Below are 144,179 nucleotides of genomic sequence, written 5' to 3' on the forward strand. Positions count from 1 at the left end.
AATTCCCTACCAGACATATCATTCACAAATACATTTTTTGTTTTTTCTTTTTGCTATGCATAAACTTTATAGCTTGATGTAGACCCAGCTGCTTATATTCGCCTTGGATGACTGTACTTTTGGCATTAAATCCAAAGATTAGATAGACAGACAGACAGACAGATAGATGGTAGACAGAAAGATAGATGATGGATAGATAGATGATAGAAAGATGATAGATAGATGATAGATGATGGATAGATAGATGATAGATGATGGATAGATGACAGATGATAGATAGATAGATAGATAGATAGATAAATAGATAGATAGATGGATATAGCTGAGACCAATGTCAGGGAGGTTTTCCCATATGTTTTAGTTTTATGGTTTCAGATGTTATGTTTAAGTCCTCGGTCCACTTTGGTTTTGATGACAGCAATATTTTTCACCAACTTAATTATTTCCTTTTATAGTATTGGTATACTACCTGATAATTACAGCAGAGGGGTTCATTTTTTTGTTTGAATGGCCCCAATTATCTTTCCCTCACTGACATCTTTTCCAGTAGTACTATTACAAGATAAACCTATGAAAATGGGAAACTCCACTTTCCATTCCCTTTCAATTTTCAATTTTCCCTTTCAAATGCCCATTCCTTTTTAATCTCCCTGCCCTCCCCAGCCTTCCCCCCACACACGCTTTCTACTTAAGTAGTTTTCTGCAGTGTTAAGGATTGAATGATGCCCTCCCCCTCCAACAAAAAACTATGTTGAAGTCAGAGCCTTCATGACTTCAAAATCTGACCTTGACTGAACATAAGGTCATTACAGATGTAATCGGTTAAGATGAGGTCACACTAGAGAAGGATGACCCTAAACCAGTCTGACTGGTGTCCCTGTAAAAACAGGAAATGTCTCCACACAATGGAATCTTATTTTCTTATTGTGTCAGTGTTGTGGGTGGAACCTAGTGGGAAGTGTTTGGGTCACAAGGACCAGGCCTTCGCAGACAGATTAATGTCTCTCTTGTAGGAGCAGGTTGCTGTCATGGAGGATAGCCCTTGTGTTTTTCTTTCACATATCTTTGCTTGCCCCAGCTTTCTGCCATGAGTTGAAGCAGCAGGAGGCCCGCACCAGAAGCCAGGCCCTGCTTCTAGACTTCTCAGCCAAAAGCATGAGACAAAATAAACCCTCTTTCTTGGTAAGTTGCTCAGTCCTAGTCACAGGTATTCAGCAATAGAAAAAAGACTAACATGATAACTGATCAACTTGAAATACATTTCTGTTGACTGAACCAGAGAATATTTTTGTAATAATGGTTTAGGAAAGGAAAGAACAAAGTTATTACTACTATTGTTCTTCTACTCTCTATTATATTATTGTCATTATTCTTATAATGAGATTTATCTTCTGTTGAGTTTTCCCTTAATTCTTAACCCTTTAATCTATCAGAATTTTTTTTTTGTAGTAGGTAATAAGCAGCTCACAATCACCCCGCATTTTGGTCAATGCATTACCTCTATCTTATCCTTCTTCCAAATGTTATCTGGTCCCTCAGAGAAGCAGGTGTGCACTGAGCATGTATCCAGTCTCCCTCTGCTTCCATACTTGCACCAGCTCTCTGTCCCTCCAGGAAACACCTCTTTCTTTCTCTTTATTATTTTGATGTCACTGTGCTTTGGTTTTTCTCAATTTTATCATCTTTCCTCTATCTATACCAATTTCCATGAATTCATCCATCAATCTCCCCAGCCCCTAACAATACTTTCTAATTTAATTCCCATTGTTTTTATGATTCTGAGACAGCACAATAAATCTCCTGACCTGTGTCCCTGACTTCTCCTCTTCCCCTGATCCTCAGTACAACTCTTTGCTGTAGGGAATATGCAGTTAATATATCTGAATCTGTTTATTCATCTGTAAAAATAAAGGGATTATATTAGACTGTCTTTAAAAATAATTTAAGTTTAACTTGTGACCTAATCTATTCTATGTTTAGCTATCTAGTGTTTTTTTATTCATGAAAAATTTTAATCTTCTTTTAACTTACTTTCAAATCTCTTATTTCATTACTTTTTGTATCATTTTCAAAGTCCTAACCACATTTTTCATCATTATTTCTTAGGCCAAAATAAAGTGGTTTTCACTTACACCATAATGTTGGTCAGAAGAGTGTATTTTTTATTTTTTCTCCAACTTTGACAGACAAAATAAGAGAAAGATAGTGTTTGAAGCCTAAAAGAAATTAGCGATATTTGGACCTTTCTTAAGCATGAATGAGATATTCGTATTGTTTTCTTTCAGAAATCTGTGACTGAAGAGCTTTGCTGAGCTTGGGTGCGGCTGAGTGGTAGAGCATGTGCATAGTATGTGTGAGTCTCTGGGTTTGATCCCCACCACCCTCCCCCGGAAGGTACCGTCAATACCAGTAACAAGCAGCTAATGGCACTAGATCTACCTTGGTCTTCTCAGACACATTCTTGAGGCTTTCATCTCATTTTTCTGTGGTGCCTCACCTTTGACTACCTCTCTTACTCATTCACCAGTTTTGATAGAGTAAGGATGACAAAAAATAACAATTTTGCACAGCTGACTGCCCCCTTTAAACTAAAAAGACACCATTGGTCCTTTGGATTTCAGACAAAGTTGATAACATTAAAATAATTCTAAACACAGAGGTCCTTTTTAATGCTTTTATTTAGCAAAAACTCCTAGTTATTTTGAAACACATTAGACATTCCATTTACAGAGGACACAACAGGTCATTCCAAAACATTCCTTAATAATCCTAAACTGATTTTATTTATCAGAACAAAAAAAGGGAAAAATCTACCCCCAAAGGCCATTCTTGAGTTGAAATTATATATCTGACTTTCTAAGACATTAAGGAAATTCTCTCATACACACTTATGTATATTAATTTAAAATATTACATTTTTCAGATTAACTTTTACACATATGACTGTGAATGGGTTATTGAACAAAACGGTGATTTTTAACTGTTTTTAGCAAGAGAATTGAACTTCTTCACATTATTCAAGGCTGGGTTACAAATTTAACTTTGTAAACTTGTAAGAAAATGATTCCTGTCTAGCCTCCTCTGCCCAAAGCGAATGTCAAATGTCATCTCCTGTGAGTGCCAAGGATGTAAGACACATCTCTTCCTCTTCTTAGTTCTACTTGAACTTACCCTGTCTTTTTTATCCCTCATACCTCCTAAATAAATATTTATGTGGAATAAAGGAGTAAGAGAAAAATAAATAAGCATTGTAGTTTAAGTGTGGGCTCCGAGCCAACCAAACCTATCTGTGTATCTTGTTGCATTTACTTGGCATGTGACAATAAACAGTTGATTTGACCTCTCTGAGCCTTTGCTTCTCATCTGAACAATGGAAAAAATGAAACTTTGCTGGTAGGGTACCTTGAAGGTGGAATTGAACAAGACAGTAAGCACATAGCAGAGAGAGGCATTCGATGGAAAAATAGTTCTCCTTCCTGTATTCTAACATAACAGTCCCATCTCACAATACAGTTAGTTGAACACGGGTCTGTTTCCACTCTATACACTCCTGAAGGCAAAGCCTTGTTCATCTTTCTACTTCCTGTAGAACCTGGTGGAGCAAATCACATATTCTGGCAGGACAGTACCTGTGTGTTGTACTAAACTGAAGGCTGAACCAGGATTAAACTCAAGCTGTGGATCTGAACTTTTCAGGCTCTTTTGGTACTATCTCTTGAGCTACAGCCACACAGGCCTCGGGATAGCCAAGCCATGTTTTAAGTTAGGGTGCACAAAATGGAACCACTTTCCTATATTCCTTGGCAGTTGATGAGAACACTGTTCCATTCCCCCCTGTAGACACTGCTGTAGGAGATCAAGCTTATTCTGAGAGACAGACTGCAGTCACTCTATACTAGAGAAGCAAATTGTGTTGAAAACAGCACTGAGTCAAGAAAACATGAATTGTAAACTCCAGTTCACGTCTCACTAGGCACAGGACCTTGGGCAAGCTCATTAAACCTCAATTAAAACAAATAGAATATGCTACTTCAGCTGTCTTGTGGGGTTGTAGAGTAGATAAAGACATCACACCTAGGAGACCACCAGACCTTGACAACGATGAAACAGGATATAAAATCAAAGTCTAGAAGGCCAGTGCTTTGGCCCATCTTGAGCTCTTCTTTTCTCAGTTTCGGCTTCTACCCTTGTTACTTCTTTGGCAAATGACCTTGCGTGTGTGTGTGTGTGTGTGTGTGTGTGTGTGTGTGTGTGTCTGTGTGTGTGTGCATGTGCGTGCGCACGCGCATTTGCACTAGTGATAAAAACTACTTAATCTGTTCTCTTCTTCAAGCCAAAGAGTTTCAATGCAACCAGAGAGCACTGTCTTGAATCCGATACAACCCACGCGGGTGCCTGTGAAGCAAAGGCCTCTTTTGCCCACAGGCATCTGGAACCCCACGCGCTGTTTTTCTGTCTGATGTTAGAACACTGCACAACCCAACTGCTTTTGCCTTCTTCTCCTGTGCCAATCACAGCTTCCTTTGTACAATATTTCAAAGGTACAGCCCAACCAAACTAAAAGTCACCCCCAGAAGAAAAGGGGTGGCTTACAGGAGGAGCTCACACTCACAAACCTTTCAGTTCAGGTAGGGGCTTGGTTTCTAGGACCAGTGGCAAACATCACCCCAGGCTCCTTAAGAAACTGGGGAAGAGCGGGGAGGAGAAGCAGGGTGGCCGGCTACAGACTGCAGATGGAAGAACGAAGCTTCCCAAATTTCTGGAAAAAGTCTTCTTGGGCTTGCGTCAAGGCGTCTTCATCAATGTACACAGCTGGCCTCTTGGCCATGAGGAAGTACTGCACCTTCCTCAGGCTCCAGCCCAGCACATACCGGAGCCAACCGCAGACGGCCGCGGTGGAGCGGCCCACCCCCGCGTTGCAGTGCACGTAGACTGTGTGCCCATTCTCCAGAAGCGCATGCAGGAGACACACCGCCTGGGGCAGCATCTGCACTCGGCCTGGGACAGAGAAAGCACAGCACACAGGTGAGTAACGTAACCTCCGTGTCACCGCGAATATCGCCTTCCGAGCACCGATGTCAGAGCGCCCTGGAGCATGAGATGGGACTGTGAGCACAGGCTGCATTCCTTTGCTGTAAGGGAAGATCAAGACAAGTTTAAAACCTGATGATTAGAAGTTGGAAAGAGCATTCCAGAGGCAATGAACCTTGTAATCTTCACTGGATAATACAGCTCCTTTGTTAATCTTTTTCTTTTTTTCCAATACTGGGGATGGAACCCAGGGGCATTTACCTCCAGCCCTATTTTTTATTCTTTTTGTTGTTGTTGGTTTTTTTTTTTTTTTTTTTTTTTTTTTGTGTGTGTGTGTGTGTGGTACCAGAGGTGGAACCCAGGGGCTTTCTACCTCTTGGCTATACTCCCAGACCTTTTTTATATTTTATTTGGAAACAGGGTCTCACTAAGTTGCTGAGAGCCTAAGTAGCTGAGGCTGGCTTCAAACCTGTGCAATCCTCCTGTCTCAGCCTCCCAGGCAGGGGATTACAAGCGTGCACCACCACGCCAGACTTATTCTTTTATTTTTAAACAGGGTCTCACTGAATTGCAAAGGGCCTCAGTAAGTAGCTGAGGCTATCCACAAACCACGATCCTCCTGTCTCAGCCTCAGGATGCCGAATGCTGGGATTACAAGTGTGCGCCACCAGGCCTGGCTAATACTGCTCCTTTGAGTGACTTTATCATCAATACAAATTTCACTCCAAATAACAGTTAATTAACCCCTATTGTCAAAAGAATGGATTTTTATATACATCAGAAGGGTTTGCAGAAATAGGGAAGTGGCTCTGAAGGGTTTCAAAGGAAAAATGTTAAATTCTGTTACTGAGACCTCATGCAATATAAAATGCTCTTCCAGATAAAGGTAAAGTAAGAATTAGTCCACATGGGTTAAAGAATCCATCGTGTTCATTAATCGGACAAATTAAATTTGAAGTCCAAGTTTTAATATATTTTATTGGTACATTATGGCCTCACATCGTAATGTAGTTGAGCGTGGTAGGGACAAACGTGCACACAGCACTTGGTGGCTTCCCCAGCTCCGTCCCCACTCCTTCCCCTTCCCATACAAGACACTGAGCTTGGCACTGCTAACTTCACATATGTACATGTGTCAGTGGAAGTGTTTCTTCCTTTAATTCTCTCCCTCCACCCTCGCTTAGACCCCTCCATTGCTCCGCTGGGGACTCTCCTCCTTCGGATCCCAGTTACTCCCTGGTTTCCACATATGAGAGAAAGCATTTGACCTTTCCCTTTCTGTGGCTGGCTAATCTCACTTAACATAATGTTCTCCAGGTTCATCCATTTTCCTGCAAATAACATCATTTTGTTCTCCTTTATTGCTGAGTAGAATTCTATTGTGTGTATATCTCATAATTTTGTAATCCATTTATCTGTTGATAGATACCTAGGTTGGTTCCATAATTTAGACAGAAAATAGAATTTAATATGCTAATTTTCATCTATCTGATGGAATGGCTACCTTAATAGCTGAGACCTGTGGAATAACTGATCATTTATTCCATCATGATACAGTGAATACTGATTTAATTTCTATGATTGGACAATTATGATTATACTTATTACCTTCTTATGACTGCTACTTCAATTATTAGATTATCCGAACAGCTTCTCCCCCTGAGAGAGGCTGTGCTGTGCTGTGCTGGGCACTGATAAGCTGCTCCTTTCTCTCACCCTGCAGGGCAGACACAACCCCCTTTGCACTCTCGGATGCCTGGAGTTTTTTCTGCTCACAAGTTCTTATTACAGAGACATTTAGTCAGTTGAGTTTTATAAGTTACTTGCTTGATTTGGGTGGAGGAGTAGAGAATGATCATTGCAAATTACTTCAAAAGGGAAAAAAAGAGAAACTACACAAAGTCCTGGGTTACAGATAAATACTTGCACCCTGACATTGTCTAGCTCCTCTCTGTCCCGCACAGTGGGACGCAATGGCTAAGAAGGATCCCACCAGGACCACACAGAAGAGACTGGTCACACCATTTTGCATCCCCATTGGCTGACTGAGAGGTGGGAACAGCCCTCCCTCAAGGGCAGATCTACAGTGAGGCCTGGGATGCTCCCAATAAAACCACTCCAGTAAGTTCAGCCCTCCCTCTTCAGTGCCCTCTCTTAAAGTTAAGTGCCCCCAGAGGAGCCAGCCCAACACACTGGATCAGACACCAGCATTCTGGAAGGACAGAGTTTACCAAAGAGCCCATGGTGGCTTGAAGACCCTCTTAGCCCGCTGTCCACCACAGCTTCACGCTTACCACACCAACACAGGAGTGGAGGGGCAGCACAGACACCAGGATGGCATTCTGGTCCTTATTGCTCCCTTGCCAGCCCTCTGATGAAGAGATCTGAAGATAAATGCACAACCTGGCAGTTTAGAAATGTTTTCAAGGGGCTGTGGAAGGTGGGCACCGGGCCACTTGGCATGCCCAAGGTTTCCTCCCTCTCTCCCCTTTTTCATCCTTCCTGGCTGGTCCCTAAGGGCATCCAAATTAGACAAACCAGCTCCCACGTGTATTCTGGTCCTGCAGGTCCAAGCCATGGATCGTAACTCATCTAGACCTGCACACCTTGTTCCAGGTGCTCTGAGGTTGGAGCTGGGTGGGCCTGCCACTCAGCTACTGATGGCACCCTGCTAGAGAGAGCAGATATGCCGGAGATACACTGAGGGGTAGAGAGCACCCACTGTGCCTGTGGGGATCCTCACGGTGGGTTTGAGGACAGCACTGTGTGGTGGACTCCCACTTGAGTTGGGGGATTAGAGAAGTAAAACCTCTAAGGTACATTTGGTTGATCCTACTGAAAAATATACACCCTGCTCAACTGTGGGGCTTCTGTACCCTGAGGGCTGTGAGAGGCTTTCCAGGAATTCCTGGGGGGAAGAGCACCCCACTCACAGTGCTGGGACCCAAGGCTCCTCCCTGCTCCTACCACTACCAGCGTTACTCAAGTTTCCTGCTACTGCTGCCTCTCCAGACACTGTGCAACTTCACAGGAAATAAACAAGAATTTGTTTTAAGGTTGCTGTCAAGTGACCAATATATGAATAGGCCACAGGAGGCACTGGCAGTAGGAGCACACCATCAGTGTGGCCAGCCTGCCAAGCAGGACCCGGTGGAGATCTCTTCCCTAGTACTGCTCTCTGGAGACAGGTTCCCCAGGACAAGTGTGCTCTGAATAACCCAAATGATGTGATACCTTCCCTTTCCTTGTTATCTGTAGAGGTTATTCAAGAGGCAGGTGCAGAGCCTAGACGTTAAACAGGGGCACATGCTACTTTCAGCTCTTTCATGTCAGACTTTCCTTCCAAAGTGTACAGGTCATGCTTCATGCCCGAAGGCCCAGCTCCACATAGGTTTCACCAGACAGGGCCTTCATCCAGAATCACTCAGCCATCCCATTTAACAACCATCAAAAATTCAAGTAACAAAAGAAATGAATAATTGGAAGGAGCACCAGAAAAGTCTCCGGTGCAGGTGCAGGTACAGGGTGTCTACGGATCCCAGCCTGGCCTCAGTGGAGGCCCTGGTTTATTTTGACCTTCAGTGACCACCCCCTGCTTTGACTTATAAAAGATTATATAAACTGAGCCCCTTCTAAGCACTGTGCATGAAATTGCTCATCTGAAGCCACCCCTTAACAGCAGAGGTCTGCATTGTTGTTCTTCTTGATTTTTATATGAAGGGACTGAGGCACAGAGACTTGCCCAGAACGATTCCCTAAGCAGCCACCGGAGCCCAGCCAGGAAGACCCCAAAGTCTCTGATCAAACACTGTACTGTGTTCTTTCCCAACCCATCTGGGTACTGGTTCTTCCACTCCTCAGCTTGTCGGTCTGAATTCTGTCTGTCCCTCTGCATCCTACTTACCTGGCTTTGCTGCTGTTCTTCCTGTGTGAGAGCAGCACCCTCCTTGAGCTGTAGCTCCGCTGTCCCTGCTCTGGAGGAGATCTGTGTACCCAACGTCCCATCTTCCTGCTTGGAAACCTACCCTAGGGAGCCCAGGATAATACATAGCCCACCCATGATCTCTAGGATCAGGGATCGCCATGAAATACCCCACACAATATAGTCAGCATCAACCAGATTGGCTGAGTTAGGCTTTCTACATATAGAATCCACATAGAACTTAATTTGATAAAAAGTTTCCATTCTTCAAAACAGCACCACCTCGGGAAAAGGCAGAAATCCAGATCTTTTTAATTAAAATAGTCCAGATTTTAAATGCTGGCAACTAAGTTGAAAAACTGTAAAGCCTATGTAGGTCAAACAAAAGGCTCCACCATCTGTGTTTCTCATTTTTTTTAATTTAAAACAAGCCTTGGGTCTCAGTTGATGTTCAATAAACATCCTTTAAGTGTATGAATAAAACCAAAACAAATACCACCACCACCACCATGAAAACCGTACTACCTATTTGATATGAGACAGTGTTAGATCCTTGTAACCTTCTTTTGGGTCCACATCTGCTCCAGGCTAATTCAATCTTAAAATGATTAAAAGCATCATGAAAGGATGTGTTGTGAGGCAAGGATGTGAAAAGGGAAAGAGATAGGAAATTTGGCAGGTACAGTAATGTGGAGCAGCCTGGTGCATTAGAGTCCCAGATAAGGAAGGAGATTCAAAGGTCCCTTCATCTAAAGTTGACCGAGAAGAAATCATTCACATCACACCTGTCAGCCTTCCTAGGGCGCGCACATGTGCGCACATACACACACACGCACACCTTTTCTTCATGACTCCAGGACAGATCTATGGCTGAACATATTATTTTATGAACATATTATTTTATTTATTTGAGTATATCTTCTTTTCCATCTTTGGTGGATAATATATAAGGTTTATCTATAACATCTTTGGTAGAAACCTAAAGACTTGATAGTAATAAAATAGTCACAACTTTGTGATTTTGTTAAAGCCCTTTCATACTGTCTTATTCTATTGTTATAATCCAGTAGGATAGGAATGACTACACCCATATTTCCAGTGCAAGGACTGTCCCGCCAATGTCACACAGTAGTGATGAGGCTGGAGCCCAGGCAATTGTGACTTCAAGGTCAGCATCTTTGCACAATGGCAGAGCTGAAATCAGACAGCTAAGTGAGAGAAGAGAACTGAGAGGGTGATAATAGAGGGGTGGCTGAGGACTCCCAGAAGCACATCAACTCATTTGGGAGGCCAAGGAAGACCATTTGTTATCCACAGCACTGCACAAACAGAGGTCAAAACACAGACTGAATCCTTTCTATGTGAAGGACATTTTAATGAGCAGATTTGTTTTGTTTTGTTCAGGTGAATACTGGATTTGGAAGACTCATTTCTCAAGTGAAAGTCACAACCAAAATTTTTTTTTAAAAGACATAGAAATCTCAACCACCCCTCTGCAAACGACAGAGTATACAAGAGTAAGATCGATAGCACAATTGATTGCAACAGGCCTGTGACAACCAGTGGTGACAGTAGAGCCTAACAGACTGTCTCCTTTCTCAGACTTTATCTGACAGCATTATGCTGCAGCTCAAACCCTTTCCAAATAGATTTTTCCTCCAGTTCTAAAAATATTCAGTTGGATTAATCTATCTGTTCGTTGTGCTAATATTGTGAGCCACATAGACTAATCGATTGGTTAAAAAAAATCCCCCTGCCACTCAGGACTACCTGTTAACTCTTTGATTTGTCCTCGGATTTCAGGTGGGGACCTGCTTTTTGCTGCTGCCTGTGCTGTTGTTCTGCTTCGGCAGGCAAGATGCACATAGCTGCACTAACTGTTAGTCTGGGACCTGGTAACCCAGTGACTCCCCTGAAAGGTTTGACGACAACTGCAGTGGGTCCCTGAGGATAGTTTTCCCTCAGGCTTCTGCAGACCCCCAACCCATTAAACAAATTACCTATTATTCAGCTGGGCCTCCAGGTAATCAGTGTGTGGGAGGGAATGGGTGATTGGTGAGGTCAGCTTCTCCAGCAGGCCTCCTGTGTTACCGCAGCATGTAACGACACCATCTTGTCAAAATCAAAGATGCTTAAATCAGAGTGCTCCCCAGGAGCTAGTTATACGCTCCTAACAATTCACTCTGTTTTCAAAACAAAGAAGCAAGCTGGGCAGGGCAAGTATAAGCTACTTTTAGCCATGCTCTTCTGTGCAAGTGAAATTTGTTTTCCCTCCTTGGGAAAGGGCTGAGCTCTAAGCTTCCTTGGTTCAGATACCGGAAGGAATAACCAGACTGTCAATAGCTCTCTCCACCTTCAGCAACAAAAACTTTACCCCACACTCAATGATAGTTTAGTTCAGGTACAGATGCCCGTAGGGGCCCAGCCTGCCCAGGAGAACCAGCTGAAGTCCATAAATGGCCAAGGTGGCCAGTGATGTAGTTCCCTGTGGGCCTCGAGCTCTTTCACCTTGTGGACCAGGGACTCTTAGATACGCTTCCTCCCCTGTAACTCACAGCTCTGACTAGCTCCAGACGATGGTGACCATGAGCAGCTGATCTCAGTATGTGGGAGAACACTGGGAGAAGCTTCGAAGTCCAGTTTCTGGAGCAAGATCCTGAGTCAGGCTGCCGGCCTTGAAGTCCAGGCTGCGCCTGCTTCTAGTTTTGTGGCCTGCACAGGTAACTTAACTTTTTGTACCTCAGTCTCTTCTTCTGGAAAATGGAGATAATGACTATGTGCCCTGAGTCCTTTTATGACAATTACCTGAGTTGACACATGCAAATTACTTGGGAGAGTGATGAATAGCACACATCGTGAGGACTAGGGCTGATGATAGAAACTCTCCTGGTTCCTGGCTTGGCATCTGTCTTCCTTCTTTCCCCAGAATAGCACCTCACCAAATTCCCTCAGCGAGTGCCATTTCTGAAGCTCTCTGCTGCCCCCTGCTGATATATTGTTGATACTGTCAGTGTCAGCTTGTTCTTCAGCTGTGAATAGTTACCTCCAATGCTTTTCAACAAGTAGCCCATGCTATAGCCAGCCCAAAAGATGATTCATTCCTCTGGAATCCCGTGCCTCCGCGCCTTGGTCTCTGCTGAGTCTAGCACTGTCCATGCACATCCTCCCTCCCTCCACACCCGCCGTGCCTTGCACGCGAGCCAGCCCATGTCCTCGGAGGCTTTGACCCCCGCGGAGCATGTTTCTCAGTCCTCACACAGCTGTTACATTCTGGACAACGTTCTGAACTCATCTTCCTGCCCCTTCTCATCAGGCCAAAGCTATGTTTTACTGGTCTCTGGTTCTTGGATAACACCCCTACCATCCCATAATTAGCTTTTCACAAGACCTGTGAAAGTACTCGTGCAATGAATAAAGACTGTAACAGCCTGGCCTGTGCATGCTCGCTCAAGTTTTCTCCCGATCCTGCGCTCACCTCCTCACTCACCTCTCATGGCCTCCAGGCCCACCTCAGGCTACACTCTGCAGTGCCGTCCAACTGCACTTTGGAGAGAGAGCAAAGACTCTGGGCACTGCCCGGCTTCCTGCCACTCACCTGCCTGTCACTGCATGAGGACAGTGTGATGTTCTCCTGTGGCACACACCCGGCAGAGTCTTCCCTGCTCAGCTTTACAGCCTTGTGGGCCTTTCAATTCATTCCAGCCACAGGGATGGCCAGTGCTGCTCCTCCTGCCTGAGACTTCACCCCACTCTTCCCAGACCTCCCTCAGAGCAGAGCTCCAACATCACTTCCCCAGAACACCTTCCTAGACCATACTACTCTCATGGCATTATCTACTTTATCTTTGGGACAAAACAAACATATATTTAAATTCCTGATTTTACTCATTTATGAATGCTTGCCCTTCCTATAGAACTATAAACATCATGAGGACAGGAGTTGTGCCTTTCTTTTCCGCTGTGTCCCAGAGACCAGCATAATGTCACATACACAGCAGATACACAAAAAAATACACATTTAATCCATTAACTAAAGGAGCCATGTTAAACAGAATTAGGCAAAGTGTCAAAAAACATATTAAAGATATTCAATCTAAACTTTAAATTTGTTCTATTCCTGTTATTCACTTTTACGCCGTTCAATTATAGACAGATAGAGTTCTCTGAAATATATTCAACAAGAAGCCAAAGCAAATCTTCTAGTCCTTACCTTCAGTGCTCATGTCTGGTGTTGGCATCCAGATGTAGACCAAGCCCTCTTCCTTATACAGCCTGATCATAGTGTCCGGACTCATGGGTTCTGGGTAGCGGTTGCAGCCTGAGGAGTTCTGGACAATATCACATTCAGTCTGGAAATTCATGACAGCTGTAATCCCCAACTCATGCTTCAATTTAATGGTCACATGTTCCACCTGGCGAGGGCAGCTACCCAGCCAGATATTTGGTAGAATTCTAATGAGAACATATGGAGTAGAGTGTCACTACTGTTGTTCTTATGTGAGGACTAAGCAACTGTATAAAACGTATAGTATTACAGTGAAAGTAACCTTTTAATCTGACACATAAAAAGCTGGATTTTTAAGGATATGAAGACCAACAGTATTATTGGGGAAAAAAGAATACTGGTACTGCTGTTTGGGAAAAACATAAAACTTAATTAACTGGAATGCCAGGGTATGGGCATTAGCAGACCAAATCTAGCAATTTATTAAGTTCATCAAGTTATATTGATTCTATGAATGCATAAAATGCAAAAAAAAAACCCTAGCAATACATTTCAAATACTAGCAAATTAAAGATAAAAACTTCTATAATTATCTCAATAAATTTTGAGAAACATTTGTAAAATTCAGCAGAGAATCCTGTTTAAAGCCCTGTATAAAAGTTTTAAATAAGCTGGGTGTGGTGGTGCACACAAAATCTTGTAATCCCAGTAGTTAGGAGTCTGAGACAGGAGGATTGCAAGTTTGTGGCCAGCTTTGGCTACTTAGTGAGGCCCTCCACAACTTAGTGAGACCCTGTTTCAAAATAAAGAATAAAAAATAGGGCTGGGTGTGTAGCTCCGGGGTAGAATGCCCCTGAGTTCAATTCCTAGTACCACAAAAAATAAAAAGTTGTAAATAGTTTAAGACCTTTCAAATATGCTAAACATCAGTAACCAACAAACTACATATATATAAAATATAATCAAATCAAATTTAATTCCATTAGCACCCAACATTGTTCTGTGTTTCATCTAATGCTACAAAGTAAGAAAGAGAAAAAGCAACATTACTATGAATAAAAAAGAGAAAATATTACCATTATTTTTTCAGGTCTGATTCTATACTTTAAAATACCTAAGACTGAGAGTCACATTTAATAGTTCCTGAATTGGTAGGTCTGAGTTGAGACTTCAAGAATCTGAATATCTACAGAGTTCCCAAATGATACTAACACTGCAAGTTCATGGCTAACTCTAGAACTACTTCCCAAAGAGATTTAACTACAAAATATATGTGAAGTACTTAGATTATTCAGATTGAAGGGAAATATACAAAAACTAAATGGCTTTTCTTTGTTCTAGCAGCAGCCAGGAAGAAGTCAGGGGAGGGGAATCTCATTCAAATATAGTAGCAAACTATAAAACATCTAGAAACACATCTAACCAAAAAGAACAATGAAATTTTACTGAACATTTTTTTAAAAAGAGAGACATACATACTCTTTCATTGAAATACTTAGTATCATAAAAATGTAAAATCACAAAAATGTAAATATTTGACAAGTTAAAATAACTTTAATGCCTATCATTATATTTTATTGCATTTAGTATTATCATCTTGTTCACTAATGATTTCACATATATACATACTCTCCAGAATCAACAGGAAGATATTATATTCCAAATTTTACTTGAATCCTGTTGCCTAGCCCTCAACTCAGGTCACTGTAGGGGAATCATTATTCAGTCACTGTCAGATCACACGTTACTGATGGTCTCTCCGGTATTCTCAGTGATACCTTTCAGACATGGAGAACCAAACTTCCCCTCTGCCTCAAAGATAGACATGGCCACCTGACTAGCTTTTGTCCATAAAATGTGACCTAAAGTGGCCTGGCGCCACTTCCTGGGTAAGCGTGTCTGCGTGATTCTCCGTGCTCTCTCCCTGCCTCTGCAATGAGTGCGAGCACACGTGGGTGTGGAGCTGCTGGAAGACTTGTAATGCCCCCAGCAGAGCTGAGCTTCCTCCTGGAGGTCAGCTGCCCCGGAGCTGACAGCTTCTCCTGTTAAGCCAGTTCTAGTGCTGTTTGTTCTCACAGCACTCTGTCTTGTTCTAATGATTATGATGCCTACATAACTAATTGCCTAAAATTCCTAAAATGCAGAAAAAAATCAACCAGGGATCACATTTTTATTTTTTTTTCCTTAACACTGACTTCAGAGCAGCAGTCCTCAAATGTTATGATTTTGCCGTAGAGCTCTCTTTGGAGATAACTATGGACACACTGGGATTATCATACTGGGTGGCATCACGTATATTGCGCAGAATAAGATCAGCATTGAGCCGGGCATGGTAGTGCACGCTTGTAATCCCAGCATTCGGGAGGCTGAAACTGGAGGATCGTGGTCTGCGAACAGCCTCAGCTACTTAGTGAGGCCCTCCGCAACTTAGTGAGACCCTGTTTCAAAATAAAGAATAAAAAAATAGGGCAGGGGATGTGGCTTGGAGGTCAAATGCCCCTGGGTTCCATCCCCAGACCCGCAAAAAAAAAAAAAAAAAAAAAAAAGAAAAAAAAAAAAAAAAGATCAGCATTGATGCTAAGTATCCTCAAATGCACAGGACCCTGGCTTTGAAACCAAAACGTCAACACCACCATGGTGTGAGAGCTTTGGTTTAAGAGAATAAAATGGTGTCGAACTCCTTAACCATTTTTACAGAGGAAGGGAATGTGAACAGGAGTAGACCAGTATACCTGGCCCAGAGGGTTTGTGGCTCATGAATTATGATATAAAGTCTGACTATGTGATAGTTTTATGTCATGTTTTAAAATATGTGTGTATTTATATATACAAATATATATGCAGGTCTAGAGAATAAAACCAAAGCTTAGTATTAGATAATTGAACAGCATTAGAGCATTTTGATAAACAACCAGCAAAACTAAGTTCAAATGCCAGTTCTAGCATGACATTTTCAATAGCACTTATAAATAACTGTCTGATAGTAGGCCAGGTTATTAATCACCTCTTTGCTTTCAGTGTGCTTATCTTTAAAGTGGGTCTAAAAAGAACTAATTCGAGGTGTTTCATAAAGCATACTTACAATTAAGTAATATACCTGAATAGAACTGGCACCAGGGGGTGCAAAATAAACACGAGGGAAGTTTATATCATTATAATTATTGATTGATTTTGGTAATTTACTATACATTATATCGTACTGAGTATCCAGTAGATTTTTCACTGTTCTCCGCATTCTGTATTTGAAAGCTACAAAGTATAGAACACCTGCCCTATTCTTTAAATGCGAAATCTAACTTGCTTTGTTTTTCACTTTTTCCCCTTTGGCTCTTGTGGTCATTGTTGGCATGAAAAGCCAATTGACTAATCCTTGAATGTGGGAATTTCTCATCCTTAGTGAAAGTATTTCACAAGATCTAGGAGCCTCTTTCGAAAGCTTGAGCCCTACTTCCTCTATAGGAGGGGATAATTTTTATTTTGTTGCTCAGGTACTAACCTAAAGGGTTTTTAGAAATTTTCTTTTGGGAATTTCTTATTAGGGATTATGGAAAAATAAAGGGACAAAAGGAAAAATTAGAAACCCAGGAAATACTTAACAATGTTGGAGAGAAGGGCATGAGATCCAAAGGCCTTTCACCTTACTATGACCCCGAGGAAATCTCAGATACTCCCTTGGACCCAGTGGACTGAAAGACCACGATCAAGGACACTTGCAGAGTACCCCAGAGCTGTGACGGACCAGCACATTGTTAGGTCTAGTAAATAAAAACACAGGAGTGTGAAGTGTGTCTTCACAGGAGTGGACACTTCACCCACACCCAGGGTTCCTGTCCTTCCCTCTGGCTGTGGAGTGTGAGCAGGACTTGCCTCTGCTGGATGCTCCATCCTTCCTCCGGTTAAACTTTAGAGAGTCCTCCTCTGAGAACCTGCAAGATGCCTGTGGGGTGGTGTCGCGTCCCTAGGGCTCTGACCAGCAGAGCCTAGGGAAGAAACACACTAACGCCGACTCTGTTGATGAAGCTCCTTCCTCTTTAATGCTCTCTCAATGTCCTCTCAGGTAAAAACAACATCAATCTTCTCTCCCCTCCTTCATCACTCCTCCAACCCTCCACCCGCCCCGCTAGGGCATGCGCGCTTTTTTAACCTTCTCCTGGGCAGGCCGGTGGTAGCACGAGGCGCTGTGTCACTAATCATCTGTAAGGCGCCTGATAGGGCTCACTGCGCAGACTCAGGGCACCACCAGCCTCGTGAGCCTCGTGACTTGGCTGCAAGCCCAGGCGCCATCTTGAGTCCACACTGGCAACAAGCCTGGGTGCCACCTCGGTCCAGCCGAGTGGGCCCCGACAGGGTGGGTTTGGGGCTCCCTTATGTGTGCTTCGGGGATGAACCAAGTACATCAAAGCACTCTATGCCGGAAGCGGGGGACAGGGCATCTCGGTTACATAGCCAAGCAACATGCCCTCTTGAAGGGTAATAGATATTTTACTAGAAAAACAGTAGAGGGGACTGGTAAAATAAAAATTAAAATGAATATTCATGACATGCAAGCTAAATTTCAAAGTGAGTAAGGAGTTCTTTGAATACTGCACTCTTTGAGTGGGTAGGATGTAATATATAACTAGTCAATAAATGCAAAACCACAGTGGCTAGCTGACTTTTCATATAAGACTTGCACAAATGCTAAAGATGTACAAAGATGTACAAAGGCTAAGTCGGGACATTTGAGTCTGCAAAATAAGAAATCATAATCCCCAGCCAGAATCATGATATAGAAGCACATCTTGTTGCTAAAAGAGGTATTATCTGTCATCTTGTTCAACCCTGGTCTTCAAATGATTTTTTTTTTATGATAGAGAAACTCGGAACAAGTCAAAGTTGACGCCTTAACATATGGACTTCCCACATTATATTTCTGAAGGAACTAAGCCCTGAGAATCCACACCCACATGCCCTTATCACATATCAACTCCAGTTTTTGCATCAGATATTTCTAACTTTTTTTTTTTTTTTTTTTTTTGGTGGTATTGGGAATGGAACCCAGGGGCCTTCTACCTCCAGGCTACACTCTCAGACCTATTTTATATTTCATCTGGAAACAGGGTCTCTTAAGCCAGTTGAGGCTGGCTTCGAACCTGCATGATCCTCCTGTCTCTGCCTCCCAAGCACGGGGATTACAAGTGTGCGCCACCCCAAATGAGGGGATTACAATCATGTGCCACCATGCTCGGCAAAAAAATCACTGGCAAATTTTTTTTTCTTTTTTTTTTTTTTGGTGGTACCAAAAAAGCCTCTGAGTGTGGAACCCAGAGACTTTCTTTCTACCTCCAGGCTATATTCCCAGTCCAATTTTTTTTTTTTTGAAACAGGGTCTACTAAGTTGCTTAGAGCCTCACTAAGTAGCTGAGGCTGGCTTTGAACCTGTGCGATACTCCTCTCTCAGCCTCCCAAGCGCTGTGATTACAAACGTGTGCTACCATGCCCAGCTTCTAACTTTTTCACAACATATTTGACTCTTTCTCCAGATATACTACAAGTCACAGTTAATACTTAAGAAAATATAAGCTGGGTGTGGTAGCACATGCCTGTAATCCCAGTTCTTGGGAGGCTTAGACAGGAGGATCACAGGTTTAAAATCAGCCTCAGCCTCAGCCTCAGGAAATTAGCAAGAGCATCACAATTTAGCAACACCCTATTTCAAAATAAAAATAAAAAGGTCTGGAAGGTGTAGCTCAGAAGTACAATGGCCCTGGGTCCCATCCCCAGGACCAACAAAGAGGATATAAAATGATTCCTGACTTTTCTAAATAAGGTGTTTAGAAAGCCTAGAAGACATAATTTTTAAAAACTCTGAAAAAGCATTGTGTCAAGGATACAAATTTAAGTTAATAGAGTGAATTGCACTGAACCATTATATGGAATATGGAGATAAGGTATAGGTTTGTTGCAAGCACACAAATCAGTGTGTTTGGGTTAATCAGACAGCTAAAGTGCTTTCATATTCATCCTCATTCAATTTGTTCTCTAATAATAGGTGATATATTTTTAGTTACATGATACAATGAAGATGCATGATATACTTTCTAAACAGTAATTAAAATTTTACTTATTCATTCAAAAGGGAGTAATTTAACACCAATAAAAGTCCATTTTTACTCCTCTCCTCCTACCTCTAATCTTTTGGTGTCAGTGGTAGTGTAAACAATTTTTACCATCAAGTTTTTTAATGATTGGTTGAAATATGATATTCCCAGAATAAAAGTCCTATGATGGTAATTTTCATGTATTCCAAGCTCTAATACAGGCATAAAAGATAAAACTCACAATTTTATTGTAAGTTACACTGTAAAACCTCCAGAGAAATATTTTATGAATAATTTGCCATAGATTGTATGTTATATTCGAGATTTCTGGCTGATATAAATTATTCAAAAATGTCAGAGAGAAACCTTTGCCCCGAATGGATATTGACAGTCACCCCAGAGAGAAGTCCCCAAACCTGGCCCCACCTTGTATCACATGCAATACTTGTGTAAAAGCATCTATAAGGCCCACTGAAGAGATATTCTTAAAGGGGCTCTGTGGCTCTGTGATGGTCGTTTTGTTTTTCAGAAATTAACCAGATTTCCTATGGAGACAGATTTCAGACCCACTCACCTGGCAGATCTCAATAAGCACGTAAGATAAAAGTAGTGCACAGCTATTAGGGCTTTTGGGGGTTGCATAGTAGCCATACATCTTGGTGAGGCTCAAAGGTGAGAGTCACACATGCACACAGTACCCACTGAGCCTCCCCAGTTGCACCCCACTTCCTCTCCCTCCCGAGCTCAGCACAGTGGTTAGCTTTGATACGTCTGTGTTTGTACGTACGTCACAAATATTGAAGGGTTCCCCTCTTCAATTTTTCCTCCCCTTTCCCATCTCCCTCAGCTAGGTCCCGTCCTTCGCTCTACGAAGCTTTCTCCTTTTCCTAGAGTCCCTCCTGCGTCCCTGTTTCTCCCTGGCTTCTGCATATGAGGGAGAACATTCGCCTTTTCACTTTTTGTGACCGACTTATCTCACTTAGCATGATATTCACCGGTTCTATCCATTTCCCTGCTATTGATATAATTTTGTTCTTTATGACTGGGTAGGATTCCATTGTGTATATATTCCATAATTTTGTAAGCCATTCACTTGTTGATGGACATCTCGGCTGGTTCCAGAGTTTGGCAATGACGAATTCTGCAGCTATAAACATAGATATGCATGCATTACTATGGTAGTCTGGTTTCAATTCTCTTGGGTAGAAACCCGGAGTGGTACAGCTGTGTCATATGGTACATTCATCTCCATTCTTCTGTGGGATTTTTTTTTTTTTTTTTTTTTTTGGTGGTACTGGGGTTCCTAGAAGCCCTTCTACCTCCGGGATACACTCCTGCGGGATATTTTTAAAGCAATGGAGATTCAGAGATGAGAGGTCATGAACTTGCTCAGCTCTATACATGTACATCTAAAGTTAAATCCATACCTTCTCCGAAAACAATTTCAAGACTACTAATGGTTACAAGGATGGTGACACACACTTATAATCCTAGTACAGGAGGATTGCAGGTTCTCAGCCAGCCTCAACTACTTAGTGAAATCCTCTGCAACTTAGACCCTGTTTCAAAATAAAGAATAAAAGCCGGGCGTGGTGGCCCACACTTGTAATCCCAGCATTTGGGAGACTGAGACAGGAGGATCGCAGTTCGAGAACAGCTACAGCTTCTACTTAGTGAGGCCCTCTTCAACTCAGTGAGACCCTGTTTCAAAATAAAGACTAAAAAATAGGGCTTGGGGTGTATCTCAGAGGTAGAATGCCCCTGGGTTAAATCCCTAGTACTGCAAAAATTAAAATAAAGAATAAAAAATAGGGCTGGGGGTATAGCTTGGAGGTAGAATGCCCCTGGGTTCAATCTCCCTACCATAAAAAAGCTACTTGTAAAGCATGACAAATATTTAATACAGTTTCCTGAATTAAGGGTGAATTTTTATAAAAAATATGTATAAACTTGGATTTTTGCTATTTCTGCTGTGACTCAACCAGCCTGGATTTAAATAAAATCCACTCTAGCAATATTACAATTCAGCTAAAGACTACAAGAAAGAAATGGATGTCTGACATTCCGGAACCTTACTTCCTTGGACTGCAAATCAAAATCAATTTAGTTCATTAGAGTGAATCTTGATTTGTGGTTCCAGGTAGTCACATCACAATAGCAGGCCGTTTGCTGCACCTGTCAGGCCAGGGCCTGTGGAACAAGAGCTACCGAAGCATGTGCATCATGCTGCTTGCTCCACCTGAGCCGTCAGTCACAGGAGGCCTCGCTGGCAATAACAAGGACATCAGGCAGCACGAGCAGCTGAGCACTTTGCAAAAATCACTGCAAGGCACTGAAGGGGGAGGCGATGTGGGGAAGACGAGCAAAGTTGGAGACAAGTCCACTGCACAGACTACACAGCAGAGGGATCACTACTAATGGCCATGAGAAAGGGTGGAATAACCCTCTCCTGATGGTGAAGATTAGCATTCATTTGTGTCCATTGGAGAAAAGAAAATCAGAAAAACCACAGAAACAATTGAACCAGTACATGAACCTAAGTTTCTTTATTACACTGAGAGACCACAGCTACCAACACAGTAGCACTCAAAAAAAAAAAAAATTTTTTTTTTTTGCTAAGTCTCTTTTTTTTCTTTTTTTTTTTTTTGGTGGTACTGGGGTTCCTGGAAGCCCTTCTACCTTAGGGCTACACTCCCAGACCTATTTTATACTTTTATATTTGGAAACAGGGTCTCTTAGGCCAGTGCGGCTGGTTTCGAACCTGCGTGATCCTCCTGTCTCCGCCTCCCAAGCGTAGGGATTACAAGCGTGCGCCACCATGCCCGGCTCTCTTTTTAAAGTACAGGTGGGAGCTGAGCGTGGTGGCACACGCTTGTAATCCCCGCATTCAGAAGGCTGAGTGAGACAGGAGGATCACGGTTTGCCGACAGCCTCAGCTATTTTAGTGAGGTCCTTTGTAACTCAGTGAGACCCTGTTTCAAAATAAAAAAATAGGGCTGGGGTATATCTCAGAGGTAGAATGCCCCTGAAACTTTTTTTTTCCAAAAAAAAAAAAAAAGTACAGGTAAGTATTTAGGAGCAATTAAAAAAAAATAGCACAGTTCCTAATTTGAATAATTATGCTACATTTACCTTATTTAATATTTTATGGGCAATTCAATGTACAATTAAAATGTTACCTGGCTATTAAGTAGTGAGTAAAGAAAAGATGTCTATCAGTCCTATAATTTTGATCCCATTAGTGTGAAAACCAGAGAAACATTTAAAATCAACCTCTATTAAGTTCGGAGATTCATTAACACATATAGTTTTTTCTGCTGAAATTTTGTCCTCTAGCATCAAGCATTAAGTTATTAATTTCAAACTTCTACCCCAAAAGAGTGCTTATAATAGGCTCCAGTTACGGCTGAATAACTACTCAAAGACAAATTCCAATTTGGAGAGTGATGCTAATTTGCCTTTTTATTAAAACATAGTTTTATTATGGTGTACTATGGGTCATAGACTATATATATAAAATGCGCACATTAATTTCTGTAAGTGTAGTTAGTTTCTTATATATTTGGATATGCTATGTAGTTTACAGCCAAATGGAGCAAATAATTTCTGACATAATGCTCTTTTATTTTATGTTACTAAATGTCATGCAATTAAATAATTATGAAGGCCTTTTATGTGTTGAATTATGTCCCCCCAAAACTCATGTGCCGAAAGAAACCCTGACTCTCAGCTCCTCAGAATGGGATCTTAGGGAGACAGGGTCATTACTGAAGTAATCAGTTAAGTTGCGGTCATTCAGAGAAACCCTAGCCATTCCCCAAGTCATTAATACCTCAGGGAGATGGAACAATCCAGGCAGGCAAGAGTAGCCCCGGGTAGAACTGGCAGACATTGAATGAAATAAAGGGACAGAGAAAGTGACCGGGGGTACTGAGTAATTTTTTTCTGAAAAATCGGTAACAAGCTAATAAGTTTGGGTATCTGTACAAGCCATCCTGATATGACCAGTGTCTTTATAAGGAGAATTTTGTATGTCGACACTGAAGAAAGACAGTGCGGAGACAGTGAAGAGACGGCCATCGGCAAGCCAAGGAGAGGGGCCTGGAAGACCCTTCTCTCACAGCCGCAGAAGGAACACACCCCGCAGACACCTTGACTTGCCGCACCCAGAAATGTGAAGCCATACGTTTCTGGTGTGTAGGTCAGCCAGTGTGAGGCACTATGTTACAGCCACTCGTGCAAAGTAATAAAGGTCTAAACATTCAAGCTTAAAATATATCCATTCCATCATCCAGACTCCTCAAACATCAACACACCAGGTGTCCTGAAAGCATTTTTACATTTTTTTTTTTTTTATCATTCATCCTGATGTTGGTAACTGTTCAAAAGCCACTTCCGCTTAATGGTGGTAACCAAGTTGTCACCTAGACCCACTAGTACCCATCCTCCACTCCAGTCCTGCGTCTGTCACCTGAGTGCCTCCTTCGTGCATGGTGAGAGACATCACCACTCCCCCGCCCGAACCATTCCAGCTTCCTTCTGGATCTCTGGACTCAGCTGTGAAATTCCGAGGGGTCTAGTTTGAGTAAATGCAGCTCCCTCGCAGGCCCTTTCCGTGGCTTTCAGGAGAACAGCCCTCCATGGAGAACCATCTGAGATGGTTCGCAGTCTCTCAGACTCATAGCTGAGGGTGAGGCTCACAGCTTTCTTGAATCCAGTAGAGTTTAGCTTTCTTATTTTTTAAAATTTGTTGCCATACTAAGAAATTATACTGGTAAGAAAGCAACGAGCACACTTTCTTAGTCAACCACAGGAAATACAAAGATTGAGGCAAATAAATAGGCTTGCAGCCTCAATTGGTTACCTTGATACAAATTTAAATGAAATAGTCCATCAAAATATACTCTTGGGACTGGGTGTGGTGGCACATCCCTGCAATTCCAGTACTCCAGAGGCTAAGGATAGGAGGATTGCAGATTCAGGGCCAGCCTCAACATCAGAATGAGGTTCTTGGCAACTTAGCAAGACTCTGTTTCAAAATAAGAAATGAAATAGGGGAATAAAAGTAAAATAAAATAGGGGCGGGTGTAGCTCAGAGGTAGAATGCCTCTGGGTTTAATCCCCAGCAACACACACACACACACACACACACACACACACACACACACACACACACCCTAAATCCTCCAGTTCTCTTGGTGTGTTCATTTTGTTTCCAGTAAGCCCTACTTGAAAGAGTAAATGTCATCTTCACAATTTTTATGTAATTAACTTGAATTTGTTTAATCACTTACATAATGAATTAGAAACCACAGAAGGTCAAAAAAGTATTAAAAATTAAGCAATGAAATGTTTGTGTCTGTTTTAAAGTTATTCTGGCTATTCAACAAATATGTAACAATGCCTGCTTTGTTTCCCATGCACTCAGCAATCTGCATTGAGCAGGACGGTCAAAATAAGCCTGCACTCGAGCCTACGTTGTTTGACAGAGACAGCAACATATAAAAAAAGTCCTTAGGGTGAGAGTCAAGGTATACCTTAGGAACTGAAAAATGTAAACATGGCATGAAACACATGAGGAAGAAGGTGGGATCAGACATTGAAAATGCCACACAGTATTTCCCTGATGTGCTAGAGAATTTGTATGCTAATATAAAAGCACAGAAGCACCACTAAAATGTTTTTGTTTTTGTTTTTGCGGGTCTGGGGATGGAACCCAGGGGCATTCGACTTCCGAGCTACAACCCCGGCCCTATTTTTTACTCTTTTATTTTGAAACAGGATCTCACTGAGTTGCAGAGGACCTCACTAAGTAGCTGAGACTGTCAGCGAACCGCGATCCTCCAGACTCAGCCTCCCGAATGCTGGGATTACAAGCCTGTGCCACCACACCCGGCTCACTAAAATGTTTTTAAGTAGACAGTGACATGGACTTTAAAAATCTTGGAGTTTTAAAAGATGACTTGGGCTATTTTTATGGAAAATGGATTGGACAAGAGGTCCCCAAGACACTAGAAGAAGAAAGACCTTTGAATGGAATAGTTTAGAATACATGTAGCAGTGCAGAGAGAAAGGTACATGCGTTTAAGATGTACTTTAGCAATAGAAACAAAAACTGTATGCTATCTGTGTGTAATGTTGAGGGAAAGGGATGATTAGAAAATGACTCCAAGTTTACTAATGTGATATTATAATCTACATTTTCTAGCCAGTTTAACCCTCAGTGAAGCCAATATCTACAAGTCTACTACACACTGTTCTAAAATTCAGACTTATATTTCATTTATTTGGTATCACATTAAATGTCATTTGTATGCTCAAAAGCAAGACAATCAGCCAGGCATTTAATCTTTCTTTCCTTTGCTCTTCAGTCTTTATTTCTATTTTGGAAATATTAAGAGGGCAGGGTTCTATTAATGTAAAAATTCTGCACATAGAACATGTAGCTCATCAATTAAATTTAACCCACATCTTGGAAATATCTACTGTGGACACAGTGGTACAAAATGAAAGACAGTTACTTGCTTTACCAAGTCACTAAAGAGATATTGTTAGAATTTATTTTTTGGACTTGTGGGTCTTTATATAAACTCAAGTACAAAAATGAATTTAAAAAACCAAGACAGTTGAAGGATGAAAAATTATCATGATTTTTCTTTTATAAAAATGTTTATTTTTTATTTTTTATTTTTTTTGTGGTACTGGGGTTCCTGGAAGCCCTTCTACCTCCGGGCTATACTCCCAGACCTATTTTTATATTTTTATTTGGAAACAGGGTCTCTTAAGCCAGCGCACTTGGCTGGCTTTGAACCTGCGCAATCCTCCTGTCTCCACCTCCCAAGCTCGGGGATTACAAGCATGCGCCACCACGCCCAGCTTAATTTTTTAATGTTTAAAATGTCTTCTGTACTGCCAATTGTTTACCTGATTTATTGAAACATAAGTGTCAGGACAAAGTCTATTAAGTATTTTGACCAACAAAGAGCATTTTCATCATACTTTTCTGAAGAGAAAGTATGATTATTATTCACCCAGACGAGTACTTCTCAAATAGTAATATGTAGACAAATCATCTGGAAATCATGTTGACATGCAGATACTGATTCAGCAGATCTAAGCTAGAGCCTAAGACTGCGTATTTCCATAAACTCCCATGTCATAAAAACGCTGCTGGCCCTTGAACCATGCATTGTGTAGCAACAAGTACGCTCATATTTCATCCAGCTACTATTATTATTCCCATGCATCATAATGGTTTAATATCATTTGCAATGCTCAGACACAGTGGGAAATAAGCAAAATAAGACACTGCTGCTTCAGCAAACAAAAAAAAAATCAGGCACTTTATTTGTCGTGTTGATTCCTAATATCCGAGGCCTAATATTATGTATAGGCTCATTGTTTTTTTTAAATTCTACAATTATAATTTTTTTAATTCCTTAGTTCTATATCTTGGTTTTTTAGTGAAGAATCTGCAAAAAACATCAAATAGTTGTGCTTATATAATAAGTTACCTTTTAAAAAAATATTTATCTCCTATTTACAATGTTCACTGGCCTTTAAATAGTACCAAAATTTCTTTCTGTGTTATTTTAAAATGCAGTGTAATATATATATATATATATATATATATACATATATATATATATATAATATATATATATATATAAAACATATATATTATATATGTATAATATATATACATATATAATATATATGTATATTATATATAATAGATTATATATAATATATATTATATATAATATATAATCTAATATATAATATATAATATATAATATATAATATATTGTATATAATATATATTATATATAATATATATATGCTGAAATACACATAAGACTTCAAATTTATGAAGCACCAAGGAATATAATTGGTTGGTAACTCTGAGGCAATTAGCAGTGTTGCAGTCAGGGGTTTCCTAAAACAGGGAAGGGTCCAGAAAGACAAACAATCCACTTCTTCTCACTTGCAAAATGTGAGCAGGTAAGGTGGTAGAAGCAGAGGAGAGATACATAACTAAAATCTGGTAATGTTGGGACTAGCAAAATCCCTGGGAAGTTTTGCTTCTTTCATTCAGGCTGGAGTCAGGCTACATAGACGGAAGTTCATAGCATCCAGCGAGAAGTCATGGTAGTGACTAAACTCTAAGGATATACAAATCAAAAGTTACCCAAGGAACCTTAGGATTAATCAACACGAGAGAAGAGACAAGGTGTCAGTGATACTTGATTTATTTATATTGTCCTAACTAGGAAAGATCTTAAGTAAGCAGTCAAATATGTAATTTAATAAATTTCACAAAGAGAATTAAGCAGCAATCATACCAAACTAAAGCTGCCATATTTGAATTGGTAAACCTTAACCCTATTCTTCAGAAGAGTGCATTCAGTTATACTGTGTTCCTCTGTGAAAAAAAATTCATCCTAGCAAAACTCTGAGAATACAGTTTTATTTAAGACCATCTATTCCACTAAATAATTTAGTTTCTAGTCATTGAAGTGCTGCATTGATAAAATTAGTCCAAAAAAATTGTAAGCTAAAATCACCCCTTCATTGTTCATACACCGAGACAATGTCATCACTATCTTATTTTATGTAAGTGCTTATTTTTAAGATTTTTTGAGAAATTTATTCTTCATTCACAACCGGGTTCAGGTGTACAGAGATCTCATCTTAAGCTACAAAGGTTTGTATCTCAAACTTTGGAAACATATCTGATACCTAAATCTATGCCTCGAACAATGTAAATTATTCATACATTCCTATTAAAAACATTCAGAGTTTGGCAAGGTGTTACATGCCAGTAATTCCAGCTACTCAGGAGGCTGAGACAGGAGGATTGCAAGTTCGAGGCCAGCCTGTAAAATGCAGAAAGACCCTTTCTCAAAATAAAAAATTAAAGAACTGGAATGTATCTCAGTGTTAGACTGTTTTCCCAGCATATATAGGCTCTGGATTCAGCCACCAGCAATGAAAAAAATAATCAGTCCAGCAACCAGAGACCCAACACAACCGAGCCCCTCCTGGCACAAGAGGCATGTTATGCAGTTTCATGGATACTTTCTATCTCTGTTCCAGGTGATGTCATTAGGTGATTACACATACCCTACTTACAATTCCATTACCATAGATACTCCTAGTTTATTTTTATCATGCTTCTGTCTCCTTCATAAAATCTATGTTCTCTACATGCCTTCTAAATGTGTTTCTCAAAGTTCCAAACTCTGGCCCCTCTTCAGTTTATAGATTACTAGTGATCTCACAGGCATACCTGGCTTTAACTGCCACTTAGACTCTGGTTACTCCCAAATCTATTGCCTTCAGCTCAGATTCCCACTCTGGGGATTCCCCTGACTGTCCCTAAGTACCACCTGAACTCATCTGGCCATCTTCTGCTCTTTACTCCCTACCCACGAACTGGATGATGCCCTCTGTTGCTCCCAATCTCCATGAACTGTCACAAGCCACTGTCACCTGAGCGGGGACAGGTTACTTGCTGTTCCTTCTCCGTTCCAAGGTAATAAACACAACCAAACAAGTAAACACAAATAGCTGGGAACTCTGTTCCCTGATGCCAACACCATTAATTTCCTTCAGATGCTCAGTACTTAAGAAGTGAATTACACCCCAGCCTCCTATGTGACACCTCCCCCTGCCCCCGCCTGTCTTCCTTCCAGACTTCACTAGAGGAATCCAAACACAAATCATGAGACACCCCTGTCTAAACTACCGAGGTGGCTGCCCATCTCTTTCAGATTAGGGTCTCAGCTATTCGGCCTAATCCATTGGAACCTCTGAACTCATGTCACCATATGAGCTCCACCATCAATTTAGGAGAGATACTTGGAATTTCCTGGAGTGCCACACTCCTTCCCTTCCCTGCCTCTTCTGTGGTTCCTCTTGGTGTGCATGTCACTGCTCCTGTGTCCAATTCAACTCCATCTCCCTGATGCCCCGTGCACTGTCTGGACCGCCTTCTTGTTGCATCTTGGCATCTCATATGCATCTTTATTAAATCTAATGAATATTAACCTAGCACATACCTTTGTTAAACAATCACACATCTTTAGTTCAGCCTCCTACCTCTCTACTGGCTTCATGGTCTTCCTCAGAATCTCCTCCTGTTATGGTGCACTCCTTGAGAACAAGAGAATCTTACTCATCATCCTATGCCCAGAACTTAACATGATGTATCCAACATACAGTTAAAATCAAGTGAACAATTGAATGAATAAATGAATGATCAATGGTAGAAATGGCTTCAGTAGCTCAAGATATTCTCACTGGTTATTCAACTATCATCTACTGAACAGCATTTCTATGACTCTTGCTGAACTACAGTAGAGACATTTTCAACTGTGTTATCCCAAGGACATATGTGTTAAGTTATTGGTTGAGCTCAAAAATAACAATTTTCCCTGCAGATAAATGTGAAAGCTGGTTTTAGCCAGAATATATAAACTATGTAACTCAACATGTTTCCTTTTTTTTCCTTAACTGCCAGAAATTTTTAATGACAAATTTAATGTTCAATAGTAGTAATTAGACTGTTGCAAGTCCCTGGTAATTTTTATTCTGAGTTCTTATAGGTGGTTTATTGCTATTCTAAATTATTCTACTACATATGATTGCTTTTCTAAAGTCTTCTATTATAATTATGTTTGTAAGTAGGTGTAGAATGGAAGCAAAACCTGATCCTTCCTGTGTCTTCTGCCTTCTGTCATTCCCATTCAGACATCTGCATACAAGGCAGAGAACACCTCTATGTGAGGCCTACAAATCCACAGCAACCTTTCGGGACACTTGAGTCTTGGTTAGTTTGGTTCTCCAGCTATGCCCATCAATCCAGAGCGCCCATCCAGTTAAAACTGATTGGATATTACAGCCACTAGTGCAGTTCGTCTGCAATAATCAAGTTCCGTGGGTGTTTGGAATGTGGTCATATCTTTATTCATTACAACCCATGGACCAAAAGTGTAAGTTTTGTTTCATGACATGTAGTATTTCAAATGTGTGCTGTTGAAGGTGGGCACATTAGCAGGAAAAAACAAATGAGATCCTAGAGCAGTGCTACACAGCCCTCACTACCCACTAGAACATCTTGGATGTTTTCTTTGAAATATTGCTACCAGAGCCTCAATGAAATTAGAATCTTTGAAGTGGTAGGGAGGTACATAGCACCATTTATCCCAAGCACATTGAGGCTGCATACTGAAGCTTAGGAGTCACTGATTGAGAGCCTGGAAATGAGTCAGAGTTGGGGAAAGACTAGCAGCTTAATGGGAGATTGCCCAGCAGAGTAATAAAAATAAAAAGTAATTCTACCTTTTAAAAAGCAAATAATGTACTTATCCCATAAAAATAAAACTAGCTATAAAAACCTGAAATAAAAAGGGATGTTAGAAATAATTACTTACTCTTAAAGGATTATGTTTTATCAAATATGAATAGTCGGGCATGGTGGTGCACACTTGTAATCCCAGTACTTGGGAGACTGAGACAGGAGGATCTCAGGTTCGTGGCCAGCCTCAGCTACTTAGTTAGGCTTCCACAACTTAGTGAGACCCTGTTTCCAAATGAAGAATAAAAAGTAGGGCTGGGCATGTAGCTTGGAGGTAGAACGTCCCTTGGTTCAATCCCTAGTACTGCAAAAAAAAAAAAAAATAAAAGATGAATGTGAGCATTTCTTCAAGCCCTACGTAGTCCCAGGTGGTAATTCAATGGATTCATGAGCTAGTTATCGATGACACTTGTGACCTTTGCAAAGTCACTTGAGTCTCCCTAGGGTTCTTATTTCTAATGTGTTCACAGAAATGCCTGGACTGAATAAGTACCTTCCCGCTATCTCAGTGTGCCGTGAGGTGCCCAGGTGGTACATGGAGTGAGAGTACACACCAGGGCCAGGATGCCTACACGTGGGTCCCAGCTCATCCCATCTATCCCCTGGAGCAGGTTACTTAGCTTTTCCATCCTCAGTTTCACCACCTAGAAAATGGGATTAATAATAATATACACCTCATAGCATTGTGAGAGTAAATGGAACAATAGAAGCAAGAGCATTTCAAATAGTTTGAAGAGCATAGGAACACTATTAAAGCATTAGATGTCAACCTACTATTAATATTATACCTAAAAAAGATTGGTGTCTTTAGGGGGTTAGTAATGAGCCTCCTCATTACTAGTTGTTACTAGCTGTTAGCCTTTGGTTGCAGGGCAATGGCACTTTATGGGACACACTCTGGGGAGAGCTGAACTACAGGACCTCAGTGCTCCTTTAAACGCCAGTAAAATTTAATTCATCCCTGTGTGTCCAAGGTGCTGGGACTCTATGCTCCATAGGCAAAATCCACACCATCATCTCTGTCTTATAAACAGTTTTATTGCAACACAGCTACGCCGTTTTTCTCATATTGTCTATATCTACTTTTCACAACAGCAGCAGATTTGAATAGTGGAAACAAAAAACATTTCACCCAAAAAGCCTAATAAATATATCCTGTCTATCGACTTAAATACAATACATGTATATTGTATTCAGGTTCTACAGCTCTATCCTATAGTGACTTAATCATCATGGTATATTTTATGAATGGGCATGTGTAGTCCATCTACCCAGCTGGCTATAGGGAGAAAGGAAATGATCATTTACTATATGGTGCAAAGAGTGACCAGCTTTGGGGGTGGAAGATGCTTTTTAAAAATTTTATTAATATTTCATTGGTGCATCATAACTGTACCTCATAGATTCATAGTGATCATTCATATATGCACACATGTCACCTGGTCTCTTTCCCACCTGTTTTCCCTGTCCCGCCCCCTATGCCACTCCACTTTCAATACTCTACTGGTCTTTCCTTTCATTTGGGGGAGGGAGTACTGGGGTTAAACCCAAGGGCATCTACCTCTGAGCTACATTTGCAGACCTTTTAATTTTTTATTTTGAAACAGGGTCTCAATAAGTTTCTGAGTCTCTCTTCATTTTAATGAATTTCCTTCTCTTTTCTATTTTTTCTCTAGCTTCCACATATGAGAGAAAACATGTGGCCCTTGGTTTCCTAAGGTGAGAGGTTCTTGATCATGTTAGCCTGGAAAGCATAAACTATGAGGATCACACAAGAAGAGCTACTGATGGAGAGAAACAAACAAGTCAGGGAAACAGGGATGACTGAGAGGTGGTGACCCTAGCTAGTGCTGTCATATCATATCATATGATGGGTACTTTCTCTCAATGCACTCTCTCAGAGACGTTTGCTTCTCTTTGTAAGTAGTAATGTATTAATCAATCACAATCCTTGAAAATGTTTTTGTCATTCATTTGATTCCTGGAAGGTAGTATTACCTTAGTTTCATAGATGAATACACAAAGGTGTACAGAGTTTAAACAAGTTCTCCATATCTAATCTGTGTCTGGACTTATCACCCAGCCTCATTTTATCAGTCTCAGATTTTCCACTGTACTCCAACTCAAATTATTCTTGTCTACAAATTCCTAAATACAGAGAAATGTTAATTAAAAGTTCTGTTGATGCGTATTCTTATGCACTCTTGTAGACAGTAGTTTCTCAGTGGGCAAAACCTTACTAGTAATCTATTGTGGTCTATAAGATTAGCTCTTGGGTGGGGTGAGGGAGAAACAGAGAATGGAGACAAGATGGAGTAGGGAATGTGCCAGCATCCTGCATAGAGAGCAACCCGTTGAAATTTATCTTACCAAGAAAGATAAAGGGGATTCATTTAATATGAATAGAAACACAGAAGCTGTTGAAGAATAGACAAAAATGCACTGTTTGAAAATGGCAGCTGCAAACCTTATCTCTTATATTCCACTGCTCGTCAGCTTTTCTTAGCCAAATGTAAATGAGAAGAAATACAATTTAGTGTTTAGAAAATACGCCTAATTTACCTCCAAAGCTATACAATTTGTCTTAAAGTAAGGAACTCTACATCAGCTCTTTAAAACGATGGTGATTAAGGAGAGTACAATATACTTCCGGTGTTCCTTTCCTTTCATTATTTGTGGCACCCTGATGAAAAGTAATTATGCGTTGGCGAATTTCCCTCTTAGATGTAATTTGGACCACTTATCTGAGATCCTCAGAAGGGAGCTAGCTGACTCGAAGGCTGAAAGAGAACACCTGCTCCCATCCTGTAAAGGATGCCTGTCCTGAGAGCCGTTCCCTCAGTCAGCAGCGTGGAGCATTTCTGCAACCCAAAATACTGAGTGACGGACTGATGAATCACCTTCTCTAGCCAGCACTTTCACTTAAATCAGGAATTAAACAGTATATCTATTTACATTTACAGAGTAAAAAAAAAAAAAAAGAATGGTCGGGAATATGAAATTACCAAAAAAAGAACACTGAGATGTACTAATATCCAGCCAGCCCTTGTGACCCACTCACCATCAATAAAAATGTTCCTAGGCTACTCTGGTGTCTTGAAAAAAAGTCATTAATGTGGGGTTCTCTTATTTTATTAAACAGGTCAAAAAGGATCTGCATAAGCTGTTGTATGTTTGGGTGTTTACAACACGTGTGTGTGTGTGTGTGTGTGTGTGTGTGTGTGTGTGAAAATTCTACCCATCTTCTCAAATAGGTCACTTGCATGATATTTGTGGTTCATAAAAGCAATGGTTCCCTAGGCTTTATTAAAACAATAAGTTATTCCCTTTTTCTGAGTAGGAGACTAGGACCTGTGAAACCTCAAATATACTTTTAAGAGCTGGTTTGTTCCTTTTACGGATCTATAAAAGGCTATACAGCAATTACCTGGCTTTTTCTGTATGTTTTAACAAATATCAAAAAGCACTTTCACAAATACAACCATTGGCCTCACCGCATTCTTGAGTTAGACATAAGCTAGTACAGTACCAAAGATCTAAAGCACAATTTAGGTAGATCTACTGGAAATCAGTTAATGGACCTCAAAGAAACTTGTTTTTCTTGGCCTATACTTTGCCACTTCTTCTTGTTGACTTTAATGGAGATCTAATTTTCCCATGGGAATTGCTGAAGGAAAATATTGCAACAAGTTTTTGTTTTGTTTTTTGTTTTGTTTTGTTCTTTGCAGTATTCGGGATGGAACCCAGGGGCATTTTGCCTTCGAGCCATACCCCCAGCCCTATTTTTTATTCTTTATTTTGAAACAGGGTCTCATTAAGTTGCAGAGGGCCTCACTGAGTAGCTGAGACTGTCCTTGAACCATGATCCTCCTGTCTCCGCCTCCCAAATCCTGGGATTACAAGTGTGCGCCACCACACCCTGCTGCAACAAGTTATTTTGGTTTTTTATATTTAGGACACATTAAGACTTTTACATCCAATCAATTTTTAACAATATTTACAAGACTGAGTATATATGTTCTTAAAAGCTTTTTATTGACATGGGATATAAATTAAATGCAAACCATATGCCATCAGGCCTGGTTGTGAATCCTTGGTACTTGGGAGACTGAGACAAGAGGATCACAGGTTCGTGTGTGGCCAGCCTCTGCTACTTAGTGAGGCACTCCACAACTTAATGAGACACTGTTTTAAAAAAGTACAGAATAAAAAATAGGGCTAGGGGTATAGCTCAGAGGTAGAATAACCCTGGGTTCAATTCCCAGTTCTGCAAAAAATTAAAAATAAAAAGGGACCCATATGAATACTGCTCAATACTTTTTTTTTATTTTTTTAACAATCTGGGTATGTCCATATGGTGGCTCTTGGTACCAGAAACAGAACTTTCACCCAGCCCCCAGGAGACTCCGTTCATAGCCCTTTGAATTTAGCAGTTCCAGAGACAAGCACTATCCTGGAATACTACAGCACAGATTGGGTTTGCCTATTTCCATGGGTAAATGAGCCTCTATTATCTTGCCTGACCTTTACGCAGAAACAGACACAGAGACAAAGGTAACGGTTGTAATGCCACCAGCTCTTGAAGAGCAGAGCCCAGGTTTTCATCTAGTATCCTTGCACAGGACTGCCTGTGGCCTTTAAGAGCCTTCCTCATAACCAGTGGAGATGGAAATCCATATGACAAGCCTATCTCTTTTGCACATTAAAGTAATAATCTGCTTTAAACATAAGGATTAAAGGGTGTTCTCCTTCAAAGTCATTATCAATACCAGACTGTTGGCATTGTTCCCACTGACCTCGAGCAGCTCACCAACTAGGAAAGAAGATTAAGCACAGGAAAAAGAAGTCAGACAAGAGACATTTGATAGCAGCCTTTAGCCAGTTTCCTCTGCTCAGGCCGCAGCACTCAGTGTTAGTCAGTGGTGTTAACTTCCTCCAAAGAGAAGGAATTACTAGGCTGTGTGTGTGTGTGTGTGTGTGTGTGTGTGTGTGTGTGTGTGTGTGTGTTCAATTAGGGGAAAAAAATTTTTTATAAAGAATTGGCTCGCCTGACTATAGGCTGGTATTTTAGTCAGCATTCTCACCGCTGAGATGTAAATACCTGACAAGAACAACTTAGAGGAAGAAAGATTTATTGGAGGCCATGGTTTCAGTCCATGGGGCCAGCCAGCAAGCACAAATGGCAGTTGTGGCAGGGTGCAGGGAAAGACACTGTTCTCACATCATGGAAGCCAGAGACAGAAGGAGAGAGGAGAAGAGGGGGACCGTGGACATATATTATCCCAAGACCACAGCCTCAGTGACTCACCTCCTCCAGCTATGCCCCACCTGCCTATATTTACCATCCAATAAATTCACTCAAATTATTAATCCATTAAAAATCCATCAACCCACTGATAAGATTAGAAACTCAGGATTCAATAATTTTATCTCTGAACATTTTTTGCATTGCCAATATATGAACTTTTCTAGAGGATACTCTATATCCAAACCATAACAGGTGCCAAGTCCATAACATGTGACAAGCCTGCGGGGTAGACCAGCAGGCTGCAGACAGCTGATATGGCAGTTAAGGTCCAAGGGCAGTTGCGCTAAATTTCTGAGAGCCTTGCTGAATTGATGAGGCTGGCTTCAAACCTGCCATCCTCCTGTCTCAGCCTGCCACCTCCGAGGATTGCAGGTGTTCACCACCAAACCCAGACACTCTGCTAGTGTCTCTTAAGAGTGTGATAGCAATGGAGCTGACTGTTAATACAAGTGGCATTTTTTGTAAAAGCTCACTTGATCAGGTAGGGTCTAAGACTATCACAGGAAAGATGTTTTTAGAACTTTAGAAACTGAGTACAGCCTTTTGTTAAGATTTTCAAGTTCATTTTGAGTACCAGTTTCATTCTCTAATCTGGAAGACTGTCATTCTTAAAACAGTAGAAGATTTACAGTCTCTGTCCCCAGCATCAGCTATACTCAGATGAATGGGCACTCGGTGATACATCTCACTGGCCTGCCCTTCAACTCTGTCCTAAAAGATAAGGCTGAATTCCCATCCTCTCTGTATGTACATCTTAATACTACACTCACTTTCTTCAGTGTCTGGAATCAGGCTTCTTTCCTATTTTCTCCCAGCACACGAGGTGCATTTATATGCACTCTATATTTACTGTTTAGATTTCCCCCCAAAAGTTATTTACATTAGCAATAAAGCAGTGTAAGACAAATATCTTTAAATAAGTTGAGGAAATTAGTCAAGTCACTGAGATAAAATACTTTTAGCCAAATCTGGATAGTAAATACTGCCTGCCTGTAGCCTAACATGCAGTCATATTTTGCCCTCTTTTATTTTACATTTTAATTATAAATAAATTCCATTAAATGACTGTCCTATTCTACACTCTATAGCATTTATAAAATGTATGGGCTTCTTATTTTTAAAGATCTGTAGTTTAGATTCACCATTTACAACACAAGAGATGACTTTTGCTCCTAAGTTCTATATTTCTCTTTCATATTACAATTACTATGCTCAGATATTTTCAGTTGAGTTGGTTGTTCTTACTTTTATTTCTGAAAGCCAAAATACCAGTAGGTATATTTCCTATTCTTTTCATCTAAAATATAACCAAAAAGTTTTACTTTACTCCTATGTTTTAATGGGATATTTTACTGAATTCCTGATGGATGTTATGATATTTTCATTAAGATTCAATTCATAATTAAGCAATAAAAAGTCTAGTTTGGTATGATATATGCTTTATTAGGCTATCTCACAAACTTGAGTATGTAGGAAAAGCCATTTTGCCTTTTATAAGTTAAAGTAGTGAAAACCCATAATAGGTTTCTGATGGCAAAATTCAAAAGCAGTTTTGATTTTAACTGAATTAATCCCAACAATGTCACTTTAAATTATTTTAATTTTACTAATTTATAGGGCACATTGTGATTATTCAATGCATATATACAAGCAGTTAACTAGTTAAGGTAGTTAGTATTACTGCCTCTTTATTTTTTATGTTTTGTGTAACATGTAATAATTGTACATATTTTGGGTGGGGTACAAGATGATACCTTAGTGTCTGTATACAATACTGATAAGTGAGTGTAAAATATATACTGATCAAGTGAGTGTAATTAACATGTCCATCTCAACATTGCTTTGTGTTTGAACCCACCAAGCTCTTCTCTTCTAGTTATTCATAAAATATACTAGAGTATTATAAACTATAGCCCTCACAGTTTTGTGGAACATGACAACTTATTACTTCTGTTTGGTACCCATTGTCCAGCCTCCCACTACTCTTCCTCCCTCCACCTTTCCCAGCCTCTACTAATCATTTTTATATATTCTTATCAGCTTTTTAAAAACATCCATATACCAGAGATAACTTTGTCTTTCTGCATCTGACTTATTTCACTTAACATATATCCTCCATTTCCATTCATTTTGCTGCCCATGACAGGACATCCTTCTTTTTATGGCTGAATAATATTCTACTGTGATAAAAACAGGCTCCAGGCGAGGCTCTGAGCAGCCTGGCATCACCTGCACATGCGCTGCTGTGTAAGCACCATATGATGCTGATGGCACCAGGAATACAAATATCACCCGCTCATCTTGCCTTCATATGACTTTAGACATCCTCTTACAGTCTTTAATCTCTGTTTACCTATTGAGTTTAGAAATATTTGTTTCTAGGCTTAAGTACATTTCCCTACATAAATTCCAGAAAGATTTTTCAGATCATAAAGTTTGATACGCTTAAAAATCAAATAATATTAGAGGCCTTATCCAACTCAAACACATCCAATGAAGACATGATCAAATATCAGCCACTTGACTTACAAACTAAAAAAAATTAATATAGATAATTAAAAATTACCTATATTAATCTTTTTAGGAATATTACTATGTCTCGAGCCAAAAAATACTCTGCTATGACATTTCTAAGAATATGTCAATCCAAAGATTGTAATGCCCAGCAATTAGATTTTTGTATGGGATCTAAAATCATTACCTAAATAGCCTTCCCAAGTATAGCAAGGCAGGCTTTGCACTAGAGTGAGGTGCAATGGAGTGGGAAGATTCAGAGATACTACTATATGAATCATAGACTGTTTTGTGCAGGACAAAAGTTGTATACTCAACAACCTATGAAACCTTGTTTTTAATAATAATAAAAATCTAAAACACAATTTTAATACAATCTTATTTTCATCCTAGAAGTCTTTTACTGTGCTTCAGTGGTATAATTATTAAAAGATTTTAATAGGATGAGAAAATAAGAATGTGAGGTAAATAAAACTTTTGTTAACTTTCCTATTTCATAAAATTTTAAGCACTACAGCACTACAATCTTCCTTTAAAATAATTGTTCTTAGTAATTAAATATTAACTCAATTTTTGAAAGCAAAAAATGCGGTGATTTAAACAGGAATTCAAGACCTTGATTCACTCAAGGCCACTTAAAGAGAGTAAGTTTGAAAATCGCAGAGATGTAAAGCGCAACTTAATTGCTCTAAGACCTTCAGAGTAATGCATATTTTATTTGTCTCTATCACAGGACTATTATCTCCTGAAAGAGAGACTAGGTCTTGCTAATTTTGCACTCCTCCTATCTAGCTCCTGTCAGTAAACAGGCAGTAGATGCTAAAAAAAAAAAAAAATTAATGAATAAATGGAATGAAAAAAGCAGGTCGAAGTCACTGACTTACCATATTAGGAACAGAAAATACAGAATGTTTAAAAAATGCATTTAGATATGAACCTCAATCCCACATTGGGTCCAGTTAACACAGGACCAAAAAAACAATGATGCTAAAGAGAGGAGACTACAGAAGAGAAAAAACGTTCAAGCAAAGACAGAGACAGGTAACAGAGGGAGGAAGATGGGACAGCTGCAGAGGACTAGGGAAAGAGGCAGGGCCGAGAGAAGTAGACTGGAAACAGAAAATGGCAGAGAAATAGGAAAGAAAGATTGGCATAAAATATGCACAAAATCTAATAGAAAAGGAACATTGTTATGTGGATTTTCATAAATTCCATCCTACATTCTGCAGGTCACAGATTGTTTAAATTCCTCTTACTGTTGAAATGTGAATTAACTGGTTAATCGCTGTTCATAATTTTGAGGTTCTTTATTAATTTGTTGTTTATTTTTGCTACTTATCTCAACAGCACCATAACATCCCTTGGGTCCATCAAGTCCAGAAAGCCCTACAGCTTTTTCACATGGGCTCAACTCTTGTCAAAGTAAGGGAATCCTTTCACAAATGAAAGAGCGCCTTTGCAATGTAAATAAATACCACAGTACTTCATTATGGTTTAAGTTGAAAAATTCCAACAATAACTAACACAATACTGGGCACATGATATATAATCAGTTATACTTCTAACTTCAGCCTTTTAGTTTACCTTCATTTTTTAAGTAGAGAATAATGTTAAACAATCTTATGAAAGGGCATTTTGAAACTTGGTGTTCTAATGTTCAAATCTATTTCTATAATGAATTAATTACACAAGGTTCAACTTGATAATACTATTTACATCCTCCCTTTCATTCCTCATTGATTTAATTAGCAATATCTGATTTGATTGTCTTCAATTAAAGGAGGCTCTGGAAACCTCATCAACTGGAAACAGCAGTTCTCCTGGCTGAAGCCTGGTGATAGAAGCATGTGATCACTGACCTCTATCAGAATGGTCCTTGCATCGTCACTGCACCTGGGCTTTGTTTACTTTGGAAAGATCTAAAGAAGTAATAGAAATTCATTGCTGTGGCTCTGAACAATGAGACACAAAAGAGGACCTATTGCAAAACTTCTAGTTACAGCAGAAACCACAGCTTATTCAGAGTGAACTTTTGAGAGACAGAACATGCTTCAGAAAAAAAAAAAAGTACGTTCTTAAAAGTAATCCATTTTTAACCAGTATCATTTTGATCACTCATCAAAATAGCTGAATGAAAAGGGCCAAGGTCAGAAAATAAGTTTCTGTTCCCTCTTTCTACATCATGTTCCTGTCTTTTATATTTTAAATACAAAAAAATTAAAATTACTTTTTATTTTCTTTCTAGATTTTCTAATGACTAAGAATCAACTATGAATATACAAGTAGTTTTATAAATATAAGTGTGCTTTGCTTAGTGCAAAAATAGTTTCTGACCTAGTATTTTTGCAACAAGTTGATCATGTTCCCAATCTATCATTATCAAATTCATTTGTATGATCCTTTATTTTCTTTTCTGGTTGATCATTAACTTTAGGTTTCTCTAAAGTCAAAATGAAAAAACAGTCAAATTTTTTAAATAAAAAATCATTTAGTGGCACTTGTTAGAACACAGTAAGGCAGCCTTTATTCAGGAACATTGCAGTAGGCATAGGGACCACAGCAATCAGACTCTGCAGTGGGTAGAAAGGTTAGGTTCAACTCCAATATAGCAAAGCAAGTGGAGGCTTTGAGCCAAGAAATGGAGTCATCAGTGGATAGAAAAATTACTAAAGGGAAGCCTCAGGGGGTAAGAGGGATTCTAGATAAAATGACCTAACAGGATTCTTGCTGACAGCAGGCCAGAGTGATTGGACGGCACTTGGTCGATAGTGACAGGATGAGGAACGTGGTCAGATCTGGGATGGGGGTGTGCAGTTCTTGCTAAATTGACTGAGCAAGGCTCTTTGCTAAAATTGAATTTTATAAGGACATGCACATATAGGCCCAGGAGAAGTTTCAAGATCCTAAGTTTAGCCAAACAAAGAATCTTTGTCAAAGTAAACTCTTAAGTCCTTGGGAGAGTACTATTTATATGAATTCTTTGTTGACTTCCTATTTAATGCAAATATATGTCTGAACTTTGGGATTTCATACATTATGTTTCCATGCCTTTGCATGGAAAGTTATACTTAGTGTAACTAAATTAAAGTAGTAGTGGGAAAAGAGTATGATGTAGCATATACTGAGACCCTCTCATACAATGCCTTCCTCCAACAGCAACATGCCTGATCCTAACAGGGAGGGCAGTAACACATCCAAGTGAGGGCATAGCAATGGAGCAGTAACAACTAAATAAAAAGATTAATAATAACTGTTTCAAGAAAGCAAAACAGGCGAAAGGAATCTTATAGAAGAAAGGGGGATTGGGACAAGACCAGTGATTAATACAATGCCCCAAGATTTTATGATGCAGAAGGGTACCCAGGCAAGTTAAATGACAAGGAACATGACTAAATAAACACTAACTTCAAAAACTGGCCTAAATTTGCTGGGAGAGATCAAAAGTTTCAAGTCCTTTCTTGAAAAACAGTTAATCTAAAAATTTTTGAAGAAAAAAATCATTCAGTGATACTCATTTGAGACTCAGACTATTTAAGCTTTAAAACTTTGGTGAAAGTAAGCTGGATGTTTATGTCAACTATTTGTATACAGGTTTGCATTTTGATCAGAAGTTGATGATGAAATGTTCTAGTACAAGAAAATAGAGGCCAAAAGTTAAGAGACAGGAGGAGAGAGTCGATGGTTTGGGGTCCCGCTGCTTCCCAGCGGTTCTGTCCTCAAAGCAGCTCCTCACACCATTGGTCTCCACTTGACAACCGAGAGGATGCTGTGCTGTGTCCTCTGTCCCTCAAAGACAATGGTTATGAAACATGAGTGTGGTTTTCCTTGCCTAACACTGTCCTTGCACATCTGCCCCTTACTCCCTGCTTTTATTAGCCTGGATCCCAGGGTCGTCCCCAGCACCCTGACACATAAAATTGTGCAACCTAGGGGTAAAAAAGCATTATTTCATGATGTAGTCCAGAGTCTGTGCAAGTTTATGCTCTCAATGTGTGTGTCGTGTGTGAATGTGCATGTGTGTTTCTGTGTTGATATAATTGTTTGATCAGAGTAATATTTATACATGCTAATCAATTAAATGAATATTTTCATCATTATTGATTCATTATCAGGAACAAGAGCTCTGCATGACATTTAAAGAAAAAAATGAAAAAGGCAGGGAAATTATAAAGGGAAACACATTTACAACTTATAAAAACACTAAAATAAGCAGGGCACGGGGACACATACTTGTAATCACAGTACTTGGGAGGCTGAGACAAGGATGGGATCACAGGTTCAAGGACAACTTCAGCAAATAGTGAGACTTTCATCAACCTAGTGAGACTTGCCTCAAAATAAAAATAAAATAGGGCTGGGGAGAGCTGGGCGTGATGGTGCACGCTTGTAATCCCAGCATTTGGGAGGCTGAGACAAGAGGATCGCGGTTTGTGGACAGCCTCAGCTACTTAGTGAGGCCCTCTGCAACTCAGTGAGACCCTGTTTCAAAATAAAAAAATAAAAAAATAAATAGGGCTGGGGATGTAGGTTGGAGGCAGAATGCCCTGGGTTCAATCCTTAGACACACACACACACACACACACACACACACACACACACACAGACACAGACACACACACACACACACACACACACACACACAAGATTTTGCTTTTCTTTTCTCTTTTTGGAAGATTTAAAGAAATTCATTAGAAAGATAGAAATACAGAAAATAGAAATACAGCTCCTTACCAGACTGGCATGGAGGGGTGACTCGAAATGAATACACCCAAAAGATTTTGTTTTTCTAAAGAAAGAAAAGTCTTAGCAGGCCGTGGTGGTGCACACTTGTAATCCCTGCGCTTGAGAGGCAAAGACAGGAGGATCGCGCAGGTTCAAACCCAGCTGTGCTGGCTTAAGAGACCCTGTTTCCAATAAAAATATAAAAATGGGTCTGGCCCAGAAGTAGAAGGGCTTCCAGGAACCCCAGTACCACCAAAAAAATTAAAAATAAAATGAAAGATAGAAAAGTCTAGAATAGAAAATTTATAACAACCAGGTGTGGTGGCACACACCTATAATCCCAGTATCTGGAAGGCTGAGATAGGAATTTCGTGAGATTTACAGCAAAATAGCAAACTGAAAAAAAGAAGTTAAAATATAAATATAAAAGGTCTAGGGGTATAGCTCAGAGGTAGAATGCCCCTGGATTCAATTTCCAGTACTATACACTAAAAAAAGAAAAGTCATAATAAGGCCTTTATGATTCAGAAATAATCAAAAATTGATTCTCACATACAGGAAATAACACATGCATTTTGATGACTTTTTAAAAATTGACTTCTCCTCCTTAAGTTTGATAATCCTTCCATTCTGTTTAATTGAAGAGGAAACTAGAATCTAAGAAATTGGTCATTTTTAGAAACTTGAACAGTTATAATCAATTTTTGGCAAAATAACTTAAATATATATACCAGCCCCCTGAAAACAAGATAGAAAACATTCTCTGATATGTTCACTGACTCTAAAAAAAAGATAATTGTTGTTATAATATATAATTCTAGCTCTGAAAAATAGGATATAAAATACCCAACCATCTATGACCCCATTTTAGCATGTTATTTAGACTTCCCTATGATCTGCCTAAATCACACAGAAAACTCTAGAAAAAGGCTCTCTGAGCTTGTCAAAAATAATCAGTCCATCTTCAGTATTCATCTCATTTGGTTGTCACAGCTACAGATATTGGAATTGGGGAAGTCTGTAAAAATGAAAATTCATGGGTCAGTACATTTGCATTCCATTAGTCACCCCGTCTATACATCTCACGCAAACCTAAAACTCTCCTCTCGCTCTTATCTGAGGCTTGCTTCCTATTCCACACTCTCACTGCCATGGGGGCCTGTTGCGTCCACGCCCAGCCGCCCCACCTCTCTTCATTCCCTTAGATGAGCCATGTGTCCTCCTGGATTTCGTTCACTCTTGCTAAATTTGGCACCTGCAGTTCTTTCTCTTCATCATTATTTTTCTTATTCTATGCAACCATTTTCATTAATACAGAAAGTCTGAAATAGCTATCATTTTATAAATTACTTTTCCTACCCCACATGCCCTCATCTCTCTGCTCTCTTTTGTAGTAAAATTCCATATTTTATAGAAATATTGCCATATTTACCCATATGACTTATGAGTCTGATCTCCTTAATTTATATGATAAAATAGCCCCTCTTTCTTACTGTCATTCCTATGACATAGTCTGAGAGCGGACACAAACTCTATCCAATCTCCCGTTCATTCACCAGTGATCAACACATTTCAATCATGATTTAAATAACAATGCTGTTGAAAATATACAAGGCAGCATAGAATCCAGCTGCTTCCTTTATAACTGTCCTGGTTTCACAAAGCTCTATCAACAAAAACTGATTTCTTCACATACTTTAACAGACATCCTAAGAAACAAGAACTAAGAGGCAATGTTTGCATTAGGCCATATTACCATTAGGATAATATCTATCACTAATATGTTTCCTTTGATATGATGTTGAAAATTAATCATCCTCTCTCTCTCTCTCTCTCTCTCTCTCTCTCTCTCTCTCTCTCTCTCTCTCTCTCTCTCTCTCTGCATTCTCCCTTGAATACATATTGATTGCTTCCCTACCCAAGACATCCCTCTCATGAGATAACTTACATTCTTCCCTGAATGCATATCTGCTTTCCTAAGTGAATCTGTTTGTGTCTCAAAATTAAGAGGGTAAAACTCATCCCAATATAATTATATATATATATCATAAAATTATATTTTGCTTTAAATATTTAAATAGGGTTTGCATATGTTATAGTTTGGATTAAAAATGTCACCCAAAAGCCCACATTTGAAAAGCATAGCCCCAGTGCAGGCAGGTCCAGAGGTAGAGTGTGTCTGGAGGAAGAAGGTCATTGGGGGTGTGGGAACTCTGTATATTCCCAGGCCCCTTTCTTTCTCTCTCTCTCTCTCTCTCTCTCTCTCTCTCTCTCTCTCTCTCTCTCTCTCTCTCTCTCTCCCCCTCCATCCCCCCTTTGCCCCTTCCCACCCTCTCCTTCAACCCCCTTCCTCTCCCTCCTTCCACCCACCACCAGGTGAGAATCACACAGGCCACACACCCTGCTACCACCATGGTTTCTGCCTTGGAGCCCGCCCTACAGACTGAAACCCTGAGTTCCAATAAACCTTTCCTCTTCTGGTGTGTTCTTGTTGAGTGTTTTGGTCACAGCAATGGGAGAGCTGATTAAAACAGTTTAAAACATATCTTTAAATCATAAGAAGGAAAAGGACATCCATCAATTAAGTTGACCATATAAAAATATTAACAGCATTATTAACAGGAAAAAGGAACTCTTACAGGACTCTCACACAACCAGTTCATACTCAACAGAAATCATAGCTTGATCAGAACTCAGCAACAAAGAAGAGTGTAACTGTTTTGCTTTCCTATAAGCATGGATAATTATAATCTTGGTTTTGAAGTTTACAAGAATTTCAAATTCAATTAGATGTAAATGCCAACTGAAAGTGGGTTCTTTTGGCCAATCATGTCTTCATTTTGAACTAGAAAATGAGAACAGTGGAATCAGATCTTGTTACAAGCAGAATTTTTTGACTATTTTCTATGTATTCTGAACGAAGATTCTTGTCAAAATCCAGTTACAAATATGAATAATGTAAGATATAAGAAGTTTATACAAACATAATTAAATATTATTATATACTGGATAGAAAATCTATGTATTTCCAAACATAGATTCCTAGAATTAAACCAAAAGTAAATCCTGGACTACAAAGATGAAGAAACTTGGCACCTAGAGGCAGGCAGCACTAGATACAAGAATTTGGTTCCTGGATCTGAAACCAGAAAGCTGATACAGAACATAGTCATTTTTAGGTCAATGTAACATGCCGGCAAATGTCACAAAAGCCTTAGCTTTTGAAATTAGCATTAACCTTTCTTCATTTCCAGAACTGCCTTTCATCGTCATCTAGCTCAAACAGTTCACTTTGCAAATTAGGAAACTCAAATTTCCAGACCTGTGTATCACAGGATTGTCCCAAGATTACCCGGGAACGAATGACAGATCCGAGCTAGAACCCAAGTTCCTTACTCTCTCCAAAGTAATTAATTTCATTCATTTTGGAAAATACATCAGATAAAACAGTATATTTAAATGTACAAAAGTATTGTTTGATATTTAAAGTAACTTTCAACTTTGAAAATTACTGTATATCTTGTTTTTGTATACCAAAGGGGCTATAACTTATAAGCATACTTTTATATTTTCTAAATTGTAAAATTTTTAAAGAATCTAAAGTGTGATGTTCATTAAGTTTAATTTAGGTCTCTGAAATTGACAATAACCTTTTCATAAAATAGAATTTATAGTCCTTTACCACTAAGTCTCATTAACTTAGTTATCTGTGTCTTTAGTACAAATTCATTCTTGTGAATGTGTATCTTGAATATGAAAGTGTACACTGAATATAAAAATCTCTGAATCTGAATATTAAGAGGTAGCAAAATGTCCTCTAAATGACATGTTTTCTAGACTATCTTAGTTTGCTTGGTACTGTTCAATTCTATACCTATCATCCAAGCTAAGTATTAAAAATACCTCTTTTTACCCTTAAAATATCTGAGTTTGCGAGAATTATTTGATTAATATTGCTTTCTCAAACCTGTGTATATTTGCAGTATTCTCCTAATCTATATATCTCTTTTCTAAATGTTATGCAGGGGAAAAAAATCCCTCAGATTTCTGTTCAAATTCTACATTTTTATCAAGATTTCCTTGAACTTAAGACATCTGTCCCCTTGTTCCCCTGAAGATCACACTTCTTTATGGCAATTCGTTCATTGTGTCGCAGCTGTTTATATGCTTGTCTTCCAAGGGGGCATGATTTCTGGTGAGCAGGAATCACTGCCTCTCAGTCTTTGTCCAGTACTCAACACCGGCTACACAGAGTAATCTACACAATTCTTACGGACTGAATAAATTTACATATGCTCAGTTGTATTTGACATATATAATTTTAAACCATTAGACATTTGTATTCTTGCAAGGCTTACCATTTTGAAGGATACTGACAATTCAATTCCGTATGATTTGTCCTAACCATAAAAGATATAATTACCTTCCTATATTCATACCAATCAGTGATAGTTTGTAATTACAAATATGTAGGTGAATTTTGATATCTCTATTATTACATATATTCAAACATACAACCTATCACATATATACTTCTTTCAGGAGCTATGATAAATTTATACATTATAGACAGGTGAACATGGCAAGCAGAGAGCAATTAAGTATAACGTTCTTTTAAGCTAATAATAAAATATATGAATGTCTTTCTTCTCAACTCTTATCTTTCAAATAGAATGAGTATTTTTGTCCATTTCAAATGAGGGTAAGTGAAATATTTTAGGGAAGTTTGAATAAAATGACAGAAAGTACAAACAAATATTGCTTCTTCATTTTAAACTACTGTCAAAACAGGCATGGTAGCACGCACTTGTAATCCCAGCATTTGGGAGGCTGAGACAGGAGGGTCACAGTTCACTGCCAGTCTAAGCTATTTATTGAGGCCCATTGCTATTCAGTAAGACCTGGTATCAAATAAAAAATATAGCTTGGAAGTATAATGCCCCTGGGTTCAAGCCCCAGTACCCCAAATATATATATATATATATATATATATATATATATATATATATACACACATATATGTATGTACATATATGTATATATAAATAAACTACTATCAATATTGAACTAATTACAGTAGCTCTCAAACATATGCATGTATAAGAATCACATAAATATGTTGAAAAATAAGATTCCTAAGACTTAGAGGACCCCAAAATCTGTAGTTTTAAAAATCATCTCAAATATTCACTAATGATCATTCAGTGCTTTTTTTAAAAAAATTGGTCAGTACTATATCTGTGGTTTGTATGTTTTAATTTTCACTTTAAACTGCACAGAATAAATTAAATAAAAAACCAAAAAAATTTAAAAAATAAAAATAATCTCAAGTCTAGCATAGTAGTATACACCTATAATCCTAGTAGTTGAGGCTGAGACAGAAAGATCACAGGTTCAAGACCAGCTTTAGCAACTTAGTGAGAGTTTCAGCAACCTAGAAATACCCTGTTTCAAACTAAAAACCAAAAAGGTCTTGGGATGTGGCGTGGACGTAGAGTGCCCCTGGGTTTAATTCCCAGTGCCAGAAAAAGAAAAAAAATCTTACACAATTGATTTCTATGTGGGTAGTTGAGAAACAGGAAAAGGTAATAGATAGAACTCTAAAAGTAAAGACACGGCTTCAGTTTCACTGAAAAGAATTGGTATTTATCTAATTCCCAGTATTTCCACTATATAGGAACCAAGAATACTCATGAAGACTAAAATGATTAGTTTGCAATCTTATCTCATTCATATGTGTATATAGGGGTGTGTGTGTGTGTGTGTGTGTGTGTGTGTGTGTGTGTGTTACATCCCAGGTATAAATACATACAGACTCATTCCTTTGTATCTGTGGAGGATTCATTCCAGGATCCACATCAGGTATAAAAATTTGCAGATTATCAAGTCCTTTATGTAGAATTGTGTAGTATTTGCATGTAACCTGTGCATATCTTCTAGTATACTTTACATCATGTCTAGATTACTTATAATACAAAACACAATATAAATGCTGTGAAAAGAGTTGTTATACCATCTTATTTAGGGAATAATAGAATAAAGTCTATGTATGTTCAGTACAGACTAATTTTTTCCAAATATTTTTAATCCACAGTTGTTCTAACCCAAATATTCAAAACCAGCCAGGCAAGGTGGAGCATGCCTGCAATCTCGGTACTTAAAATTCTGAGACAAGAGGATCGCAAGTTGGAGATCAACCTCAGAAACTTAGCAATGCCCTCAGCAACTTAGCAAGACCCTGCTTCCAAAAATAAAAGGACTGGAGGTATGGCTCGGGGTGTAATGTCCCTGGATTCAATCCCCAGCACCCCCATAGACACATAAAACAAATATGCAAAATCCACATATAAAGAGGGATGCCTACATAAGTATTACTTATCATGTATTGGTATATAGATACAATTTTCATGTTATTGCACAAAACAACAGGTCTTAATTATCTGAGAATTCAGTAGAATGAAATTTAAATGTAAAACTAAGGTTTTTTTAAATAGGGAAACACAAGCTTTCTTGCACAGTTGACTACATGAATTATGATTCCTTATCACTTCACCTGAAGCATTTATAACTATATGTGAAACTGACAATAAGTCTCTTTTAAAAATTGAAATATCTAGTTGGAGGAGAAAAGGCCCTCAGGGTAAAAGTGTATCCTCCAACAGGCCCTCCTTCCTTACTTTTTCCTTTAGAGTAAGGAAGGAGTGCCCAGGCATTATCTGCTCCTGGTCAGTGGAGGGAGATGAGACCAGACAATGTTCCCTCAGCTTGCAGCCAACACTCTCAGAGGAATATAGACACCAATAAAGGCAGAGGAAACTCATGCCAGCCACATGTAGTTGTCAATCTAGCTTTTCATATAAAAGATATGAACAGCTAAGAAACCCCAGTTACTTATAAACGAACATCAAAAAAAGAGAGAAAGGTCTAAATATGTAAGAAAACAACTGATTCAGAAAGAAACCAGAGTTCCAATAAGAGAAAAGGCCTTTAAAAGAATTCTCACAAAGATTCTAAGAAATATTTATGAATATACCCATTCATCAACTAGAACAAAGTAACATATCAAAAGGCAATGACAAGAGTCTATGAAAATCAAGAATTTAAACTGCCAATATTTAAAAATACAGTACTTTAGTTGGTAAAAATGAAAACATCTCCCAAAGTGTAAAATAATAATACCAACAGGCAAAAAAATAAGAAAAAGTTAAGAATATTATATAAACCCAACAAGTCCAACATCCAACTAAGAAATATTTTTAATGACAAAGAAAAAAACAACAACAACAAATCATGGTAGATCTTTCTAGAGCCCAAAATATAACTCTTCAGATAAAAGGGTTCAGTAAATGAGATTCAGGACAAATGAAAAATAACTCATAAAAATCTTCATTACAGATCAACAGGTAGCTCCTTCCCACTCTTCTCTCTGCATCTTTGATTGTTACTTGACTTGTAAATCGTGTGGACCCAGCGGCTCAGTATTTTGCTACTTCTCTTTCTCTTCGATATTTCACTCACGTGCTAAATGATCTCATGTAGATTCATCACTTTGAATGTCATCTATCTATTAAAAGCTCCCAGTTTATATCTCCATTTCCAACTTCTCCCCCAAATTCCTGGCATCAAACTGATTTGATTTCTCTCATCTAACAGACATAACAAATATATCAGTAAAATAAAATGCTGTCCCAATCCCCACTTAGCCTGCTCACATGTCAGTAAGCAGCAACACCATTAATTCATTTGCTCAGACCATCAAACCATGAGTCATGTTTAACTCCCATCTTCCTCACATGCCCATGCACTCCATTGGCAAGGCTAACATCAAACGTGAGTTTGTAAGAAAGGTGTGTTGGGGAAGAATATGAACTCCCTAACACTATGATGAAGCTTAATTTTCTCTTTCTTCTCACACTGTTTGTATACCTCCCATTCAAAACAGTGTATTTTTAATGAATATGAGGATGTATCTCCTTGCCTATGGTATAAACATCATGTTCTACAATAAATAATATTTGCATCTTATTTATTTCAGGACTGGTGATGGAACCCAGGAGCATTTTACCTCCAAGCTATACCCCTGCCATTTTTTTTATTCTTTATTTGAAACAGGGTCTCACTGAGTTGCAAACGGCTTCACTAAGTAGTAGCTGAGGCTGGCTATGAACCATGATCCTCCTGTCTCAGCCTCCCAAATCTGGAATTACAAGCGTGCACCACCATGCCTAGCTTATATCATATTTTAAATGTTGGGCATTGGCTTTAAATTTGAAATCTTCGCGCCGGGCGTGGTGGCGCACGCTTGTAATCCCCGCGCTTGGGAGGCGGAGACGGGAGGATCGCAGGAGGATCGCGCAGGTTCGAAGCCAGCCACACTGGCTTAAGAGACCCTGTTTGAAAAAAAAAAAAAATTGGTCTGGGAGTGTAGCCCGGAGGTAGAAGGGCTTCCAGGAACCCCAGTACCACAAAAATAAATAAATAAATAAATAAATAAATAAATAAATAAATAAATAAATAAATAAATTTCAAATCATCATGCATGAGTAACATTTATATTTACTCAATTAAATGTAAACTCTATAAAACTTCAAAATTTAAAAAGGTAAATGTAATGAAAATTAGCAGTAGTTGCAAGTATATAGAGAAGAAAATAGCAAGGTAAAAAAAAAAACCTTCACTCTTAAAAAATAGGAAATCACAAGGCAATGCCAAAATATGATGGGTCACAAAGTTGAAGTTTTACGACAATAATTAACAAAAGACTTTTTAAAGTATGCCTGGTAGAGATTAGAGCAGGGAGAGAGAATATATAAGAGAGGTAAACTTCTCATATGTAATAGAGGGGAGTCAGTAGCTATTTTAAAATTGGTACATTAACAAATAAAGTATATGCATCTTACTTAAGATTCCAGAAAAGTTAGCCATGAAGTGGTTAAGAATAATCACTTCTGATGAGCAGAAATGGAGGAAAGGGTAATGAGCCTTGTTTTCCATTAGAAGCTTCTACCATGCTTGAATTTTTATTATGGCATACATCAGGAAATAATAATAATAATTGAATGAATAAGTATATTAAAATATTAATAAATAATAAAGCAAATAATCACATCCAATCTAGTTTAATGTCTTGGTTTTCATGAATATTTATTGAAATCCACTTTTATAAGAATACACCAATTTTTATTTCACTGTTGCTTAGTAACATAAAAGATACAAATATTGATCTAGGATATTTTAGTGTCTCTTTTTTTTGGCAGTAGGGATTGAACCCAAGAGTATTCTGTCTTCAAGCTACACCCCAGTCCTTTTTATTATATTTATTTGGTTATTTATTTTGTAGTTCTGAGGATTCTACCTCTGAGTTATACCCACAGCCCTGTTTTGTATTTTATTTGAAAACAGGGTCTTGCTAAGTAGCTGAGAATTTCACTAAGTTATTGAGGCTGGCTTAAACTCACAATTTGCTGTCTCTACCTCCCAAGTACTGGGATTATAGACCTACACCACCATGTCCAGATAGGATTTTTTTTATTTTGTTTTAATTTTTTATGTTTCTATTTTTATAGTTTCACATCATAATGTAGTTCATACTGATAGTCTACTCTGTCAAAACAGAAATTGGTTAACCACTATCCTGTCAAAATATGCTAGTATCAGCATATGTATCTAATTAAAAAGTTGTATAAAAATAACCTTTTACAATTTTGAGCCAAAAGCACAGAGTAATTCACTGTAATGTGCCTTTTCCAAGCACTATTGGGCTGTAGACTCCTTCAGAGGGGACACTGCAGCTCTGGGCACAATAAATACTTCCATTGTCCTAATGCTACCTCTTGTCCTACTTTCATGCTTATAAACATGGTGCTATTTTTACCTTGAGTAATGCATGGCTTGGTGGCCCGCAATATTAAAATAGAAGTCTGTGGTGTGTTTCATCTCATTGGTGTGCCCAGAGGCCTCAATCCAGTGTCCTATCGGGAGACAATAAACACCGTCCACCACGTTGCTTTCATCATAAGTACAGCAACGGTCATGATGAGGCCCATTGCCTGGAATGACAAGAAACGACAAACAGAGCAATTAGATCAGCATTTTGCTTGCACAGCCTCCAAGTGGCTGACGGGAAATAATTAGTGAGATGAAAATGAACATAATGTTGCTTAATCTACTAAGAGATGCGAATGAAAGAGCAGCAGGAATCTGCAAGAGTTACTTGTGAAAACCTCAGGGTTCTGTGTTCACTTGAGTACACGAGTTTAAAAAGAGATAAGTATTAACCCCAAGAACTTTGTGGTACATCTCAGTGACCTAATAACCCACTGGGAAGCGTTTTGCTTCTGGATAACCTGCTGAAAAGTGTTTTTAAAGCCAATAAGGCCCCTGTATTACCTCACTGCATCTTTCAGGTATGCAAATGTATGACTACACTAGTCATAAAGTATCTTAATCTTAGTGACAGCTCAAATAATAAATGCATGAGTATAAGTAAATATGCTAATAAACAATTTTAAAATTATCTTCTGATAGAATATGCATGTAAAACATGGGTTATTATTTTTATAGATGAGAAAACTAAGTCTCACAGAAATTAGCTTCCCCAGTGCAGCCCTTGAGTAGCTCCCTGGTGCTACTAGTTCCCTCCCTTTAAAGACCTGATATTTTCATGCTACTCTCTGCCTATATCACCCCCACAAACACGCCATCTTCCTTCTAGGGCAATGGAGCAAAGGAGACACTCGCAGAAGAGCAAGTATGTGAAAACATTACTTGCCTACTCTGTGATTCTGCCTTGTAACAATAATAATTATGACTACATCAGGGACTGTTGTCTGAATGTTTGTGTTCCTCCCAAATCCATCCGCTGACATCAGAATCCCCAAGGTGACAATATTAGGAAGTAGGGCCTTCCAGAGATGATTAGGACATGGGGCAGAGTCCTCAGGAATGGGGTAAGTGTGGCTATAAAAGGCCCAGGAGAGACTCCTCTCTCCCTTCTGCCATGTGAGGACACAACCAGATGCCATCTGTGGGCCACAGTGGGCCCTCATCAGCCACTCAATCTGCTGCGGCCTTGAGCTGGGACTTTCTCACCTCCACAACTATGAGGAATAAACTTATGTTGTTTATAAGCCATTCTATCTATGGTATTTTATTATAGCATTGCAAATAGTATAAGACCCTAGGGACCTATGATTACTATAAACCTATAATTCATATATTAATTTTACTAAAACTTCTTATGTGGCCATCCCATTTTGAACCCTTCCTATATACTAACTTCCTATATACTAACTGTACTATAATTATTACACTGTAATAAAAACATAGAAGCAAAATATAAGTGTGATTTATAGGAATAAGTCACATTTACTATAAATATAAATTTTCAACTCATTTGCTACATGATCTGTCTTGCAAAAATATTTAATCTAAAGTTATATCACATAAAATATAAGGAAAAAACCTTTACATTATAGATTTATTCTCTGAAGTATAACTTCCTTCCATCAGGTATAAGGTGTAGGATGATTTCCTTAATAAATCATTAATGACTTTCCTAGATCAGACTCCTCTTTATTCTCTTGACTTTTTTTTATCTTGATGGCTACAAGATATTACATCACCTCTCCAATACTCTATATTTAATAGAGAGCCAAATTATGTTAGCAACGCCACTTCTACAAGTATATCCAATGGAAATACTAACAATGGTAAAGATATATACAGAAATAAATGTGAATACTGATACTATTTTAATAGCAAATACTGTCAACTATGTAAGTTTATTCATCTCTAAATATTTATTAAAACAGGTACTGTGTTAGGCCACATTAAAACTTAAGCATTACCATAAAGTGATTTTAAAATTATGAAAGATATAAATAGGCAAGTGATATGACCAGACTTCTATTTTGAAAATATATTTATGAACAATTTGGCAGTTGTCAAAAATTAAAGAGAAGGAAAGTGTATATCACTATAAAAGGGCAACACGATATATTCACATGTATACACATAGTCTATGGTAGTCTTCCCATTAATTAACCTCAGTCTTCTTCCCCCTCCACCTTGTATCTCCTCCCTGGCTCCACTGAGATTGCTCCTCTATTATTTAGAGTCTCTACTGTATCCCAATTACTCCCTATCCTGCCATATTGAAGAAAACAAATGACCTTTACGCTTTGTGATTGGCTAATCTCACTTAACATACTGTTCTCCAGGTACTTCCATTTTCTTGCAAATTATATAATTTTATTTTTCTTTTGCTGAGTAGAATTCCATTGTGTATATTACCCATAGTTTTGTAATCCAGTCATCTGTTGATGGAGACCTAGGTTGGTTCCAAATTTCGCTATTGTGAATTGTGCTGCTATGAACATGAGTATGCATATATTACTGAGTTCTTTGATTTCAAGCCCTTTGTAAAGATACCCAGTAGTGGTGTGGCCAGACCATGTGGTAAATCCTTTCCCCAATTTCTATGGAATCTTCACACTAATCTCCATAGTGGCTAAACTAGTTTGCAATCCCACCAACAGTGTACAAGAGCTCCTATATCCCCATAGCCTCGCCAATATTTATTGCTATTGGACTTCTTCAGAATTGCCATCCTGATTGGGATTAGAGGGAATCTCAGTGTAGTTTTGATTTTCATCTCCCTGACAACAGACTGGAAAGGGTTTAGGTTTCCAATTCATCTTCTGTCCCAAAGGTCTGGTCTAAGAGGACACTGTTTATTTATACAGTAATCATTTATGTCTAAAAATGTACTTGAGTCATTTGGATATCCTGTGACAATGGGTAATTTTAAAAAGTAAATTTTTAGCAAGAGTGGTAAGAGGGGAATGAATTACCTGTCCAGATTGTACCTAACCATTGTTAGTTATTATCACTTATTTAAATAAACATGTAAGCACTTCACTAAGGTTAGATAAACCAATTCATATTATTGGTTTTTAAAAGGCAGGAAAGGATTTTACTTTCTTTAAACACCTACTTCCCTAGAACAGATTTGGCGATGTAAAAGGAATTTTTTGTTGTTGTTCATCAAAACAAGTTGTAAAAACTAAGTTGGCAGATATGAAAGAGTTAAGAGACCTGTTTCTGACACTCTACAGCCACAAAAGTGAAAAGCCTTGACTTTAAAAACTCAGAACTAATTTATTGTTTTAAATAGCTCAGTAAGTTTGTATGTTCAGGGTAAAATAAGTTTATTTTCATAAAGTCATACGTTTTGAAATTCTATTGGCTAAGTAATATCTATTGGAAATGTAGTCTTCTTAAGCAAAATAAAATGTCTAATTATCATTCATGTTATTTTATTTGAATATATCTCTTTGGAGTTTAATTACTTCACAGTTTTTATTTCTAGCATATGAATACAAGTTCTGAACCTAACACATTAATCTCTCATTTTAGCTATTAATTCCCCCAAGTCTGATTTCTCTCATGATGCTCCATCTGTTACTACCTCAGAAACTGTTGATGCATAAAGTTGCAAACACATGGGACAGGAATTACAAACTCTTCAGCATTTTGATATTTTGTTCTAATGACAATAAAAAAAAAAGAAAACACAGAAAACAATTTTGTTTACCAACTGCCTCTTTGAAAGGGCGAAGCCTATTCCAGCTGAGAACTTTGGTAAACTGTAAAACATAAAAGGGGAATGATAGCTGCGTTTGGTTGAAGAGAAGATGGAGTTAGCTAAACTGTCTTGCATAATTAGACAGAGAACTGACGTACAAGTAAGAAAGGAGAGGATGGGGAAAAGCATGTGGAGATTAAAAAGGAGAAGAAAGGGTGAGACCGCAGAAAAGAAAGAGGAGATGCAGTTAGCAAATCACGTAAGGTAACGTGGATCGTCAAAACTCTCTCTCTGATCATGAGACCAGGCATTTCAATATTTAACTTGAAGTTATTTACACTTTTGTGATATTCCTCTCTTCTCCTCCTCCTCAACCTTCATTATAACCTATTAGATTTATATGCAGAATTCTAGTGGGGAGAGAAAACAGATGGTCCATTCACGAAAATAGGCTTAAAAATGGAAATCCTTGCCCACAGTGACTTGATGTTGAACGAGGTGACATGGTACCACAAGAAGACACATCTGCTGAGCTGCACAAAATCAGAAAAATAATGTCAAGAATGACCTTGAGGATGTAAACCTCTCCTTCCACACAGGCATCCAGAAGTCTGTAGGAACAGAGATTGAATCCATCTTCATACACAGTGAAAGAAGAAAGACTGTGGTTAATTATATTCAAGTATAGAATTCTTTATCAGCTTTTAGAATCTGCACACAAAAAATGAAATAAAGTACTGAGAAGAATAAGAATGATATCTAATATGAAAATCATAAGACTTTTATAGAATATTTTGCTTATAAGATTTTTATCTCATTTAAGTTACTCAATCATTTTGATTGAACTAATCTTAAATGTAAAGTGTAAGTAAAGAATATTTTGTCCTAATGGCAATAATAATTTAATTTGGCTAGTGGTAATTACAAATCAAAGATTACCTAGGGATATGAAGAAAGTTCTACACTAACTCACAGAGATAAGAAGAAAAAAGCCCAGTTCCTATGTCACAATCCTGTATTTAAATAATGAGTTTTATATATTTAAGAGTGTTATGACAGAATTAAAGCTAAAGTAACTTCTAAAAAAATATAATCCAAGAAATCACAATAAATTCAGGAAACAGTACAGAGACAACCTACAGAATGGGAGAAAATATGTCCAACACATACATCTGATGTACCCATAATATATAAGTAACTCAGAAATGTTAATAGCAAAGTAAAATAACCCAGTCAAAAAAAATGGGCAATAGATCTAAATCAACATTTGTCAAAATGAAGACATACAAATGGCCAACAGGTACATAAAAAGTACTCAACTTCATGAATCACAGAAGATTAAAATAGAAACCACAATGAGACAGTACCGAATCCCAGTAAGAAAAGCTAATTTCAAAGACTAAAGATTACAAATGTTGATGAGAATGTAGAAAAGAGAACCCTATTACATTGTTGGTGGGAATGGAAATTAGTACAGCTTTTATGGAAAACAGGTTCCCCAAAAAGAAAATATGGAACTATATGATACTGAACTTTATGATCCAGCAACTCCATTACTGGATACACATCTAAAGGAAATGAAATCAGCATGTTGAAGAGACAGCTGCACTCCCATGCTCACTGTAGCTCTATTCACAAGAGTCAAGGGATATGAACAAGCTCTGGGTCCATCCACTGATAAATAAAGACACTGTGGTACACATACACAATGGAATGGGACTGGAGATCACTATATTAATTGAAATAAATCAAGCACAGAGAGACAAGTATTGCCTGATTTCTCACATACATGGAATTTTTTTAAAAGTCTATGATTGTGTTTCAAAGTAGAAAACTTTTTATTATTGATGATTGATATTTTATGGCATTTCATAACAGCCCAATTTACAATAGTCAAATTATGGAACCAGCCTAGGAGTCCATCAAAAAATGAATAGATCACACAACTATGGTATATGCACACAATGGAATTTTACTCACCTATATAAAGAAGAACAAAATCATGTCATTTAAAGGAATGGAACTCAAGAATATTATGCTCTGCAAAATTGGCCAGTCCCCCAAAAATGAGTAGATACATGTTTTTCTTTATATGTGTAAGGTAGGGAGAAATTTGGAAATAAAGGTAGCATCAGGTAGAAGAGCAGAGACTTCAACAGAGTGACTGAAGGACTTTATGGAAGGGAAGAAGGGGAACAAATATGTTAAGAGTGCATCAATTGAAATAATGTTACATATGTATACAAAATCACCAATTCCAATCAAATTCATGTATGGGGGGCTCAGAAGGATGTGCTCTAAGAGTTGTATGTTTGTATATTTCTACTGCTCTATACACAATATGCTGTATAGTTACAATGGGCCAAAAAGCATAAACAAAAATAGCATGAGTTGCACAGACTAGGCATAATGGCATACTTAGGAGTCTGAGACAGAAGGATCACAGGTTCAAAGCCAGCCTCAACAATGTAGAGAGACCCATAGCAACTTGGCTATTGTTTCAAATTAAAAAATAAAAATAAGGCTGGAGGTGTATCTCAAGAATGCCTTTGGGTTAAATACCCTGTACCACAAAAATAACATAAAATAAAACCACATAGCCCAAGATAATTACTTGATCAAATTACAAGCTATACCTCTATACATAATGGGTCTGGTCTCATTTGCTTTTAGTAATAATCAGATTTAAGGCCACTCATATGCTTCAAATTCTATTAAAAACTGACAAAAGTCCTTGAGATGGTTGGTCACCTGGGGTGATGTGTTGGTCCTCTCAAAGATAAGCTTAAGGTATGCAGAAAAGCAGACAAGGGAAGTAATTAATCAAGCTTATCAGCCTTGGACTCACTTGCAGACAGGCCTCTGGTAGAGAGCTCTAAAGGAAACCCACCTAAGGAAATCTTGACCATTCCAGCTAAAAATTTTAAGAATACACTTAATTTTTAGCACGTATAAAACCAAACAGGGCAGAAAATATTACAAGAGAAAAGTTCCATAATCAGATAAAAAATAGAAGTAAAATGAGCTAAACTGAAGAAAAACAATAGAAAAAAGAAAACCTGGGTGGAGGGAAAAAATGCAGTAGCTCTTTCCTTAAGAGATGTACTAATCATTCAAAATCTCATTGTTATGGATTAAACTAGCCCCCCAATCCATATGATGAAACCTTAGTGTACAATGTGCCTTTGTGCAGATAATTAAGGTAGAAGAGATAATAGGGGTTGAGACCTAGTCCAATTGGACCAGCATTCTTACAAAAAGGGTACAAGAGCAAGAAAGACAGTATGTATGTATGTATGTATGTCTGTCTGTCTCTCTCTCTCTCTCTCTCTCTCTCTCTCTCTCTCTCTCTCTCTCTCTCTCTCTCTCTCTCCCTTGCTCTTCCTCTCCCTTCTCCCTCCTCAATCAGAGGAAAGGCATGTGAGAACATAGGAAGGGCTGCCATTGCACACCAGGAAGAGGCCTCACAAATATGGGGTTCTCAGCAAAACTGTGAGAAAATACCTTTCTACTGTTTAGGCTGCTCAGACTATAGTATGTTGCTATGGCTTAGCAGACTGGTACAGTCATAGGAGCACAATAACCTGAAGTTTAATCCAGTCAAGTCTTATTCAAAGTTTCTTATGTGTCTAGTCCTATACTAGTTGAGGTATCACATGCAGTTTATGACATGACTCTAACAAGGAAATGACCTTTGTTGATTAGACAAAGATTACACATAGCAATTAGTGAATTAAAATTTTAAACTATGCCAGAAAAAGTGGTACACACCTCCAATATCAGTACTAAGGAGGCTGAAACAGGAGGATCGCAGGTTCAAAGCCAGCCTTAGCAACTTAGCAAGACCCCCAGCAACTTAGCAAGACCTTGTTTCAACATTAAAAAAAAAATTTTAGCCAGGCACGGTGGCGCACACTTGTAATCCCAGTGCTTGGGAGGCTGAGACAGGAGGATCGCATATGTTTAAAGCCAGCCTCAGCTACTTAGTGAGGCTCTCAGCAACTTAGTGAGACCCAGTTTCCAAATAAAATATAAAATAAGTCTGGGAGTATACCCCGGATGTAGAAAAGCCCCTGGGTTCTACCCCCAGTACTACCAAAAAAAATTTTTTTTGAAGGATTTGGGGTGTATCTCAGAAGGAGAAGGGTCTTGGTTTCAATCTCCAGTATAAAAAATACAAAATTAACAAAAATAACTTTAAAATGATATAATGGTTATATGAATAAAATATCCAAGGCTTCCAAATAGGCTTCATCACAAATGCTATTTCAGTGATAACAACTGACATGCTATGTTGAAATTTATTCTATGGAGCAACCGGCTCATGATACTCTTCTGTGAATGTAGAAGACTAAAGATGGAATTCACTAGAGAAAAACACATCACTGAGTGTGAGAAGTTCTGAGAAAGAGTTTATGATAAACAGGACAGGTGAAGTTAGAAATGGATAACAAAAAAATGTGTTTATTTCTGTGGGTAGACTGACTATCTAGTGGCTCACAAGCTGTCTATATTACTCACCAAGTTATAAAGCAAGCACTGTTAAACAACCAGATATAATGACTTTGAAAAGTGGAGAACAGAATTAGGCACATCTTTAGCCATAATTTTATTTTATTTTTTTTTCTTTTAACAATTTTTTTATTGAACATAAATAGTATACATTTAAACTATATTTGGTGCCCTCTCCCCCCCCGCCCCCGTTTTCCCTTCCCCCCTCCCACCAATGGTTGTCCAGGTTAACCATGTCTTATTCATAATTTTACACATGTTCAGGTATAGACCCTCATTAATCAAGATCAGCCTTCCTCCTCTCCTACATTTCCATTCAAACTTAGCTAGTATTTCCCCTCTAATATCTGGAGTCCCACTGGTATCCTTTTGTGTTTCCTAGTTTGGGCATATTAGAGGAAACATATGTATCTTCTCCTTCTGTGCTTGGCTGATCTCACTTACCGTAATGTTCTCCAGGGCTTTCCATCTTCTTGCAAATGATATAATTTTGTTCTTTAGCCATAATTTTAAAAGGCACGTGAGATTTCTGTCACTGTAATGAAACGCCTGTGGTAATTATTTTGGCTCACAGCCTTGGAGTTTCCAGTCCAAGATTGGGCAGACCCATTGCTTTGAGCCTTTGATGAAAGTGCAAATGACAAACATGGACCAGGGAGTAAAGAGCGAAGGGAATATAAATAAACCAAGTTTCTATAATCCCCTTGAGGGGACCACCAACAACAAACTAAGGACCCCCCCCATAAGGCCCCACCTCCTGTAGGTCCACAGCACCTCCCAACAGTGCCAACCTGGGCACCGAAGATTTGACACATGGACCTTTGGGAGATGTCCAATATATGAGGCATAACAGCACATTTTTAAATGCAAAAAAATTGTATTAATTAATGATCTATGATGATACACATATCCAAAAGTGGAATTTATATAAAAGATTATAAATTATTCTGAAAAAAGTATCCCAAACAATGGCATGACTGAGGTAATATGCTTCCATTTAAATTTAACCCCAATAATCAAGCTCTCCTTATATAATTTCTGTTAGGAATCTGAAACCTAAATTCTTTTTAATAGGTTTGACTCCAAGACACAGCACCAAGATTCAGTTATTAATATTTTATTCAATGTTGTGATAAACTGAGGAGAAGCCAAAAGATTTGACCACCTGATCTGAAATGATCAAATCTTTTGATAGCTAATTATGCTGTGACTCAAGGGGATGAAATAAAAAGATTAGCATCCTAAAATGTTCCATCTCTGCATAACTGGAGATATTTTCTAGCTACTGCATTTACTTTCTACATCGCTTGCAGAGATGTTTATCCATGTATTTAATAAATTTTTATTTAATTGTTCTAATATGTTTAAGGTCCATTTTTCCTATTGTCATTAAAACCATTTTTATAGTAGTGTCTAGACTTTTGTTGTTGAAAAATTGGCAAGTCATTTTTCTCTCCAAAGCACTCCAGAATTGACTAAAAATTTCATTGCGCTTCATACCCTACACACACAAATCAAAGTCATGCTGTAAAAATAGATAAAGCATTTATATTAGCATCAGTCTCGCTATATAAAGCAAATACTTCTAACAAGATTTTGCTACTTCATTTGATACACTTTGAAGTCTATAAAAAAGCTCCCGAGCCACCTCCTGCATACTTAAGTACACAGATAATACTGAGGCAGAAGATACCGCCCCCAGTAGCCATGCCTCAACTATGTCCAATATTTGGATGCAGAGAAAATAGAAAACTCATATTCATCCCAGGAATTCTTCAGAACATTGAGGATTACTTTACATTCAACTCCATACTCACCCCCACTGGCCAAGAAAACAGGCATTTTGGTAGTTTCATAATTAGTAAATACTTTGGCATGAAACAGCTCTTCAATTCAGATTTTCTAGAATGTAGGCTAAATAATAGAATATTCCCTTGAGCTGATCTAGCTGTGCTTTGAACTTCATCCCCAATGGTGTCATGCTTCAGTTTCTTCCTAGTGAAATACTCTATGAATACTATGGACATATAGCTGACATGAACATCATATAGGCACCTCTGTGGTTACTAGAAAAAAAACTGGAAATGCATAACTAGTTGACATAGAGGATGGAACAACCAAATACAATTTTTAAAGACTGCATTGTTTTTAAATTAATGAGCCAAATTGTTTCATATCCTACTAATGCTTACTCTCTGGTGTAGAATTCAATAAAAAGGGGCTTTCTTAATTCTAGTAAAGAGGGAGAAATACTCAAGCCAACATTTCACTCACCGTGTACTGCATTTATGAAGGTAGCCTCGTAAGACTCTATCACCTACTGACATTGGAGTTATGTTAATTTAAGTTACACCTCATGATGATTGCGATGACAAAATCACCTACCAATGCATTTCTCAGAATATATCCCCATCATTAAACAAAGCATGGCTGTACCTTAAAATGCGCCATAGTCATAAACTACGCAGGTTTAACAAACAGCCAGAGAAGAATTTATTTCTCCTAGGCCTATTACAAGCAACAACAACAAAAAATAAATAAAATAAAATAAACCTGACTAGCAGTGACTTAAACATACCTAAGTCAGCCTCACATAATGAGAGATGGAAAGCCAGACAGCCCAAGTGTAAGCGTCAAGTTCTTTCTAAACAACACAGGCACTCTTCACACATGGCGTCTGTTGTCAGGCTTGTTGCCTCTGGGTTAGGAGGTGACCTTTAGGCATCATATCTGGAATCCTAGCCATGAAGAAGGGTGAAGGGCCATGCCAAATACTCCTTTTACAAAAAATGTGGAAGCTTTCCTGGGGGCCTCACACAAAAGATTTCCCCATCTCATTATCCAGAACTAGGTGACATGGACAATCCATAGATCAGCTGGCAGCCAAGGGGGTAAGATTACGTTAACTGCTCAGAGCAGCGATGATTCATCCCACCACTGTTAAACAAATGCAGACTCCCTTACCTGAGGGGCTGGTGAGAAACAAATGCTGGTTAGGTCACCACACCACCTCTCTCCAGCAAGTAAGTATGAAAGGTGAGCCATATTTCCTTAAGGATTACATGTCCCTATCTGACTCAATTCAAAAGTATCCAATGTATTATATTTTTTAAGTATATATAATTTCTAGCTAAGTAATCAATAATCAAAGTAACAGCCTTTTTGATGTACATCAGAAGTTTAAAAATTGCTGAGAGAGAAAAACAGAAGGAGAAGCAGGTTATTGTCTAGTTCTTGACTGAGTTTGTCTTTTACTGCTTTGGTAAATCGTAAGATATCCTCCGTGTATTCCAAGCCTTAAACCTCCTCCAGGCCCCTCCACTTCCTATTTCTAACCGTCTCTACCCACCATTGTCACCCATTCCTTCTTTCCTCTAGCAGGCCTGTCCTCGCCCAGCACCCTGGCTTCCCTGTTCACTCAGCAGTGCACCATGATAGAACTCAACCCTCAGCACCTCAGTGAAGACCTCTGAATGAAAGCTTTCCTGCCTCAGCCTCCCAAGTACTGGGATTATAGGTGTGAACCACCAGGCCTGACTAACTCAAGATATTTTTAAGTAAAATAAAACTTTTCTTTTTTTTGCTGAAAACAACAAAGATTTATTTGGCACAAGGAAATTAAATTTTACTATCTAAGCCACTTAAAAACAAAGATTTCCTCTATTTATATCAAGTTTTTAACAGTATTAAATAGCCTAATTTTTCAAAGCAGCTACTTTCTCTTGTACAGAATATAGTGATTCTGACAGTTTAAAATTTACAAGGATGGTTCCTTTATAAGTGAACACTCACAGTAGATCACGCTGCAGAATAATTCTGATTTTCCCCCAGGTATCAGGGCTAGACTATGCTAATATACCTCTGCCATCACTTACATTGAACCCTTAATATCAACAGAAGTCAGCGAGAAATTGTTTATCAAAATTTACAAGGCACTTTTCTTATTTTATTCATCTTCTAGAATTCCCCAGGAAATTCTGACACAAAGTAAATTGATAGGGAACCATGTTAAAGTGTTTCTCAAATGTGTCCTAAACATCAAAGGATTCAGAGTAACAATTATGTGATTTTCTGATACACAGAATAGAGCAGATATCACAGTCAAAAGTGTCTATGTAAGTTTATTGAAACAATAGTTGTCAAAGGATCCATAAAGAGCAAAGGGCACCAGGCACCTTGGCACCGACCTGTAATCCCAGCTGCTGGGAAGGTTGAGGCAGGAGGATCACAGGTTCAAGGCCAGCCTGGACAACTTAATAGGACCCTGTCTCAAAAGTAGTAGAGTTCCCCTGGGCTTTAACCCCCAGTGCTGCAAAATAAAATAAACGTAAAATAAAACTAAATGGCAAGAATTTTTGTAGATGATTTTTAACTGATTTTAATTACTTACATCAAAGTAATCTGCTTACATCTGAGCAAAATTATGCTAATACTTCTTCCCAAATGAAGTAGTTCTAGAAAAATTTCCAAGTCTTAGGAAAATATTGCCCTCACATTTACTTTATTAAGCCTTATTTTAAATGATTAGAATGCTTTTTTAGAGTTATTAGGGAGGAAAGGGTATATGAGATAAGAAATGAGAGGAAAAACTGTTCAAAAATTAGATACTCCTTTAAAATAGTGATTAAATTATTTTCTATGATTACATACAAACTCTAAGAGTACAAGTGACATGCTGCCACCTAGTGGAATAGAATAGAGATGCAGTCTTCATATCTTAAGAGTACAAGCTTTCATGTCACTTTTCAGTTTTCAGTTTTCATGCCACTTTTTCAGTAAGGGCTTAATAATTTTCAAAGTACTTTCAATTGTATTGTTCCTCGAAAAAATCAGCAATACAAAGAGTATAAGTCCACCTTTTTCTGCATCTGAAGTTCTAGATTAAAGGACTTGATAGAATACTATACTGATTTAGTACCAAGATGGGGACTGAAGGAGTCCAGGGCTACTGGCTCCTGGTCTGCTGCCATTCACATTAAATGGCCTCTTCACAGAGTGTGATACTGCTCTTCTGCCCATCACTGTAGGTGTTTAACAGCAGATAAAACGGAGACTCTGAGATTATCAAGGTTTCTCAAACATGCCCAGGGGATCCTGGAACAGAGCCTGAAGCAGTACTCTATTAACATGAAAATTTTTGGAATGTTTTCTCTCTAAAATCTACATAAGATTTGTGTTCTATTCCACAGAAGATACATGTCTATTTTAATTTGTGTTTCCTCTTTTAAATGCCTTTCCAAAAAAATCAATGCTTTCAGACCATATTGCACCTTTATCCTGTGTTGCAAGCCAATTGTCACATGATAGCAGTGACAGAGAAAAGATGCAGAGTATGGATACTCCAGTTTCAGATCCCTGGAAAGGATCCAATGAAATTCATCAAGTACAGAGATGGGCGTGGTGGTACACACTTGTAATCCCAGCATTCCGGAGGCAGAGACCATAGATCATGGTTCATGGACAGTCTCAGCTATTTAGTGAAGCCCTTTGCAACTAAGTGAAAACCTGTTTAAAAAAATAAAGACTAAAAAATTGGACTAGAGGTGTAGTTCGGAGATACATTGCCCCTAGGTTTCATCCCTAGTATCACAAAAAAAAAAATTCATCAAGTATATAATGAACACCTACTATATACCAAGCATTCTTTTAGGTTCTGGGATGTGCTGTGATAACAAACATTCTCATATTATCAGCAGCAGAAAAGAGCAAAGGTTTACTTCTCGTTGGTTCATCATAGACCAGCTATGGTCTCTTCCACTTGTCATCTTCAACGCCAGGAACATGAGACAGAGAACCACCACTGGGAACAGGAGTGATCTTTCGGCAAGGAGAGAAGAGAATGGGGTGAGGCAACAAAAAGTGCCACACTACTTCTCATATTTGGCCAAAGCAAGCCACAGGACTTCCTCCACAATGCAGACAACAGTCTTTTCACAGGGAGAGCTTCAGGATATTGGTAAACAGTAACAGTCTGCCACTTTCCCAGACACACTGAGGAATGGTGGCTCTGAGGACCCCAGAGGAAAGATGTCAGATCCCTCAGTGCATAGGATGGAAGTTCAAGCAATTTTGTTTAGATACTTAAGGGGGGACACCATAAAAGGTTAGAGAACTGGAATGTTTAATCTTCAGCTCTGTCAGATACAAATGAGTAGATGCTAGACAAGAAGACAGAAGGTCTTTAGGATGTATGAGTATGAAGCTGACTCTAAATCCCAGGCCTGTACACAGCACGTGATCAGTAAAAACCCACAAGTGCTGCTGGTGTCCAGTGAAGGACCAATCAAATCGGAAGCAACCTTATGACTCATTGTACAGAAACACAAAAGTGTCACCAGGTGTGTGGGGACAGCAAAGCCTGGTACAAATTACACCTAGAATTAACCTATGAAGATTACCACACACACACACACACACACACACACACACACACACACACACTACAGCTAAATGAGCAACAGAGCTGGCAAGCAGGCTAACCATACATATGACCAGAATGTATGAGTTCCCTTCCTGCATGTACTGTCATCACTCAATAACATTTGCACCAGCTGTACTAATATCATTCCTTCCCTCTGCTAATGCTGGAACACGAAGTCTCAGGCCAGAAGCTCTTGTGAAAGGCTACTCACTGAATGCAGTCAATACCAATACCGTTGGTCTAGGTAGCAACTGGAGAAAAAGAAAGTAACCATTTCTACAATGCCACTAGTGAACTACAGCAGATACCACACAGAGTCAAGGACACTATGCCATTGTGCCCCTAACCCAGGAGAATGGATAGATGAAGTACTGGATGTATTAATAGGAAGTTTTTTAAAAAAATAGGTTTTAATTTATTTTTTATTGGTGCATTATATTCATACATGATAATGGGGTAAAAAACTTGTGTGGACATACATGTACAAATCACCGATTTAGCCCCTACCCAATTCCCACCACATTCCCTCATCATCCCTCCTTCCCTTGCTTGGCTTAGTGGTTGACTTCAATATGTTTAAGTACATTGTGTGCTTTAGAGAATTTTCTTCTTCCCCCCTCCTATCCACTCTCTTAGGTTGTCTTGTTGGCTCCTCTATAAGATTTCCTTTTTCATCTAGAGTTCCTCCTATGACCGATTTATCCTTAGCTTTCACATATTAGGAAAAGCATCCAATTTCTTATTTTTTGTGATTGACTAATCTCACTTAGCATAATGTCCTCCAATTCCATCCATTTCCCTGAAAATGATGTAATTATATTTGTTTTTTATGGCTGAGTAAAATTCCATTTTTTACATATCCCACACTTTTGTAATCCGTTTATTTGTTGATGGACATCTTAGCTGATTCAATAGTATGGCTATAGTGAATTTTGAAGCTATGAACATAGATATACACGCTATGTATGGTACTTTACTTTCTTTTGGGTAAATACCCAGAAGTGGTATTGCTGAATCAAATAGTAGATTTGTTCCCATTCTTCTGATGATTTTCCATACTGTTTTCCAAAGTGGTTGCACTAATTTGCAATCCTACCAACAATGTTTTAGAGTTCCCACTTCTCCACATCCTCACCAGCATTTGTTGTTGTGTTGTGAATGATTGGCATTCTAGCTAAAGTTAGGTGAAATCTCAGGGTAGTTTTGATTTGCATCTCTCTGACTGCCAATGATGTTGAGCATTTTTTCATGCATTTTTGGCCATTTGAATTTCTTCTTTCGTGAAGTGTCTATTTAGTTCGCTTGCCCATTTTTTTATTGAATTATTTCTTTTTTGGTGTCGAGTTCTCTGTATATTCTAGATATTAGTCATCTATCAGGGGAGTAGGTGGCAAAAATCTTCTCCCATTCTGTTGGCTCTCAATTGAGGTTCTTGACAGTTTCCTTTGCTGAACAGAACCTCTTCAGTTTCACACAGTCACACGTATTGATTCATTTTTTGGTTTGTTGTGCCTTTGAGGTCTTGTTGGGAAAGTGTTTATCTGTGCCTATGTGTTGCAGTGTTGGACCTATGCCCTCTTCAAGGTCTCTGGTCTAATTTCCAAGACTTTGATCTATCTTTAATTGACTCTTGTGCAGGGTGAGAAAGTGGGATTAATTTCCATTCTGCATATGGTTAAACCAGTTTTGCCAACACCATTTGTTGAAGAGGCTATCTTTTTTCCAGTGTATGTTTTTGGCCCCTTTGTCAAAAATCAATTGGCTGAAAGTGAGTGAACTTGTTTCTGGGTCTTCTATTCTGCTCCATTGTTCTATGTACCTGTTTATGTGCCAGTACCATGCTGTTTTTATTACAATGGCTTTATAGTATAGTTTAAAGTCAGGTACTGTGATTCCTCCTGCATGGTTTTTATTGCTGAGAACTGCTTTGGCTATTCTGGGCTTTTTGTTATTCCAAATAAATTTAAAGGCTGATTTTTCTATGTCTGTGAGGAATGATTTTTGTAGTTTAATGGGCATTGCATTGAATCTGTAGATCACTTTTGGGAGCATAACCACTTTAATGATATTTATTCTGCCTATCCATGAACATGAAAGATCCTTCCATCTTCTAAGATTTTCTTTGATTTCTTTTTCCAATGTTTTATAATTTTCTTTATAGAGATCATTTACCTCCTTTGTTAAGTTTATTCCTAAGTATTTTGTTTTTTGTGGGAGATCCTAAGTGGAAGTGTTTTCTGAATTTCTTTTTCAGTGGATTTATGATTGGTATACAGAAAAGCTTCTGATTTGTTAAGATTGATTTTATATCCAGACACTACTGAATTTGTTGGTCAGTTCTACAAGTCTTTTGGTTGAGTTTTTTGAAATAGTGAAAGTTTGAGTTCTTCTTTTCCTATTTGTACTTCTTTGATTTCCTTTTCTTGCATTATTGCTCTGACTAGAGTCTCTAGTACTGTATTGAAGAGAAGTGGTGATAATGGACATCCTTGTCTTGTTCCTGTTTTTAGGGGGAATTCTTGAAGTTTATCCCCATTTAATATGATGTTAGCAGTGGGCTTATTGTACATTGCCTTTATGATGTTGATATATATTCCTTCTATTCCAATTCTCTGCAGTGTTTTTTATCATAAATGGATGTTAGATTTTATCAAATGCTTTTTCAGCATCTATTGAAATGATCATGTGATTTTTGTCTTTGGACCTGTTTATATGATGAATTACATTGATTGATTTTCATATGTTGAACCAGTCTTGCATCTCTGGGATGAACCTTACCTGGTCATGGTGTATGATTTTCTTTATGTGGTTTAGAATGCATGTTGCTAGTATTTTGGCATCCAAGTTCATCAAAGATATATGCATGTAGTTTACCTTCTTTGAACTGTCTTTATTCGGTTTGGGTATTAGTGTGATGTTGGCTTCATAAAATGTATTTGAGAGAATCCCATTTTTTTCTATTTCACGAAATAGTTTGAGGAGTGTTGGTGTTAGCTCTTCTATAAAGATTTTATAGAATTCACTTGGAAAACCATCTGGTACTGGGCTTTTCTTTGATGGTAAGCTTTTTACTGCTATTTCTTTTTTTTTCTTTTTTCCTTTTCTTTTCTTTTTTTTTTTTTTTTTTTTTGGTGGTACTGGGGTTCCTGGAAGCCCTTCTACCTCCGGGCTACACTCCCAGACCTATTTTTACATTTTTATTTGGAAACAGGGTCTCCTAAGCCAGCGTGCGCAGCTGGCTTCAAACCTGTACAATCCTCCTGTCTCTGCCTCCCAAGCACGGGGATAACAAACGTGCGTCACCATGCCCGGCTTTTTTATTGCTATTTCAACCTTTTTTATTGTTATTGGTTGGTTTAAAGTTTCTATATCTTCTGGACTCAGTTTGGGAAGGTTGTATTTATCTAGAAAGTTGTCAATTGCCTCCAGATTTTCCATTTTGTTGGAGTATAGTTTTTCAATGTAGTTTCTGATAATCCTCTGGATTTCTACACTGTCAGTAGTAATGTCTCCTTTTTCGTCTCTTATCTTCATAATTTGGGTTGATTCTCTCTTTATGTTAGTTAGTTTGGCTAGTGGTTTGTCTATCTTATTAATTTTTTCGAGAAACCAGGTTTGGGATTTGTCGCTTTTCTGCATTTTTTTTTTTATTCTCTACTTCATTAATTTCAGCTCTAATTTTAATAATTTCCTGTCTTCTACTGGCTTTGGAGTTAGACTGTTCCTGTTTTTCAAGGGCTTTGAGGTGTGTTGTTAGGTTATTATTTGAAGCTTTTTTGGTTTTCTTATGTGAGCACTCAGTACTTTAAATTTTCCTCTTAATACTGCTTTCAAAGTGTCCCAGAGGTTTTGATAAGTTGTATCTTTATTTTCACTTGTTTCTAGAAATTTCTTGATTTCACCTCTTACATCTTGTATGACCCATTCTTCATTCAGAAGTGTGGTGTTCAGTATCCACATGTTTATGTTGTTTCTCTGGGTCTTCTTATAGTTGATTTCTAGTTTCATTCCATTATGGTCTGAAATGACACAGGGAAGTATGTAACATTTTTTGAATTTACTAGTGCCCACTTTGTGTCCAAGGATGTGATCTATTTTGGAGAAGGTTCTGTGAGCAGCTGAGAAAAATGAAAACTCCACTGTAGTTGGGCAAAATATTCTATATGTGTCCAACAGGTCCATTTAATTAATGGTGTCCTTTAGTTCTGAGGCATCTTTACTGACCTTTTGCCTGGAAGATCGATCTAATGGTGTGAGAGGTGTGTTAAAGTTTCCCAGTATTATTGCATTGGGATTTATGTGTGACTTCATGTCACAAAGAGTTTGTTTTATAAAAGTAGCTGCACCTACATTTGGGGCATAGATGTTGATTATTGTTATCTCCTCTTGCTGGATTATTCCTTTTACCAGTAAATTATGACATTCTTTGTCTCTTCTAATAATTTTGGGTTTAAAATATAACTTGTCTGATATCATAGTTGCTACTCCTGCTTGCCTTTGAGTTCCATTAGCATGAATTACCTTTCTCCAGCCTGTTACCCTAAGTTTGTTACTTTCTTTACTTGTAAGGTGTGTTTTTTGTAATCAGCAGATGGATTCATTCTGGTTTTTAATCCATTTTTGCCACTTTATATCTTTTTATTGGGGAATTGAGGTCATTTACATTCAGTGTGATTATTGAGAGATAATTTTTAATTCCTAACATGTTAAGATTTTATTTCTGTTTGAAATACTGTTTATTCTTCTTTGCTTAGTTGTCTGCTGGATGGAAAATCTTGTTTCTCTGGTTCTGGCATGTAGTACCTATTTCTTCTTTGTAGTTAATCTCTTTGAGTATTTTCTCTAGCGCTGTTTTTGAAGACATAAATTCCTTTAGTTTCTGTTTGTCATGGAAGGTTTTTATTTCCCCATTGAATTTGATAGATAGTTTTGCTGGGTAGAAAATTTTTCTCTGAAACTTGTTTTCTTTCAGAGTTTGGAATGTGTTACTCGAAGCCCTTCTGGCTTTCATGACTTGGTTTGGGAAGTCTAGAGTGATTCTAATTGATTTGCCTCTGAATGTCACTTGGCCTTTTGCTTTTGTTGCCTTTAAGATTCTCTCCTTGGCTTCTACATTGGTCATTTTAACAATATGTGTCATGGGGAACTTTTTCTCTGATTTTGTCTAAAGGGAGATCTATAAGTTTCCTGGACCTGTGTATCGACCATTTGCTCTATGTTTGGAAATTTTTCTGCTATTACTTCTTTGAAGAAATTATTGATCCCTTTGGTTTCACCTCTTCCCTTCTCTATTCTGATTATTCTTAAGTTAGCTCTCTGAAAATTGGCCTGAAAAATCCCTGGAAGGTGTAATGAGCTTGGCCACTGGAAGTTTTAGATGTTCTTTGCACTGAAAGAACTGCTGAATTGCACCTGAATGATCCACAGCTGCTCACTTTAGCTCCTTGTTTACCTTTCCTCTCTGGAGCCTGGTGCTGTGAGGCAAGATGGTGCCGGTGCAGCATCAGCCACTGCAATGTGGGCTGGATTTTTTTCTGGTCTCTCGTTGTTTTTCTAGTCATCTTTTTCTCTGTCCATTGTATTTACAGTTTTTATTTCTATGCTGATAGTGTTTTCTGGCTATGTAAAGTGCTGATTTTGTGGCAATAGAGATTAAGTGTTAGCAGGACTTGTAAATGCTGCTTTTCTCATTTTCCATCTTCCCATAAGTCCTCAGGTTTTAATATCTAACAATTTTATATTGCAAAATTACTTGTTATATTTAAGAAATACATAATACATGTAAGTGGTCGGAAAGTCTACCTGTTGGTTTGAATGTTTTGTTCCTCCAAATTTCATGTTGAAACTTAATCCTCCATGGAATGGAATTAGAGGCAAGGCTTTTCAGGAAGGTCATTAAGTGAAGAGATTGGTGGCTCCTGCATGAATGGGATTACTGCCTTTATAAAAGAGCTTGAGGGAGCAAATTTGTCCCTTCCCCCATATGTTATGTGAGGTTACAGTATTCATCAGTTTCTCCATGGAAAGAAAAAGCAAGGCACTTTCTTAAAAGCAGAAAGCACTCCCTTAGCAGACACTGAGTCTACCAGTAGCTTGATCTTGAACATCCCTGACTCCAGACTATGAAAAATAAGTTGCTATTATTTATTACCAACCTAAGGTACTTTTGTTATGGCCGACTAAAACACTACCTCTGATTGATTTTCATATCATTATAGCCAAGACAACAAAACGAATGCAGAATGGTTCTTTGTAGAAATAAGAAAGTCAAAATTCAGACGGAAATCCAAGGGAAGGGTACAGTACTAAAACAGGGGTGCACAGATGATAATGAAAAACAAGAGTCCCAAGTAGCCAAACTTAGTTCACATTTAGGAAGTGGCAAAATTAAGTAACTACCAAACTGTCTACAGACCATGAGGAGTTAGAAAGGCCATGCTAAGAAGTTCAGATGTGTTTTTTATAGGAAACAGGATATTATCAAATATGTTTGATTACACCTGCGGCATCTTCCCTTTTTTTTTTTTTTCTCATTTTGATATTGGAGATTGAACCGAACAGCATTCTACCTCTAAGCTATGCCCCCAGCCCTTTTGATTTTTTATTTTGAAACACAGTCTCACTAAGTTGCTTAGGGTCTTACTAAATTGTTAAGGCCAGCCTTGAGCTTGAGATCCTTCTGTCTCAGCCTCCCAAGTACTGGAATTACAGGAGTGCACCATCACATCCAATAATTGAATTTCTTTTAGTCATGTCAAAAATGTTCTAGAATTAGTGATGAAGATTATACAACTGTGTGGATATACTAAAAACCAGAAAAATGTATATCTCAAAATGATGAGTTTAATGTTATGTGACTTATGTATCAATAAAACTGTTATAACAATTGTGGATTCCCAGGCATTACCATGGAGAGTATATAGGTCTGGAATTAGTCTAAGAATGTTTGTATTTAAAAAGCTGCTCAGGTAACCCTAATCCACAATCAGGATAAGGAAATCACTAGTTTGCAGAGAAAATACACTAGAAATTTGATGTTTCATATTTGAAGGAAAAGACACCAACCAACATAAAATGAGGTCAACAGGGCAGCAAGAGAGCCTTCCCTGCCAACCCAGCAGCCCTCACAGCAATCTCCTCCAGCAAGATTCCTTCACACGCCTTCCCTGCCAACCCAGCAGCCCTCACAGCAGTCTCCTCCAGCAAGATTCCTTCACACTAAAACACCTTTATCCACTCACCTTCCCCCATCAAAGGGAACCAGCAAGACTCACTATAAAAGGCCTTTGAAACCCTTAGATTTGGGCTTTTCTCCCTTCATTGAAGAAAACCAGCCTTTGTCAGGTCTCTCATGGAGAACAAACTCAAAGCACCAATTTTTTGTGGATTCAAATTTCAGAGATTTTGTTTTGCTCATAGGTATTTTTAATTTACTTTTTATTTTTATGTGGATCATATTGAAAATGGCATACATTCAGACTGTGCTTAGTGCCCTCTTCTAGCCCCTACTTCCCCTTCCCCCTCCTCCCAACAGTGAGTGTCCAGGTAAACCATGCTACATTCATATTTTTACACACATTCAAATGTAGCTCATCTATTAATCAACCTCAGACTTATTTGTCTCAAAAAAATGAACACATAGTTTATAACATAGAAAAAACAATTCAACAGTAGGAATTAGACACTGAAGAAATATGGGCCCATCCTAAAAGAGCTAATTTGAGAATGATTGGTATAGAGGAGGAAAAAGAAGTAATAGCAGAAAATTTTCCAAGGATAGAGCAAGAGATTGATACATAGGTCCAGGAAACTTATAGAACCTCCTTTAGATAAGATCAGAGAAAAGATTCTCCATGCCACATAATAGTCAAAATAAACAATTTAGAAGCCAAGGAGATAATCTTAAAGGCAACAGAAACAAAAGACAAAGTGACATTCAGAGGGAAACCAATTAAAATCACTCCAGACTTCCCAAACCAAGTCATGTGAGCCAGAAGGGCCTGGAGTAACATATTCCAAACTCTGAAAGGAAACAACTTGCAGCTAAAATTTTCCAACCCAGCAAAACTATCAATGAAATTAGATGGGGAAATAAAATTCTTCCATGACAAGTGGAAGCTGAAGGAATTTATGTCTTCAAAACCAGTACTAGAGAAAATACTCAAAGAGATCCACTACAAAGAAGAAACAAGAAATTCACACAGGAACCAGAGAAACAAGAATTTCCATCCAGCAGAAAACTAAGAAGAACAAACAATATTTCATACAGAAGTTAAATCTCAACATGTTGGGAATTAAAAATCATCCTTCAATAATCACACTGGATGTAAATGGACTCAACTCACCAATAAAAAGACATAAAGTGGCAAAATGGATTAAAAGCCCGAATCCATCTATATGCTGCTTGCAAAAAACATACCTTACAAGTATGATAGCAACAAACTCAAGGTAAAGAGTTGGAACAAGTTCATCCATGCCAATGGAACACAAAGACAGGCAGGAGTTGTAACTATGATATCAGATAAGTTAGACTTCAAGCCCAAACTTATTAGAAGAGAAAAATATGGTCATTTTTTACTGGTAAAAGAAAAAATCCAGCATGAGGAAATAACAATAATCAACATTTATGCTCCAAACTTAGGTGTGGCTGCTTTCATAAAACAAAATCTTTGTGATATAAGTCACATGTAAATCCCAATACAATACTGGGAGACTTCAACACACCTCTTACACCACTAGATCGATCTTCTACACAAAAGGAAAATAAAGACACCTCAGACCTAAAGAACACCATTAATCAAATGGACCTGTTAGACACAATATGGAATATTCCACACATCTACAGAAGAGTTCACATTTTTCTCAGCAGCTCACAGAGCCTTCTTTAAGATAGATCACATCCTGGGCCACAAAGTGAGCACTAGTAAATTCAAAAAATGTGACATAATTCCCTGTTCTTTTCAGACCATAATGGAATAAAACTAGAAATCAACTATAAGAAGACTCACAGAAATCACATAAACATGTGGAGACTGAACACCACACTTTTAAATGAAGAATGGGCCATAGAAGAAGTAAGGGGTGAAATCAAGAAATTCATAATAATGAACAAAATTAGAAATACAACATATCAAAACCTCTGGGATAATTTGAAGGCAGTATTAAGAGGAAAATTTGTATCACTGAGTGCCCACAAAAGAAAAATAGAAAATCATCAAATAAACAATGTAATGACACACCTCAAAGCCATTGAAAAACAGGAACAATCTGAACCCAAAGCCAGTAGCAGACAAGAAATTGTCAAAATCAGAGCAGAAATAAATGAAGTAGAGAATTAAAAAAACAATACAGAAAAATCAACAAAACCAAAAGCTGGTTCCTCAAAAAAATTAATAAGATAAATCACTAGCCAATTTAACTAAAAAAAAGAGAGAGAGAATCAACCCAAATTTTGAAGATAAGAGATGAAAAGGGAGCTATCACAACTAACAGTGCAGAAATCCAGACAGTTCAAGGAAGGAAAACTACAGGCCTATATCTTTGATGAACTTGGACACAAAACTGCTAAACAAAATATTAGCAACACACATTCAAAACCACATGAAGAAAATCATACACCATGACCAGGTAGGCTTCATCCCAGGGATGCAAGGCTGGTTCAACATATAAAAATCAATCCATGTAATTCATTATATAAACAGGTCCAAAGACAAAAATCACATGATCATTTCATTAGATGCTGAAAAAGCCTTTGATAAAGTCCAACATCCATTTGTAATAAAAGCAATACAGAGAATCATAATAGAAGGAACATACCTCAACATCATAAAGGCAATGTATAATAAACCCAGAGCCAACATCATATTAAATGGGGAAAAACTTCAAGAATTCCCCCTAAAAACAGGAACAAGACAAAGATGTCCATTATCACCACTTCTCTTCAATACAGTACTAGAGACTCTAGCCAGAGCAATAAGACAAAAAAAAAAAAAAAAAGGAAATCAAAGGAGTACAAATAGGAAAGGAAGAACTCAAACTTTCACTATTTGCAGATGACATGATACTATACCTAGAAGACCCAAAAAAACTCAACCAAAAGATCTGTAGACCTGATCAACAATTTCACCAAAGTATCTGGATACAAAATCAATCTCAACAAGTCAGAAGCTTTTCTGTACACCAACCATAAATCTACTGAAAAAGAAATTCAGAAAAGACTTCCACTCAGGATCTCCCACAAAAAAATAAAATACTTAGGAATATACTTAACCAAGGAGGTTAAAGGCCTCTAGAAAGAAAATTATAAAACATTGAAAAAAGAAATTGTAAATTATCTTAGAAGGTAGAAAGACTTTCCATGTTTGTGGATAGGAAGAATAAATACTATCAAAATGGTTATACTCCCAAAAGTGATCTACAGATTCAACACAATATCCACTAATTTACCAAGATCATTTTTTGCAGACATAGAAAAATCAGTCCTTAAATTCATTTGGAACAACAAAAAACCCAGAGTATCCAAAGAAGTTCTCAGTAACAAAAACCATGCAGGAGGAATCACAATACCTGACTTTATCCTACAAAGCCATTGTAATAAAAACAGCATAGTACTGGCACAAAAACAGATACATAGAACAATGGAGCAGAATAGAAGTCTCAGAAACAAATCCATATACTTACAGCCAACTGATATTTGAAAAGGGGGCCAAAAACATACACAGGGGCCAAAAACATGCACAGGGGCCGAAAACATACACTGGCAGAAAGATAGTCTGTTCAACAAATGGTGTTGGCAAAACTGGTTAACCATATGCAGAAAATTGGAAATTAATCCCACTTTCTCACCCTGTACAATAGTCAATTCAAGATGGATCAAAGACTTGGAAATTAGACCAGAGACCTTGAGGCTCCTTGAAGAGGGCATAGGTCCAACACTGCAACACATAGGCACAGATAAAAACTTTCTCAACAAGACCCCAAAGGCACAACAAACTAAAAGGCAGATCAATATATGTGACTGTGTAAAACTGAAGAGCTTCTGTTCAGCAAAGGAAACTGTCAAGATCCTCAACTGAAAGCCAACAGAATGGGAGAAGATTTTTGCCACCTACTTCTCTGACAGAGGACCAATATCTAGAATAGACAGCTCTAAGAAACTCAACACTAAAAAAATAATCCAATTAAAAAATGAGCAAGTGAATAGACACTTCACGAAAAAATAAATATAAATGGCCAATAAATGTATAAAAAATGCTCAACCTCATTGACAATCAGAGACATGCAAATCAAAACTACCCTGAGATTTCACCTAACTCCAACTAAAATGGCAATCATTCAAAACACAAACAACAAGAAATGCTGGCGAGGATGCGGAGAAGTGGGAACTCTAAAATATTGTTGGTGGGATTGCAAATTAGTGCAACCACTTTGGAAAACAGTATGGAGAATCCTCAGAAGAATGGGAACTAATTTACCATTTGACTCAGCAAAACCACTTCTGGGTATCTATCCAAAAAAATAAAAAGCAAACCAAACTACCAAACTAATGCATGTGTATCTACGTTCATAGGTGCACAATTCACCGTTGCAAAACTATGGAACCAGCCAAGATGTCCATCAAAAGATGAATGGATTACAAAACTGTGGGATATGTACAAAATGGAATTATACTCAGCCATTTAAAAAAAATACAATTACATCGTTTTCAGGGAAATGGATGGAACTGGAGGACTAAGTGAGATTAGTCAGTCACAAAAAGTAAGAAATCGGATGCTTTCCTTAATATGTGAAAGCTAAGGTGAAATGGGTCATAGGAGGAAATCCAGGTAAAAAAAGGAGATCCTATAGAGGAGCAATCAAGGCAAGCTAACTGAGGAGATGGGAGGGGGGAAGAAGGAAACTCTCTAAGGCACATGAGGTACTTAAACAAACATATCTATATCAACCACTAAATCTAGCATGGGAAGGAGGGATGGGGAGGGGATGGATGGGGTAAGGGCTAACTGGGTGATGTGTGCATGTATGTCTACACAAATTTTTTTATCCCATTAAAAAATTAAAAATTAAAAAAGAAAATAGAGAAGACAAAGTAAAAAAAAGAAATATGAATTTGAAATTTCTACTTGATAATGTTTATTTATTGTGATTGAAGAGGTTTTGTTGTTTCTCAGAGAGATGCACTTAGAATATATAAGCAAATCAAGCTGATTAGAGATGAAGAATATAGAAACACAGTCCAAACCAAACTTGAAAAATAAAAAAGGAAACTCCCCAACGTTATCTGGTTTTATGAAGGAAAAAATGCCATGAAAATAAAAATATTAATTTTACTAGCCCTCAAATTTTGTATTATTTAAACTCATATGGCCTATATTTTGATATTAGCATTGGGAGAGAATCTCCATTACTCTCTGTTTAAAAAAAAGCAAAAAAATAGAATCAGTATTTCATTTATATATTCCATTAAACAATTCCACAGCTCAACTGCACACCTGAAATTGTGGTATGTACTTGGATATAGAGATGAAACTTTATACCATTTGAGTATAAGAGATTTATTTTCTAGCTGAGGGATAAAGGGACTATATAGAATTATATAGTAAGTAAGAACTATAATTGTGAATAAAGGCTTAATTATATATAAGTAAGGACTATATAGAATTTTGAAAATCTATATTTAAAGTACTGAAAGCAGGTCATCCTCTTGCAAATTCAGGAAGGAAGGAGGGGTTGGAGCAGGCTTTATAGAGAGGGTAATATTGTGAACTTGATATCTATTGAGAAATAGAATTGTTTCTCACTTATTTCCTTTGTGTACTTATATGAACAAAAACATCAATAAAATTATTTTTAAAATCTCTTCAACCAGCTTGGCGTGGTGGCGCACGCTTGTAATCCCCGCGCTTGGGAGGCAGAGACAGGAGGATTGCGCAGGTTCAAAGCCAGCTGCACGCGCTGGCTTAGGAGACCCTGTTTCCAAATAAAAATGTTAAAATAGGAATGGGAGTGTAGCCCAGAGGTAGAAGGGCCTCCAGGAACGCCAGTACCACCAAAAAAAAAAAAATAAATCTCTTCAACCAAATAAAGATACCTCAAGAAAGGAAAATTACACACCAATATCCTTTATCCTTCATGAACATAGATGCAAAAATTCTAAACAAAATACTAGCTACACACATTCAAAACCATATCAAGAGAATCGTACAGCATGACCAAGTTGCTTCCATCTCAGAAAAACAAGGCTGGTTCAACATATGCGAATTAATACACATTATTCACCACAAAAATAGAACTAGAATAAAAACCACATGATCATATCAATAGATGCTAAAGAAGCATTTGACAAAATCCAACACCCATTCATGTTAAAAAAAAAAAACACTGCAGAAAATAGAATAGAAGGAACATATTTCAAAATCATTAAGACAGTATACAATACACCCAAAGCCAACATCATATTGAATGGGGAAAAACTGCAAGAAGTTCCCTCTAAAATCAGGAAAAAGACAAGTATGTCCACTATCACCACTCCTTTTCAGTATAGTCCTCAAGATTCTTGCCACAGCAGCAAGATAAGAAAAGAAAATCAAAGGAATTCAAATAGGAAGAGAGGAATTAAAACTATCCTGATCTGTAGATGACCTGATCCTTTATCAAAAAGACCCAAAGAACCCAACCAAAAGACTACTGAAGCTGATTAACCAATTCAGCAAAGTTTCAGGATACAAAATCAATCTAAAGAAATCAACTGCTTTTCTATATGCCAACAGTGAATCCACAATGTAAGATATAAAACAATTCTATTAACTATAACCTCAAAAACAATAAAATACCTAGAAATAAATGTAACCAAAGATATAAAAGGCCTCTACAATGAAAATTATAAAACACAGACCTAGAAAAAGCAGTCATGAATTTTATATTGAGAAAGAAAAGACCCAGAATAGCCAAAGCAATTCTCAGCAAAAAGACAGGCATTTTAACAAATGGGGCTAGGAGAACTGGATATCCATTTGTAGAAAGATGGAACTAAATCCTTACCTCTAACCATGTATAGGAATCAACTCAAAATGGATCAAAGACTTAGAAATTAGACCAGAGACTGTGAAGTTATTAGAGGAGGGCATAGGCGTAACACTCCAACATGTACGCACAGGCACTAACTTTCTCAACAAGACCTCCAAAGCACAGGAAATTAAAGCAAGGATTAATGAATGGGATGGCATCAAACTAAAAAGTTTCTTCTCATCAAAGGAAACCATCAAGAACCTAAAGAGAAAGCCTACAGAATGGGAGAAGATCTTTACAAGCCATAAATCTGAGAGAGGGCTAATATCCAGACTATACAAAGAGCTCAAAAGACTCTACACTAGCCAAACAAATAACACAATCAAGAAATGGACAACTGAACTGAATAGACACTTCACAAAAGAAGAGATACAAATAGCCAATAGACACATGAAAAGATGTTAAACATCATTAGCCATCAGGGAGATGCAAATCAAAACTATGCTAAGATTCCATCTAACACCAATCAGAGTGGCAAGCATAAAAATTCAAATAACAACAAATGCTGGTGAAGATGTGGGGAAAGAGGAACTCTTTTACACTGTTGGTGGGAGTGCCAACTAGTTCAGCCTCTATGGAGATCAGTGTGGAGATTACTTAGAAAACTGGAAATGGATCCACCATATGATCTGGCTATACCACTCCTGGGTATCTTTCCAAAGGTGCTGAAATCAAAGAACTACAGTAACATATGCATACCCATGTTCATAGCAGTACAATTCATAATAGCCAATATATGGAACCAAGCTAGGTCTCCATCAATGGATGAATGGATTGCAAAATTATGGGAAATACAAACAATGGAATTCTACTCAGTTATAAATAATAAGAAAATCATGTCATTTGCAAGAAGATAGAAAGACCTGGAGAACATTATGTTAATTGAGATCAGCCAGTCACAGAAAGAGAAGGGACATATGTTTTCTCCAATATGCCCAAGCGAGGGACTATTAGGAATACCAGAAGGACTCCAGATAATGGAGGAGAAACCTCAGCAAAGCCTTTATTTCTTTCAGACTCTCTCTAAATTCTTTTCAGAATTCCTGTATTAATTCTACAGTAACGTTTCTGATTTGGCATTCTGGAGAACTCTGCAATTCTGTGTTATCAGATTATGTAGTTGTGGAGTTTTGGGTGCTCATTGCTCCTTTGTTGTTCCTCCTTTTCATGACTTCAGATGTTTGCTTCTGTTGTTTTTGATGAATATCTCTCAGTTTCTAGGTGTCAACTGGTAAATCCAAGGACAGTTTGTATTGTATTCAGTAGTAAAGGGTGAGGAAAAAGGGAAGTGCAAGAGTAAATGGAAGACTAGGGTGAAAAATCAGGTAGAGTTGATTAGAATGAAACTATGAGTTTGGTATATTAGTATATACTAGAGGTTTGGCCTAGAATTGAATTGGCCTTGATTGTCTACATAAGATGATATTTGGTGACCAAATGTACTTCCTCACCAAAATCCAGTGCAGGGAGCTTGTGGTGAAGGAAGATGTTCACCTCTTCATAGCCAAAAAGTGTGACAGAGAAATAAGAGCGGTCAGGGTACCCATATCTCCTTCAAAAGCAATGACATACTTCTTCCACTAGTACTTTTCTCCTAAAGGTTTTAACACCATAGACTTGGGAAAAAACATTCAACACATGAGCCTTTGGGGACATTCAAGATTCAAAGAACAGTGCTTACTCATTCTTAAAAGCCCTCAGTAGCTCCTTTTTCTTATTTTATAAATAAAGTCTATGTTTCTTTACAAGGCACCGATAAGGCTTCATTTCTCCTCATAAACTGTGTTTCTCTCTCATGCTTCACTATAAGCATTAGCTTGTTCTTCAAATAGGATGAAGCTTTTTCTTAAAAATCTCTCCCCATCTGTGCTTTAATAGAAATCTCTATAACCTTTACTCATAGGCTGCCTAAATCCTACCCAAAAACCAAGCTAAATGAAAATGCTCTATTAATTCTTTTCTATTCTTCTTTTTGTCAAAACACTTTTTAATATGTTCATGATGCTTATCAATATACTGTATTGATCATAAATATTTGAATAAATGAAGAATCTACTGGAATCATTCACTAATATACTTATTTAATAAGTATTGTTCATCAAGTTTTTACCATCATAGGCAAAGGAGAAGAGTTTGCTTCTATGAAACTCATAGTCTTGTAGTCCAAAAGCTATCTGGGTGCAAGGATAACAATTTTTTTTAACCTAAAAGTAAAAGTTATTTGCTTTTAAATAACTTTATATTTCACACAGGGCTGATAAATGTTTGATAAAATGGAATACATAAAATGATATTTTTCAGCATCATTATTATAAGATTATAACATTAATTCACTAAGAATAATTTGTAAAAATTTAAAATAATAAGCCAAAACATCCCCAAGCACCCTTGAACAATATTTTTTAAATGAAATTTTATGAGACAGTTTGTATTGTATCCAGTAGTGAAGGTTAAGGAAGAAGGGAAGTGCAGGAGGAAATGGAAGAATAGGGTAAAAACTCAGGTAGAGTCGAATAGAATGAAAGTATGAGTTTGGTACAGTAGTCTATACTAGAGATTAGAGATATAAGGATAAAGTAGTGTTCTAGTAACCAATGTAGAATTTGTGGTATAATGATACGAAGTAGGTTTGATACAAGACAAGGGAGAGATATAAAGCAGAAGAAAGATAGGAAAGAGATAATGAGAAGCGAGTTGGTATGTACAAAGGAAGAGGCTTGGGAGAGGGTTTGGGAATCAGTTAAAAATAAAAAAAGAAAACAAAAAAAAAAACCAACCAGGTATACACACTCACACACACAAAAAGGAACAAATAAAACCCAAACTACTTGAACCACAAATTAATGCAACTTTACAAGTAACTACCTATCCAGCATATATGTCTGCAGCAGTCTCTGTGCAGATACGGAGTACCACCGGCACCCTTCCTGCTGTGTGTTTGGTTCTCTGAGATTTTCTCAGTCTATGTAGATGGCCACTACCATTCAGGCTGTGTTAGGTATTAAGCACAGGTCACCCTCCCGCTGACCTGGAGTCTAGGTCTGGAATCTAGGTCTGTCTCTTCCACTGTTCGTGACATATGTCTCTGAAACCAAATTCAGTGTGGGAGTCTCTGTTCTCCACAGCTCTGGCTGGTCTGACTTCTCTGTGTTCACCATGATGGGGAGGTCTATGGTAATCCCAGAGCTTCTATTAGTTGCTAGATTCCACACCCCCCTCCCCGCATTTTCCGTGTCTGAGTCTGTTAGAGCTTCTATTATGTCCAACAGCAGCCCCTCTCCTGCTTTCTCTGGGCTGTATGGGGAAGTCTCAGACCCGGGGTGTTCACTGGGGCTGTGTGAGATTCTAAGGGCATCTGGCTGGGTGATTTCCCGCAGTGGGTGATTTCCTGCAGGGGCCACGACCTTGCTTACAGTGTTACTGAGTACAGTTCTGAGTCTCTGGAGAGTGTGGTACTTTCTGTCACCACTCCTCCTTTACTGAGTTGAACTACAAGATCTCAGACCCAGGAAGTTTATCGTGGCTGCGTGAGTCCCTAGGGGCACAGCACTGGACATTCCCCTTTGGGATGCAGCTTTACTTATGATTCTGATGCTTGCTGGGCTGGGACTCTGGGAAGCATGGTGGGCTGGGCTGTTGTTGGCTTAATGGCGTCACAGTGGCGTGCTGCAAGACTGGCAAATTTCTATTCTGGTGCTGAGCTCCACTCTGGGTCCCAGGATGGCGTGGTTAGCTCCTGTACGCTGTAGCAAGTCTTCCCGCAGACTGACTTACAACCCGTGGGTCTGCTGCTTCTCTCTTCAAATTCTTGTTATCCTTTTGTCACTGGCATGCAGTGCTGTGCAGGAAACCTGTCCTGGTGTCGGTGCCTGCCACTGAGGGCAGGGCTTTTTTTCTCTCTCTGGTTGGTCTTCTAGTCTTTTTTTCCTCTGTCACTTGTGTTTATTGTTCTTATTTCCCTACTGATAGTATTATCTGGCTTTGTAGTACTCAGATTTGGAGACAATGGGGATCAAGTGTCAGCAGGATTTGTACACGCTACTACTCTTGGCCGCCTGATCTTCTCAAATTCAGATTTCTAACTAGATGAAGTTTTTGCCCAAAAGTACATTTGATTTTTGGGTAAAGAATTTTTTTAAATTAAAAGTTCAAAGAAGATATGAGATCACTCAAAACCAATAAACATAACCAATGACAAATACTCAAATCAACACTTTCATATAAAATATTTTACTTCCATTGACAAAACCTTCATATATGTCAACTCAATTCTTCTTCATAATTATTCTGAACTATTAAGTGTTAAGGGAATGCCTTAAACCAGTGTTTTTTGTTTTGTTTTTTCTACAACATTCAGAATTATCATTATCACTGAACTCAAAGGATGATGTTTAGGATACTTCTAAATCTCAGATGACATACTAAGAGTATAGCCCCAAATATCGTCTCCATGTGTGAGAATCAAGATAAATCAGGCTCTGGAATTTTGCTGCATAATGACTCTCACAGTCATCAAATCTATTTTTACTGATTTCAATCAATGGAGATGGTAATGTGTTGGTATTTTATGTGAACACATAAATTGAAGCTACGAAAATAACATCCAAAATATTTAGCAATAACAGATCAGACTCTGATAATTCTCTTTGCTCACAGAAGTAGTAATGAAGCCTTTTATGACTAAAATAATAAAAATAATGAGTTCTGAGTAATCAATCCCTAAGGGTTTATTGAGCTAAAATTCATGGAAATACTCTTTATTAATGTGGCCTTTTATTTACCATTTAAAAAGATGAAGGTCATGGATTGAAAATGTTAAGCTTTCCACTCCTCTATATATTGACTGTACATGGTCCAGGACACCAGCACCAAAACAGAAAACTCAGAAAATTCTCCATTAATGAAATTCAAACTGGTGATAGTGTCAGAAGAGCACCAAGAATGAGCTTGTTGAAGCAGAGGTCCTGGCATTCATCCTTTTACTATCACAGTCACAATGAGCTGTGGCCTCACATTGTCTCTTTCACAGAAAGCTAAAATCTCCTCAAACATCTCTCATCTCATTAAGCTCCCCATTCACAGCCTTTCTGCAGACACAATGCCGGAATTTTTTCCCATCCACTCTCACATCCCAAACATATGGGCACTCTTTTGACATAAAGAAAAAGTCACTGTCAGATGCATTTTATTTCTTTAAACTTCATTAACTATGTCATATTAACTCATACTGATTCTGAATAATTTATCCAGATTATTATTTTGTTTCTATTGGAGTTACTGAGGAATGTGTTATAATATTAGAAAGACTCTACCACTTTTTAGGGGGTAGAGCAGAAGGCTCCTAACTTTTTTCCCTTCCCAAACTGTGAACATGCAACATTTTCTTTTACTTTCCTTGAAATTAACACTCCATTCCTCTTCTATGGGACACAAATGAGTCACCCAAAAGTAGCAAAACTTATTTCAATGCTCATTAATTCTGGAAAATGATCAAGGACCTGATGTTGTGGGAGATAAAGAAATTGCAGTCATTTCCACTCCTGTGTTAGGAGTGGATTGGGACTGTGAATCACTCCACTAACATTTATTTTAGATAGATATGTGTCAAATCCAAGAGTGGCGAAGAAAAATACACTTCTCATTTTTATTTGAATTCTGTTCTTGATGATGTTCTCAAGACTCTGGGTCATTCTGACTGAAGTGACCCATTAAAGGGATGTTATTTTGTAAAAAAAAAAAAAAAAAAAAAAAAAAAACAAGGGAAAGATTAAGAGAAATAACAAGAACTAAATAGAGTAAATGTGGTCTCAATTCACTACTTCATCGCTTTCACATTTTTTCTCTCAACTTCCTTCTTTCTAATAACTCAGAGATATCTCACATCTTACACTGCCACCAAGAACTTCTGATCTATTCAGTCCCAGAGCTCACAGTTTATGTGTAAAATTTCCATGACCTGCCTAGTACCAGTGATATGGTCTGGAAACAAAAGTGCTAAATCATGCTACCTAGCATGTTAAGACAAACTGGTCAATGAAATACTGTAAGAGACAACCCATTAAGTACTGAATTATGTTCCTCAAAATTAATATGTTGAAGTTCTCATCTCCACTTCCTCAGAATGTGACCTTATTTGGAAACAGGTTCTTTACAGAGGCAATCAACATTAAAATTAGATTATTTGGGTAACAAACACCTGAACCAAAATGACTAGAGCCTTTAAGAAGAAGTGATCTGTACACTGCAACAGAGAGGGAAGATGATGCAAAGATGCAGGGAGAAGATGGCCATCTGATATGCCAAGTGAACAGGACAGGAACAGAGCCTTCGCTCCCAGACCTCTCTGAAGGAACCAGCCATGCCAATGCTGTAAGCTCAGCCTTTTAACCTGCAGGACCATGGGACAATAAACTTCATTTGCTTAAGCCACCCTGTCTGTGGTCTGTGGTACTTTGTTACAGCAGCCCTAACAAATCAATATGCTAACTTAAAGACATAAAGTTGGATATCAATTTACTAAACCTCTTAAGTTTTAATAATAGATTACTTAAAAATCTGTAATTTTCATGGGCCAATTCTAATCTAACACAAACATTGTTATGACACAAAAGGTAACATGAAATGAAGTTAGTTCATGCATAAGGAACCAAAGGGTAGAAAAAATAATGATAATTCCAATGTTGAATTTATGGCCATTAAAATCTAAGAATCTAAAGCTTTATCCAGAGCATTATTGAGTGTAGACAGAACTTAATGTCAGGTTATAAGTAAAGAGTAAAATATTTTCAGCATGAAGACAGGAGAATCCCAGGTTTGCAGCCAGCCTCAGCTTCTTAGTGAGGCCCTCCACAACTTAGTGAGACCTTGTTTCAAAATAACGAGAATAAAAATAGGGCTGTGGATATAGCTCAGAGTTAGAATACCCCTGGGTCCAATCTGCAGTACTGATGAAAAAAAAAAGGTCTTCACCATGAACAAAGTAGTTGGAGAACAAGTAATTTAATTTTATAAGAAAGATACAACATATATATATATATATATATATATATATATATATATAAAATTATAACCACACATGTATAGAGGGGTACATACATATACAAATACATATATATAAATATTAGAAATATTCTTTATTGGTACATTGGAGTCATATATCTTAATGGAATACAAGATTGTAGAGACACACATCACTCAATTAGTCCTTACCCAATTCTTACCCATTCCCTCCTACCTCCCTTCTTCTCATCTTTGATTTACTGATTGACTTTGATATGCTTGTGAATGTGCATCATGTGCATTAGAGAATTAATCTCCTTCCCCCCTCCCACCCCCCTGATTTGGGTCACCTTATTTGCTCATCTATAGTTTCTCTTTTTTGTCTAGAGTTCCTCCTATGACCCATTTTCTCCTTAGCTTCTGCATATTAGGGAGAGCATCTGATTTCTTATTTTTTGTGACTGACTAATCTCACTTAGTATAATGTTCTCCAGTTCCTTACATTTCCCTGTAAATGACATAATTATGTTTTTGTTTATGGCTGAGTAAAATTCCATTGTGTACATATCTCATAGTTTTGAAATCCACTCATCTGTTGATGGGCATCTTGGCTGGTTCCATAGTTTGGCAATTGTGAATTGTGTGGCTATGAATATAGATACACATGCATTGGTTTGGTAGTTTGGTTTCTATTCTGTCGGGTAGATACCCAGAAGGGGTATTGCTGGATCATATGGTAAGTTCGTTCCCATTCTTCTGAGGATCCTCCATACTACTTTCCAAAGTGGTTGCACTAATTTACAATCCCACCAACAATGTATTAGAGTTCCCACTGCTCCACATCCTTGCCAGCATTTGTTGCTTGTGTTTTGAATGACTGACATTTTAGTTGGAGTTAGGTGAAATCTCAGGGTAGTTTTGATTTGCATCTCTCTGATTGCTAATGATGTTGAGCATTTTTCATGCATTTATTGGCCATTTGATTTTCTTCTTTTGTAAAGTGTTTATTTGTCCATTTGCCCATTTTTTGACTGGGTTATTTGTTTTCTTAGTGCTAAGTTTCTTGAGTTCTCTGTATATTCTAGATATTAGTTCTCTATCAAAGTAATAGTTGGCAAAAATTTCCTCCCATTTTATTGTCTCTCTGTTGAGGTTCTTGATAGTTTCCTTTGTTTTACAGAAGCTCTTCAGTTTAATGAGTACAAATAGAAAAAGAAGAACTAAAACTTTAACTATTTGCAGATGACATGGTACCATACACTAGATATAGCCTCATTGATACCGGCCATCTGCATAGACTTAAAAAGGCACAGAGAACCAGGCTTGCAACAGGAAAGGGACCAATGGCACTCAGTGTCTGCACAAAGAGAGACTGCAAAGGCCCAGTTTGTTGAATATTCATATATTTGTAGGGTTTCATTATTCTGTCTTTGATATTGTGTGTGTGTTTGTATGCTTGTTTACTCTCTTCCCAACCACTCTCCTAAGCTTCTTCCCTTGTATATACCTACTCTCATCTGTCCATCCCATTTCTTTTTTTAATCTCTTTTCTCTTCCTTGTCTTGTATTAAATCTACTTAATCTCACTATACTAAATACTCTACATTGGTTACTAGAATACTACTACATATTCACTATCTCTAATTTCTACTACATACTACTTTACCAAACTCATACACTCATTCTATTCAATCCTATCTATGGCTTTACCCAGTTCTTTCATTTACGACTTCACTTCCCTCCTCACTCAAACTTCACTTTTGACTACAACACAACTTGCCCTTGACACCTAGACACTGAGAGATATTTATCAAAAGCAAAAGATACAAATTTCTAAAATCATGAGAAAGAGGAATGGCAAAGAAGCAATGAGTTCCCACAACCCCACAATAACAGAAAATGACAGCACAGAATTGCAGAGATTTCCAGAAGGACAAATCAGGAATATAACTATAAAAATAATATAGCACTTTCAAAAAATTTAGAGAAAGTCTAAAAGAAATAAAGAATTCAATCACTGAAGTGAAGGCATCAATTCAAACTATAAATAATTGACTGGAACACATGGGGTATAGAATCTTGCTCAGAATATGTTCACTCAAAAACAAACACATAGTATATAATTTAGAAAAAAAATTCAAAAGCATGAGTTGGACACTGAAGAAATACGGGCCTATTTTTTAAAAGTTAACCTAAGAATAATAGGCATAGAAGGTTAAACCAAAGGGATCAACAATCTTTTCAAAGAAGTAATATCAGAAAATTTTCCAAACATAGAACAAGAGGTCGATACACAGTTGTAGGAAACTTACAGAACTCCCTTTAGACAAGATCAGAGAAAAGGTTCACCACACCACATATAGTCAAACTGACCAACAAAGAAGCCAAGGAAAGAATATTAGAGGCAACAAAAACAAAGGACCAAGTGACAATCTGAGGCAAATGAATTAGAATCACTTCAGACTTCCCAAATCAAGTCATGAAAGCCAGTGGGCCTGGAGTAACATATTCCAAACTCTGGAAAAAAGAAACTTGCAGCCAAAAATTTACTGTATGGCAAGACTATTTCTCAAATTAGATAGGGAAATCAAAATCTTCCACAACAAAAAGAATCTGAAAGGATATATGTCTTCAAAAGCAAAACCAGAGAAAATACTCAAAGAGATTAACTGCAAAGAAGAAATAAGTAATATACACTAGAACTAGAGAAATAAAAAATTTCCATCAAGCAAACAGCTAAGAAAAGAAGAACAAACACCATCTCAAACAGAAGGTAAAACTCAACATGTTAGGAATTAAAAATCATCTCTCAATAATCACACTGAAAAATGGCCTAAACTTCCCAATGAAAAGACATAAGTGGCAAAATGGATTAAAAATCAGAATCCATCTATCTACTGCCTGCAAGAAACACATCTTACAAGTAAAAATGGCAACAAACTAAAGAAAAAGGGCTGGAGCAAGGTAATCCATGCCAATGGAACTTTAAGACAAGCACAAGTAGCAACTATGGTATCAGACAAGTTATATTTCAAGCCCAAGCTTCCTAAAAGAGACAAATCAGGTCATGTTTTACTGGTAAAAGGAACAATCCAGCAAGATAAAATAACAATGTCAACATTTATGCCCCAAACATAGGTGCAGCTTTCATTAAAAAAAAAAAAAAAATTTGTGACATTAAGACAAAAAAGTCCCAATACAATAATACTAGGAAACTTCAACACCCCTCTCGCACCATTAGACAGATCATCTAGACAACGAGTCAGTAAAGATGCCTCAGACCTAAAGAATACCATCAAACAAATGGACCTATTAGACATTTATACATATATAGTCCACCCAACTACAGCAGAATTCACATTTTTCTCAGTTGTTCATGGAACCTTCTCCAAAATAGATTAAATTCTGGGCCACAAAGTGAGCACTAGCAAATTAAAAAATGTGACATACTTCCTTGTGTTTATTCAGACCATAATGGAATAAAATTAGAAATCAACTATAAGAAGACCTAGAGAAACCACATAAACATGTGGAGACTGAACACCACACTGCTGAATGAAGAATGGGTGACAGAAGAAGGGATGAAATCAAGAAATTTCTACAAACAAATGAAAATAGAGATATAACATATCAAAGCCTCTGGGACACTTTGAAGGTAGTATGAAAAGAAAAATTCATAGCACTGAGTGCCCACATAAGAGGAACAGAAAATCACCAAAGAAATAACCTAATGACACACCTCAAAGCCCTTGAAAAACAGAAACAGTCTAACCCCTAATCCAACAGAAGACAGGAAATTATTATTAAAATCAGAGCAGAAATCAATGAAATAGAGAATAAAAAAAATACAAAAATCAACAAAATCAAAAGCTGGTCTCTCAAAAAATTAACAAAATAGATAAACCATTATTCAACTTAACCAAAAAAAGAATATTAACTCAAATTATGAAGATAAGAGGTGAAAAATGAGATATTACTACTAAAAGTATAAAAATCCAGAGGATTATCAGAGACTTCTTTGATAAACTATACTCCAACAAAATGGAAAATCTGGAGGAAACTGACAACTTTCTAGATAAATATAATGTGCCTAAACTGAGTCAAGAAGATATAAAAATTTTTAAACCAACCAATAGAAACTAAAGAGATTGAAGCAGCCATAAAGAGCCTACCATCAAAGAAAAGCCCAGGACAAGATGGTTTCCCAAGTTCATTTTATAAAAACTTTATAGAAGAGCTACTCCCAATACTTCTCAATCTTCATGAAATAGAAAGAAGCAGGACTCTCCCAAATACATTTTATGAAGCCAACATTACATTAATACCAAAACCTAATAAAGACAGCTAAAGAAAAAAAAAAAAAAAAAAAAAACTATGGGCCTATGTCGTTGATGAACTTGAATCCAAAACTGCTAAAAAAAATATTAGCAGCACGCATTCAAAACCACATCAATAAAACCATACACCATGAGCAAATAGGGTACAACCCAGGATGCAAAGCTGGTTCAACATGTGAAAACCAATCCATATAACTCATCACATAAACAGAACCAAAGTCAAAAATAACATGGTCATTTCAATAGATATTGAAAAAGTATTTGACAAAATCCAATATCCATTTATACTAAAAGCATTGAAGAGAATCAGAAGGAACATACATGATCATTTCAATAGATATTGAAAAAGTATTTGACAAAATCAAATATCCATTTATACTAAAAGCATTGAAGAGAATCAGAATAGAAGGAACATACCTCAACATCATAAAGGCAATCTACAATAAGCCCACAGCCAACACCATATTAAATGGGGAAAAGCTGCGAGAATTCCCCCTAAAAACAGGAACAAGACAAGGATGTCCATTATCACCACTTCTTTTCAATATAGGACTTGAGATTCAAGCCATAGCAATAAGGCAAGAAAAAGAAATCAAAGGAGTACAAATAGGAAAAGAAGAACTCAAATTTCACTACTTGCAGATGACATGATACTATACTTAGAAGACCCAACAAACTAACCAAAAGGCTTAAGAACTGATCAACAAATTCAGCAAAATGTCTGGATACAAAATCATAAAGATAAACACAATTATATCATTTACAGGGAAATGTAAGGAACTGAAGAACATTATGCTAAGTCAGATTAGTAAATCACAAAAAAATAAGAAATCGGATGCTTTCCCTAATATGCAGAAGCTAAGGAGAAAATGGGTCATAGGAGGAACTCTAGACAAAGAAGGAGAAACTATAGATGAGCAAATAAGGTGACCCAACTGAGAGGGATAGTAGGTGGAGGAAATGGGGAGGGAATTGGGTAAGGGCTAATTGGGTGATGTGTGCATGTATGCCTCCACCATCTTTACTCCATTAAGATGTATGACTACAATGTACCAATAAAATAAATAAATAAATAAATAAATAAATAAATAAATAAACTTAACCAAGGAGGTAAAAGGCCTCTACAAAAAAAAAAAAAAATAGAACACTGAAAAAAGAAACTGAAGAAGATCTTAGAAGATGGAAAGATCTTTCATGTTCTTGGATAGGCAGAATAAATATCATCAAAATTCCCATACTTGCAAAAGTGATCTACAGATTCAACGCAATACCCATTAAATTACCAAGATCACCCAGGCGTGGTGGTGCACGCTTGTAATCCCCGCACTTGGGAGCCTGAGACAGTAGGATCGCACAAGTTCAAAGCCAGCCTCAGCTACTTAGTGAGGCTCTCAGAAATGTAGTTAGACCCTGTTTCCAAATAAAATATGAAATAGGGCTGGGAGTATAGCCCAGAGGTAGAAAGCCTCTGAGTTCCACCCCCAAGTACCACACACACAAAAAAAATTACCAAGATCATTCCTCACAGATATAGAAAAATCAGTCTTTAAATGCATTTGGGACAACAAAACCCTAGACTAGCCAAAGTGGTTCTTGGCAACAAAAACCATGCAGGAGGAATCACAATACCTGACTTTAAACTATACTACAAAGCCATAGTGATAAAAAAAAAACAGCATGGTACTGGCACAAAAATAGATACACAGACCAATGGGGCAGAAGACTCAGAAACAAATCCACACACAGCCAACTGATATTTGACAAAGGGGCAAAAATATATACTGGAATAAAAGACAGTCTGTTCAAAAAATGGTGTTAGCAAAACTGGTTAACCATATGCAGAAAAATAGAAATAAATCCCACTTTCTCACCCTGCACAAGAGTAAATTGATGATGGATCAAAGACTTGGAAATTAGATGAGAGATCTTGAAGATCATTGAATAGGGTACAGATCCAACACTGCAACACATAGGCATAGCTAAAAACTGTCTCAACAAGACTCCAAAGGCACAAGAAACTAAAAGCTGGATCAATATGTGGAATTGCATTAAACTTTGCAAAATTATTAAGAATATTCTTTAGAATATTATTAAGGTATTCTTAATAATATCTACCTAACACCTTTAGAATCAGAGACTTCTTATAGAAAGACTAGCTTGGAAACTAGCAAAATACATGAAACAAATATTTTTAGATGCTGAGCTGAAGGCAGTACAAACCTATAATCTCTGAAAGAAGGAAAATAAACAAGGTGACACATGAATGGCATAGATTTCTGTCTGTTGGGAATCTCTGAGCCATGACAGTCAGATAAGTATTTCACATAGAGCCTAGTGGTATCACATTGGGGTCCTCTCCAAACTTTGGGGAGATCAAAGTGAGGGTTAAATGCCAGAGATGAAAAAGGTATGTAAAGAAATAGGTCCAGAAATCTGCATAAAAGTCTCCTAAACTCTGGCACATGTCAATCTGTGCATGCATATGGTAAAATCTGATAGATCCATCAAAGAACAAATGGTAATATAAGAATAATTTTTTAAAATTTTAAGCCAGACTGTTTTTAGAGCTCACAAAGAACTATAGATTATCTAAGTTTCCACCAGACAGAATGAGGAGATCTTACTGAATATATGGGCAGTCGATAGAGTATCTAGAAGGGTTATTGCTAAGTAGTGGGGTTAAAGTAGATTCACAGGAAAAGGAACCAGAGAACTCTGCAAATCTTCAAGATAAATCACAAAAGGAACAAAAGAATCTACAAGTAAATTTACTGCCAGAAAAATTCCAAACTCCTTGGAATAACTGAATCACAGTGTCTAGCATTCAACAAAAATCAATAGAGAAAAGTTAATTTCCTTACTATATATATATATATGGTGATGAACAACTGAAATTAAAAATTGAAAAAAGTTAAATATGTCATTTTAAATAGCACTAAAATACATATGTATAAACAACAATACTGGAGAAATATTCCATTGAAATACTTAATATTGCTAAGATGTCAGCTATTCTGAAGTTGATATACAAATTAAACACAAAATCATAGCAAGCTACTTTGTAGATATCAACAAACTTTTCCTAAACTATATTTGGAAAGGCAAAGAGCCAACACAATACTGAAGGACAAAACTGGAATATTCATATTAACTACTTTAAGATCAATATAAAGGTACAGTAATCAACACAGTATACTACTGGTCAAGAACAGCTAAGTTTGTGGTATTAAACAGGGTCATAGAAATAGACCTGTGCAACTGTGCACAACTTATTTTTGACAAAGGTAATTTTTTAAAAATATTTTTAACAAATGATGCGGGAACAATGCGATATGCATATGAAAAAAGAAACCTATTCACAGACCTTATACCACACATAAAATTTAACCCAAAATGATTGTAAATCTTTTAGTAAGCTCTAAAACTATAAAATTTGGGGAAGACAACATACAAGCACATCTAGTGGGCTTGGGAATAATGTATTTGATTTGATACCAAAAAGCACAAAATGATGAGAAAAAAATGGTTCATTTGACTTATTAAAGTTTTGATTTCAAGAACACATATAATAATAAAAAAGTTATAGAATGTGAAGAAACATTTGCAAATCACATTATCACACAATTTTCTTTCTTTCTTTCTTTTTTTTTTTTTTTTTGGTGGTACTGGGATGGAACCCAGGGGCTTCCTACCTCCAGGATACACTCCCACACCTATTTTATATTTTACTTGGAAACAGGGTCTCACTAAGTTGCTGAGAGCCTCAATAAGTAGCTGAGGCTGGCTTCAAATCTGTGCGATCTTCCTGTCTCAGCCTTCCAAGTACTGAGATTACAAGCACATACCACCATACCTGGCTTCCAACAATACAATTTTAAAATGGAAAAAAGATCTAAAGCAGACACCTTTAGATTTGATACCAATTAAAGAAGATATGAACATAGCCAATAAATGTATGAAAAATTGCTTATCATCACTTCTCGTTAGAGAATTGCAAAAAGAAATGGCCACCATGTGCCATTTACAATGGTGAAAACCCAACAATTCCAATATTGATGAGTATTTCAAGCAACAAGAACTCTCATTCATTGCTGGTAGAATGAAAAATATTGATATGGCCACTCTAAAAATCAGTATGAAAGTTTATTGCAAAGCATAATATACTATTATCATCTGATCCAGCAAACACATTCTTAAGTATTTACTCAACTGATTTGAAGACTCATGCCCACACAAAAGCTGTAAAGCAATACTTATAAGAGCTTTATTCATAATCACTGAAGCCTGGAAGCAACCAAGATGGCCTTCATAGCTAATGGACAAACAGTGGTACATGCATATAGTAGAATATTATTCATATATCTAAAATACTGAGCTAAGAAGCTTCAAAAGGGCAAAGAGATATCAAATGCGATTTCTAAGTGAAAGAAGCTGATGTGAAAAGACTATACTGTGTAATTCTAATTATATGACATTGTAGAAAAGGCAAAGTATAGAGATGGTAATAGATCAGTGATTGTCAGGGGATTGGGGAGAGAAGGTTGGAGACAAGACAGGGGAGAGGCAGGAGGTATGGCTTGGTGGCAGAGTACTTGTCTAGTACATCCAAATGAGGCCCAGGGTTTGATCTCCAGCAGTAATAATAATTAGTAATAATAATTAACAATAATAATTAATAATAATAATAAATCTGAAGCAGCACCACAATAGCAGATACATGACACGGCATAGGTTAAAATGCATATGACTTTGTATTACAAAGAGTGCATCTGTTCCCCATGCATGTACATGTTAATTAACACACACATTGTATGTGTGTGTGTGTGTGTGTGTGTGTGTGTGTGTGTGTATTCTTTATTCTGTGAGCTAAAAGACCTACAAGCACTCATCTAGGACTGAGGAGCACACCTACTACCCAGATCTTGGTTTCTCATACCACTGTACAGTTAACCAAAATAAAACTCTCTAGAGATTTGGTTGATTTTAGTGTTAGGACTGGAAATTAAAATGATAATTCCTGAGCATCTCTTAGTGTCAGAAAGTGGAAGTGCTCAAAACCAAACACACCACACTAGCATGGTGCACACCTTTGTAATCCCAGCACTGGGTGAGACAGGAGGATGGCAGGTTCGAAGCCAGCTTCAGCAATTCAGTGAGACTTACATCAACTTATAAATAAAAAATAAAGGTAAGGCTGGAGTGTAGCTCAGAAGTAGAATGCCCCTGGGTTCAATCTCTAGTACCACAAAACACACACACACCTTAAAAACTCAAAATAAAAAAAAATGTATCATATCAAAGAAACACAGGAGGCCCCAAAAGCTCTCAGAGGACAAACCAAGAAAGATTTGAGCACAAAATAAACAAAGTAAGAGATTATAAACCATTTATATGGTAGTATCCATGAATCCACAATGATGTGAAAAATTGAATAAATAAATAAATGAGGGAAATGTGAAAAATCCCCCATGCAAGTAAATTATTAATAATTTGCATAGACATTCTGTTCATGAGATGAAGGGTATGTCCACACTCCTCAAATAAGAACTGTGCATGCTAACTTCTTCCCAGAGAAAACAGTATGGAAAGGGATAAAAACAGTAAAGAAAGCTAACAAACAGTATCTCAGCCAGATGACTACGGTTAATGCCAACCATGGTCAGCCATGTTGGTACTTGTATGATATGGTAAGGAAGGCACTTTATTTCTATGATCTTTTCAAAAACCTATAATCCCAATCTAATCATGAGGGAAAAAAAGCAGAAGCATTCTACAAAACAGATGATAGGTATTCTTTAAGTAAATGAGTGTTGTGTGCACGTATGCCTCTATCATCTTGTACTCCATTAAGATGTATGACTACAATGTACCAATAAATAATAATAAATAGTAAAAAAAAAAAAAAAGCCAAGGCTATCTCAGAAGCAAGGAAGGTCTGAGAAAGAAAACATTGCAGCCATAAGATTAATCATACTGTAATAATATGAGAGGTTATATCACCAAAGTATGCTGGGATAAAATAGTGAAATCAAAGAATAGACTCTAGTTAATAATAAGTTATATAAACAGTTTCTTAATTTTCACAAGTACACTAAACCAATTTAAAAAGTTAGCAACAGAGGAAACTGTGTAAGGAATACATGGAAAATCTTTATACTAACTTTGTAACTTTTCCATAAACCTAAAACTATTGTAAGTAAACTGTGTATTTTAAAAGAACATGCAATATGATCCAACATGTGTTTTTTAAAAAAGCTATGTTTTCTAAGGAATCTCCACACTGATCTCCCTAGCAACTGAACTAATTTGCACTCCCACTAGCAATGTAAAAGAGTTCCTATTTCCCAATACCCTCGCCAGCATTTGTTGTTATTTGACTTCTTTATGCTTGCCACTCTGATTGGGGTTAAATGGATTTTCAGTGTAGTTTTGATTTGCATCTCCCTGATGGCTAATGATGTTGAACATTTTTTTCATATATCTACTGGCCATTTGTATCTCTTCTTCTGGGAATGGATCCATCATATGATCCAGTTATACCACTCCTGGATATCTTTCCGAAAAAAAAAAAAAGAACTAGAGTAACATATGCATAACCATATTCACAGCAGCACAATTTGCAATGGCCAAAATATGGAACCAACCTAGGTCTCCATCAACAGATGGATGGATTGCAAAATTATGGGAAATACACACAATGGAATTCTACTCAGCAATAAAGAACAAAATCATATCATTCGCAAGAAGATGGAAAGACCTGGAGAACATTATGTTAATCAAAATTAGCCAAGCAAATAAAGAGAAGGGACTTGTGTTTTCTCTAATAAGCCCAAGCTAGGGAGTATTAGGGATACTAGAAGGACTCCAGATAATGGAGGAGAAACCTCAGCAAAGCTATAAAGGAAGGGTAGGGGAGGTGTTGGAGTGGGGAAGGGAATGCGGCGCAGGGGAGGGCACCAAGCACTGTGTGAATGTATGCCATTGTTATTATGATTCACATTATGATGTAACCTATAGTATACCAATAAAAAATTCAAAAAGAACAGTGCCTTAAAAAGCACAGTCAAGGAAACCATCAACAGAGTAAAGATAAGCCTACAGACTGGGAGAAAATATTTGCTAGCCAAAGGATTAATATCTAAAATATTAGTATAAGGGCAAAATGATGGAATGGCTGCTGGTATTAAGAATTAAATAGTGATCTCAGAAACACAGGGAAGTTTAATCAAATACAAAAGATGAATATATATAAGCTAAAATGTTAGAGCTGTGTGCTTCATAAGCAGAAGGTATAATATATGGCTAACAGACATTTCAGAGGGAAAAAAAGACAAAACAGAAAGGAGGAGTCAATCCAAGAAATAACTGAAATTTTCCATGCGTTAAAGGAAATAATTTCTGGAATTAAGGGAGCCAACCAAGTGTCAGATAATATGAACAAAAACTGGTGAGATGGAATATAGTAAAATAATATAAAAACTTTTAAAGCTTCAAAGGAGGACACAGCTTACGGCCTGCAAATTAATGGGCCTGATGTTACTGGGTTTGACACTAGAATTATCAGCCAAAGAAAAGTGTGAGAAGGTACTAAAGCAAGTCAATCATGGGAAAATTACTTCGAGATCAGAATATTCTATTAATTAGGATCAATCAAGCATGACGGCAAAGTAAAGACAACTGTGGCATATATAGGAACTCGGATATTATATCTTCCATTAACCACTGCTTGAAAATTGATAATGCAATCCAACAAAATGATTAAGATATTCAAGAAAGAGGATAATGCAGAACCCAAAACAATGACTAACACTGGAGTTCATTTTTTTAAAAAAGTTGCATATTTATAGCTCTGCTCAGGAAGCTACATAGAAGCAAAAATTAGAATAGGAATTTTAGTTCTACAAAGGAAAGATGTTTTCGAAAAGCCAGCTGATCATAGTGGCACCTGCTTGAAATCCCAGTACTTGGGAGGCAGGAGGATCACAGGTGTGAAGCCAGCCTCAGCAACTTACAGGGACCCTTAGCAAATTAGTGATACCTACTTCAGAATAAAAAATAAAAAGAGCTGAGGTGTGTAGCTCAGAAGTAGTATCTCCCTGGGTTCAATCTGAAGGAGGGAGTGGAGAAGAGTAAGAGGAGGAAGAGGAGGAGAGGGAGTAGGAAGAGGAGGAAAAGGAGGAGGAAGAGGAGGAGGGTGGCAATTTACACTTATCAAATAGTGCGACTGAGCAGGAAATGCTGAGGATCAGTGTGATTCTTCTGTTAAAATAATCAACAAAAATGTTAAATTAAATTATAAAATAATATTTTAGTTCAAAGATGAAACTTAAAAAAATCCTCTGTTATCTTGAGTATATCTGGAGATGACTTATAATGAAGAAAAGAGAATTTTTCCTTCCGGTGACAGTTTCCATTTCACAGAATTTTTTCCTTTTTTATTAATCAAATTACACAACTTGGCTTCTTTAGTAATAGTAGTAGTAGTAGTAGTAGTAGTAGTAGTAGTAGTAGTAAAAATAATAACCCCATTTCACATCACAGATGTACTCCTTTAGATTGCTAATATATGTGCTATTCTAAAAATGAAATTCACATGAGGCAGTGTAGTCTGCGGTGAGGTGAAGTAGCTATTCCCGGGCACAGTCAGGCTGGTGAGCCCACAACCTGCCACCAGGTCCGTGCTTTCCCACACCTGCTCTGTGACTTTTCACTACACTCTTTGTTCATCTACAGCCCTTAGGGTCAACCTATCACCCTAAGGCAAGAAGGCACGGTGCCAAAGAGCGAGCAGAATGCAAACAGAGGACTGAAGTGGGGCCCAAGCGAAGTAGAGAATGGGACGCAAGGCGGCTCTTTTGCTTATTCTCTTCTTAGGAACTTTTTTTTTTGGGGGGGGGGTGGTACTGGGGTTCCTGGAAACCCTTCTATCTCCGAGTTACACTCCCAGACCTATTTTATATTTTTATTTGGAAACAGGGTCTCTTAAGCCAGCGCAGCTGGCTTTGAACCTGCGCGATCTTCCTGTCTCCGCCTCCCATGCGCAGGGATTACAAGCGTGCGCCGCCACGCCCGGCAACATTTTAAAGAGGATTAGAATAATGAACCTTTCTACATTATAAAAAATCAATAGTCAGTTTCATTTCTGCAACGTCAAAAAAAATCTAAAAATCATCAAGGAAAGAAGCAATCAGGACCTTTGGCCAACGTCCTCCTGTGTCATAACAGGTATGGTGCTTTATTTGGTGTTCGCCCAGCAGATGTCTGGGTATACAGAAAATGACTAGACGATACAGACTGCCTAATTTTAATTTTAAAAATTACATCTCATTTATGTGGTGTTACTACCATAAAAACTAAAAATCAGAAAAGTTAAAGTGAATACATTAAGAAACAGCAATATAAGCAAGTTATTCAGAGCTTTGGCAGGAAATCAGAAAAACTAAAAAGAGAAAAATGAGAGGGTCTGGAGATAGAAAAACCCTTTGTACCACCTACATTTTTTACAAAATGAGCAAATAAATTATTATGAAAAATAATTCTACACTATGATGAATCATAGTAATGCCCTGTAAAGGAAGGCCAAGCTGAAGAGAGCACGTCTTTAGGTATGTTCTAGCACACTAAAAGGACAATAATGCAAGCCGGCGTGGTGTAATCCCAGCATTCGGGAGGCTGAGACAGGAGGATCGCGGTTCGCGGACAGCCTCAGCTACTTAGTAAGACGCTCTGCAATTCAGTGAGACCGGTTTCAAAATAAAGAATAAAATAATAGGGCAGGGGGTGTAGCTCGGAGGTAGAATGCCCCTGGGTTCCATCCACAGACCGGCAAAAAAAAAACCAAAAAACAACACCACCATGCACAGCATACTTTGTACCTTTTTGGCCATTATTTTATTTTGTACCAACAGTATGTATTATTTTTATATCTTAAGAAATCGGAACATATTTTGATTGCCATATATATGGAATTCAAAAAAGAAAATCCATGTTTTGAAGTAGAGAATTAAAAAGTAGGGCTCCTGGGTTATGTCGCAAAAAAATAAAATAAAATCCAGAAGGGAAACACTCATTGTCTTTCCATTAGATCACTCAAACTCTAGGGAAAATTCTATTAGAGTTAGGGTTAGCAAGTGGTAGTGTAGGATTAGCAGAAAGGCCAGTTTTGACTAGTTGGGTCATTTTTGTAGAGAACTGGGAGAAGGGGAAGGCCTGAAAAAATAATTACGGAGCGTGGTGGCGCACACCTGTAATCTCAGTACTTGGGAGGCTCAGACAGTTGGGTCGCAGGCTCTAGAACAGCGTCAGCAACTTAGACTCTACGCAACCTAGGGAGACATTTTTGTTTTTGTTTTTTCTTGCAGTACTGGGGATGGAACCCAGCGTGCATTCTACCTGCAAGCTACACCGCAGCCCTATTTTTTATTCTTTATTCTGAAACAAAAATCTGACTGGAGTTGCAAAGGGCCTCACTAAGTAGCTGCCGGCAAACCGCGATCCTCCTGTCTCAGCCGCCAAATGCTGGTATTACAAGGGTGCGCCACCAACGCCCAGCTAGGAGCCCTTATTTTAAAACAAAACAAAACAAAAATCAGCAGAGCGTGGTGGCACACGCTTGTAATACCTGCACTTGGGAGGCGGAGACAGGTGCATGGTGCAGATTCGATGCCAGCTGTGCTGGCTTAAGAAACCCTGTTTCCAAATAAAAAAGTATAAAATGGGTCTCGGAGCGTAGCCCGGAGGTAGAAGGAACCCCAGTACCACAAAAAAAAAAAAAAAAAAAATTAAAAAGGTTGGGGGTTTGATTGTTCCTGGGTCCATCTCCAGCATCTATCTATCCATCCATCCGTGCCCCCCCCCCTCTCTCTCACACACACACAAACACACACACACATAAATTAAGGGCCGCACACAATCAAGGCCCGCTGAGCGCTGACCCCGTGGCCAAGCGGGCGCCTGGCCCTGGAGGAGGCCGCGGGCCGCAGTGCGGGCGCAGAGCCTGGGCGCGGGCCGGGGTGCAGGGCCGGGGTGCAGGGCCAGGGCATAGGGCCGGGGTGCAGAGCCGGGGTGCAGAGCCTCCGGGGTGCAAGCCGGGGCGCAGAGCCGGGGCATAGGGCCGGGGTGCAGAGCCGCCGGGGTGCAGAGCCGCCGGGGCGCAGGCCGGGGTGCAGGCCAGGGAGCAGGCCGGGGTGCAGAGCCGGGTGCAGGCCGGGGTGCAGGCCTGGGAGCTGGCCGGGGTGCAGAGCCGGAGTGCGGGGCCGGGGCGCAGAGCCGGGCGCTCGGCCTGCCCGGCGGCGGGCCGTACCTTCCCAGCAGAGCTCGCCTCCGGGTTCCCGCTTCAGGAACTTGTACCAGAAGGTGTCCACGCGCGCCGCCCCGGCCGCGGGCGCCAGCTCCACCTCCGCGAGCCACAGCGCCGGCTCCCGCGGCGCCCCGGGGCCCGGCCTGGCCGGCCGCAGCCGCAGCGCCGCGCGCGGCTCCCAGCGGCCCAGCTCGGCCCGCGAGCCCACGACCCGCAGCTCCGGCCGCGCGCCGGCCGCGCCGGGCGGCACCACCACCGCGAAGCGGAACCGCATGGCGCCGCGGCCCGGGGCAGCGCGCGGCCGGCCGCCCGGGGGCCGGGCCCGGGGCCGGGGGGCGCGGGCCGGGGGGCGCGGGCGGGCGGCGGCGCGGGGCCGGGGGCGCCGGGGCCTCGGGCGCGGGGGACTCGGGCGGCGCCGCGCCTTTCTCGGGCTGCATCCCGCGGCTGCGGCGGCGAGGTGCGGCGGCGATTCCCCTGCGCGGCGCTGGGGGACGCAGCGAGCGGCGAGGACGAGAAATAGGGCGAGCAGAGGGAGGAAAACTTCTCAGCTCCGCGAAGGCACGCTCTTCTTTTTTTTTTTAATTCGGTGCTGGGGGTTGAACCAGAGATATTATTCTAGGACTGAGCTACCCCCAGCCCTGTTTTCTTTCCTTCTTTTCATTGTTCTTTTTTTTGTTATTGTTTGTTTTTGGTTTGGTACTGGGGATTGAAAGCAGCTGCATACACCCCCAGTCCTGTCCACCTCCAAGCCACACCCCAGCCCTGTCTACCTACAAGTAACACCACCAACCCTGTTCACCTCCAAGCCACACCCACAGCCCTGTCCACCTCCAAGCTACACCCCAATCCTGTCTACCTCCAAGCTACACCCCAGCCCTGTCTACCTCCAACTTACACCCCCAGCCCTGTCCACCTACAAGCTATAACCCAGCCCTGTCCACCTCCAAGCCACACCCCAGCCCTGTCTACCTACAAGTAACACCACCAACCCTGTTCACCTCCAAGCCACACCCACAGCCCTGTCCACCTCCAAGATACACCCCAATCCTGTCCACCTCCAAGCTACACCCCAGCCCTGTCTACCTCCAAGCTACACCCCAATCCTGTCCACCTCCAAGCTACACCCCAGCCATATTCACCTCCAAGCTACACCCCCAGCCCTGTCCACCTACAAGCAACACCCCAGCCCTGTCTACCTCCAAATTATACCCCCAGCCCTGTCTACCTCCAAGCCACACCTACAACACTGTTTTTATTTTGGAACAAGATCTCTCTAGGTGGCTGATAATCTCTCTACTTGCTGGAATCGTCCTGTCCCGGCCTTCCAAAAGCTGGGATTACTGTGTGCCTCTTCAAAATTATCTTTATGAGATGGGTGCGGTGGCGCATACTTGTAATCCCTTCACTTGGGAGGTGGAGACAGGAGGATCGCACAGATTCGAAGCCAGCTGCACTGGCTTAAGAGACCCTGTTTCCAAATAATAAAAATATAAAATAGGTCTGGGAGTGTAGCCTGGAGGTAGAAGGGCTTCCACGAACCCCAGTATCACACACACAAAAAAATATCTTTATGAGGGTCATAAATAAGGGAATAAATGACGACTAGGCTGCACCTTGAAGTAGTCAACTGAGAGTCAGATACTGGACCCAAAGGAGACAGATCTCAATCCAGTCACTAGTCTCTCTGAACCTCGGGGGTTTTAATGTGTGACATGAGGGCATCACATAGTGGTCTCCAAAGCCTCTGCCACCCTATCAGCTCTAAGGGGTCTCAGATTGGTGGCCGGGAGCTTTACAGGCGCTAGAGCCAGTGGGAGTGAATTTTCTACTTTCCCCTGCCTGGTAGTCCAGCTGGAGACCTAGAAAAACATGATCACTTTCTTTTCTTAAAAAATACTATATATGTTTAGTATGGGGGGGGGGGTGTTTCAAACTAGGACTTTCAAAGATCAAAACAAAACTATACTTCTGTGATTATAAATGTTTACCTTTCGTGATTTGGGGAGAGAAGGACTGGGGATTGAACCCAGGGACATTCTACCTCTATTCTCTACCCACAGCCCTTTTCAGTTCAAAACAAGGTCTCTTTTCGTGAGCTGGCTTTGAACTTTATATAAACCTGGGTTTATGGGGGTGTGCCAGTGCCCAGCACTTCCATGATTTTTCTAATGGAATAAAAATAAAACTCCCTTTTTAAAATTTGCTTCTAGTAAAAACATTCTTTTTAGCTGGGCGTGGTGGCACACGCTTGTAATCTTCTTGCTTGGGAGGCAGAGACAGGAGGTTCATGCAGGTTCGAAGCCAGCCTTGCTGGCTTAAGAGACCTTGTTTCCAAATAAAAATATTAAAAAAAATAGATCTGGGAGTGTAGCCCGGAAGTAGAAGGGTTTACAGGAACCCCAATACCACCAAAAAAAAAAAAATCTTTTTAGTCTCTCTCTCTCTCTCTCTCTGTGTGTGTGTGTGTGTGTGTGTGTGTGTGTGTGTGTGTGTGTTACTGGGGGTGGAACCCAGGGGCTTTTCTACCTCTGGGCTATACTCTCAGACCTATTTTATACTTTATTTGGAAACAGGGTGTCACTAAGATGCTGAGAGCCTCACTAAGTAGCTGAGGCTGGCTTCGAACCTGTGTGATCCTCCTGTCTCCGCCTCCCAAGCACTAGGATTACAAGCGTGCACCACCACTCCTGGCTCTTTTTAGTCTTAAAGCATTTCTAGGTCAAGAAATACTTCCAGTGCCATAAACATCCTGTTTACATTTCTTACCTTCTGATTCCTTCACAGCATTATTCTTATATTCTTACCTTTCAATATTCACCAACATTTAACGTATCTCTTAAAGTAAATTAAAAGTCACAGAAAGACATGTATGCACCAGTATTTGGAAGCTTGCAAATAGTGGAAGGGGAAAATATCCCAAATTGTATGCATGCAGAAAATAACATGACAAGAAGAAATACAAGAAGTATAAACTACACAAATTTGCTCTCTGTAGAACAATAAGTAAACTGATGATACATTGCACTCTTAAACGTTGATATTCCACTCAGAGTTTGGTCGGTTGCTAAGCTTAAAGATAAACAAGAAAACTGGGAAGACAGCAAGGCTGGCCAAACAGGCTGATTCAGTAACAAAACAGACACTAATTCACAGTGGCGTGCAAGGCAGTCCGTTCAAGTTGCTCTTACAAAATCTTCTTGGAGTAATTGTAGGAAAATCAGAGTCACTTGGCCATACAAAGAGGCTATTCGTCTACAATGGAATTCAGACTGCAGTGATTCATCCCATTTCTTCAGGACCCTGGACCCTGGAGCTAGAAATTCAGGACTTTCTCCTGTTCTCTGGGACTGCCTGCAGTGTGTACTTTTCAAATGCCATTATTCCACCAGCTCTTCCAAAGTGAGCCATGTGCATCCTATACATGAAACAGTAACAGGAAAATTAAACTGTATTTATTCAATAGATGTTGCCTTTCCTCTGCTCTCAAGGAGGTTGAATAATTTTAACCACTGAAAGAAATACCACTCTAAACCCCTACACAAAATACATAAGAGCTTATTTTATGTTGTGGGTTTAAACGTGGTACAAATTGAATGATTACATTGTGTCCCAAGCAAAATAGAACTGAAATGGTAACAATACAAACTATGGATCAAATGGCATAGTTTAAAGCCTCAGTTATATTTTGGCCACCAATCATTTGACTACATGAACTAGGCACAGTGGTGCACTCCTGTAATCCCAGTCCTTGGGAGGCTGAGACAGGAGAATTGCAGGTTCAAGGCCAGCCTTGGCAATTTAGAGAGACTTTTGGCAATTTAGCAAGACTGTTTCAATGTAAAAAATAAGAAGGGAGTTGTAGCTCAAAGGTACAATGGCCTGTGTTCATTCCCGGTACCCCCCCAACACACACACACACACACACACACACACACACACACACACACAAAAAAAAAAAAAAATAATAGCTGTTGAGCTCTTATTTTGTGCCAGGCATGTGGTTTTCATATTCACGTTATCTCCCTTAATTCTCTGTCAATTCTAGGAGGTAACTACGCTTGTTATCCCCATTTTCATTTCACAGAAAAGACCCATATAGAGATCAGAGCAAGCAAGAGGCCGAGTCATATGCGAAAGGCATCTCTTCAGCTTACACTTCAAGTTATGTACTAAGTGCGTACTTTGACGAGGAAACACTTTATAGGACATTTAAATCCCAGCATATTTAAATCTCGTTTTCCATCAGTTCTTAATAAAAAATTAATTTTCTGTAATTATTTCAGGCAACTAACTAACTTCATCCTGTGGCAGTCTAAACTGATCAGGGAGTCTGTAAAGACAACTATTTTGGTGTGGAGAGGGCATTTGACATTAGTAGGAAATTGTAATGATATGCCTTTATTCGCCTATGTTGATGGCAACAGAAACAGATTTAAGAAGCCACGGTGAAGAATTTAACTAGTTGCTAAACTGTGTTATTCCCAGGTCTTTTTCCTTGTTGACATTCCCAGGTGAGATTTCCCTGTACATTTAAAAGAATCATGGTAGCCGGGCGTGGTGGCGCACGCTTGTAATCCCTGCGCTTGGGAGGCTGAGACAGGAGGATCGTACACTTAAGAGACCCTGTCTCCAAATTAAAATATAAAATAGGTCTGGAAGTGTAGCCCAGAGGTAGAGGGCCCCTGGGTTCCATCCCCAGTACCACCAAAAAAAAAGAATCATGGTATTTGTTAAAAGACATTACTTATGAAATTCATTTGGGGTCAGATTCTTGATCTTAGGGGAAAAGCCAAATGTAGCAAAAAAAAAAAATAAGCTCAGCCAAGTAACACAATTCTGATAATTTTTCAAAAACTAAACCAATTTTTTGTCACTGAATTTTGTGACTACAATGCTATCTTTTATAGTCTTTTAAAGAATGGGTGATAAATTCAAACTTTCAGGACCCAATATATAAAGTTTTAAAATCAAATATAAATTCATGATAAAATTTCAGGATCCAGTTCAAATATGATCTCCTTCACCGTCCTCTCAGGGACAGTGCTACTTGGTGTTGAGTTTGGAGCTGCCTTTTTCCTTGAGCTGAGAGCTTGGTCCCCACCTAGTGGTGCTCCTGGGAGGTGGTAGAAACTTAAAGGTGTCTGGCCGGCTGACCTTAGGGAGTAGGCATATTAGAGCCCCACCCCCATCTTTCTCTGCATCATTCCCACTTATCATGTTGTCCAGCCTCACCACAGACCAAGAAATGATAGAGAAAAGTGACCATGGGCTGAAATTTCTGAAACTATGAACCAAAATCAATCTTTTCTCCTTTAAGTTGATTTCCTCAGGTATTTTGACACAGTGGTAGAAAGCTAAGACATACGATTCAACGATGATTTATGTTTTCGGGAGCAATCTTTCAGTAGTCAGCGAGTTATAAATCTCTTCTTATGATATAATGAATGTAGATACATGCTGATGTATGCCATATTTCATCCAAATAGTTCAAGAGCTGTTACAAGTATTAGTTTATTACTCTACAGAATACATCTCAAAGTTAAACATGCTATACTATTTCAGTTTTGTAGTGCAAAATAAATAAATAAATAACCCTCCATAGAAAATTTGAATACAGCTCAGAGACTTTCATGTGTTATAACTTTTTTCTGGGTTGGAAAAATGTGAGTTAGGTCTCTTGAAGTCTTTTGGGAAGTCTTTTGTCTAAAAACCCCATAAAAGTTCTCTACTATTTTTTATTTATTTTATTTATTTATATTTTGGGGGGGCCTGGGGATGGAACCCAGGGGCATTTGACCTTCGAACCACACCCCCTGCCCTATTTTTTTTTTTTAAACAGGGTCTCACTAACTTGCATAGAGCATTACTAAATAGCTGAGGCTGTCCACGAACCACGATCCTCCGGTTTCAGCCTCCCAAATGCTGGGATTACAAGCATGTGCCACCATGCCCATCTTCAACTATTTTTTAATTCGTGTCCCTTTTATATGCATATTAAAAGTCTCCAATTTTCAGTAGACTCCAGTAATTCCACTTCCCACTCCTCCTGCCATAGAGAAATACTGCCTCCTTGGTACATCCCCAGCAGCCATTTTGGTCTCCTTCTTTCTCTTAAGTTTATACTATAAAAGTAGCAATTTGTAAAAATTTTTCCATGTATAAAATGACAGTGACGTTTCTGCCTTTCGAAAGACATTGCCCTGCCCTCTCCCTGCACATCCCATCCCACCTTCATCCTGGCTGTAAACCCAGGCCTCCTCCCTATTTCTCAGCAGAGAACCCTTACTCAGCATGTCCCACATGTCAGGCTGGGCTCTGCTGGGCAGTGACCTAAATTGACTGCCTGGGAAGAGCCCAGGGCCAGGCAGGTGGCTGGACCTCAAGGTTAGAAACCCCAGCGCAGGCTTCCTTCAGATGTAAAAGGATCCCCCAGATCTGCAGTTACTTGAATGGCAGGCCAGTTAACACCTCTCCTAAAAAGGGTAGAGCATGATAACTCAACCCCTCAGAATAAAAGAGTGTTGGTGGGAAGGGATGACTTGAGACTCCCAAGGGAACTTTCAAAGAGTTGGAGAAAAATGAAAGAAGTCAGCTGAAAGCAGAAGCCTTGCTGGCTCATATACACTGAAATACGGAATGGAGGCTGTGGGTTGAGGTGGGGGTGGAGGCAAACCTGGGAGCGCTTTCAAGGGCTTGAGCATCTGTAGTTCATCCTTTATCTTTTCTAACCATCATATTATGTTATATTCAGAGTTCATATATTATAATCCTTAAGCTGTTTGGAGTGCAGGAAGAAGGTGAGTCTTAAAACATTCCTTTATTTCCCTCTTACCTGGAGGCAGGAAAGTCCAGAGAGTAAATGTTCCTGACACCTGGAAATAAAAAGTCTTCATTGAAGCTTTAGGGACCTTTAGTACCAAAGAAAGGGTACACCAGGAACTGAGTATTGACACTGGGCTTTCCCAATTACTGGAACCAACCACATATTCAAAATATCTACTCATGAACCAAGGGCATTGTCAAAGACTCATTTTCCAAAATAAGTCTCAGTTAAATGAATGAGGAAGTGAGCTTGTTGGCTTAAAGACAAGGCACCATAAGAATGCTAAATGAAGGTTACTAGATTTCATATAAGACTGATTAACTTATACTGGACAATTAAACTGTAACCTTTGGCTTTATATCTCCTCCCAGAGAGAAATTACTTGCATCCTTAACAAACATATAAAATTTAATGTATAACTTCAGCGGCTGACCTAAATAGTAAATAGCAAAATAAATCAAGGCATGAATAATCTTATAAAGAATAAAATAATTCTCCAGTGTGTGTGTTAGACAGTAGTCCAGCATGAGGGATATGCAATCAACCTAGCACCTAAGTTCTAAGCTTATGCTTGTCCTTAACAATGTATAATAAGAAGAACTTTCCATTTAGTGAGCTCCTATCTGTCATGTGCTGCAACTGTGTTGGGTGTCTTATATACCTTATCTCACTGGATCCTCTCAACAGTATAACATAGTTCTGATCTCCATTATATGGCAAGAAACACCAAGTTTTTGAGACATGATAAATGACAAAGCCAGGGTTTGCACTCAGAAATGCCTGACCCAATATCCTCTCCAGACAAAGGGTCAGCTTTCCTATGGGGGAAGACACAGAGAAGAGAGTCAGGCACAATGGTGCCACCTATAGTCCCAGGTACTCCAGAGGCTGAGGCAGGAGGATGGCAAAGGTAAGGCCACTCTGGGAAGTGTAATGAGACCTTATTTCAAATAAGGTCTTTAATAAGGTCCTTAATAAGCTCTTTTTATAAAAATAAAAAGGGCTGAAGATATAGCTTAGTAGCTGAGCCCTTGCCTAGCATGCATGATGCCCTAGGCTCAATCTTGAGAGAGAGAGAGAGAGAGAGAGAGAGAGAGAGAGAGAGAGAGAGAGAGAGAGAGAGAGATTATGAATGAGAATATAAAAGAAGCAGTAGTTTCTCTTCATGAAGAGCGCAAAGTCAATAGGCAAACAAGGGGATGAAAAAATGAGGAAAAGTTTTAAGTTTATTATTTGCAGAAAGAACATGAGATAATTCTCAAAGCAGTGTTTGCCAAAAGAAAGCAGGAGACTTTTACTGGGGGAAACATAGATATTTCTATAAGAAAAACTCATCATTACTGTAAAGGCAGCACAGATGTGAGCATGCATAGTTAGAGGTCATGCTTAACATATTTTTAAAAAATGGCCCAGGGGAATGTCTCTGGGTGGAAAATTTAGCATTATACTAAGCAAAGTTTACTGTAAGTCATATAAAAAGAGTATGTAAAAGTGACTAGGCCATTTTGGCCAATTCACTGTAAATTTCTCTGGAGGTCCTTATCTGAAACAAATCAAAACAGCTTTGAAGGCATGTTAACCCCTCAAGCATAAGTGATCGCCCCCTAAAAATAGATGGCAAACCAGAGCAAATGGTTTCACTGGGTGAAGGCATGCTAACAGTTACAACTCTTACTGCCTCCCAAGAAAATAAACTCTGTGGCTTTCATATCATTAAGTCCGTGATCCTAGAAACCACCGATGGTATCTATAGCAGACACAAAACAGAAGATCACACAGGACAGGCAAACATGAACTTTTATTTACTTAGATGCATAAATTAAAAATTGGAAAGTTGTATACAAATACCCCAATTTTTGCCTTCACTTGAAAAACAATATTTGATTAGAAGAAATCACAATCTTCAAGGCACAGTGGGCTGGAGTTTAGGTGGGCTTAAAATCCTGACAAGCCAGTTTCTACCACTCAAATTACCTCCCTGAAATTGGGGCCGAGTTGCTTTTTATCTTTCCACTCTTGGAACCCTCATTTATTGTTGGTGAGAATGTAAACTAGTGCAGTCACTTTGGGAAATGACTTGAAAGTTCTTCAAAAGGTTAAACATAAAGTTGTCATAGGACCCATTAAATCTCACCCTCTACAAGAAAGGAAAACATGTCCACACAAAGGCTTGTACAGGAACTGTCACAGCCAGATTATTCATAACAGCCTAAAGATGGAAAGAAGTCAAATGTTCATCAATTGATTTGATCCAAAAAATGTGGTAAATCCATATGATGGAATGTTATTTGGCAATGAAAGGAATGAAGTGTTAACTCACACCAGAATATGGTTGAACCTTGAAAATATTATGCTAGGTCAAGTAACCCAGTCACAAAAGACCACATGTTAGAAGATTTCATTGCAATGAAATGTCCATAATGGGAAAATTTATAGAGATAGAAAGTCAGTCAGTCATTGCCTAAGACTGGGTGTGGGGGTGGAGTGAGGACTGAAAGGAAATATGAGTAACAACTGAAGTGTGTAGGGTTCTTTGGGGAGATAATGAAAACGATTTGCGTGTGTGTGTTGTGTGTGTGTGCCAGAGCCAGAGGCTGACCCCTCTGGGGATTCTACCTCTGAGCTCCACCCTCAGCCTTTTTTTTTCTTTTACTTTTTTCTTTTTTCTTTTCTTTCTTTCTTTCTTTTTTTTTTTTAACAGGATCTTGCTAAGTTGCTAAGTGTCTCACTGAACTGCTGGGGCTGCCTTCAAATCTGTGATTTTTCTGTCTCAAGTTTCCAAGTACTCATGGTACAGGTGTGTGCCACCACATCTGGCTGAAAATGTTTTAAAATTAATTGTAATGATGGTTGCCCAGCTCTGTGAATATACTAGTCATTGAGTTGTATATTTATTTATTTATTTATTTATTTATTTATTTATTTTTGTGGTACTGGGGATTGAACTCAGGGGCATTCTACCTCATTACAACCCCACCCCTATTTTTGTGGTACTGGGGTTCCTGGAAACCCTTCTACCTCTGGGCTACACTCCCAGACCTATTTTTATATACTTTTTTAAATTTGGAAACAGGGTCTCTTAAGCCAGAGAGGCTGGCTTCGAACCAGCGCAATCCTCCTTTCTGCCTCCCAAGCGCGGGGATTACAAGCGTGCTCCACCATGCCCGGCAATTTTTATTATGAAACAGGGACTCACTAGGTTGATGAGAGTCTCACTACTTGCTGAGGCTGTCCTTGAACCTGTGATCCTCCTATCTCTGCCTTCCAAGTACCGGGATTACAGGTATGCACTACCATGCCCTACTTCTGCTTAAGTGTATTTTAGACTAATTACATACTTTAGCGTATATGTGTCCCATTTCACAATTTGTAACAAAGACAATGGATAAGGAGACAAACAGGTTCTGGTAGTTCTGTAAAGAAGTAAATATTAAAATGGAGAAAATGATGTCTCAGGTGTAAATGTCAAGAGAATATAAAAATTAATAAAATCAAGGTATTCATTAACCATTTAATACACCTCAATTTAATAGGAAGACCTCATCCAATCGTGCCATTTCACAAGAGCAGAAATGAGCACATTGTAAATTTCTATAATCTATTTGCTTATTACCTTCAGGAGTGTGAGAGTACATATACCACAAGTTTACCAAGCAAACATTATCAATCATGGTAAGGCTAACACACACTTAATAATCTTAATAAGTTATGAAACTTTTCCAAGTTTGAAGGTAGGTCTGTAAGATTGCTTCTTATAAGTAAATATCTTTGCAATGCAGGGAGATTGTTTATTAGAAGGTGTAATTTATACTTACTCTGAAAAAAGTATTGATTTTCCAGAATCTTGACTTTTCAGTAAATGTCTATCTCTGGCATATTCACAGTGGGGTCACTAAATTCACCTGGAAAAAAAATGCTGCAGTTTAATTAAATTTCCATACCCCACATAGACTAACAATTGATCCTATGATTCAATTTAGAATTTCCCCCATAGAATGATTGGAAACACAATTTATTTCAACAGATCAATGACTTTAAAATTTAGTCAATTTTTTATGTTAAAAGAAGAAAATTTTATTTAATTTAAAAAAGTCAATTATGAGCTACATTATCTCAACACAATATAATAAAAATATAGAATAATGTAAAGCCGGGCGTGGTGGCACACGCTTGGGAGGCAGAGACAGGAGGATCGCACAGGATAGAAGCCAGCCGTGCTGGCTTAAAAGATCTTGTTTCCACATTAAAAAGTATAAAAATAGGTCTTGGAGTGTAACTGGAGGTAGAAGGGCTTCCAGGAACCCCAGTACCACCAAAAATAAATAAATAAATAAATAAATAAATAAATAAATAAATAAATAAATAAAATGGCAAGGTATCTGTGTTCAAAGATTTTAAAATGTCAGAATGACAGTGCTCCTCACATTGTTTGACAGATATATCATCATAACCTTTCTCAAATTTCCAACTGCTTATTTTGCAGAAATGGACAGCCTAATTCTAAAATTCACATGGAAAGTTAAGGAGTTCAAAATAACCACCAGTCTTGAAAAACACATACATTCTGATTTTAAAACAATACTAGGTTGCAGTAATTGAAATAGAATGGGACTGGGATAAAGCTATACATATTAAATCAATAGAATAGAATAATTGAGGCTCTAAAATTCAACCCATACATCTATGGTTATTTGATTTTGAACAAGGATGCCAGGATCATCCTGGGGCGGGTGTCCTGCAGAAATAGCAGCCAACTGGGCGGGCGTGGCACACCCTTGTGATCCCCGCGATTGGGAGGCAGACAGGAGGATTGCGCTGGTTTGAAGCCAGCCGTGCTGGCTTAAGAGACCCTGTTTCCAAATAAAAATATAAAATAGGTCTGTCTGGGAGTGTAGCCCGGAGGTAGAAGGGTTTCCAGGAACTCCAGTACCACCAAAAAAAAAGCAGCCAACTGACTCACCTGTCGCAATCCAGTAAGACTGTTACCCTTGCTGGACAGAACTCTCACTCCACACCTCCTAAGAGAGGACTGGCTACTCTACAGATAACACTCTATGGCTGGAAAGGGCATGTAGAGTAATGTGACATAAAGTGAAGAGAGCTTTATGTGGTATTTCCACCCAAAACAACACATAACGATGCCAGGGAGTATAGCATCCATTTTAGAACCCTTGATCAGTTATAAAAACAGAGCATCTAGCAGAATGCAGTAAGTAGAAATGCTTTTGATGGCACTAATTTAATTATATTAGTTTCCTAACCATAATTCATGCAAACTACATTGCTTAAAACAATGGGAATTCTCTCTTTTCTCTTCTCTCCTCTCTCCTCTCTCCTCTCTCCTCTCTCCTCTCTCCTCTCTCCTCTCTCCTCTCTCCTCTCTCCTCTCTCCTCTCTCCTCTCTCCTCTCTCCTCTCTCCTCTCTCCTCTCTCCTCTCTCCTCTCTCCTCTCTTCTCTCTCTCTCTCTCTCTCTCTCTCTCTCTCTCTCTCTCTCTCTCTCTCTCTCTCTCTCTCCCTTTCTCTCCCCCGCCCCTGGAGGCTAGCAGTCTAGAATCAAGTGTTGGCAGGACCATGCTTCCACTGAAACCACTAGAGAACCCTTTTCTTCTGCTTATCTGCTGGCTGCCAGCAATCCTTGATGTTCCTTGGTTTTCCAAGCGATGAATTCCAATCTCTGCTACCACTGTTCTATGGTGTTCTTTTCTATCTATGTCTTTCCATGTATCTCTCTCCTTTCTCTTTATAAAGGCACTGATCATTAGCTGTAGGGCCTTTTCCAATCCAGTAGGACCTTATCTTAACTTGATCACATCTTCAAAAATCTAATTATAAATATCACATTCACAGATGCCAGAGGTTAGACTTTGAATGTATTTTCTTAGAAACACAGTTCAATCCACTATGGAATATGAAAGTCAGGAGAATATTCTAAACAGCATGAAAAGGATCTCTGCCGCCTATGGCCAGAGGGGAAACGGCTAAAAATCAGGTACAAGATCTGATTGTGAAAACATTTTTTTTTTTGCTGTATTGTAATCATATACCATGATCAAGATCAGATCAATGGAAACATAGATGCCCACAGCACTCACTGAGCCTCCCCTACCTCTCACTCTGCTCCCTCCTTCTCCCCATGCACAATATTGAAATCCACACTGATAACTGTGTGTATGTATAGCACAGCTATTGCGTATTTCCTTAATTAAATCTACCTCCCCCACCCACCTCCCTCGCTTAGGCATCCTCCATCAATCCACTTTGTCTGAGTCACTTTTTGTATCCCAGGTTCTCCCTAGCTTCCACATATGAGGGAAAACCTCTGACCCTTCATTTTATATAACACTAACCGCACTTAGCATAATATTCTCTAGTTCCATCCATTTTCCTACAGATGACATATTTTTGTTCTCCAGGTACTGGCATAGACACAGACATATAGATGAATGGAAAAGAAGATTCAGAAACAAATTCACACAGCTAAGCTAATTGATTATTAACAAAAGTCCCAAAAACATACGCTAGAAAAAAGATAGCCTCTTCAACAAATTGTGTTGGTAGAACTGATTATCCATTTGTAGAAAAGAATGGAATTAAACCTCTCATCTTCTCACCCTGCACAAGAGTCAACTCAATATAGAGCAAAGATCTAATAATTAGACCAGAAACTGCAATTTCTAGAAGAGTGCATAGAACCAATGCTCCAACATATAGGCACTGGTAGAAACTTCCTCAATAACACCCCCAAGGAATATAAATTAAAATGATAGCTAATAAGTGGGATTGCATTAAATTAAAAGTTCTATGCAAGCTGGATGTGGTGGCACATGCTTGTAATTCCAGTACATGGGAGGCTAAGTCAGGAGGAACGTGGTCCACAGACAGCCACAGCTATTTAGTGAGGCCCTCCGCAAATTAGTGAGACCCTGTTTCAAAAGTAAAGAATAAAATGCCAGGCGTGGTTGCGGACGCTTGTAATCACCACGCTTGGGAGGCGGAGACAGGAGGATCGCGCAAGTTCGAAGCCAGCCTTGCTGGCTTAAGAGACCCTGCTTCCAAATAAAATATAAAAAATAGGTCTGGGAGTGTAGCCCAGAGGTAGAAGTGTTCCATCCCCAATACCACCAAAAAACTAAATAAAATAAAATAAAAAATAGGGCTGGGGATATATCTCAGAGGTAGAATGCCCAAGGGTTCAATCCAGGACCTTACACAAAAAAAGCTCTGTGCAGCAAAGGAAACAATCAAGAACCTTAAGAGAGCCAACAGAATGGAAGATCTTTGCCAGCTACTCCTCCAATAGAGAACTAATATCTAGAATATTAAAAGAACTTAAGAAATGTAACACACACACAAATAACCCAATAAAATATACACTTCATAAAAGAAGACATACAAAAGACATATATATATACATATATATATATATATATATATTCAACATTATTACAAAGAGATGCAAATCAAAACTATTCTGATATTTCACCTAACCCAATCAGAATGAATCATCAAAAATACAAACAGTGATAAATGTTAGTGGGATTGCAAATTAGTGTAGCCACTTTGGAGATTAGCATGAAAATATTTGAGTTCCAAGGAATGGCAAAGTCACAGCCCCAGAAATTCTTCCATTGTACGGGCAGAGTCTTGATAAAGAAGTAGAACCCAGAAAATTGGGAACATACTGTTTCTATGCTTGAAATTTTTTAACCTCCAAGGTATCCTGAAGCCCCTGGATTGCATAAATGCTGTACATATCCATGTTAAGAGTATAGTAGCCTCCCTGGGCTTGCAGACCATGCAGAGGCCTCACTTGAGGACAATTAACATCTGAATAGGACTGTTTTCTAACAGCTATATGGTTAGTAGCTTGTTCTAATTGCCACAGTACTATTAGAGGCACCTAGCAGCGATATTGTTTGACACGTACAACCTATAAGACCAGACCAGAGCAGAAGAGGCATCATCTATTACCACAATCAAAACTCTTATTTGTTTTAACTCAACTTCCAAATCTAAGCCAGTTCTTATAACTTGTTCCCATCCATTTAAAAGAACACCCAGTCCCCTTGAGGAAGAACTTTGCAATTCAACATCAAGTACTCAGTTAGTGGTTTTCCTAATACCTCTACCAAAGGGACATGATCATTTACCCCAATAATTCTACAGAGGGGGAAAGGAGCATATCTGTACATTATAACATCTGCCCCTACTTCCCTACATGACTTATACAACAGTTACTGGGTTATGCCTCTGTGTAGTCTGCCTGGAGATTCACCCATGAGAGGAAACACATATTTACCAAATGTGCTACAGGATCTGACTAATATGTATAAGCAGTAACCAAGAGGAACATGCCTGAAACTGGAGGATTTGGAAATAAGATGAATAGGAGTAGTTTGTTCACTTGAGGGCAGTCTCTGTCAACATTCCTACTGCTGCAACACAAAAAAATGACCACACAACTAAAAAAAAAAAAAAAAAAGGCAGATTTATTTGTTCACAGTTTTTGGAGATTTGGAGGTTCAGTCTGTTCAAGCTGGGTCCGTGGAGTTCAGAGCAGGCTGATGAGAAGCAGAGAAATTAAGATAGAAAGAGCTCTGCTCTCACATCAAGGCCAGAAACAAGTAAGGGAATAAGGAAAAGAGGAACAATTTGTAATCCCAAGGCCACACCTTCAGCATGGCTGTCTACTCTCGGTGAGGTCTCAGGGGACATTATAAATCCCAACCGTAACAAAGCACTCTCCTATGACCCAGGATATAAAATCCTGGCAGTCCTAAAACCTATCCTAATACATTATTGGAAAGGCTCCTTGAAATTTAGAAAAATGTAGGCCCATGATGAGTGAGGCAAAATGATAAAATTGCCTTATCAGAGTATTTAGTAATAGATACAAAGACTTTACAGGCTGAACATGCTAGAACATATTCATGACAGAGGGCCAGAGAAGCCACCAGCTGACCATGTTCCTTGGGAGGATCCAGGGGATATCCCTTTTACTAAAAGCAATAAAGATTGTATTATTGAGGGAGACACCAACATTTCTGAGTGCCACCATGACACAGCTCTTTAGCGAGGCCAGGGCTTATGGTAGAAGAGATTGTTGATAGAATTGAGATACCTATTGTCAAATGGGAAAAATAAGATTCTGGCAGAGTAGATGTCAGGTGGCAACCCAAAGCTATTAAAAGGAAAGTGGGTATAAAATTGTCAATTGGAGAGAAGGCCTGGCCCCTCAAGAAGAACTTTTCAATGCCACAGCAAGGAATTACACATTTATTTCCCAATCCTTCCACCAATGGGATATACATGAGTAGGTTTACATGGCAGAAAGGAAAATACCCACATATTTTAAGGGCTTTTAGATGTAGGCCCTGACCTGAATTATCAGGAATCAAAAATATCATCAACAACCAGTTAGCAAAAAAGTATCCAGTGGTCAGCTGACAAGGAGTCCTGGCCCATGTCCCATTGCCAGTTGCCCCAATGAGTCTATGGAATTATCCATGGTTTTCCCCTAGTTCGTCAAAGTATAATAAAAATGGATGTGCTTAGCAGCTGACCAAACACAGAAAATTAAGTTGACTCCTAGAGTGAAATTAAAATGATATAAAAGGTAACAGAACATGGCAGAAGTCCTTAAAAACTGCCTTTATTTCATGTAATAAATTATAAATACTTCAACCTGGATAGAATAACAGAGATTAGTATCTTCTTCAAAAGTTTAAAAGATACAGGACCACGATTCCCATTGTAACTCCATTTAATTCACCAATGTGGCTCTTGTACAACCCTATGGATCATGATGGATGATGGCAGAATACAACAAATACAATACTTTCCTCTCAGGACCATAGGAGTGCTCCTGATCTCAAGTATAATGCAGTCCAAAGGAACTTCTACCATCTAAACATTTTTACTGAAATTAAACCAAGCCACTGTATTTGATATGATAATTGGAGCTGAGAATCAAGAAATTGGAATTTTCTGGATATCCTTGTAAAGGAAATGCACACTGGATATAATTCCTTTAAAGGTGCAGGGGTGTGCAACACTAAGAGAATAGATTCAGGGATCTGGGGTCTACTATCAGATCCCTTTGAAAATAAAGAATAAGTTAAGCCAGGCGTGGTGGCGCACGCTTGTAATCCCAGCATTTGGGAGGCTGAGACCTGAGGATCGCGGTTTGCGGACAGCCTCAGCTACTTAGTGAGGCCCTCTGCAGCTCAGTGAGACCCGGTTTCAAAATAAAGAAGAAAAAAATAGGGCAGGAGGTGTAGCTTGGAGGTCAAATGCCCCTGGGTTCCATCCCCAGACCTGCAAAAGAAAAAAAAAAAAAGAAAATAAAAAATAAGTTATTGTACATTGCAGCTCTTACAATCAAGAAAGAGGCACAGACATTCATAGATGTTGGAAAACATTGGCCATATTTGGAAATATTGTCTCAACCATGCATTGGGTAATTTGGAAAATTAGCAGTCAGAATTGTTCCAGAACAAAAAAAAAGAGGCTTATAGGAGTTTTAGCCTGTGGGATAAGTAGCAATGCCTTTGGGAATGTGTACCCCCACTTGAGTCCACCATGATACAGATGTGAAAGGTTTACTAGAGATGCTGTGTGGAGTCTCTGCAAAAGCCCTCCAACAAAGATTGACCAGAAATGGTATATAAATATCTCAATCCTTTGCCCCTAAAATAAATTTATTTGAAGCACATTTTTCCACTGGCTCTCTGAGAGTTTCTCTGAGGTTATTAAATTTTAAATTCAGTGATAACTGGCTTGAAAACTCACACTATATAATCTACTTCCCTCTCTTGTTCTTTTTCTGCTATTTTTCTCTCCCATATAAGCTGCTCAACTGAAACATATTTGCTATTTTTTGTTGGTCAGTTGGCTAGAAATAACTGCAGATATGAAGTTTCATGTGTTTCAAGCTGAACTTGAGTCTTTTACCTGGGGTCTATTTCTGGGGACATCCATAGATGTTTTTTGAGTTTTATACAGGTGAAATCATAATGCATATATTTTGGGTAATTTAAATCTTTTGCTCAACATTATGTCGATTTCTTTTGCAATGCTAAGGATCAGACTTGAGGCCTTCACATGTTCTTACCTACACAGACCTACACTCCCAGTCTTCAATATTATATTTTGAAATTCATAATATAGCTATGGCTCAATTATTTTTGTTTGCATATAGAATATTCCGTTGCTTGAATATTCTGATACTGTATGAATTTTGCTGTTGGTGAGCAGGTGACTCATTTTCAGCATGGACTTACTACAGCGAAGCTAATAAATCGTGTCATCCTGATGTTCATTTGCACAAGTGTCCTTAGGGTTTATATCTAGGAGTAGAATTGCTAAAATATAAAGTATGTTCATATTATTTTTGTTTAAGAATATTCAAAACAGGAAATAGTGAAACAGTAACCTATATGTTCTGAATGTTTTGCAGCATACACATTGACTTCTGAATCTCAGTTTCTACACAGTATTTCTCAGTGCTGAACTCTGGGAAGGAAAGGCAGAGGCTTTGGATTCCCTTACGATACCATCTTCAGTATTTTCTCCTTAAGTTTTTTCTCTTTTCTTCAACAAATAACCCCAATTTGTTTAGTTATTTTCTTATAGGAACTATCACCACTGCCACTTGCTCTTTTGGAAAACCTCCAATTTTTTTCAAATCTAGAGTGGGTATGTAATTCATTGTCTAAAACAGGTCATTTCTGAGGAGGAAAGCGTGCTATGAAAATTAATAGGCTTTGTGTCTGTAGGCAGATGTAAACTAGATCCATTGTAGGCATGCCAGAAGGTATTGTCCTCTTATTCATATCACACTTTATACGCATATTCTCAAAGCAAATAAGGAACGCTGTAGAAGACTGTCTCACATTAAATATTAAAGGGGGCGGCTGGCCACAAGGCACACTCCTATTTCTAATCCTAGCTTTGGGATTTATTTTGAATTTACGATGCATAAGTAACAGCACATAATTATATTCACTAAGCAGAAAGGGCAAAACAGGTCTCTTTTTGAAAGCAGATAATATTAGCTAGGTTTTAATTTTGTCCTTTCAGGAAATAGTGACTGCATATTTGTTCCTCAATTTAGCAATTGATGTAAGTGCCGAAGGTAATTTAGTATTCAAAAAAGATTTTTCAAAAGTATTAGATGGTTGCTAAGTAACTGTGGGAAAGAAGGTAAAATAGGAAAAAATTACTAACTTTCCTTGTATTAGCTGACTTCAGAAAACAGTTCTCTTTCACCTAGGCCTTGTTCAACAATTTGTACTTGGAAAATTGTAAGTGTGACATTTTTCTACAAGTAGAAATATGCAAAAACAAAACTATTTTAGGCACAAGGAAATTTCTCAGGGTTAGTATTTGTTTTCATTGTGCAGCTTATCATGCATCTACTTGTTTAGCTAAGTAAAACATCTGAATAAAAATAAAAAATGTTTGGGAAAGAGTCTAATTGCCTCAAAAGTATTTGGTTTCCTCAAGTAGTTTGATAATAATAATAGAAGTGACTCTTTAATGAGGGCTACCTGTGCTATTCGCTGAGATCATACTTTCAATATACTATCTAATAAAATCATCTTAAAATTTTTGTGGACTAGAAAATTATGATCCCATTTTATTGATTCAGATAATGATACTCAAGTGCGCACATAAATTCTTTCTCTTTTCAAAGCTACATTTGAATTCAATACTGAGTCCAAAAACCTTATAACTTTTCTAAATATTCTGAGGTGTCAATTTTTCTTTACTACCTCATAAAAGATACTAGAGTTCAAATAGCGTTAATGTAGACAGCAAATATAGTGCCAAGACTAGAGGATATCAGATTATAAGAAAAAGATATCAGATTCAAGGTGAGTTAGCGATATAGAGACCCAACTTAGAAGAGAGAAGTCATCCTTTCATTAATAATTTATGACTAAACTAAAAAACAATAACCTAAAATTCTTGATGTTTAAACACCAAAGAGATTGTCTTGATCAAGGAAAATGCTATTTTAAACTAAATATTGAATTTCATGTTCCTAAAAGGTCAATTTAAATAATATCGATTTGGGAAGAAGTATGTATAAATTATTATACATGTGATCAAGTAAAATGCATTGAATTCCAAAATCTTTGCAAATGAGGCATTTATTTTCTGGTTGCCTCTCAAATCTGTATGATTTCTGCTATGACAAAAGTTCACTTTAGTAGATAAATTTTTAGCTCATCTCGTTTCAGTTTGACATTATTCCGCAGCAGAAAATTTCAAATCAGAATAATGTTCCTTTGTAACCCAACTGTTAAAATATATTAGAAGTAGATTTTGAAGTTATTCGTTTTTTGTTGTTCTTCCTTCTGTTGCTCATCACGTATAATTGTTTTCTCCGTCTTGTCCTTTCTGTATAATTTCCATACATTAATCACCATTTTATCCTAATCTTCTTACCCCCTGGCCTCTCTCTTTTTATCTGTCTTAATTTTTAATTCCTAGAAATTTCTTTTGAAATGCCTCCCCCAAATTATCTATCTATACTAAAAATAACCAATAACTAGAAAAGTTCCCAAATGTATATAAGTCACATCTTCAGAGGAAAAAAAATTTTTTTAAATGTCAAGGTAACTTTCCAAGCCACTGAGCAGACATGACTGTGATACGCTGACTCTGGAAAAAAATAATTTAGTGTCTCAAAATCTAGAATAATGGATTTCTGGGAAATTTCTATGACTTTAAGAGATGTTAGGTAGCATTTTTCTTGGTTTCTAAAAATTATAGAGTAATAATTGTAGCTTTGCAGAGGGAATGACTTTCAATTCCTATTCAGTGAATATTTGATTCTGAGTAACTTTAAAGATTTAGTTAAATTATGAAAGCATAGGTTTGGGATTGAAATATACTACAGAAAATTGGAGAGTCATTTCCAGTGAACCAGCAAAAACTTGCTGTCATAGGTGTGTGATTAGTAATAGAATAAAAATAAAATATTAGAAGAACAATAAGGCAGACAATAAATAATGACCTTTCAATCAATGTAGTTTGGGAGGGAGGAGGGGAGAGGGGATAAAGGTGAAAAGAGAGAGGAGAGAGAGAGAGAGAGAAAGAGAGAGAGAGAGAGAGAGAGAGAGAGAGAGAGAGAGAGAGAGAGAGAGAGAGAGAATGTCTTTAAGGTCACTAATGGGCCTGGGGATAGAGGAGAGAAATAACTCTGTTCATGGAAAAGAGCAGAGATGAGCGGTTTTAAATCACAGAGATGTAGTTTAAGAACAGTGCTATCAGATGGTCACCTCAGGTGTAAACAATCCAAGCTTCGTTAATATACAGGCTTACTTAACATTTATTTATTTATTTATTTGTTTGTTTATTTATTTGGTAGTACTGGGGATGGAACCCAGGGGCTTTCTACCTTCGGACTACACTCCCAGACCTATTTTTATATTTTATTTGGAAACAGGGTCTCACTAAGTTGCTGAGAGCCTCACTAAGTAGCTGAGGCTGGCTTCGAACCGTGCGATCCTCCTGTCTCAGCCGCCCAAGTGCGGGGATTACGAGCGTGTGCCACCACACCCAGCTTATTTTTGTTAAGGTTTAAAATTATTCAGTAAACTGGCCATGGTGGTTAACACCTATAATCTCAGCACTTGGGAGACTGAGGCCGGAGGATCACAGGATTGAGAAAAGTCTCAGCAATTTAGTAAATTTTGCAGCAACCTCGCAAGACCCTGTTACCAAACAAAAAATTTTTTTTTTTTTTTTTTTTTGTGTGTGTGTGTGTGTGGTCCTGGGGTTCCTGGAAGCCCTTCTACCTCCGGGCTACACTCCCAGACCTTTTTTTTAAAGATTTTTATTTGGAAACAGGGTCTCTTAAACCAGCATGGCTGGCTTCGAACCAGAGCAATCCTCCTGTCTCCGCCTCCCAAGCGCGGGGATTACAAGCATGTGCCCCCACGCCCGGCACAAAAAAAAAAACAAAAACAACAACAACAAAAAAAACCATTTTTTTTTGTGAATATCTTGAAGATAGAATGTCCCTGGATTCAATCCCCAGTACAAAAAAAAAAAAAAAAGGATTCAGTAGGAACCAACTAGAGCCCCACTCTTCATTGGCAATGCAGAGATTCGAATCATCTTGACCTATGTTTAATCCAGACTTCTCTATCCTAGGTGGCGGCAGATCAAGCAAAGCATCCTCTAAAGTAAGTGTTATCACACGGGGCCTGGGCCCTCTGTGTGTTGTAGTCAGTGGAATTCATCAGGACCCAATCATTTGTCATTTTTCTACTGGTGAACTGTCTGTGGTTATACTCTCTCACTTAACTGCACAGTTGATCTAGTGGAACAAAAACTAAGTGATCTCCAAACCTAAAATGTTTACTTACCCCCCTCCTTTTTTTTTTTTTTTTTTTTTTGGTGGTGGTACTGGGGTTCCTGGAAATCCTTCTACCTCCGGGCTACACTCCCAGACCTATTTTATATTTGTTTTATTTAGAAACAGGGTCTCTTAAACCAGTGAGGCTGACTTCGAACCAGCGCAATCCTCCTGTCTCCGCCTCCCAAGCGCAGGGATTACAAGCGTGCGCCACCACGCCCAGCTACTCTTACCCTTTAAGAAAAAGTTTACCACTCCTGTGCCAGTTTTTCTGAAAGGAAACCTCATAAGCAACCACTCCCCAACCTCTCTTTACCCAGTGCTTGTCAACCACTAATCAACTTTCTTTTTCTATGAATTTGCCTACTCTGGACATTTCATATAAATGGAATTATACAATGTATGGTCTTTTTTGTGTCTGGCTTCTTTCATAGAGCCCACTGCGCTCAAGGCTCATCCAACTTGAGGCATGTAGCCATATTTTATTCATTTTCATTGCCAAATAACATTCCGTTGGCTAGATCCACTACCTTTTGTTTATCCATTCATTACTGATGGACATTGTTGCCTTCACTTGGGAGCAAATATGAATAAAGCTTCCATGAACATTTTTGCACAAGTTTATGTGTAGCCATATGTTTACAGTTCTCTCAGATACATACTTATTTTAATCCTGAAAGTAAATTTTATTTGATACCAAAGAAAAAATAATTATGCTTTTCCTGGTGCATTGTAATTACACACCCCTGAGGTACAAATGAGAGGAGCATACATGCACACACACTGTGCTTTTTCCTTTGAAGCCCACCCTCCACCCCTCCCCCGCATGTTGTTCAGACTGAAACTGCTAATTTCATTTACATACATAGTATTATTTAAGGCATTATTTTCTTTACATCTCTATCCCTCCTCCTTCCTCTCCTAACCCCCCTCCGTTGCTCCAATGGAGTCTCTGTTCTTCTATCTGAGATCCATTTTGTTTCCCAATTTCTATCTAGCTTTCTTTCACTTCTGAAAGACAACATACAACTATTCACTTTCTGAGACAGACTAATCTCACTTAGCATTAACACTCTCAAGTTACATCCATTTTTGCTGCAAATAACAATTATTTTCTTCTTCATGGATGAGTGAAAGTCTCTGTGTGCACATACCACACTGTTGTGGTCCATTCGCTTGTGGATGGACACCTGGGCTCCTTCCATAATTTGGATATTGTGAATTGTGCTGCTATAAATATAGACAGGCATGCATCACTCTAATATTCTGACTTCAGTTCTTTGGAAAGATGCCCAAGAGGACTATCACTGGGTCATATGGTGGTTCCATTCCCAATCTTCTGAGAAACCTCCACACTGATACCTAAAGGTAGAATTGCTGGGTCACTATGGCAACTACTTTAAGGACTTGCCAAACTGTCTTTGAAATGGCTGAAGTGTTTTCCATCCTCACAGCCATGTGCAAGGGTTTCAGTTCCTCTGTATCCTTAACAAACCTTTTTATTTTCATATTTTTAAACTGTAGACAACCTCATGGACAGTAAGTGCTATTGCACCTGGCTTTGATTTACATTTCTCTAATGATTAAGGATGCTGATTATCTTTACATAGTCTAACTGGCCATTTATATTACATTTCTAGAAAGGTCTAATCCTTTACCCGTTATTACTATTTGCTTATATATGTACTTATTTATTTATACTGGGGATTGAACCCAGGGGCATTCTGTGAGCTCCACCCTCAGTCGTTTTTATTTTTTGTTTGGAAACAGGATCTCTCTTGGTTGCTGATCCTCCTGTCTCAGCCTCCAAAGTAATGGAATTGCAGCCATGTGCACTATGCCCTGCTAGTTACTTGTCTTTTCATTTTTGAATTTTAAGAATGTTGTATGTAGGCTGGCATGGTGGCACACAGCTGTAACCCCAGTACTTGGGAGGCTGAGACAGAAGGATCACAGGTTAAAGCCTCAGCATTGTAGCAAGATACTCTATAACCAAGTGGGACTGTCTCAGGAACAAAAATAAAATAAACAAAATAAAGGCCTATGAGTATAGCTCAGAGATAGAATGCCCCTGAGTCCAATCACCAACACACACACACACACACACACACACACACACACACACACACACACACACTGTATATAAGAAACCATTGCCTAGTCCAAGATCATAAATATTTATACATGTATTTTCATCTAAGAGCTTATGGTTTAGCTCTTACATTTAGGTTTATTGTTGCTTTGAGTGATTTATTTTTTATGTTTTGGGAGAAAGAGGGTCTAAATTCCTTTTTACTATGGGGGCATCCAAATGTCCCAGCATAATTTGTTGAAAATATTATTCTTTAATTCATTGAGTTGTCTTGGCTCTTTTATTTACAAATTCTTAAATGTAAAGGCTAATTCCTGTATTCTTAATTCTATTCCATTGGTTTATAGACCCATATTCTGGTATTGCAGTGTCTTTTGTGCTTTTATTGGTGCTTTATGGTCTCACATCATAATGTGGTTCATACCGATAGTGAGATACACGCACATGCCCTTGACGGGCTTCCCCTGGCTACTTCCCCATTTTTCCCCCTTCCCCACACAGGACATTGAGATTGACATTGGTATTCTCACATATGTACATAATGGCAGTGGAAGTGTTTCTTTTATTGACCCTCCCTCCCCTACCCCCTTTCCCTAGACCACCTCCCTGGCTCCACTGGAGTTTCTCCTCCATTATCTGAAGTCTCTCTGGTATCCCCGTTACTCCCTAAGCTTCGGCATATGAGAGAAAACATATGACCCTTCACTTTCTCTGACTGGCTAATCTCACTGAGCATAATGTTCTCCAGTAACACCTATTTTCCTGCCAATGACATTATTTTGTTCTTCTTTATTGCTGAGTTGAAATCCATTGTGTGTATATCTCATAATTTTGTGATTCATTCATCTGCTGATGGACACCTAGGTTGGTTCCATAATTTGGCTATTGTGAATTGTGCTGTTATAACATGGATATGCATATACTGCAATTCTTATTTCAGTCACTTTGGAAGGATATCCAAGAGTGGTATAGCTGGATGTGGGTTGTATTTCTGAGCCAGGTCATCTATCCCCGAACTTCTGAATTATGGAGTTGGCTTTGATGGTGTGGACTAAAAACCTTTTTTGAGAATTTTGAGAATTCTCCATTTTTGCTTTACTTTTATGGATAGTTTGCTAGATGTAGAATTCTTTTAAGTTTATAATATTTTAATGTATGCACTCATTGAAACACATTTATTTAGTAGTAAAATATCTGGTCCCAATTACCTTTGGATTCATTATAAGTACCACAAAATTAATACCAAATATAAAAGCTGATTTGTATCCAAATATAAAGGAAACTATTAGCCAAGTGTGGTGGCTCATGCTTGTAATCCCACCATTTGGAAGGCTGAGACAGGAGGATCACAGTTCATAGACAGCCTCAGCTACTTAGTGAGACCCTCTGTGACTCAATGAGACTCTGTTTCAAAATAAAGAATAAAAAAATAGGGCTGGGGTGTGGCTCAGAGGTAGAATGCCCCTAGGTTCCATTCCCAGTACTGGAAAGAAAAGAAGAGAAAAGAAGAAAAGAAAAGAAAAGAAAAGAAAAGAAAAGAAAAGAAAAGAAAAGAAAAGAAGGAAAGAGGCAAGCCACAATGTAATACAAGAAACACAATTTTTGTTACTAAGGTAAACATTTTTATTTATTTGTATAATTTAGTGGACATTAAATTATACATATTTCTGGGGAATGATATGTTTTGATATATCTATACATTGTATAAAGTTCAAGTCAAGTTAAGCATATCTTTCTCCTCAAAAATTCATTTCTTTGTAGTAAAAATATTAAGTTCTATTTTCAAGCTTTTTTGAAATATACACTACATCATCAGTGTATACAGTCACCCTCCTGTGCAGTAGCATACCAGGACTGATTTATCCTACTTACTTTTAACTTAGTACCCATCAAGCAACCTTTTTTTTTTGGTCAGTTCCTCAAATTATGAAAGAGTCCACTGACTGTTTTTTTCCAGTGCTGTCATTGCTTTAATGGAGGACAAGGTATTTTTGGTCCTCATTCTCAATAATGTCACACACAAATTGCAAATTTTAAATAACGAAAAGTATTTCTACTTGTTCCTCTAACAGTGCATGTTGCTGCAGGTTGCATTTCGTTTGTGCATGACAAAGCTTCTTGCTCTCCTTCTCTTTCCTTTCTTTTCTTTCTCTTTTTCTGGCCACTTCATTGCCCAGGTGTACCTCCACCTAGAGGGAAACAAAAGGAAGGAATATAAAATTGGCCATTAGCTCTTCCTGAGTTGCTGTGGTAAGAAACTCAGACCCAGTTGAGCCTGATGACTAAATGAGAGACTTATCTGGAAATAGGACTTTTCATATTTGTATCTTCTGTATGTTTTTAAAAAGTATTGAGAGTATCATAAGTACAGTATCTGCTAAGATATACGTTAGCCAAAAATGGCTAAATTGATTGAACTTTTAAATTACAGCTAATGCCAGAGATACAGAAAGCCCCTGGATGAGGAAGCAATCAGACACAGGCAGGAGATGGTTCTCAGAAAAAGCTCGCCTGGATTCTTCAATAAGTTAGCGGCAGAAAGAGGAGAGCGCACTGTATAAAACAGTAACCCTATACAATGGCCAGAGGTAACACATGAGCTTAAAGTGGTTACTCCACTGGACAAACATCTGTAAAGAATGCACTCCAGAAGCCAGGCATGGTGGCACATGTCTGGAATCCCAATACTTGGGAAGCTGAGACAGGAGGATTGCGGGATTGCGGGTTCAAGGTCAACCTCTGCAACTTAACAAGACTCTTAGCAAACTAGAGACCCTGTTTCAAAATAGGGCTTGGAGTGTACCTAAGACATAGAATGTCCCTGGATTCAATTCTAGAAAGAAAAAGAAAGAAGGAAAGAAGAAAAGAAAGAAAGAAATAAAGAAGAAAGGAAGGAAGGAAGGAAGGAAGGAAGGAAGGAAGGAAGAAAGGAAGGTCAGAAAAAGTTGAATATGGCCTGAGAATAGGTAGGACAAAAAAATTCATAAAGTGAAAAATAAAAATAACTAATTGGTAAAGGTATTTTATAAAACAATAATTATCAGCTAGGCCTAGGAGTATATACCTCTAATCCTAGTATTTGGAAGGCTGAGACAGGAGAATCACAGATTTGAGATCTGCCTCAACAACATAGTGAGACCTTGTTCAAAACCAGCAGTGTAGCTCAGAGGTAGAATTCCCCTGTGTTCAATCCCCAGTACTGCTTGCACACACAAATATATAATATCCCTTTTATTAAAATGTGCTTAGATAAAAATCTAGAAATATGAAAAGGTATTAAATGTGGTTGCCACTGGGTAATAATTTTATGCGAATATTTCTCATTTTGTCTATTTTCTCTCTGTAACAGGTACTGTATTATTCAACCTTGTAAAAGACCTGCTTCTTAGAAAACCATTCTTCTCTGATGTTCCCACCATAACAGCATATTTTAGATGATAGCCACTTCTGGAACATCTCATGAGTATACTCAAATTGTGAAAGGTGTGCATCTTCTCTATACCACATCACTGATAACAGCTCTTTATAAGTTCCAAGAAAGAACTATGTCAAACAAATCAGACATCTCATTTACAAATTAAAGTGGTCCCCAACTTTGTGAACAACTTTGGCCTCTTTTCTTTACTTCATCAAAGGTTCAGCTTAACATGCCTCCTGTGCTTCCCTTTCATAGACCCCGGGCTCACTCAGCATCCTTACTGGCTGAAAGCTATGTTTTCAGCTTTAGTGAGGACACTAAGTCCTCACCAATCTCAACTTCCCTTTTACCCACTCTCAGGGGAGTTACCAAAGAGCTGGACTAGACCTTTCCTATATAAAAAGTGGGGATCAAATTCCTACTTTTTTTTTTGTTACTGAGGATTGAACACAAAAATATTCTACCTCCAAGGTACGCTCTGAGTCAGCAGAATAACTAGTGTGCCTGTGAAGGTATTTCCAGAGATTGTAAGTTGAATCACTGGACCATGGGAAAGATCTATTCAAGTACCACTATCAGCTTCACTAAATCGCTACTCAATTACCAAAGTGGAAAATCACAATAAACTGGCTAAAGCATGAACTGTCACAACAATTGTGATTATTCTCTTTGACTTTAGATCCTGTTGCACTGTGTAAAATTATTGCAGTGCAGATGTCTTTTTGTCAATTTCTTGTTTATCATAATAGTTTCATTCTGTAAAGCTCAATTGTGTTTACTGTTCAACGTGAAGCATACATACCTTTAATTGGCATATATACCTCAATTATATTACAGAATTATTTGTTAAGTGAAATACCTTACTTTGAATCAACAGTTTTGTAAATTTGTCTTCTTAGGACACAGTGGAAAATTTTTATTAAAGTGAATTCAAAAATACTCTCTTCCGAAAGCCAAGAACATAAGTGCATTCCTTAGTTCTAAAGCCTTCTTCTGAGTGGACTGAGCAATGCTACTTATTGGCTTCCACACTCTCCAGCTTGTGGGTGGCCTATCGTGGGACTTCTTGGCCTCCGTAATCAAATGGATCAATTCTTTTTTTTTTTTTTTTTTTTGGTGGTACTGGGGTTCCTGGAAGCCCTTCTACCTCGGGGCTACACTCCCAGACCTATTTTTACATTTTCATTTTGGAAACAGGGTCTCCTAAGCCAGCGCGCGCAGCTGGCTTCGAACCTGCGCGATCCTTCTGTCTCTGCCTCCCGAGTGCGGGGATTACAAGCGTGCGCCACCACACCCGGCAAATGGATCAATTCTAATAAACTCCTTTCCCCATTTTTTCTCTCTCTATATACATATATATATATGTAAATATATATATATATATGTGTGTGTGTGTGTATGATGTATAGAAAAAATATATATATATGTTCAGCATTTGTAATAAGTCTGAGTGGACAGTATTCTTCCCATTTCTGTATTCACACTCATTTGCAACATAACTGCTACTCCTCCCATCAAGAGGGAAAGTCTACTTCTTCACTCTGTGATCTAGATTTGACTACATGACTGGTTCAGAAAATGGGACATGAATAAATGTGACAAGCAAGAGCATGGAAAGGGCTTGTCCACCGGGGCTTATTCTCTTGATGTCCTTGCTGCTGCTATGTAAAAATACCTGGGTTAGCTTGATGGATGATGAGAGACATGTGGCCTAATCAACCCCCATCATCCTGGCCGACAGCCTGTCAACTGCCAGACATTTGAGTATGGCGATCTTAGATTATCTAATCTTCAACTCATCAGCTGACCAGGACATGGAAGCCAACAGGCAGCAGGCAGGTCAGGCCGCAGGGGAACTGCCTAGCCAACTAATGGAGGACTACTTATACTATTGTGTAAGCCCCAAAGTTCTGGGGTGGCAAGTTAGGCAGGAAAGACTGAAATAGCACCACAAAGCACACAATCATTTTTTTTCATTATTAGATTCACAAATATCTGAAATGCCTATTGTAAGGCTCACTTTCTACCTAGAAGGGCCTGAATTCCTAATAGTGTAACAGACACCAGCAGATGGATAACAACACAGTGTGCTTCATACTGAAAGAAATATGATTAAAAAAAAACACACATGGGAACAGAGATGAAAGGTGATGACTTCTGATGGAAAAAACAGGTGAGATCAGAATTAGATTCTCAACAATAAACCTGTCAAGAATATTTTATGCAAAGAAAGTCTCATATGTAAGGCTTAAAAACAATAAAGCATTCAGTCTTTGGGAAATGGTGAGAAGTACAACAGAGAAGAATATAACAAGCAAGGAGATTCAGTAAGAGAAGGTGGATGATTTAGGACATCCTAACTACTATAAAAGAATCACAGAACAAAGAATCACTAAAGGGGAAAACAATAAACATTTTAAAGTATGATCACAATTATTTATCGTTCTTCATTTCTCCTTTTCTTTGAAACCTACTGCACTGTGTAAGTAAAGCTACTGTGATGCAAGTGTCTTTTTTGTCTGCCTTTATCCTGATAGTTCACAGTATCAAATTCTCTGTTAAGCTCATTATACTTATTGTTGTTCCACTTGGAGCACACACCCCTTAACTGGCATGTACACCTCCAATTACGTGACAGGCACAATTATTTGCAAAGCAATTTAACTTTTTTAAAGCATTCATTTGAATCAAGTTTTGCAAAGCTGGCTCCTTAGAACACAGTGGAAAATAACTAGTTTAAAGTGATTTGCAAATACTCCCTTCCCAAAGTCATTACAATTATAAATGCATTCCTTGAGCAACTAGTTATGATCAGGTGCACGTAACTAGACTGAAAAATACTTCTTTAAAAATTTGGAGCTGGGCGTGGTGGCGCACGCTTGTAATCCCTGTGCTTGGGAGGCAGAGACAGGAGGATCGCGCAGGTTCGAAGCCAGCCGTGTGCACTGGCTTAGGAGACCCTGTTTCCAAAATGAAAATGTAAAAATAGGTCTGGGAGTGTAGCCTGGAGGTAGAAGGGCTTCCAGGAACCACAGTACCACACACACAAAAAAAGGTAAAAATTTGGAGAATTATTATGTGGAGCAATATTTAAAGTGTATCTCTGCCTAAATAGAGCATTCTCCCTCCTTGTTCATATTTCTGGCATGGTTACTAGATGACGACAGAAAACAGTAATAAATTACCTGTAATACTTTATGATGAAACAACCTTCCAGAGACAAGCACACATGGTACCTAGCATGAGTGCTCAGAGAGTGAATTAAAATATTAAAAAACAGCTTTAATTTCACCAAATATAAAATAAAAAACTAATCAATCATTACTGTCACTACCAATTCCAAGGTTCAATAGCTTTTTTTTTTTTTCCCCACAAGACAACACGAAAGACTACAAAACGTATGCATCAGGTCAATTTATTTAGTCTTGCCTAATACATAATTGCATTTGCTTTTTAAAAGAAACACAACGTATAAAACTATTTTTAAAAAAACCCTAAAAATTATACAAATTTTTCTCAAAGCATAATTTTCAAAACAGATCCTTTATAAGTGTGATTGCTACGTGTTGCAAGGAATCACAGTCAAATGCAAAAGGTGAAAAATGAACATCGACACAGAAGCCAATTACTCAGTCACCACTGTATTAAACAGAAGGAAATTGTGAAGCATTCAGCTTTACTTCAGCCACTATCATCAGTACTTCTACTGTGATGGAATCCATGAGTTCTACTGGGACTTTTAACAGAAGACATCTGTCACATTACTAGTGTTACAAACTAATTCAACACTGTACTTTTTGGATTTGATAATCACTGCATCACCATAATGTACATCCACAATAATGTGCAACCTTCACCACCACTACCTTGCTCTGGAACATTCCCATCAGTCCAAACGGGAGCCCCATGCTTACTAACGGTGCTCTCCCTCGCCCTTGGCAGCCACCTCTCTGTCTCTATGAACTTGCCTATTCTGGATATTTCATTTAAAGGGATTTGTGTAATCTGTGGGCTTTCATGTCTAATGTTTCATTCACTTAGTTGGGGTAATTTTTTTTCAATGAGTGTCATATCCTTCTGCATTTAAGGTAAAGACAAATATTGATGTAGCTCATGAGAAAAGTCACTGAAAATGAATGGCATGTGAAGTGAGTGAGTCGGCGCAGGCGCCTTTCAGATGGAGTTTGTTTTCAGTCCTAACTGAAAACAGTCCGTGCTTAAAACAACTTTTTAAAATGCAAAATAAGTTTCAGAATTCATGTTTCCTGAATTAATAAATTTCTTATGTCAAGGCTGTTCTCACAAACAGCCTTGACATAGGGACTCAATACTGTTTTATCATACCAAATCTTATTGCACTGACATAAAAAACTTGGTGGACAGAATTACTTGTTGGGTAATTCTATTCTTAAACAGATTTAGTGCTGCTATTTCAATTTCTTTCTTTTTAAAAAATATTTATTTTTTTTAATTTTTTGTGGTACTGGGGATGGAACCCTTCTACCTCTGGGCTACACTCCCAGACCTATTTTATACTTTTTATTTGGAAACAGGGTCGCTTAAGCCAGAGAGGCTGGCTTCGAACCTGCACCATCCTCCTGTCTCAGCCTCCCAAGCTCGGGGATTACAAGTGTGCGCCACCATGCCTGGCTGTTATTTCAATTTCTAAGTCTTGACTTGTTTAATTAAATAATATAATTAAATCTGAATGTTGTATTTCAATTTTTTCAATACTACTACTGTGTTTTTTCACTGAAAATTATATTGAGATAAACTAGATAAATTACTTAAATCTAAAATTACTGACCCAAACTACTATTTTAGGTTGATTAACTGAACAAATTTCTTAAAACTTTGTAATGCCCTTAGGCTTTTTGATCACCTCACCAGAAAACCAGACACAGAATAAATAAGCAGTAATTATAATTAATATAAACCGGATTTCAACAGAAAAAATATTCTCGGACAGCAGAAGGCAGGACCTCCTTTTGAGCGTCAGTCTTTTGAGCAATAACAAATTCCTGCCACTGTTAGGCCTCATAACTACCACTTAATATTACAATGTTACCCATTTCTTATTTACCTGTTTAAGATCTAACAATTTACATTTGAAAAAGATAAAAATTGAACCTGATGAATTTATCTTTGCTGGGAAAGGACAATGTGACCTGATTTGGGTCCCAACAAACAACAGAAAAAAGTTTTATTATTTTTAAACACATGAGCTATTCCGACCATTAGAACTAGCTATGTATGGAAGAACCATTTCCTATTATAATATTGTATGCAAATGGGCTAGTAAGATGATTTTGGATATACTTAATATTTCATTGGCTTTAGTGAAAAAGAAATATTCTATTTCCTTTTCTGTCTTGCCTCAGATATGTTTCCCTTTGGAGTAAGAAATAAAAACCTCAACAAGGTTAAAAAATTATTTAGAAGATTTCATTAATGAATTTTTACCATACTTCTACAGAACATGTTCATGAATCTTCTTGCAACCCATTTCTTTGTAGCTAATTAAATCAATTAAAAGTCGCTCTCCACATAATACACAGTAATAGCAAATAATCTGAACACAAACTGTCAGTTTTAAAATGTTCAAAGGCAACCAAACACCTCAAGATGTTTCCCCATTAATATATCTCAAGATGTATTGGCCAACTATGAAGGTTATATTTGCCAAATAAATTTACGTATAAACAATAAATTCAAAGAATTCTTCAGTCACAGATATAACTAAAATTCTTATGAAACTTAGCAAATGCCTAATTTTTGCAAAGAATCTTCCAAGCAACATACTTCACACTTCATTAGTTTCTACTTTGTTTCCTTTTAGTATTGCCCCCAAATTCCTTCCAAAACACTCAGTAGGAGCAAAATATTTTAGGCAACAATATTTACCAAAGTAATTTCCTTTCATTTAAACATCCCATCTCTATCAGCATTTGTAAAATGAAAAAATGACCTGTGCCATATTTCTCATGCTTATTTACTCATCAGTAAACTTTTGGCACTCAGTACTCTCATCCATAAAAGGGAAGTTGATCTTTTCCAATTATCTTTTATATAAAAGGAAATAATTATGTAAAAGATAACTTAGGAAACCATTCTTCCTATTCAGAAAGAGTATCAATAAAATTGGCCTTTACTCAAAACTTTCTTTCTGGAAATCAGTTTTAGATACACACTACAAAACCCATCAGTAAACTATTTTAAAACACAAAGGAAACAGCCACTGATGAGCCCATTTGCTTTTTTTTTTTTTTTAAGTACTGAGGATGGAACCCAGGGGCATTCAACCTCTCAGGCCTACTTCTTATTCTTTATTTTGAAACAGGGTCTCATTGAGTTGCAAAGGGTTAGTAGCTGAGGCTGTCCTTGAACCACGATCCTCCTGTCTCAGCCTCCCAAATGCTGGGATTGTACCACACCTGGCTGCTCATTCGCTTTAAAGATATACTCTGGCTGCTTAGGGCTTGTAAGCATGCTAAATATATCTATTCACATCATATGTTTTGGTCAAACATACAATCAGGAAATCTTTCCAATAAAAAGCTTCCTCCACCAAATGGGGCCTTACTTTTCCTTCTGCATTGTGAATAACCAGCTTTGCAAGTTCCAATCACATTACCTGCCAATGGGATGTCATGACAAACATATTTCCTAAATGTTTGAATAAATTTTCCTCAGGAAAAATTTTAAAGTAATAAAATACACTTTTTAAGGTGTGGATATAAAACAGGACAAAATCTGTTTTGTTTTCAAATATCTAAAAGCAGTCATTTCTCCCCAACTATAATTTGTTGTCAATATAATAATGCAAACTACCACATCTTCAAAGTTTTGCTGAAACCCCCATTATCTTTAACACTGCTAAGACCCCAACAGCCAATGTTAAAGGACAGATAACAGGAACAAAATTGATGAGCTATGCAGCACATGGTCAAAGACCAAAAACATTCTATAAACTACTGATAAACTAGAAAGCCAATCTTTACTATCTCCCATGGATAAGGTTGAAAGGATCCTGACACATGTTTCTGCAGGACTTAATCCATTATGTCTCTATTTCTACTATTTGCTTACCCTAACAATCTAGTATGTTCACCTGACTCTGCAAACACTAAACAAGAGAATGAGATGACTAGATTACTAATAAACTAAAGCTTGCACTGTAATTTACCCGCAACAAAAAGAAATACCAGTAAAATGCTGTTGAAATTTAAAATACTAGTAAATAATTTCCTAAGTCTAAGAATCATAGTACCCAACACATTTTGTCATATAAAACTGAAACAATGTATATAACTTAAACCAATATTAATAATCCTTATTCTTAATTTTGAAATACACATATATACATATATATATCCACTCCAGTAATACATCAGTTACTAGCATGTCTTTCTCTAAGATCTCATGCATTATTTTGTGCATCAGAATCATCTGGAAACCTTTTTAAAATGGATTCTTGTTCCCACCTAAGCTCTCTGTGAGGAGGGGGTGAAGGAGAAAAGAAAAAGAAAGAAAAGAGAAAAAAAGAAAAAGGGAAAAGAGAGTGATTAAACAGTACTGGGACAGGAAGCAGAGAATTAATGTGAATTCAATTAGTTCTCCCGGTCCTGCGTTGCCTTTATTCTTGCTGGGTCATGAAGACTAAAATCATCAAAGACTTAACAATGACACCCTGTCTACTAGGCCAACATACAAACACTTTCATGCTCAAATAAAAAGAAGGTTTTGGCTACAAGTTTTAAAGAATTAATCTTGCAAGAAACTCCTTAGCCTTTCCATACTCCTCAGTGGAATTACTTTAAGATGCTGAAGGGGCAGAGAAAGCTAACAAATCAGTGTTTCAAAAAAATTAAGTCACCAGTAAAACCTGAGACAGCAATGACAAAACAGCAACTCATACAACATGCAGAAGATCAACATTACAGAAATAATGACTGTGTTTGGAATTTGTCAATTATTAAAATTTTATTTAAATGAAAGGTTTTCTTTTTAAGTTAATGAGTCATTTTTATTAGAAGTTGAACAAATGTTGCACAAAGAAAACATTTTAACAAAATAGTATGGTGGCATAACAAACAAAAGAGAACAGCAAAAGATGTGTAAAAGAAATATATGGTGGAAAAAATGTTAAATATCTCATGATCCAGTGTGGAAACACAAAATCTAAATTTAAAACCCACAAATTTTTAAAAAAGCATAACCACACAGAAAGTTGATGCTTGTGCTGTCCTAACCACAGACACTCATTCTTCAGCAAAACTTTGAAAGGCAGTTGTAATTTACAGTATTTGATATCTTACCTCTGTTTTTTTCAAAGAAATAGACTTTTTCTGCAACTAAATGTCACGGAAGAAAAAAGTTTAAGCACTGAGAAACAAGTATTCTAATGAAAATAAAGGGTGAGGTGAGACAGCTGATTAATCCTTAATGCTGCATTGTACAACTATAGTAACGACTTCATCCAACCAAAACAAATCTGAAGCAGTTCAGAATCTTCTCAAATGGCCAAGGAACGCCTCTGCCCAGTCTGACTGCCATATATGGGAATCGTGAATCAGTGACCAAAAAGCACTCTCAGGGACAAATGTGGGAAGTAAAGACACAACTGAGTTTTGACATTTATAACAAGATAGCTTATTATCGTGTCAGTTTAACAAATGCCAGAATTTACCTAAGACAAATCAGTACATGTCCCATCTTTGCAATTTCTAAATACTGATACAGCAAATATATCCATTTTTAAAGTGACCACATCAAGTTAATAACACAAAATATTTTAAGAATAGGCATTTGAATATTTCTCTACCTACCCTAATCTTTAAACAAAGATACACTCTTACTTTCTGGTAGAGAAATGTATAGGAAATTAACTTGGAAATATTTCAAAGAGATTGTTGAAGAAAACAGGTCTCTGCTTGATTGTTATCTTACAAAGAAGACATTAAATTTCACATTATTAAGTGTCTTAAAACAACATAGTTGTATTTTTATAAATAAAAAATTTTAAATGCTTATGAAAAAAAGCCCTTTGCAGTCTGAGTATTTAAAATTTATTTACAAAATATGCCAAATTCAAACTTAAAATGAGGTATTTTCTTTTCAAACATTAAATATATACTAAATACAAAATATCATGAACAATTTCAAATTAAAGTAAGTCACAGGCTTGCTTTCTGTTTGCTTGTTTTTGCTTTAACCTGACATAACACATTATCAAGAGTCTGGATGTGGCACCTAATAAAAAAAGAAAGCTGCATACAGTCACTCTGCATAAGAGTTTTAAAGATGAAAACATCTTTGTGAATTATTTTAAAACCATGATAAATGGCATTATCAAACATTAGTTGTAACTTTAAATATATAAGTATATACTAGAGATCACCTATGTGTCAATTACTATAAAAGGAAAGCACTAGATAATAAAACTTTATATTGACCTAATGGCAGTGCTTAAACAAATCAAAGTATATAAAAAATCTAATCTGCAAAAATTTGAATCAAAGTTTTGCTTTTTGATTGTATGGGCTTCAACCCACGGAAAACATGAGGAATAAATTGTTTGGTCAGGACCTTGTTAGTTTATGAAGAAAAAATATTGAAGAAGCAAAATATGCACACCATTAAAAATACTAATTCTGAAATTTATGTAGCTAAAGATTAAATCACCCTGACCAGCAAGTTCCAAAAATGTCACACATTTCAAACATTAAGGCAACTTTTTCCCAACTAAATATTAATTTATAAAAATATATGTCACTTCAAATGGTCTACACACAGTGACAACAGATTCAGCTAGTTGGAACTTGAATACATCAAGTGTCACATGTCACAGAGGAGTTATTCTAGGTGATTGCATGTATATGCAAGTGAAGGTACAGGTCTTAGAGGACGGGCTTTAACACTGAGCGCAGCGAGCGTCCTTCTTTCGTGAGCTCTCGAGTCACACACATACATGGTAAAGGGATTGCTTCCTCCCGCTTCTCTACGACATTGTAACTGCATTTCTTCAGGTGGTCAGCCATGCTTAGGATGTCAGCAAATTTCCATTCATTTACAGAGCAGAATGCAGTACTGAATCGCCACACCTAGAAGAAAATTCTTCTTCAGATTTTAAAAAGTCAATTTACAGAAAATCAAAACCCATTTCTTGCCCTAACTGTATATGTTCCTACTGTTGGAGAGATATTCAATATACAATCTCAAATAGTTAGGTACAAAATTAAATAGTAAACCCATTTGTATAAAAATTTTGTCAAATATGTATAAGACAATTCACTTCTATGATTTTAATATATTTTATAACCAAAAAAGGAAAAAAACTAACAATACAAATCATACCCAACCAGCCTTACTGAACAGTGTTTTCAAAATCATAATTTAATGAACTCAGAGCTACTTCCCAAAATAATATATACTGCATACTATTCTTTCAACCTACCCCTGCGTATAGCTCTACCTGTAATTTGGAGATATTAACAATAAAGTGTTGTTATTGTTAATGTTTTGCTCCCTAGGTTTTTCTCCCATTACTATTACACCACACAAGTGTACTAAAAATATCCTAGAATATTGTGTACCAACATACCTTATCTTTCCATTATTTACAAGTACTAAAGGTACTTAGTAATATTCAAAAACACAGGTGATTCAATTTGTCTAAACTGTTTCTGAAAATTTCAACAGGATCCTGGTTTTAGTTTATACCATTGTAAAATAGTAAAATATGTTTTAGGCAAAATACTCATCTGCCAATCCTGTTCATATGTCTGCTGGTAAAGATATAGGATATTCCCTTTTGCCCAGTCAGCATTTCTAAGCCCTGCAACACTATCATCTAATTAGTGCAACAATAACTACTCTAGCCTCCTCAACCCTACAACTGAAAACATAACAAGCACAAAAGCAGAACAAGGGAAACATGGTAACAAGCACGGAAGGGGCAGGTTCAGCCTATGCATCCTCACTAATTTCATCAACAGACAAATGTCTACTTATAGAACACAGGATGTAATCTTCCTTTGGTATCTGGAGATCGGTTCTAGGACACCCCCACCCCGCACTCCTCTAAGAACCCAAAATCTGTGATGCTCAAGTCCCCTACTTAAAATGGTGTGGTATTTGCATATAATCTATATACATCCTTCCACAAACTTAAAATCATCCCTAGTTACTTATAAAACCTTCCACAATGCAAATCCTATGTTTTTAGACTGTACTGTTTAGGCAATAAGGACAAGAAAAAAAAGTTTGTACAAGTTCAGTACAGATGCAATTTTTTTGTATGTTCTATCTGCAGTTGGTTGAATCCTAGTTGTAGAACTTATGAATACAAAAGATGGACTGTGAATAACAGCAGATTCTGTAGAAAACAACAGTATTGTAGAGGTAAGCCTCAGGCACCCTTTACAACTTTTCAAGAAATAATGGTAATGCCTTCCTGGATGGCCAGATGCCTTTAATTTCTGTGAGGATACAATTATTTTTCAGTTGGCAGTAGATATCACCACTGTTTGGCACAAGGGACTTTCCTTATACTTGTATGGAGTAATGTCCCAAGAGAAAGCAAAGGCCTAGGGACATTCTGGATATCCCTATCCTCCCTTACATTTCCCAGTACTCACAAATCTACAGAAGAATTAATTTTCTTTAAGCTTCAGCAGAACCAATTAGGTAAAAGATAACAATGTTGGTAGCCAGCCCCTCTACTTCCACACATCTAAGAATCCAGTGAGACAAACTCAGGAACAGCAAACAAACACTGCACACACATACAAATACAAGGATGGCTCTTATCTGCTGACCTGGTAATGAGTCAATCTTTCACTCAACTATCTATCAAGTAATTAGTGCCTACTACATAGTAGTAGGTGCTATGTTAAATGGCCAATATTTTGATACCCAGAAAGTCTCACTTCCCAATGACTGAAATTGACAATTCATCAATGAATTTCAAAACAGCATGGTGAGTGCTTTTAAGAGCTAGGTAATGTGACCAGTGTCAAGAGAGCAGGGCCCTTCCCTGAAGGATTCAAAAAGCCCCAAAGAGGCTTTCTTGTGGAAGTTAAGA

General features: G+C 38.1%; 2 protein-coding genes across 3 annotated transcripts in view; both read right to left on the reverse strand.

Annotated features, from left to right (window-relative positions):
* Window positions 1–4,720: 4,720 nt before the first annotated feature.
* On the reverse strand, window positions 4,721–104,661 carry EPM2A (EPM2A glucan phosphatase, laforin; the record flags this gene model as incomplete). Of its 2 annotated transcripts, XM_080699827.1 has the most annotated exons (4): window positions 4,721–4,998; window positions 13,164–13,405; window positions 53,039–53,213; window positions 104,391–104,661. In XM_080699827.1, 4 exons carry the CDS (start codon window positions 104,659–104,661, stop codon window positions 4,721–4,723), a joined length of 966 nt encoding a protein of 321 aa, XP_080555953.1. The 2 variants fall into 2 exon arrangements, with proteins under 2 accessions (XP_080555953.1, XP_080555954.1); XM_080699828.1 differs by lacking the exon at window positions 13,164–13,405 and having other exon boundaries at window positions 4,800–4,998.
* Window positions 104,662–141,993: 37,332 nt separating this feature from the next.
* Window positions 141,994–144,179, reverse strand: part of FBXO30 (F-box protein 30) — a gene marked incomplete at its 3' end in the record, with an annotated part of 6,138 nt that continues 3,952 nt past the window's right edge. The window contains exon 2 of the mRNA XM_080699773.1: window positions 141,994–142,197. Within this exon, the coding sequence (XP_080555899.1) occupies window positions 141,994–142,197 (204 nt within the window). The remainder of the gene's footprint in view (window positions 142,198–144,179) is intronic.

Source organism: Muscardinus avellanarius (genome assembly GCF_963383645.1).
Source record: "Muscardinus avellanarius genome assembly, chromosome: 8".
Lineage (NCBI taxonomy): Eukaryota > Metazoa > Chordata > Mammalia > Rodentia > Gliridae > Muscardinus > Muscardinus avellanarius.